At 37.7% G+C, this 144,179-nt stretch overlaps 7 protein-coding genes across 10 annotated transcripts in view; 4 read left to right on the forward strand and 3 right to left on the reverse strand.

The window, feature by feature from the left end:
- cabp1b (calcium binding protein 1b) overlaps window positions 1-1,283 on the forward strand; it is a 38,905-nt gene extending 37,622 nt beyond the window's left edge. For all 3 annotated transcript variants that reach the window (XM_073829432.1, XM_073829433.1, XM_073829434.1), the window contains one exon: window positions 227-1,283. In XM_073829432.1, coding sequence (XP_073685533.1) covers window positions 227-252 — 26 coding nt within the window. In that variant the 3' untranslated portion in view covers window positions 253-1,283. The remainder of the gene's footprint in view (window positions 1-226) is intronic.
- A 6,629-nt stretch (window positions 1,284-7,912) lies between these two features.
- gpat4 (glycerol-3-phosphate acyltransferase 4) lies at window positions 7,913-21,243 on the forward strand. The gene is made up of 13 exons (XM_073829565.1): window positions 7,913-8,031; window positions 8,495-8,991; window positions 15,735-15,804; window positions 15,889-16,171; window positions 16,897-16,971; window positions 17,490-17,579; window positions 17,677-17,770; window positions 17,859-17,974; window positions 18,609-18,664; window positions 18,759-18,844; window positions 18,931-19,059; window positions 20,373-20,452; window positions 20,560-21,243. Exons 2-13 carry the CDS (start codon window positions 8,824-8,826, stop codon window positions 20,666-20,668), a joined length of 1,356 nt encoding a protein of 451 aa, XP_073685666.1. The 5' UTR covers window positions 7,913-8,031; window positions 8,495-8,823; the 3' UTR covers window positions 20,669-21,243.
- Window positions 21,244-31,669: 10,426 nt separating this feature from the next.
- On the forward strand, window positions 31,670-63,567 carry rab11fip1b (RAB11 family interacting protein 1 (class I) b). 2 transcript variants are annotated; one of them, XM_073829154.1, is made up of 6 exons: window positions 31,670-32,137; window positions 42,698-43,125; window positions 44,159-45,695; window positions 48,128-49,396; window positions 62,521-62,632; window positions 62,731-63,567. In XM_073829154.1, the coding sequence occupies exons 1-6, from the start codon at window positions 31,788-31,790 to the stop codon at window positions 62,935-62,937; spliced, it is 3,903 nt and encodes a 1,300-aa protein (XP_073685255.1). In that variant the 5' UTR covers window positions 31,670-31,787; the 3' UTR covers window positions 62,938-63,567. The 2 variants fall into 2 exon arrangements, with proteins under 2 accessions (XP_073685255.1, XP_073685256.1); XM_073829155.1 differs by lacking the exon at window positions 48,128-49,396.
- Window positions 63,568-65,834: 2,267 nt separating this feature from the next.
- Window positions 65,835-71,572, forward strand: brf2 (BRF2 general transcription factor IIIB subunit). The gene is made up of 6 exons (XM_073830035.1): window positions 65,835-65,972; window positions 66,183-66,332; window positions 66,420-66,479; window positions 67,747-68,068; window positions 68,149-68,326; window positions 70,167-71,572. Exons 2-6 carry the CDS (start codon window positions 66,185-66,187, stop codon window positions 70,764-70,766), a joined length of 1,308 nt encoding a protein of 435 aa, XP_073686136.1. The 5' UTR covers window positions 65,835-65,972; window positions 66,183-66,184; the 3' UTR covers window positions 70,767-71,572.
- A 4,181-nt stretch (window positions 71,573-75,753) lies between these two features.
- prlhr2b (prolactin releasing hormone receptor 2b) lies at window positions 75,754-79,496 on the reverse strand. Its single transcript, XM_073830134.1, has 2 exons — window positions 79,069-79,496; window positions 75,754-77,133 (listed from the first exon to the last, which is right to left on the reverse strand). Exons 1-2 carry the CDS (start codon window positions 79,494-79,496, stop codon window positions 76,497-76,499), a joined length of 1,065 nt encoding a protein of 354 aa, XP_073686235.1. The 3' UTR covers window positions 75,754-76,496.
- Window positions 79,497-106,749: 27,253 nt separating this feature from the next.
- On the reverse strand, window positions 106,750-127,642 carry adrb3b (adrenoceptor beta 3b). The gene is made up of 2 exons (XM_073829197.1): window positions 126,437-127,642; window positions 106,750-106,866 (listed from the first exon to the last, which is right to left on the reverse strand). The coding sequence occupies exons 1-2, from the start codon at window positions 127,640-127,642 to the stop codon at window positions 106,750-106,752; spliced, it is 1,323 nt and encodes a 440-aa protein (XP_073685298.1).
- Window positions 127,643-136,174: 8,532 nt separating this feature from the next.
- Window positions 136,175-144,179, reverse strand: part of anxa4 (annexin A4) — a 16,550-nt gene continuing 8,545 nt past the window's right edge. Inside the window, exons 6-13 of the mRNA XM_073829791.1 lie at window positions 142,660-142,750; window positions 142,461-142,540; window positions 142,239-142,295; window positions 140,993-141,086; window positions 139,982-140,077; window positions 139,836-139,894; window positions 139,621-139,743; window positions 136,175-136,448 (exon numbers count right to left, since the gene is read on the reverse strand). Of these exons, the coding sequence (XP_073685892.1) occupies window positions 136,389-136,448; window positions 139,621-139,743; window positions 139,836-139,894; window positions 139,982-140,077; window positions 140,993-141,086; window positions 142,239-142,295; window positions 142,461-142,540; window positions 142,660-142,750 (660 nt within the window). The 3' untranslated portion in view covers window positions 136,175-136,388. The remainder of the gene's footprint in view (window positions 136,449-139,620; window positions 139,744-139,835; window positions 139,895-139,981; window positions 140,078-140,992; window positions 141,087-142,238; window positions 142,296-142,460; window positions 142,541-142,659; window positions 142,751-144,179) is intronic.

Here is a 144,179-nt window from a genome sequence, read left to right on the forward strand (position 1 = left end):
CCCATTATAAAGCTTAGAAGATCGAGGACACTTTTTGATATAACTCCAATTGTATTTCTCTGAAAGAAGAAAGTCATATACATCTAGGATAGTTTGAAGGTGAGTAAATCAAGGGATAATTGTCATTTTTGGGTGACCTATCCCTTTAAGAAAAAACAGTGGGGACTCACGGTTATAGTGTTGATAACTGAATGTTTAAATAAAACTATTTCTGGTCTTCTTTCAGAATTTGTGCGAATGATGTCCCGCTAGAGGAAAGGTGGATGACCCATGTCAAAAACTGGATCTCCTGTGCTCCAACGAATAGAGGAGGATGGAGGAGAGGAGAGAGTAGGAGGAAATGGGAGCAGCCTCGCAAGAGGAACTTCTGGAGCATGACCTCTGACCTCAAAGCACAAATGAAAGAACTGCACTATAACCCTCCGTAACAGCTTTCATGAAGCCTAGAAGCCAACAGTGGGAATGAGAGGACGACTCTAATACTAATACTGTGATCTTTGAAATATATTTGTGTAACAGGGTTTTTTACCCTATATAAAGGTCTGAAGCAAAAAAAAATGCCCCAAGAGCAACCAATCAAAACTGATCAAACTACTCAAGTATTTAAAAAATTCAGTACGTTCATTTTCTTGGCATCTCACACCTACTTTGTTAGAGTAGGGAGCATCGGATGAATTGCAATAACATTGCTGTTTCATATTTAAGCTATTTATTAATATTTGTAAAATATAGAGAGATGAGCCTGTATAGTTTCCCTTTAAAAGACTCTGGCTGTTTTACAGTAGCCTATGATAGATTATTACTCACAAAGATTTTATTTTATATATCAATGTACTGGGAAATGCTGGAAAACTTTGCTATCAATCATTTGCTATTATTGTACAATATATCGGACCTATGCACTACTGTATGCGTGGACATATTTTTGAAAGATTTGCCATGGAGAAAACATTAAACTGCCCTTGTTTGCACATTGTCTTGCATGAACACTAGTGCTGATACAGTTACGAGTCAGCACAGCCGAGTAGCCTACTCTTGTAAGCATACTTTGTGTAGTTTTGTCATGTATTTAAATGTTGTAAGTTTAGTTAACAGTCAAACGAGCATCTTTGATCTCAATTCAGTATTTGTGTGAGTGAATGTGTGCAAGAGAGAGAGAGGTTGGATTGGATTTCTTGTATCTTATTTGTGTGATTTCAAGTTTGTCTTACCTGAGTTATTCTATGCATGCCAAAACAACTTTTTGTAGAGTGTAGATTTCATTAAAGAGTTGTGCAGTCAAACTGTTTTTGTCTGGAAACACCAAGACTAAAAAATGTCAATTATTAAAAGCAATTGTATTATTGAGCCTTGTACTACAGGGCCGTTGAATGCTTGAATCTGATTGGCTGACGAACGTTCTAGAGGTGTGCATTATTTTCAGGGAAACGCACGCAGTGTTGCCAGATTGGGCGGGTTTTCCGCCCAATTGGGCTTCTTTTGATCGGCTTGGACCGGAGAATAACGCATGGGGCGGGTAGACAAAATTTGGGCTGCTTTAAAAAAATAAAAGCCGCCCAATCAGCTGCTTTTTTCTTCGCTCTTATCATTAGTCATTGTTATTTTAATACCTTCGAGCTCAAAGTATCACAGTAATATAATGTGTAGTGCAGTCATCAACTCATTTTTGCTTAACGCAACCCTTACTGGTTTAGTTTAACAGAGACCTGTCAATCAATTTACGTCTTTAACGTTAGTGAGATGTGATGACTTGTGAGTTGTGAATATGCAGCTTATTCATTTATTCATTTTAAGTAATTGCGATGGCAAAGTGGCCTAAATATAAGTTACACGATAAAAAGTCTAAGTGGATTACATGTGGTGAGAGATGAATAGAAGACTTCTAAATATACAACTGAAATAAGAAAACGTGGGTGTGTGCATGAACGTAAATGCCAGCTACATTACATTTGTTTCTCATCACTTTATTGTGCACTTTTTGCACAGAAATTAGCATATTTTTACTGTGGACATTGAAAATGATGCATGTGTTTTTCCAAGGGTTAAAGTCATCGGTTAATTTCCACTTTGAAAAGAAGACATTTTATGCATATTTTCGGACTGTTTTGATCCATATTCCTGTGAAATTGATGTATCTTTATTTTATTTTGTCATTATTCTTTTTTTAAAGAGATAAAAATGGTCCTTATCAACCTTGACATGGCAATAAAATTCTCATTATTTTGGCAGTTAAAATTTGGGCTGGTTTTTGTTGAAGTGGGCGGGTTTTGGTGAGCTTTTGGGCTGGAAATCGTCAACCCGATCTGGCAACACTGAACGCATGGCGAACGTAGTTCCAGGCAGCTTGTGACCGCAGTACATGTCTATATCACTTTGCCACACGATTTCAGTTATTTCAAAGGTCCTTACAGCCCAAAACGGCAAAATAACCAAAAGCTACAGTGACACTGGCAAAACTAATACATACGGTAAACAACAGGATAAAAACGACAGATTATGTTCATGTTTTTTCCACGATATTACGTTTTATTATGTACAGAAAGCACATACTCTATTTCTCTCGCCCTCTCTCACTCACAGACACACACACATACAGTTAGCACTAGCGCTAATGTTGTTAGCGCATCTCTGACTATAAACAAAACAACTTAAAAACGACATGACAGTTCTCACGCGAGGTAACAACGGCGTGGTCTTGAAGAAAATGAACTTAAAGTTTAACTGTCAGTAGAGACGATATGCTGCCAGTCAGAGACACACAAACTCTCCCCCCCCCCTCTCTTGCCGTCCGTCTGCTTGTCTGTCGGTCTGTCTAAACTTCATTACTAACTAAGTTTACTATCAACGGCTCAAGCGTCGTTACTAGGTCTAAAATGACGTTTTTTATCGAATTCATAAACACACTAGTTTGTTGAATAAATAGTTTTGTTCTACTAATTTGACTTACAGCAGCTAATGAAATGTAAGTTTCGCACGTAAATTGTTAAAATAAGGTGGACGCGTTTTTGCTTTTATGAAAATATTTGATTTCCAGTGCAATCGACTAGTTAAGAGTCACGTGTTTTCAGTGTTTCTGTTACCTGCGTTGCACACACAGTAGAGTTCCAGCTCCAGCATCTGGTCACAGAAGGTTTTGCAGTATAGGTATGTACATTTCAACCTTGGACTTAATAGTATTATTTTGGTGAAGCATTTAATTTATAAATGTCAGTTTTTCAAATCACAATGCTTTCTGCTACAGGAATGAAATAAGCCGTTTTTAGACGGTCAAACTGGGAAATAACAAAAAACACTGAGGTAAGGCCGTGTTCACACTTGGCGTCCTTTTTCAAACTGCCAGCGTCTGTTTTACATTCTAATCCTATGGAGTAAACCGTCTTTTCAAAAAAGCCCTAGCGCTTTTTTTAAACGCCACCGCCGGCGTCTTTTTTTGCAGCTCAGAGCGTCTTTTTAAGTTGAAAAAAGTTGAACTTTTTTGAAGAAAACGCCCTACGTCAAGCGCTTTTTTGACAGCTGACCAATGACAAGCGAGTAGCGGGACCTATCGTTTCCATAACAACAAAAACAACAAGAAAAAACGGAGAAGTTGCCGGTAGATAAACTTATCGTACTAGTTTCGGAGCACAAGGAGTTGTATGATATGAGTAAACAACTCTATCATAATATACATCACAAAGAGGCTCTTTCTCGACATTTCTTCACCACACAGCACTACGCTACTGTTGCAGCTGTTGTTATAGCGACAAAAAGACGCACTCGGCTGCTTTTTGTAACTGAGCGCTGCCAGCTTTTTTTTTCCTAAAAAAACGCCCTAGTCAACTTTTTCTTGTCAAAAAAGACGCCAAGTGTGAACACAGCCTAACTGTGTTTGTTTGTAAGGGCAAATGTGCTGCAGAAACATTTGAGAAGATAAGAAATTGGATGACTTTCAAAAAATAAACTTCTAAACACATTTTTTACACTGTTTTAGTGATTTGTCTACTAACAGTGCATGAAACAAAATATCAAATTAAGGCTAATTTCAAAGCTGGCATTTAATTTGAAATGGTGCACAACAGACTCACAAGACTTTTTGAATAAAAAAATGACAATAAGTAAATAAATAGTTTGATTATTTTATGTGTAATAATTAATTGATGAAAAAAAAATTGATCTTAATGCACAATGGTTACATATAACATGAATTTTTAGGTGCTGCTTATTATATTAATGGAGTGTTCAGTTAGCGATAAACCAATTACCTCACCTGAATATGTTAGATTTGTGTTGAATGTTATCTTTGGAATGGAAAAAATATATATTTTATTTGTAAACTTTTTTTTAAACTATACTTTTTTCTTTTATTTCAGTTAATGGCATAAAACTAGCAAGTTCGGAACTTCGCATAATGCAAATCATTTGAGATTGGAACTTCAGAGTGGGTTCGCAAATCATTCAATTAGTAAAATTTAATGGGCTCCGAAGTCACGATCTGAAATAATAGCTCGAGAATATTCAGACCAGAACTTCGGAGAAAAGATCAAATCATTTGATTTATATCAGAACCTGCTCCGAAGTCCCAATCTAAATCAAATGCTGCTCTCTGCAGTTCTGATCTAAATCAAACAATTTGCAAATTCGCTCCAAAGTTCTGATTAAAATCTAAATGATTTGCGATCCGCGCTTATTTAAGATCATGACTTTAGAGTGTGGAATGCGAATCATTTGCAAAATGATTTGTGAAGCCACTTTGAAGTTCTGATCTGAATCGAAAGACTCACAAAACCACTCTGAAGTCCCAATCAAATCATTCAATTCGCAAAATGATTTGCGAACCTGCTCCGAAATTCAAGTCTGAATCAAAAGATTCACGAAACCACTCCGAAGTTCTAACCTCAATCAAATTATTCACCATAAGCCCTCTGAAGTCACAATAATGATGTGCAAACCATCACCGAAGTCCCGATCTGAATCAAATGATTCGCACTTTCGCACTCCAAAGTTCCAATCTGAATTAAAAGATTTGCGAAACCACTAAACTTTGGATAGCTTCCATATACTTCCATATACAAAGAAAGTACTTACAGTAGCAGGCACAAAACGTCAATATAGCGTCAGGTTGACGTTGGACATGATGTTGAACATTTTGGTTGAGAATAAAAATCGTGTTGACTTCAGTATTTGACGCCACTTTTGACTTAACGTTGGATTTCGGTTACACAAAATTAAAAACAACAAATATCAATGTCAGCTGATGTTGGAATTGCAGATCAAATTAGCACTGACACTAGATGTTGAATTGATATTGAATTTTGATCACCTGACGTCGCAACCGAAATTTAACCAAATATCAACGTATCATGTGTCTGCTGGGTAGTGGCTTAGAGACAGATTTTTGTTTATGTATGTGAAGCTTAGCAACAGTAACCGAAAACACTAAATAATTAAGTTATATTTCCCATATTCCCTTTTGAGTAGTCACACAAACAATAAAAAAAAGTCTTTAAAACAGAAAGGCACCCCTGGTGAAAAAAAAACAGCATATGCTGGTTAGATAGTTTTGATGCTGGTTTAAGCTGGTCTTTAGCTGGTTTATGCTGGTCATGTGCTGGCCAAGGATTTACCTAATAAACCATAAACCAGTTTAACCAACATTAAAACCTACCTAAAGCTTGGAATACATTAAAGGAAAGGAAAGGAGGTGACGTGAGGCCAAGTATGGTGACCCATACTAGGAATTTGTGCTCTGCATTTAACCCATCCAAGTGCACACACACAGTAGTGAACACACACACACCGTGAACACACACCCGGAGCAGTGGGCAGCCATTGCTGCGGCGCCCGGGGAGCAGTTGGGGGTTCGGTGCCTTGCTCAAGGGACTCACCCCAGTCGTGGTATTGAGGGTGGAGAGAGTGCTGTACATTCACTCCCCCCACCTACAATCCCTGCCGGACCTGAGACTCGAACCTGCAACCTTCCATCTTTGGGTCTTTGGGTTACAAGTCTGACTCTCTAACCATTAGGCCACGACTGCCCCACTATGTGACTTCCCTCACTATGTGATTTTTGCCACCCCGATTTTTCACCGATTTACAGTCTGGAGAAGTTGAGGCTAGTTGCTGAAAGTCAGAGCCAGTCTGCAGATCTGAGTTGACAGATTACATATTTGATATTTCAGCCAATTTTAGAATGCATATTGTTTTCATTTGTTATGCGTCTCCTACTAACAAGGCACAAGTTTCTGCACGAGTTTGTGATCGGAACGACTTCAGAATCTACTAGTGTATTATCCTCAGTCTTGTAAGTGTATGATGGCCAGTTTTCCTTTGTCACCGTTTACAAAGTTGGTAAGTGTATGATGCCTATTGTTTAAAAAAATCTGTTCAGATTTTAAAAGTCGTGTAGTGTATTCCAGCCTTTACCAGCATATGCTGTTTTTTTTCAACAGGGACCCTGCTGAAAAAAAAAACAGCTAATACCAGCCTAGGCTGGTTGACTGGTGTTAGCTGGTTTAAGCTGGAAGTAGCTGGTGGTTTCCCAGCCTGAAAAAGTTGCCAAAACCCCTCTAAAACCAGCCTACTGACCAGCTATGACCCGCTAAAACCTAGTCTCAGCCTCAGACGTCACGCCCACGGAACGTTGGCTAAACGTCTGATGCATATGGTACACTTAACTGGAAACACTTCAGGAATGTTGAAGTCGTCATCTGATTAGTTGAATTTACCGGATTTCTGGGAGACGCGAGGGTCGCGTTTATTTTCGGTCCACCGGGAAACAAAGCGCAGACTGATTTACTCGGCGTTTTGCTAAAATGTGCTCATGCAGACGCCATTGTTGTTATACATATGTGTGACGTTCGCGAACAAATTACTGACTTACTGCTTGCTCTCCCTCTTCTTATTTAACTTTCAATGCTGGTTATTTCAATGACTGACTTGTTGCACGCCAGTCTGTTGTGGGGGCATTACCAGACCCCGAAACGTGACGCTGAACGAAACAAACTGTGATTGGTTGTTTGACATGCCGGTTAAATGGCCTTATGGGCGGGCCTTGGCCAATGAAAGCTGCCATGAATTCCAGACCTTCAGCCGTCAGTCTGAAGGTCTGGCTACGCGAGACTAGCTAAAATCAGGCTGGTTGACCAGCTAAAAGCAGCCAACCAGCCTAGGCTGGTTTTAGTTGTTTTTTTGTTTTGTTTTGTTTTTTACCAGGGGAGTCACTTACGAAATGAGATTGGATGAACATTAAAAAAATCTGACCAAGTTTTCTCTGTGTGGGTACTTTGTCAAACAAGTGAATGCCATCTTCCTCAGAACAGTGACAAAAACAGCAACTCACTTCAATGTCTGATTTATAGTTATGTCCATTAGCTTTTTGTGAAATTTGGATATTTTCATATTTAAGGAGAGACCTAGTTTCCAAAGTCAGACATTGCTTGTTATTATTGTCAAGGGTGTAGAATTTAGGGAAGCTTACACCCAATATCCAGCAACTACTAAATTGTCCCTAGCAATAATTTTGATCAAACAAATAAATCTCCTGTCTGAGGTTATGCCCCCACCGATGCCAAACCTACGCCATGGAATAAAATACATAAATGTATTTGAAAAGTAGCTAGCAAATGAAAATATGGCTTACAAAACCACTTTAGTGTGATATCCATTATATAACAAAAAGAAAAAAAAAATTGTTTTTGTTTTAATAAATGTAAATAAAAAATATTTTAACTGTTAATTAAAATATATTTAACAAAATTAATATTGCAGGTGCCGCTGTTCTGGAAGCAGCTTTCCCTTCGACTATCCACTCTTGAACAACTGCGCGGAGATCAGCGGTAGGAGGGACGATCATCCTCAGCCGATGTCGAAGCAGCCGAGCCCACCGGAAGCGGAAGTTGCGGCAGCCGAGCCTCCTCGCGGCGCTGATGATGCGCTTAAACTTGTTGCATAACAACAACAACAGCAGCAGCAGCATCCCACGATGCTCAAATTTCAATGTAGTGTTTTATTGAGGAGACAAATCAGCATTTAAACGCCATCTTCCGGGATAAGGTCAGTGTAAACGTCAGCGGTTTTCATACAGTTAAAGACGTTTGGCGGTTAATTACGTTTTAAAAGAGAAGCTGGGGATTAGCGCTTTAGCATCCAGTCATTTATATCTGTATAACGAACAATGTTTCATACAGCTGCGTTTTTGATCAATTTATTTTTTTTGAGCTGTAATTGACATTTATCTCAGAAATTAAGATGAAGAATGCGTTTAGAGTGTTGTATTTAGAAATTTAGCTTTGTAAGTGCTTTTCAGTTGTCCATTACAGTCCATTTAATAGTGTTTATCAACACATTTCATTGTTTACAGTATAATTCTGCTTTAAATATTTGATCTAAAAGCGGGGTAAGGCACTTAATTTCATTTCGTAAATAATGCAGGAATGTGTTATATGAGCAGTTTATTATGATCTTATGTCAAATCATCATATTCAAATTTCTTTGTTTTTCTTTCCTCTCTTTCTAGATATGACAGAAATGGCAGTGGACTGATGTGAGACCGTTATATATAGCTCACTGAAGCACAATATTCTTCCCAAGAGACTTAATAGCAGGAAGGATTGGATATATAAATCAGGGTTTTCTGAACCTTGACGTGTCCCACTAATATGTCCGTAGTGTTGATGGATATTTGTCCATTGTTTCAGGCTTAAATGATAATTTTTCCCTGTATGCCCATGAAGGCCGTGTTTCAGCGTAGGCTTCAGAAATTGAGGCATTTTGAGGCAGTCCAGCAGTCTGTTTTTAGGTAATTTTGTCACCTTTGAATCGTCCAGTCTCCACGTTTTGGTCAAGATGGAGTCCTACCTCTTCCCATTCGACAGCCTGATCTGTATGCTCTTGGGCATCTCTTTCACGGTGTGGTTCACCCTTCTTCTGGTGTTCATAATCGTACCTGCCATCTTCGGTGTGTCCTTTGGGATCCGCAGACTGTATATGAAGTCCCTCATCAAGCTTTTTGAGGTGAGTTGATTATGTGTTGTTTTACAGTAATTACTCAACAAGAATATTCAAGGAGTTGCGGAAAAGTAAAACAGGTTTGATGGCCTCTTTGTGGTGCAGCGGAAATGTTGTAATAAAAGTTGGAAGGTCATTCAGGGAGTCTTTTGCTCAATGTTTTTACTAAGTTCAGTTGCAGTCAGCAGTCTTTCCCTTCACTAAGGATGCCAGAGGCTCAAAATAGAACATAGATTCACAATTGACTAAATTAGTAAGTCTGGAGGGTCTGGCTGTCGTTTGACTTTACCTCACTTTATTCTGTACTGTCACATTTTTTTTCGTCGTCAAAACTAATTGGACAACATGCATTGTTGCAGGACTTTGGCAGTTTCAAAGTTTTAAAAGGTGTGAATTTCTGGGTGAGATTGTGAATGCCACAAGTGCTAGTTTTAGAAATGTGTTTCCTCTAATGCATGTTAAGAACGTGCAATGGAAATTCTTTGTGCTTTATATAATCAACATGCAGCTTTTTATTTGAATTTATGTGAAAAAGTAAACCTAAAAACATAAAAGGTCACTAAATGTTAGTCTGTCCTACACTGAGTCAGGTAAACTACTATATAAAAGTTTGGGCTCAGTTCAATTTATTTTATTTTAAAAGAAATTATTGCATTTATTCAGTAAACATGCATTAACATCACAGCAAATACATTAATAATTTTATAAAAAATTGTATAATTTGTTCACAGGAATAAATTACATACTAAAATATATTGAAATAGAAGGCAGTTCTTTTAAAAAGTAAAAATAGTTCACAATATTACTGCTTTTGCTGTATTTTGGCACAAATAAAAGCAGGATTGGTGAGCAGAAGAGACTTCTTTAAAAAACATTGAAGATATTACTGTCCAAAATCTTTTGACTAGTAGTATTAGTAAGCCTACAAAAAATAACTTGTTATTATTATTATTACAAAAAAAAAATTACATCACAACTGTAAAATGACAATACTAGTGAAACACACAGCACATATATTTATTGCGTATATATAAAAGTTGCGCTTTAAAACAATTCATGTTTGTTGAGCTGCGCAATTTTTCCAAGATATATTAATATGGCTATATAAATAATATAATAATAATAATAATAATAATGTTATTTTATTACTAAACAAAAAATATAGCAATTACTAAAAAAAATTAAAAGAAATATTACTATTTGAATAGCTTATTTCAATGTAAATTTAAAAGTGATATAAAAATAATTTTAATATACATTATAACTAAAATGACAGTACTAATAATAGTAAAATAATAAAATAATATTAAATAATAGTATAAAAATAATAGTATATATTTATTTTAATAGTACATCTATATATTTATTTTAGTGCTGTCAATCGAATAAAAAAAAAAAAACGAATTACTTGGACATTTTTTCTGAAATTAATCACAGTTAATTGTCCCACCTAACATTAAAGTTAATGTAGAAGCAACATAAAGACTGTATATTTTTAATATTTGGTAAATATTTTTATGACTGAAGGCGAGTATCACTGATACCAATATTATTGATGTCTCTAGGAAATTGTTCTTTTTTCCCCTAATATTTAAGCAATGACTATAGCTATTCAAAATTTTATTGGAATATAGCACATTTTGGCAATGCTGTTTTTTGTCATGCAGTTCTGTTTCAGAAATTTTCACCCAGAAATGTTGAAACACTGGCCTGTTCTTGATTCTTGAGGATTCTCTTTTTGGACCTGACAGCAAGTATCAAAGATTTCACATACTTTGGATATCTTGGTGCAAATCAATAGTTCTAATGCATGATTTAATGAAAGAGATTTGCATCCTTACTCTGTAATTGGGATGAATCAAGAATAATTTTTAGTCTTTTAATATTTTTTTCCAAATCCTGTGGTGTCTAAGTGTTCCTAATTGTTGCAATCATTTGTTTGCTTAATGCATGGCAGTAAGAGGTGTGTGTGTAAAATAGATTTGGATGATTTCCTATGGTGCCACTCTCCACTCATCCATCTGGGCTAATGTAGTCACTCGTTTCGACCCTCTCCAGACTCCCTAAGAAACTCCAGATGGCTTTTTTCCAGTGACTAACTTCCCCGTACTCTGCTGTCCTGTGACCCTGAACAGGGGAGCAAGATTTAGTCTGACAAGCAGCTTGACTGTTCACTCGTTCTCTATCCCGACCTTAGCTTCCGCATCTCCCTGAGTCACAGCATCATCAGTGCCCTCGAGAGTCACTGTTTACTTTTTACACAGTGCGTGAACATCTTTCCACACTCGGTGCTCAGCTGCTGTCCTTGCTTGGCTAATCCACTTTAATGATCCCTAAGGGAATATTCAGATGCAGTTTCAGCAACATCAAATGTTGTGTGTACACGTGTACATACATGTGCAGGTGTAGATAAACAAGGCAAAATAAAGAAAATATCCACAGGGTTCCTGTTACAGCGTCTCTCTATGTCTCTGGGATAACGATAATTAGAATATATATTGCAGATGTTCACAGCAGTGATAGAAAAAAATAGACTAAGACATTTTTGGGCTATTACCAGGCAAATAAAATCAGTATCAACAAAATTCACGTTTGCAATGCAGAGGAAACAGAAGCTGCATCTGAAGTGGCATTTAGATGTATTTACACACTGTTTAATGCAGCTCAGAGGGACATGGTTTCATTGAATCGTAGTTACAAGTGCATAAACAATGAGTGCGTTTACATGGACCCTCTTAATGCGATTATAATGAGATTTTGGCAATATTGCGATTAAACTTTTCCTCATGTAAACGCAATACTTCGATTATAATAATGCGATTAAGCTCATAATCGCAGCAAGCATAATCGTATTAACATAGGTGGCGCACGCCGATTTTAATCGAAGTATACCGGCATGTAAACACCTTAATCGCAGTATTGCCGCTTTGACCAGAGTGCGCATGCGCTCGTGACTTACACGAATGACGTGCCACCTACTTGCAGACAGGGACTGCTCTACAAAGGGGCTAGGGGGCTATATAGCCCCATTAGAATTTTTAATATCTCGATTTAGCCCCCCAACCAGCTGAGATAGAGGAGTACTGCTGTCTCGTGCTGTTTGTCACAATATCCTTACACACGCGTCATGTGAGCGCAGTTTCGTCCATTAGGCTACATTTAATCCATTACATCATCACTAAGATTGAGACGTGCCGTTCATTTAAATTTTAATATAAGTGTAAAGTATACACAGTTGAATTACGCATTCATATGAATTGTGTTAATGTTGAGCGCACAACCCAGTCTCACGGAGCGCATGGTGCTGTCCAGCTTTGAAGTCTTTCCTTTGCATGTAACAGGTTTTTTCGTTGCTTTGTGTATAGAGCCCTGAATAGGCCTAAAATCTAGCCCAGCTCTTGGCAGAATTCTTGGTAATAGACTGGCCAGACTCCGACCCAAGGTCGTCTTTTTGGCCACTTCTCCCAAAACATTTTTTTTTAGCTATTAAAATAGTTCAGTTTTGTATATAGGCCAAATGACAATGTAATTATATTTCGTTTCAGTTTTTTTTAAAGTTAATTTAGAAAAAAGTTTAAAGCATTTTTTTCCGTTAAATATAGGCTAAGTTTCTTTTTTTTTTTTTTTTTTTTTTTTAAGAAGCGACCAGCGGCAGATGGTGAGTTCATATGCTTGATCAATTTAGCTTTCTTAAATCATCACGACTTGCCTAAAATAAAATCTATAGATATTAAAGAGTTCAAGCATATCAAATGTTAGTTTTAAACGTTTAACCTGTATGTGCGCTGTTATTAGACTCATATTCTATCGTCTGTGCGGAGAGTGGATGCTAAACGCTCGCTTTACTGGACATGAAGTAGCAAGTGTAATCACTTGCATTGCAAACATCTTAAAATACGCTGACTTTTTTACACGTAAAGGTAAGAGTAATAGCTATTATTCGTAACTGTTAAGGATTTATGTATATTTGCGTGCCCTCAAAAACAATACCAACAAATTGATGTGCTTTTTCTATAAAAAAAAATGGAATGGGCTCTCTTCTTCAGGAACAGGAATCTTTAGGCAATCGTGAGGCAAATGCGTTAGCCTTGATTGCGGATTTGTGGAACTCCTAAAAAAAAATGCGCTGAAGGCGCGCTCACTGCTGCCCGTCGGGCTCGGGCTGGAATGCAGGGCTTGTTTTAAGTTTGTGTCTATTTTTTTCGTTCGTGTCAGTTTTAAATATAATTTAAAAGGCCGTTTTAAATAAAATTTAAATTATAGGCTACTTCTGTTAAATATGGTGTGTAGGCTACCAGAGCTGCTTTTCTTTAAAAAGAAAAAAGACACAATTTCTTCATTAAGTAACTTTTACGATATTTACACGAATATCGATTATTTTCTTAGCACCCCCACATATTGTACTAGCCCCCCGTTAGCCCAGTTAGAGAAAATATTCTGGCGCCTGTCTGTAGATTAGAAACGACGATGGCGAAAAAGGCGACACACTTTTAGGGAGCTTAGGAAACTGGACTTTGCGCGATATGAACATAATGCAATTCATTGACGGACAATAGGAATAATAGGAATAATGGAAATTCCATGTAAACCGGAGTGAAGAACTTTGCTCTTGACATGTAAACATCATAATGCGATTAAGTCCTTACTCTGATTATTGGAAATAATCGCATTATTCTTGCCCATGTAAACGTAGTCAATGTTTTGAAATTTTAATTTAAACAAAATGTTAAATACTGATATTTTAATATCACATTTTTAAATGTGAAATTAAAGAAAAGTTCATTTAAATGTGAAATTAAAAGTAGGTAGGTGGCTGCAAGTTGCTGGTAATAAGTAATTGCAATTGAACCGATATCGAATACATGTCAAATCGCACATTGTTAAAACAACAATTGTGATATTATCGATATACAGTAGTCAACATTTGAAGTGGATCAAAAAAGTTAATCAAAGTTGTTCAAAGACAAGAACGGGTTTTGTTTTAGTTTTAGGACAACTTTGATAATAGGTGTTGATCCACTTCAAATGTTGACTACTGTATATAGCACACCTCTAGTTCCTGTGGGTCTTTAAAAAATCACAGAATATCTTAAATTCAGTTTGATCAAGTTAGGGTCATATAATCTTAAATATCTGAAATTATATAACAAAAAAGCAAACAGACTCTTCTTTTCAGTGGTCACTAACAATCTGTAGAACTATGAAACCTGCAATAAATAATTTACTCTGTTTAATTAAAATGCAGCTTCTTGGAGCACTTGCCTTGAAGAATGAGTTTAAAAAATGTTCAAAAAACTTCTTTGGTTACACAATAAACTGTGCCTTGGTCATTCAGTGTCAAATCAACCCAATTTCAGAAAAAAACGCTACTTGAGTTATAGGCACGTAAACTTTGGAAAAATAATATTTATGGCACTCGGGTGTATTCAATGCAATTGTTCTGAAAGAAGGAAACAAGATACATACTCTAGTTCCAATATTATTTGTTCTCCAGACATTACTCTTTAAAAGAAAAGAAGTCTCATATGTTTGCAAAGTGATCCACATTTCGTTTTTGACCACTGAAAATGTCTACAAGACATTTATTCCTGGAGCCATATTGAAAATCAAATATCTCTGGGCCTAAACCATATAGGGCTTTCAAAATTAAGACGCCAAATTGGAAGTTTGTTAGGACACAATATCTAAAAGGGCATTAAGATATCTATAATACTTCTTGAGTTACTTGCATCCATACTTGGGAGAAAAAAACTTAAAGTGCTGTTTCTCCATTTTTGAATGGACACCTTTGGAACATAATGCAACAAAGATTGCTAAAGTCAACAGATTTTACTAACAGACCATCCATTCTCTGTGTAAAAAAATAACATCATGATGCTGTTATCTTTCTGAAGTCATTTTTAACCCCCTGTAATTTGGCTCTGAATCTCAAATTGCCATTTTGACCCTCTTTTACAAAACAGTTGATTACTCTGTGAATATTCATCCATGACATTTAATATTTTGGCTTTCATCACTATAAATGTTTGTTTCTTCAGAAAAAAATATTAGCAGAGTCAGAAATTTGAGTGGACACGAAATGACCCATCTGGCATTTAATACAATGTTAACTTCTGTAGCTTTGTTCTGGGCTGCCCCTTTGCAGGAAGTAAATACTAAGCACTTAATTTAACACATTGAGATTTAAGTGATTGACAGATGCTTTGGGAACCATTTTAACCAAAATACTGTTTTAAAAGTCTGTTGAACTGTCAGTAGTTGTGGTTTCAGAGGCTCTGGCTGTACTCCCGAACTCAGCAAGGACACACAGATCAGCTGTTATGTTCTCCTCCCCAGTGGTGTTTTATACGGCTGGCTGTGAATCTGGGGAATTGGCTCCCCAAAGGCTGTTTACCGCTTGACTGTTGTTTGTTTCATTATCCTCATGACAGTTGTATGAGGTCTCTTGGGGTCTCAGTCCAGCCTGCCATTGGGGATACAAAATAAATGTAACATCATGTAACAAAAGGACGATTAAGTGTTTCAATTAAGATGCCATGACTCCTATAATCTACTTCCCTAGTGAAACGAATCATCCATCACCAAAACATGACGAAGTAGTTCAATAAAAATGTTCACACCTTTAAATTGTGCAAACACCACAGTTTGAAATATATTATTACTACTTTGAGGCCACACCAGGATACTCTGCTGAACTATGCCAGTTTGAGATTTTTTTTTAATTTAACTAATTCTCATTCTGTTTTCAGTGGGCGACCTTAAGAATGGAGCGAGGAGCCAGGGAGAAGAATCAGCATCTCTACAAACCCTACAGCAATGGTGCAACACTAAAAAGATCATTACCATTAATGTCACATCTTCAACATCATTCTAACCCTGATCTTTTTTTCCCTCCTCCCCCAGGCATCATTGCTAAGGAGCCAGCGTCCCTCGAACAGGAGATCCAGGAAATGAGGCGTGGCGGTGCAGAGCCTGAGTTTGACATGTCTGACATCTTCTATTTCTGCCGGCGAGGTGTGGAGAGCATCGTCGATGACGAGGTGACCAAGCGCTTCACGGCGGAGGAGCTGGAGTCCTGGAACCTGCTGACCCGAAGCAACTACAACTTCCACCACATCAGCACCAGGCTCACGGCGCTCTGGGGGGTGGGAGTGCTCATCCGCTATGGGTTTCTACTGCCACTCAGGTGAGAGGAAGATGTATGGATACTGCATGAATGCTTTGTGGATGGATATCGTTGGTGATAGTAGTGGCTTTTAAGTTGGTAATCACTTTAAAGAAGATTCTGTCATTAATTACTCACCCTCATGTTCCAAACCCGTAAAACACAAATTAAGATATTTCTGATGAAATCCAAGAGCTTTCATATAATGCAAGGGTTCCACCGCATTCAAGGTCCACTGATGTCACATGGACTGTTTTGTTGATGTTCTTGGTACCTTTTTGGACCTTGAATGTGCTAGGACACATTCAGTCTCTCGGATTTCATCAGAAGTATTTTAATTTGTGTTTTGAAGACGAAGTTTGTAACACCTACTGTTCTACAACTTGTTCTGGATTAAAAACAATGTAGTGTATTTCAGTGAGAAATAGTCAAAGCTCTATGTGGCGTGATTCCAAGCCTTAACAGACATAGGTCAGCAGTTTCAAACTGTCAGCAGTTTTAAACCATCAGCAGTTTTAAGGCATTCAGGTGCCAAATGCTAAGTGCTCAAGGTTAAAACAAACACCTTGTATTTTTATTCAAAAGAACTATGCTGAAAAATTTGTGCAAGTCACCTGAGGCTGTTCATAAGCTTCACTAGCCCAGGACATTTGCTCAAATGCAGACATAATGTTTGTGCTGTGATTATACTAGGCAGTGTCATTATTAGGTTTCTCTTTTAACATTTGCTGTGTTGCTCTTAACAGGGTCACGCTTGCTTTCACCGGTGTGGGCCTTCTCGTGGTTTTGACGTCAATCGTTGGCCTGTTTCCAAATGGAAGGTACACCTGAGGCTGTTGTGTTGGGCTTTAAATACTTGATCATTGTTGACTATGCTTAGCTATTACTGTCTGTCCTGTGATCCACCGGTTGGGCTCAGTTATGCTTGGATTAAGAAAAAAACGGTGAAAACATCGATGTAAAACTCCATTCAAAAATACTGTTATTCAGTAAAGATTATTTACATTCAAAGATGACAGTAAAGACTTTAATAGTAATAAAAATATTTCTCTTTAAAATGAATGCTGTACTTGTGAACGTTCAGTTCATCAAAGAATTGAAGAGAAACATGTTTCCACAGAAATATTACACAGCAAAGTGTTTTCAACTTTGATAATAAAAATGTCTCTTGAGCACCACATAAGCATATTATAATAATTTTTGAAGGATCATGTGACACTACAGACTGGAGTATTGATTCTGAAATGTCAGCTTTGCATCACAGGAAACTCTTTTGGCTTGAAAATGTATATATTAACAGTAACACTGATTCTTTTTGTGTGTGCGTTCTAATGGGCAGAATGAAGAATTATCTCAGTGACAAGGTTCATCTGATGTGTTACCGGATCTGTGTAAGAGCGCTCACGGCTATCATCACCTACCATGACAGGTACTGACACACAAACACTTGCATATGTCAGTATTAAACACAATTATAGATCTCTGTTTTTGGTTTTATTTTTCATACTTTACGTTTTTTCCTTAAGTGAGAATAAACCCACAAATGGAGGAATCTGTGTGGCCAATCACACCTCACCTATCGACGTCATCATTCTGGCCAGTGATGGATGCTACGCTATGGTAGTGTTATGTTTGTGTTGATGATTTTGGCTCAGTGTTGATATTAAATGGAACATATGCATTAACTCTGTCTTTCTGTGTGGATCAGGTGGGTCAGGTCCATGGTGGTCTGATGGGGGTCATTCAGAGGGCAATGGTGAAGGCCTGTCCTCATATCTGGTTTGAGAGGTCTGAGGTGAAGGACCGACACCTAGTGGCCAAACGGTAACATTGCATTTCTAATCTCCTTCAGCATTTATACTACCATTGAAATTTTTGCACAGGAAAATTTGTAATGTTCTGCTCACTAAGCCTGCATTTATTTAATCCAGAGCACAGCAAAAACAGTACAATTTTGAAATATTTCTACTATTTAATATAACTCTCTTCTATTTGAATATATTTTAAAATTCAATTTATTTCTGTGATTTCAAAGCTGAATTTTTAGCATCATTACTCCAGTCACAGGAATCCTGAAAAAAAAAATGTACTTAACTGTTTTAAATATTGATGATGATAATAATAATAAAAACAGCAAATCAGCATATTAGGATGATTTCTGATGGATCATGTGACACTAAAGATTGGAGTAATGATGCTGAAAATGTAGCTTTGATCACAGGAATAAATTACATTTTAAAATATAGTCAAATAGAAAGCAGTTATTTTAAATAGTAAAAATATTTCACAGTATGACTGCTTTTGCTGTATTTTGGATCAGGAAAATGCAGGCTTGGTGAGCAGAAGTGACTTTTCAAAAAAACATTAAAAATCTTACTGTTCAAAAACTTTTGGGTGTTAGTGTGCTTGCAGTTACAAGCAAAATGTTTGTCAAAGTCAAACTCATTTTATTTTTTAGATTAAGTGACCATGTTGCAGACACAAGCAAACTGCCAATCCTTATTTTTCCAGAGGGTGAGTGTTAAAACTCCTGCTATTCATATTACCATTTCATGTAAAAGTATATGAATTTATGTGGGATAAATGCATTGTTTTGTTCTTTCTAAAGGAACTTGTATTAACAACACCTCAGTCATGATGTTCAAGAAGGGAAGCTTTGAGATCGGCTGCACTGTATACCCTGTGGCAATAAAGGTAAGAACATCCTCCTTTTTCTGTTACATGCTTTCTTCATTGTTTTATAAAGCATTTTTAAAAGACGTTTGCTGTTATTTTGACAGTATGACCCTCGTTTTGGTGACGCGTTCTGGAACAGCAGCAAGTTTGGGATGGTGAACTACCTGCTGCACATGATGAGCAGTTGGGCCATTGTGTGCAGTGTCTGGTACCTTCCTCCAATGAGCCGTATGGTGAGTGGTGAAGCTTCAAAAGAGACGTATATTTCATTATATATACACACTACTGTTTAAAAGTTTGGGGTCAGTAAGAATTTAAATGTATACTTTTTTTTTAATTATTGAGCAAGGATGCATTAAATTTATCAAAAGTGACAGGAAAGACATTTACAGTTGAAGTTTACATATGCCTTGTAGAATCTGAAAAAAATAAATTAACATTTTACCAAAATAAGAGGGATCATACAAAATGCATGTTTTTTTTATTTAGTACTGACCTGAATAAGATATTTCACATAAAAGACATTTACATATAGTCCACGGGAGAAAATAATAGTTGAATTTATGAAAATGACCTTGTTCAAAACTTTACATACACTTGATTCTTAATACTGTGTTGTTAACTGAATGATCCACAGCTGTGTTTTTTGTTTAGTGATAGTTGTTTATGAGTCCCTTGTTTGTCCTGAACCGTTAAGCTGCTTGCTGTCCTTCAGAAAAGTCCTTCAGGTTCCACAAATTCTTTGGTTTTTCAGCATTTTTTGTGTACTTGAACCCTTTCTAACGCCTGATCCAACTTTTCACACTGAGAACACCTGAGGGACTCAATGTGCAACTATTACAGAAGGTTCAAATGCTTACTGATGCTTCAGAAGGAAAAAACATGCATTAAATTGGGGGGTGAAAACTTAGAATTTTAAGATCAGGGTAAATTTGACTTGCTTTGTCTTCTGGCAGACATGTAAGTATCATCTGTAGCTTCTGAAGGGCAGAACTAAATAAAAAATCTATTTATTTAAGCAAAATAAGAAAAATGTACACCTTCATTCATTCTTAATGCATCATTTTTCCTTCTGGAGCATCAGTGAGCGTTTGAACTTTCTTTAATAGTTGCAAACGAGTCCCTTGGTTGTCCTCTGTGTGAAAGGATGGATCTCAAAATCATACAGTCATTGTTGGAAAGGGTTCAAATACACAAAAATGCTGAAAAAAAACAAAGAATTTGTGGGACCTGAAGGATTTTTCTGACGAACAGCGGGCAGTTTAACTGTTCAGGAACAACTATCACTAAAACAAAAACGCTGTGTATATATAGAAGTGTATGTAAACTTTTAAACTGTCATTTTTATAAATTCAGCTATTATTTTCTCTTGTGGACTATATGTAATTGTCTTTTGTGTGAAATCTTATTCAGGTCTGTGCTAAATACAAAATGTCATGCATTTTGTATGATCCCTCTTATTTTGGTAAAATAAATAACATTTTGCAGATTCCTTTGATCACCCCTTCACTATATTTAGGTGAGTTGTAAATTCGTATTTTTACAGGAAGGGGAGGACGCTGTACAGTTTGCCAATAGGGTCAAAGCAGCCATCGCTAGAAAGGGAGGACTGGCAGACTTGTTGTGGTGAGTTCACTTATTAAAGAGTGTCAAACGCATTAAGTGACTGAAAAATATGCACTTTGACATTTTAAAATGAAATAAAACTACTTCTGTGTTGTGCATGTTCACAGGGATGGTGGTTTGAAACGAGGAAAGGTCAAAGAAGTCTTCAAGGAGGAGCAGCAGAAACTTTACAGCAAGGTTTTAGTGGGCAGCAGCGAAGACCGCAGTCGCTCTTGAAGGGTCGCAGCTGTCTGCTTGACTTCACATGTGCTGCTGGGCACTCACGGCGAGAGCCTGGAACCTCGGCGGATGCGGTGCGGCCCTAGACTGCCTCCTTCCTGAACCAGCTCAGTCTGTAGAACTGAACTGATGAAGTCATTGTGAGTCGGTGGGAAAACTGTGTTCCCAGACCCTCGGCTCACTGCTGCGCCTCAGGAGCTTTTGCATCATTGCACGAAAGTGTCTGTGGCATTCAATTCCTGGGCTGACTATGATTTCAGTTTGAAGTGAGAGTTACACATGGAATACTTGAGTGAATTTTTTTTTTCAGTCACTGTCTGTTACAGTTTTGGATAGTTGTGCTCCGTTATAATGCATGATGTCCCAGGAGAAGAGAGAGTGAAAGAGTTTGAAGTGATTTATTTAAGCTTGTTAAAAAAAAAAAACAGGAAAAAGTGAAAGGATGGTGTGCGTAGAACTTTAGTGTTGGTAGAACCATGAAGAACAATATCTGTTACATGTTAAAGCTGATCAGCGTTCATCTCCTCATGGCAGCCTTTTTAGTGTGCTGTTCGTTCTTTTTTTTAATAAAATGTTTTTTTTTAAACATTGTGACTTAATATCTACTATTTAATTTGTACCTTCAAAACATCTTTCTTTCACACATTTTTGACCACATTTAAATGTTAATGCCTTTTTATGAAATGAATTATTCACCATCTGTGCTCCAAAGTCACAATCTGAAATTGGCTCTTTGGAGTGCAAATAATTTGATTCACATTAGGACTTCGGAACGGGTTCACATATCTTTTGATTTAGATCGAAACTTTGGTGCGTGAATCATTTGATTCAGATCGGGACTTCAGTGCGTGTATAGTGAATCATTTGATCTAGTTTGGAACTTCAGAGGGGGTTTGTGAATCTTTTGATTCAAACCAGAGCTTCAGAGTGGGTTCGCGACTCATTTTACAAAATGAATGATTCACCATCTGTGCTCCAATGTCACGACCTGAAATGATGGTTCCTGAATCATTTGATTAAGATCAAAATTATTGGTTACGAATCATTTGATTCAGATCGGGATTTCCTTGTGCAGGTCGCAAATCATTTGATTTAAATAGAAACTTCAGTGTGTGAATCATTTGATGTAGATCGGATCTTTGGAGTAGGTTCGCAAATTTTTTTGATTCAGACCATAACTTTGGAGCAGGTTTGGAATAATTTTATGAATGAATGATTTGCCATCTGCACTCCGAAGTCACAATCTGAAATGGTGGTTCGTGAATCATTTGCTTCATCTCAGGACTTTGGAGTGCGGAACTTGAACCATTTGAATTTGATCGAAACTTCAGTGTGCAAATGATTTGATTCAGATTGGGACCTCGGAGCATGTATGGTGAATCATTTGATCTAGACCAGAACTTTGGAGCGGGTTTGCGAATCTTTTAATTCAGATTGTGTTCGCGAATCATATTACGAAATTAATGATTTGCCATCCACACTCCTGTCTGAAATGTCACACTCCTGTGTGAAAAGTCTGAAATGATGCTTCGCAAATCATTTGATTTAGGTCAGGACTTTGGAGTGTGGATCGCAAATGTTTTGATTTAGATCTAAATAATGGTTCACGAATCATTTGATTCAGATCGGGACTTTGAAGTGCGGATTGCGAATAATTGGATTTAGATCAAACTTCGGTGTGTGAATCATTTGATTTAGATCGGTACTTTGAAGCACATTTGGTGAATCATTTGATCTAGATTAGAGCAGATTCGCAAATCTTTTTCGGACCGTAACTTCAGGTTGGGTTTGTGAATCATTTTACGAAATGAATGATTTGCCATCCACGCTCCTAAGTCACGATCTGAAATGATGGTTCGCAAATCATTTGATTTGCATCAGGTCTTCGGAGTGCGGATCATAAAACGTTTGATGTAGATCGAAATGATGGTTTGTAAATAATTTGATTTAGATCAGGACTTCGGTGCACGAAGCATTTGATTTAAATTGGGACTTTGGAGTGCGGATCGCAAATCATTTGATTTAGATTAAAACTTCGTTGTGCGAATCATTTGGTTTAGATCGGGACTTTGGAGTGCGGATCGTGAATCATTTGATTTAGATCGAAACTTCGGTGCACAAATCATTTGATTCAGATCGGGACTTTGGAGTGTGGATCGTGAATCATTTGATTTAGATCGAAACTTCGGTGCACAAATCATTTGATTCAGATCGGGACTTTGGAGCGCGGATCGTGAATCATTTGATTTAGATCGAAACTTCGGCGCACAAATCATTTGATTCAGATCGGGACTTTGGAGTGCGGATCGCAAATCATTTGATTCAGATCGGGACTTTGGAGTGCGGATCGTGAATCATTTGATTTAGATCGAAACTTCGGTGCACAAATCATTTGATTCAGATCGGGACTTTGGAGCGCGGATCGTGAATCATTTGATTTAGATCGAAACTTCGGTGCACAAATCATTTGATTCAGATCGGGACTTTGGAGTGCGGATCGCAAATCATTTGATTCAGATCGGGACTTTGGAGCGCGGATCGTGAATCATTTGATTCAGATCGGGACTTTGGAGCGCGGATCGTGAATCATTTGATTTAGATCGAAACTTCGGTGCACAAACCATTTGATTCAGATCGGGACTTTGGAGTGCGGATCGCAAATCATTTGATTCAGATCGGGACTTTGGAGCGCGGATCGTGAATCATTTGATTTAGATCGAAACTTCGGTGCACAAATCATTTGATTCAGATCGGGACTTTGGAGTGTGGATCGCAAATCATTTGATTTAGATCAGGTTTTCAGAGTGAGGATTGCAAATGATTTTATTTAGATCGAAATGATGGTTTCACAAATCATTTGATTCAGATCGCGAATAATTTAATTCAATGCCTTTTTTTTTTTTTTTTTTTTTATTAAAACATTGTCACTTAAAATCTACTTTTTAAGTTGTACATTCAAAACATTATTCTTTCAAACATTTTGAAAACATTATTGACATGTTAATGCCTAACCATTTAGGAACGTTTAGCTCACTTTTCTGACGGGTGAATTTGTGTAGTTACAGAAAAGTTCTAATGTGATGTTATAACTTGATCGTAAAATACATAATTAATGCGTCAACACCCCTGTTGGTTCTTTTTAAATTTACAAAACAACACTTAACTTTCATAATACTTGTTAAATGTATAGGGAAGATAATTTCTAATCAGTAGTACACATCTAAATGTTGTTGTTTTGCATTCAGAATATGTCCAGATATATTTCAGCCTAATAGGGATGCCTGCACTTGATGGCCAATTTCACATGTATTTTGTGTATTTTAAAAATACAAAATACTGTATTTGTATTTAAATACATTTTTTTACACAGTATTTTGTATTTGTATTTAAATGCATTTTTCCACTCAGTATTTTGTTTTTTTGTTTTAAATACATTTCTATGTATTTATGCCCATCTCTGTGTGTATTCCAGTTCCTGACAGTTAGGGTATGTCTGAAGACTCCCGTAAATTTGTACAATTTTTTTTTTTTAGAAAATAAACGATCGTTTTGTTAGATAAGACCATTCTTTCCTCGGCTGTGATTGTTTAGAGGCCTTTGAAGTTGCATTTTGGAAGTTTAAACTCGGGGGCACCATAGAAGTCCATTATATGGAGAGAAATCCTGAAATGTTTTCCTCAAAAAACACGATTTCCTTACGACCGAAGAAAGAAAGACATGAACATCTTGGATGACAAGGGGGTGAGTACATAATCTGTAAATTTGTTCTGAAAGTGAACTACTCCTTTAACACTGTAGACAAACGTATGTTCTAAGAACCTTTTCTAACATTCCTGTTAGAAAACATTATGTCTGAACGTTATCTGAATGTTCAAAACGTATAGTTATTTAAATTTTATTTTAAAAATGGTTGTCTTGGTTTTCTGAACCTTAAGGGAACATTTCATTTCAAGATTTTGCGAACATTATGGGATTGTTTGTGGAAATGTTCGGTGAACATTCAAAAAGTGTTAGACGACTGACCTAAACTAAACAAAAATTTTCCAAGAAAAAAAAGTAACATAAGCAATAAATAATGTTTTTGTAAATAACATTATGAGAATATTAAAGGCTAGATAACTTTGAATGAACATTCTATGAATGTTAATAATGAAAAATGTTAATATAATATAGTTTTGGTTTTTGGGGTGAATAAGTGAATGTTTGCAAACACTGTGTTGCCTCTTCTTTTCTTTTTTTAACTGCAACCCAGAATAACCCAGTTTCTTATCATCTTACAGACCTGCAAAAACAGACATCATACGGCAGCACTGCAGTAACCCTGATCCAACACTTCTTGTTAATTCGGTTAGTTATTTACACAGTTAACTCACCAGTTCTTTGTGAACATAAAGTTAATGTTAAATTTAGCTGGAAGGCCAATTCAGCTTGTTTGAATAAAATCTGATGTGTCGAAACACATCCTGGTTTTTGTATTCAAACTTCCTGCTGTTCAACCTTCAACCCAGGAACACTCAGTCCAGCCAAAGCAAACCCATGAGTCTGTACAGGACCAATCCAAGAGGTCAGTGCACCAGAACCATACTGAGATGTCTTCAAACAACATCACATGTGTTTCTCATTGTTCATGTTTTCAGCAGCTCTCAAAGCAGCTTAAGAGCCCCACTGGAGAGAAACTACAGTCCAGAGCAGCTGAAGCAACACCATAGGGTGGGAACATGCAAGTATTCATTTTACATAGTAGTGTTTGGCTTGAATTCAAGTTGTACATTTATTGTAATAACACAAAACAGACGAAACATAATGTTCAAGTCCTTTGAGAGCTTTGCTGCCATCTTGTGGTTCGGTAAAATAATTTTTTACCCCTTGTTTTATTGGCAGTATTATTTAAGTATCATCACTACATTTTTAGATTTTATTTTATTTTATTTTTTTGCATTTTGATTTTATTTAACGTTTTTGTAAGCTTACTGTGTTTTTGTTATTATTCGTTATGTATGTACAGTGCCTTGCAAAAGTATTCATACCCCTTCATTTTATTCACGTTTTGTTGCAGAATTATAAACTGCTTTAAATTAGTTTTTCCCCACATCAATTTTCACTCTATACACCATAATAATGACAAAAACCAGATATGCAAATTTTACAAATTTATTAAAAATAAAAAACTGAAATAAGTACATTGCATAAGTATTCAGTACATAGTTGAAGCACCTTTACAGCCTCAAGTCTTTTTGGGTATGATGTGATAAGCTTTGCACATCTGCATTTGGCAATTATCTGCCATTCTTTGCCTCACCTTTTCACCTCTCAAGCTCTGTCAGCTTGGATGGGGGCTGGCAGACATTTTCTAGAGTCCTAGTTGTTCCAATCGTTTTCCATTATGGATAATGGAGGCTACATGCTTCTGTGAACCTTCAATGCAGCAGATTTTTTTCTGAACTCTTCCCTAGATCATTGTCTTAACGCAAGTCTGTCACTGAGCTCTACAGGCAGTTATCTTGACCTCAGGACTTGGTTTTTGCTCTGATATGCATTTTCAGCTGTTAGACCTTTTCTGAGAGGTGTGTGCCTTTCGGCCTCCATTTACCTCTGACTCCCTCAAAACACTTGTGAGGAGCACTTGAACTCAATGTCATGGGTTAGTATGTTCATTTGTTTTAGTATATTTTTAGCTACTATTGTAGTTTTTATTAATATTCTGATTCAGTTTTAAGGAGTCATCGATTGCCCATTTGCCACAAGTTGATATGATTCTTTAGGGTCTTAATGAGAAGTCTATAACATACTTTGGTTAAAATTTCTCAAAGGTAGTGTAAAAACACTCTTTTTACCTTGTCAAAATCAGCCCTTTTTTAGAGTGAGCTATTCTGTTGCATGTACCTAATTGCTAATGAGCTCTGCTCGCCCTGCCTCTCTCTCTGCTGTGGGATGGCGAGCCATAATGTTTACTTTTGCTGCATTTAGCTGCAAAACTTTCTGACTAGCACATTATTAAGAAAGGCCATTTGCAAAGATGCATAAAAACCCTTATATCTCACTTCTGCTGTGGGTGAAGCTGCATCACGAATGAATTGCATGAACATAGACGCATATGTAGATCGGGATCAGCGCTTTCCTTTCAAAAACGAAAGTAACGTTAATCCTCTGCGTCTTCAGCGGCTCAGATGTCGGGAGTAATTGACGACTGCTATGTTCATTATTACATCCAACAAAAGAACACCTCAATCTGAGAAATTCTTGTCTTCCCCTGCACCTGAGTCGACACAATGGCGATCGGAGTCAAACCGTTTCAGCTCGGTGAGGGCGGGTCTAAGGTAAGGTGCTCATGTCAATCAAATATCGTGGGAGCAGCCTCTGTCCATGTGTTGTCACCGACAAGAAGCTCAGAATGACCTGATTTTAAAAAGGGGATATTACTTTTAAAGATTAAAAAAATACCACTGGGTGGATTTTTATCATTGGGTGGTTGTACACACAAATTGCCAACCAACATTAATGTTCAAACAACATATAAAATTGAGTTTTGCATCCAATGACCCTTTTAAACATTTTCCATTTTTATTTTAATTTGAAGTCAGTGTAAATAAATATTAAATATGCATTCTGAGTTTCACACCACAGAAAAAGGTGTTATTAACCACCCAGCCAAATTTGAATGATAAAAAAACAAGCTGCAACCTTCTGGCCTTTCTCTTAAAACCAACACAAAGTGCAAAAACAGCAATTCATAGTCTGGCTGCTTGAGACTGGCTTCAAAAGAAAGTTAGTCCTATAGACTCCCAATGTTAAAATGCTTTACAGCAGAAAAAAAAAATTGTTTACAGCCCGGTATAAAAAGTGGTTTTGGTCTATATAGATAATTTTGCCCTTCATGACAACTGTGAGTGGGTGAATTTTTTTTTTTTTTTATAACTCATCTGTTTAAATTGTATGAAGCTTTAAAGCCCATTATTTACTCATCCTTTAAGGCATCCTAGATGTATATGACTTTCTTCTTTCAGTCAAATTCAATCAGAGTTATATTTAAATTTATCTTGGCTCTTCTAAGTTTTATAATTGCCTGGGCGAGTGTTTATCTTCATCAGTCCAAAACAAGTCCAATAAAGTGCATCCATCCATAATAAAAAGTGCCTGACACGGCTCCAATGGGTGAATAAAGGCCTCCTGTAGTGAATTGATGCATTTTTGTAAGAAACATATCCATATTTAAAGCGTAATAATCACGTTAATCTAGCTTGCAGTAACAGTTGTACACAGAAGCAGTTCTGGGTGGAAAACGTAGGATGTATGCGTTGCGCATGCGCCGTTTAGAAGTGACGAACATGGGCGCGCAAGTGGAGAGATCAAAACAAAACAACAGTCACAAGTTAGAAGTACAAAATGAGGATTTGTAAAGAAAAATATCAGTATAAACCAAGAGGACACTGGTTTTCAGTCAGGAAAATTTGCTTCCTTTGCTCCTGTAAACAAACTTTGGTTTTCACGAGACTCACCGGTGCACTTTTTTACTATTATGCTATGTAAATACTGATCACATCCGTTGTCATATGCCCTGATTTATGTTTCTGAATGCAAGCGAGAGCAAAAAAAAAGATTGTCTTTTATGAGCCTGTGAGAGAACAGATTTGTGCTTGTGCATTTTGATGCACCCCCTCATTACAATAATGCACTTTACGTAGACATTTGTCATTAAAATAACGACATACAAACTGCCTCAAATTAAATGTTAAAATAAAAAGAATAAAGTTGTGTCTAAAAGCTGCATCGATTTTTAAAATTCAAATTAATGGAGAGTATTGTGTTTTTTTGTGTGCACCATTTCCAGTTGGTGGTGCTAGATCACTTGACGAGGTCCGTAAATCCTTTTTGCGGAAACTACGCCACAAAAAAAAAAAAAAAAGCTTTCTTAAAAAGGCAAAAGAATGCATGAACGTTTTCTTAATATGATAAAACCCAACAGAATGATGCAATTATTGGACTTGTTTTGGACTGATGAAGAGAAAAACCCATCCATTGCATTATGAAGCTTGGATTGGTGGATTGTTGTGGCTTTTAGTGACCAGCTCCTCCCACGTCCTTCATCTTTGCCCATTTCTGATTATCTAGGAGTGACGTGCGGTGAGGAGCTGCCAAGATGTGCAACGTCCTGCTCTGCCCACTTTGGGCTTCAAAAATGCTCTTCAGAAATCCACAGGTGACGTCCATGTTTTTACAGTCTGAAAAAAAAAAACGTAAGGTAAATTAAATAAAATCAAAATATTGAAAAAATAAGCATTATTCTCTGTTGGAGGCGTGTCTACTGTCTGCGCTGAAGCCACGCCCATTCGTGGGAAAGCTGCTTGCAACCTCTCACACCTGTCAATGTTTGTTTATATACAGTTGAGGTCAAACGTTTACATCCCCTTTCAGAATCTGCAAAATGTTAATTATTTGACCAAAATAAGAGGGATCGTACAACATGTATGTTATGATTTATTTAATACTGACCTGAATACGATATTTCACATAAAAGATGTTTACATATAGTCCATAAGAGAAAATAATAGTTGAATTTGTAAAAATGACCCTGTTCAAAAGTTTTCACCCCCTTGATCCCTCTTATTTTGGTCAAATAATTAACATTTTGCAGATTCTGAAAGGGGGGGGTGTAAACTGACCTCAACTGTACTAAATATGATTTTCAGTAAGTGTATTTCATAGACCATGGTCATAATTTTTTTAATGATGCTGCTTTGAAACGTTTTTAATAGTGGTAAACTCGTCTAAAAATGGTCTTATTTTATTCTATCCAACACAAAAGCAGAAATGATCTCTCTAATCAATGGAAGTGGATGGTGACCAGGATTATCAAGCAAGCTCCAAAAAGGACAAAGAAGCACCATGAAAGCATCATAAACAGTCCTGAAATCTTCTGAAGCCATACAACTGAAACTACAGTCATGTTCAATCCAAATCATGCATTTTAAAGACAGTTCACTCCAAAATGAAGTCTGTCACTCCAAGCCTGCATGTGACTTTTTGTGATATTTTGAAGAATGTTGGTTACTAAACATTGTATTTTTGTCCATATGGAAGTCAGTGGTTACCAGCATTCTTTAAAATATCTTCTGTAGAATAAACCCTTACATGTTTGGAACGACATGAGGGTGAGTAAAAGACGACAGAATTGAGTTTCTGTCTAAATTATTTCTTCATTGCATGTGTTCTTAGTCCTCTCTAGAGGGCACTATTTTCTCATGTTTCTATCGTATTACAATAATTGAACACCTGACGTTTGTGACTTTGAGCTGTGGCTTATGAACGTATGCTTTCAATAAATGTCTGGCATCTTTGAGAAAGAGATGAGATCACTGGAATTCGTCCCTCAGCTATAAGATAGGAAAAAAAAAAGAGTGTGGTATTACATGAATAGCAATTCACCTCAGTAGCCTGCAGTCTGACCTGATTGTATTATGTAAAGGAACACAGTAGTAGAGAGTTGTTTGAGGGACGTGCCCTGTTGACTTCCACTCCCCATGCAGAACTATGAAGGCCTTGAATGACTGGTTTCAGGAACAATACATGCACGCATTATCCTCACGAAGGAACATGGTGTTTGTTTGCGTCATGTTTATTATTAAAACCCTAATGACAATGAAGATTCATCAGTAATGAATGATGGTGGCTTTGCGTTAATACCTGGTGGTGTGTTTACCTAACCGTGGAGAAACAAGAGATTAATGTACAATTATGAATTATGAAACAAGCTCAATTTATGTAGCATATTATACAATACAGATTTAATGCAGGTTTGCAGTAATAAGCAGCAAAATAAGTGTTAATGTTGCAAAATTCCTCAGCTGTAAATCTTTGTTTTTGTCTAATCTGTCTTTGTTTTAGCTTTGTTTTTTGTTTTTTAAACTCTCTTGCAATAAAAAGACAAATGTGTTCCCTTTTTTCATGAACATCGAGAACTGGTCCCTGCCAGCCTGACGGTTCACTATAATTGTTGCTTTATGTCACAGAGCTCTACAGTTCTCTAATGTCTATATTTAGTCATAGGACATTTTAATTACACATCTCTATTAAATTGTCATAGCCTAAAGACGCATCATAGAATTACTATTAAAATCAGTATTACAAAAAAAAAAAATACAAAAGTCAGAGTACTTTCAGGTTTTCGTAAAACGTGGGTCTGAAACACATTAAGGATTAATTTAAGCCTTATGTTAATAATATAATATATACACTAAAGAAGTCTCTCCTGCTCACTAAGCCTACATTTATTTGACCCAAAGTACAGCTAAAACAGTCAAATTTAGAAATATTTTTTACTATTTTAAATACTGTTTTCTATTTTAATATATTAAAAAATGTAATTATTTCTGTGAAACTAAATTTTCCAGTCACGTGATTCTTTAGATATCATTCTAATATGCTGATTTGCTGCTCAAAAAACATTTGTCTTTTTAGTCATCAAAGAATCCTGGAAAATGTACTCAACTTTTTTAAATAATAATAATAATAATAATAATAATTATACTAAAAAATAAATGTTTCTTAAACAGCAAATCAGCATATTAGAATGATTTCTGAAGGATCATGTGACACTGAAGACTTGAATAGTGATGCTAAAAAATTAAGCTTTGAACACATTAATAAAATACATTTTAAAATATATTCAAATAGAAAGTTATTTTAAATAGTACAAATATTTCACAATATTACTGATTTGCTGTATTTTTGGATCAAATAAAAAAGGCTTGGTGAGCAGAAGAGAATTGTTAAAAAATAAACATTAAAAACCTTACTGTTCAAAAACTTTTGACTGGTAGTGTGTATAAAAAAAGTTTGTGTGTATAGCTTTTGTTATGCTAAGATTGTTTCCAGTCACTGCGTTAATCTTCAGCGCTTGTTCGTTGCGTCACGTTAGGCCACGCCCACACGCTGTTGCTCAGGAGTATGGGCGTGGCTTTAGAGTGACGCTCACTTGTTGCTTCACTGGATAATGTGAAACTTTTCCAGCGAAACATTAACGGACCTTTGACACATTGAAACTTCTCGCTGGGCAGGACAGCTTGGGCGTCCTGCTGACTTTTCAGTCCCAACTGAAGCGGTTTGCGTTTTTACAGAAATGTCGCTGGCAGAGCAAAGCCAACAGTGGTTTCCCACCAGCGTTCAGGTAACGGTGCTCCAGGCGAGGGGTTTGCGGAGCAAAGGGAAGAATGGCACCAACGACGCGTACGCCATCATGCAGGTGGCCAAGGAAAAGTTCTCCACCGCGGTGGCGGAGAAGAGCGTCGCCCCGGTGTGGAAAGAGGAGGCCGCGTTCGACCTGCCGCTCTTTCACCCCAGCAACGCGGAGCGCTGCACCCTACAGGTGTGTGTGATGCACCGTGCTCTGGTGGGTCTCGATAAAATGCTCGGACAGGCGACCATCAACCTCCTGGAACTCCAAGACAATAAATCCCGTGATAAAACAGAGTGAGTGAACATTACATATTATATAAACAATAGCATATATATATATATATATATATATTAGCCTCATATTTGATTTATGTACAACAGTTAGTTCAGATCCACATTTGTGACCCTGGACCACAAAACCAGTTATAAGGATCAGTTTTTTAAGTTAATATTTATACATAATCGGGAAGCTGAATAAATAAGCTTTTCATTGATGTATGGATGATATTTGTCAGGATAGGACAATATTTGGCTGAGATACAACTATTTAAAAATTTAGAATTTGAGGGTGCAAAATAATCAAAATATTGAGAACTTTAAAATTCTTAGAAATGCATATTATTAGTCAAAAATTGAGTTTTGATATGTTTACAGTAGGAAATTTACAATATATCTGCATGGAACATCATCTTTACTTAATATCCTAATGATTTTTGGCATTAAAGAAAAATTGATCATTTTGACCCAAAGAATGCATTTTTGGCTGTATACCCATGCTACTTAAAGGATTAGTTGACTTTCATAACAACAATGTACAGATATTGTACTCACCCCCTTGTCATCCAAGATGTCCATGTCTTTCTTTCCTCAGTCGTAAAGAAATTGTGTTTTTTTTTTTTTTTGAGGAAAACATTTCAGGATTTCTCTCTTTATAATGGGTATGGATGGCGCCCCGAAGTTTGAACTTCCGAAATGCACTTTAAATGCAGCTTCAAAATGCTCTAAACAATCCCAGCCGAGGAGGAAGGGTCTTATCTAGCGAAACGATTGGTTGTTTTCGAAACAAATTGACAATTTAAATACTTTTTAACCATTACTTTTCCAACCGTTGCAGTCTGTTAGTCATACAATGGCAGTGAATGGGCACCAAACCTTGCACAGACAAATCCAAATTAAACCCTGTTTCTCGTGACGATACATTGATGTCCTAAGACACGAAACGATCGTTTTTTGCAAGAAACTGAACAGTATATCATTTTTTACCTTGAATGTATAGCAATGGGCAACTGTCCTGAGCGCGTGCTCAGCATCCGGCGCGTTACCTGTGTATGCGCTCTGGCGTAGTATACGGAAACGCCGGAAGGGGAAGTCGGTGAAAAGTCAACAGTCCCTTGATGAGTTTGCGCAAGTCTACATACGTTTTTAGCTTTAAATTGGTTTGAACAATCAGAATAAGCTACATAAAACTTGGTTTGTGGTCCAGGGTCACATTTTTGCCTTATTAATTTGTCAAAACATAAAGGTCCTTTGTAAGTGCATCTGACTTTTCTCAGTTTCTTATTAGTGTTAGATACTTCTACGAGGATGTTTCTGTGCTGAAAGATGGCATCAACCCTTCCTTATGTGGAAATTATGAGCTGAGGTTTGAATTCTCCTAGACTTGGTAATGGTAGACCGAAAGGAACAGGGTGGGATTTTTTTCCCCTTAACCGGAGACGTCACAGGCCTCCACAAATGACTCAGAATTGAGTCTTTTTATGGTAGCAGAAGACAATTTCTTTAGGATCAGAAAAGAAACTTAGTATGATCTTCTTGGATAGAATGAAATTCTTAATTTATTACTGTAGTTTAATTCAATTCCATTAGCATTCCTTTGGAATGTTTCTTAAAGGTCAGTGCAAATCTGTTTGACTGTATCTGGTGGTTATTCCATCTCGCTGTAATCCAGGGCCACACGGCGTACATTATGCACAGACTTCATGAATAAATTAGCCCCAGACGTCATTGTAACATCAGTCACGGCAAGCGAAGTTTCAGAGTGAAATTTACAAAGCAGCACACAAATCCATCACAGCATTCTGACCTTGGATTTGAAGAGCATGGTTTAAAGAGCTTGTGTTTCTTCACCTGCTCTCTCAATGACTTCCATTGTTTTCTTGTAAATGCTCAAAGCTTTTGATTACAGCCTGTCTGGTCATTTTCATTACGAGACCTAATTCAATCTCATCCACAAAGGTAGCCAATGCTCGCCTGGCCGTCTGCTGAATTTTCTAATTAACTAGGCCACTAGCTCAGCTCCTGGGTCTTTTTGGGTCTGACGGAGACGTTTCCTGCTGTCAAGTGTTACAGATTGTCATGCTTAATAAGTCATATCTTGTCCTGTACCTGCGTGGGCTGCTTTTCCCCCAGGTCAGAGGAACCGGAAACTCACTCAGGTCTCTCTAAGCAAGCTGACTCTCTTATGTAACTGGACCTCTGCGTTTCTGGTAAACAGATCTACAGCTCTGATGGTGATTTTGAAGTTTGATATCTCAGGGTGTGTGTGTAAGATTGACAGTCTTGTGGCTGACATCAACAGGGTGTTATTGCTAGAAAACATTGCTTTAATTTGATGTCACACTTTTTATGTTAGGAACAGCTTGGTCATTTGAATGTTTCGGGTTCAGTGCAAGTTGAGCTTCTGCCTTCGGTCTTTTTTTCCCTTTAATTAAAATATTAAATTAAATTTAGGTTGTGATGAGGCTTATACAGTATGAATGAGTGGGCTACTTTTAAAGGAACAGTCTACTTTTTTTTTGGAAATGGGCTCATTCTCCAACTCCCCCAGAGTTAATAAGTTGATTTTTACCGTTTTGAAATTCATTCAGCCGTTCTTTTAGCATAGCTTAGCATAGTTTATTGAATCTTATAAGACCAATATGGCATCGCGTTCAAAAATGACCAACGAGTTTCAGTATTTGTCCTATTTAAAACTTACTCTTCTGTAGTTATATTGTGTACAAAGACCGGCGGAAAATGTAAAGCTGCGATTTTCTAGGCCGATAAGATTTAGAACTACTGTTTTTAAGAAATTATATTTTTGTGGTAATTAATCAAGAATAGCTTTTATTAAGCCCAGAATATTGTTTTAATTTCCATGGCGTTGATTTCTTCCATCTGCCTAGATGAATCAGACGACTTTAATTGCTTCCTGTTCTTCTTGTCAGTTTCACTGATCTTGATATCAGTATTTTCTAATCTATTGTTCTCAGAACTAGTTACAGGTTTTCCTTTACCATAACTGATTAAAGTAATAATTTACTGTCATTAGGGCTGGGCGATGTGGCAAAAAAAAGTAAAAAAAAAAAAAAAAAATTCACGATAATTGTCAAATCTTGATATCTATCAATTTTAAAGGCAGACTTTTACTCCTGAATGAAAGAAAAACCAGACAGTTAATTATTATTTATGGTTTATTGTCAGAACATGACAATACTTTCCAAACAATGATCAATTGAGATATTACTAATATTACTATAATATAACAATATTACTAATATGAATAGAATATATAAAACGTTTTTATAAAAAAATAAGTAATATATAATAACTGTAATTGTAACTGTAACTGTAATATGATACAACACTTGTAACATGGCTCTGACTGTAAATGCAGAGTTAAAGTGATTAAGTATATTTCTCATTCAACAAAAATAAGAATAGACAAATCTTTTCAGCATGCCAATCCCTTTGTGCAGCTGATTTAACACATTTTGTAAAATGTTTTAGCTGTCTGACAATATAAATAAAAAAAATTATGGCCCTACGCTTACTTTTCTTGCAGAAAAATGAAAGATTTAAATAAGTGAACAAATCTGCCAGCAGAAGGCGGCAAGACAGTGATTTAATTACTGAATCATATCATTCATTTGATTCCTTCGAGTGGCTGGTTCATTTAAGAATAAAACAAGTTACTGTCCTTATGAATTGGAAATTGAGTAATTTCACTTGATTCGTTTAAAAAAGCACAAAGATCTCAAACTTTTGAACAGGAGTGGATGCATTTGAACAACCACCAATGAATAAAAAATATAAAAGGTAATTGCAACTTTTTATACTACAATTCTGACTTTTTTCTCACACTTGTGAGTTTACATCTCACAGCATCTTACATCTCTTTACATCTTTTTTTCTAAGAATTGTTTCATATAAACTCGCAATTTTGACTTTTTTTCTCAGAATTGTGAGATGTTAACTCATAATTGTGAGTTATAATTCTTTACAAAGTCAGAATTTCAGGATATTCAGTATATTATCTCACAATTATGAACCCTATCGTAGCATAGCTGTAACTGTGGTAATGAATAACGTAGAGCTGTTGTTTTATTGTTTTATTTTTTTAGCACGTTGTTGTATTGTCATGTATGAATGTGTGCACTCCATTTTGTCTGTATAATGTATTGTTTTATGTTATAAGAATACTTTTTTGAAGTCTATAGACCCCAGGAAGAATAGCTACTGCTTTTGCAGCAGCTAATGGGGATCTTAATAAACTAAACTAAACTAAACAATTGTGAGAAATAAAGTCAGTATATAAACTCGCAATTGTGAGTATATATCTTGCAATTCTGACTTTATTACTCGCAATTCTGAGTTTATATTTCAAAGTTTTGAGAATCATAATTGTGAAATAAAAAGTTGCTATAACCTTTTTTAAAAAGTGGCGGAAACAGGCTTTCATACCTTTGTGCACATTTGTTCTTACACTAAAAATTTCCCCTGTTATATTGTACAGCTATTTAAACAAAACTGTATTTTAGAGAAGGTTTTGTATCTAACATCCCTTTTTCAGGGGAGTCTGATTGTTCTGTTTGTGCCCCAGTTCTCTTTCAGTCTTTGACATACGTCACATGCGCTGCCTGATAACTCAAATTCTTTTAGCGTGGCATAAAGTCAAGGCTTGTCAACTGCTTCAGACTTCAAAGTCAAGTCAAGAAAACACTTGGTTTTCTCTCAGTCACACATATAAAGGATGCTTCAGAGGATATGCCTAAAATATGCCAGATGCCTCATGTTAAATACAGAGCACATCAGCCGGTTCCTTTTGCGTGACCTCATGCGCTGATACTTTACAACACAGTAACTTTGCTGAATCGAGGCAGAATGGGAACACGTCACCTGTGTGCTCCGACCGTCACCTAACAAAGTTAAATTCAACGTCTTTTACCTCAGCAGAGGTAATTTAAAGTTGTAAATCTATCATGTTGTCAAAACAAATGCTTCGCCATTTCTTAGTATCAACAAAATTCCATGTTGTGTTATACGCGTATGACACAAATGTGTCCAATTATTTGAGCTTCATACATTATTTATTGAATATCTTACAAGTGAAGTGAAACTCTATATTGTTGAGCTTAGCCAAGGTTCCTGCACTGCTGCGTGTGATAAAACAGTCCTGTCACATAATGCTCTTATCAGTGGGCTGGCACATGCAGGAAGTCAAGCTACTGAGAGACACATTGGAACAATGAAACATCCAGTGCTGATTCATCTGATGCTGCCTTCACTTCCTGTCAGGGCACAGCTGTTATTAAGGATCTTTCTGGGTGAAACAGATGAGTTTGTCAAGAACTTTGCTTAGTGAAGTCTTTTATTATCTTACTTGACGTTTTCCACAGACAGGGTACAAAGCAGAGCCTGAAGGTAGCTTTCCCCCTGTTTCAACGAATGGTCAATAAATAAAGGCATTTTAAAGGGATAGTTCACCCAAAAATACAAATTCTATCATTAATTACTCACCCTTATGTTGTTCTAAACCGGTAAGACCGTTGTATATCTTTCGAACACGATTGAAGATATTTTCGATGAAATCTGAAAGCATTCTGACTCATAAACAGCAATGGAGCTGACACGTTCAAGGCCCAGAAAGGTACTAAGGACATTGTTAAAATAGTTCATGTGACATCAGTTCTTCAACCTTAAAGGAGTAGTTCACTTTCAGAACAAAAATTTACAGATAATGTACTCACCCCCCTTGTCATCCAAGATGTTCATGTCTTTCTTTCTTCAGTCGTAAAGAAATAATGTTATGTGAGGAAAACATTTCAGGATTTCTCTCCATATAAGGGACTTCTATTGGTGCCCCCGAGTTTGAACTTCCAAAATGCAGTTTAAATGCAGCTTCAAAGGGCTCTAAATGATCCCAGCCAAGGTTGAAGGGTCTTAATTAAGCGGAACGATCGGTTATTTTCTAAAAACATTTACAATTTATATACTTTTTAATCTCTACACGGAGTACACACAGAGCTAGACTAGACGAGCATTTGAGGTTAAATAGTATATAAATTGTAATTTTTTTTTTTTTTTTAAATAACCGATCGTTTTGCTAGATAAGACCTTCTTTCCCCGGCTGTAATTGTTTAGAGCCCTTTGAAGCTGCATTTTGGAAGTTCAAACTCGGGGGCACCATTGAAGTAAATTATATGGAGAGAAATCCTGAAATGTTTTCCTCAAAAATCATAATTTCCTTACGACTACAGAAAGAAAGATGTGAACATCTTGGATGACAATGGGGTGAGTACATTATCTGAAAATTTTTGTTCTGAAAGTGAACTACTCCTTTAATTTTATAAAGCCATGAGAATACTTTTTGTGTGCAAACTATAAGAAAAATAAATGTAGCTGCAAGCAGCGATGACGGGCCCAAGCCAAGACGAACATAACAAAATTGACTAAAATTCTAATGAAAACAGAAAATATAAAAGTAAAAAGTAATACAATAACTAACAAAATTAACAAAAACTATAAAATTAACAGTATATCTAAATTTTAAGTGAATTTCATCTTGATGTAACATCAAATATCAGTTCAATACATTGTTAAAATGATGAATAATTGCATGATTTTATTTAATCGTGAAGGTCAAGACTTCTAATGTGGTTCTACAAACCAAAAATCCAAATTTTATGGAGGATGCAGACTTTAACTCATTTTGAAAGAATCTGCCAATATTTATGTTAGCTTAATATTTTGTATATAATAGCTTATCAAGCTCATCTAAAAGGCCTAAACTCATCTCAAACCAGGCAACACCCTGTTGCAACTTCCCTTTTGAGACCAGAAGTGTAATGCAACTTCTATGCAGTTTACAGTCATCTGGGTGACATAATAACAGAAGCTGCTTGTGTTTGCATCAGTGCATTTCTATGGTTGTGAGGTGTCGTCCAAACATGTCGCGTCTGATGAGCACCTCCCATATGTGCAAAGCCATTTCTCTTGTCATTATGCAATTAGCATTAAGGAAATGTGGTTTAACAGCTTGTATTGTTTAAGGCCATAATTGTGATGGTTCACTCCTTCCTGTATTTGATTCTGCAACTTTCTAAATTAACACATCTATTGTACTGCCTGAAATTCCTGTTTTACACCGTGATTACAGTCATTCAGACTCTTCGTTTAATGTTTAGTGAAGTCTAAAAATTGTAGATTGTCTGCATGTAAAACTGCTGTGATTCAGAAAAGCAACATATTAATAGCCTAAAATATTTACAGAATATTCAGTAGTATTTTGCTGACAATACAATATGTAAATAAAATTGGACATCTTTTAGTTAATAATGGGTCATTGACGTATAAGGATTTTTAACAGGCCAATTTAATAATATTTATTGTAATTGTTCAAACATTAAGAATGTTGTGTACACATAAACTCATATTAAAATTTGAAAGTTTTTCATCTAGATGAGTTGGTCATTGGACATAAAAAATGTCATGTGATGCGACCATGATATATATTAAAGTTAATTAATTTCCTTAACATGTTTAACATTTTTTTTAGATGTTCTCAGAAATTAAAGTGTCCTGTAAATATCATTCACTTAAGCCTACTGTAGCAGTGATTTATATTTCAACCACAGAAATTAGATATTTTATTTTTAATTTGATACAGGTATTGCTATTATTGGTAGCACCACATAATGAGTGGTTGCTCCAAATGACACAAAGACCTTATATCATTAAAATGGCATTAACTGCAGACATTTCTTTAGTCCCAGTTTTTTTTTCTTCCTATATTTGAATGGATTTCAACATAAAAGTCCCAAAATGGTAGTTTCTTGATGGTTGCACCACATGATATTTCATAAAATGAAAATCATCGGACAAAGTTTGTTTGTATGTTATGATGGAAATATAAATACAAATGCTTTGTAGTTACGAAACACTTTGGAAATAATGCGAAGTAGTGCAGAAAATTTATCTGAATAAATTTAGGGTAGTTGCCAAAACAAAAATTATGGCCGGTCAGCCCTACCACATGATATTTTGACAATTTGAATAACAGAAACATTACAAATCACTAATGTTTTTTTTTTTTAAAGTTAAAGTGAGTACACACATGGAAGAGGTATTTCATATATATGGCATGTTTTTTTTTTTATTTTTTTACATTGATCCAAATATAGGTAAATATTGCTGTTTATATATTTTACATTGGTGCATGAAAACTTAAAAACAAGACTTGATGGATGTACTGTAGGTGTTTTTTGCATTTTGTTTCACTCCTGCTTAACATTAACAGTCTATATTATGATTGATCTCACTGATTTAAAAAGATCTGCTTTTTAAGACATTTCAAAGAAATATAAATGCATATTACAGACAGAACTGAGTTGTTTTTAGCTGTATTTTTATCCCAGCTAGTTGACGTAAATATGTGCTGCATAATGGTGCTAAATGTTATTGAGGCGTAGACCAGCGGCAGGGATCATTTGCTAATAATCCAGGGTGAGTTGCTATATTTAGCTTCAGACTCATCGCAGTATTACTTAGCAGTTAGCCACAAAGAAATTTAAACACACGCCCAACATTTTCTCAGTAGCGTGGTACATTGCATTACTCACTGTGTCTGGTGTGTTTATTGTCGTCATAAACACTACAGTAGCAACTGCTGTTGAAGAGACTGGCTGAGACACAAGACACAAGTTAAGGGTTATTGTGTTGAGATTTTAATGAATTTGGAGATGTCAAGCTTCACCGGTTTCCCCTCTGAACCTCAAGGTTTTTTATATTTATTTAGATTTTATTTTCTTATGCCAGGAACTGTCATATTTGAGGCTTGTTCTTATTTTTTTGAGTTTCAGCTGGCTCTCATTCATGGCTTTAGTTCTTCTAGACAGCAAATGTTTGTTTTTTGACCCTGAACTCATTGTTTTTCACTAGTGTCCTTGAGGTTTGACAAGACAATCTTTTGGTCATTGAGGCACACAGTGTTCTGGTTTATAGCTGTTGAGTTATGTCAACAATCACGTGAAACTTTTTACAGAGACTTTGTATTTTTTTTCTGTTATGTTTTGTTTTATTTTATTGCCAAACCCTTATGTCAGGCACTATTTCTTTTTAATGATTAACGTTGGGTTTAAAGCGATAGTTCGCCCAAAATTGAAAATTCTGGCATTAATTACTCACCCCCATGTCTTTCAAACCTGCAAGACCTTTGTTCATCCTTGGAACACAAATTAAGATATTTATGATGAATTCTGAACGCTTTAAGATCCTGCATTGACTTCAATCAATCTGGAACGTTTTATGGCCCAAAGATACTAAGGACATCGTTAAAATTGTCCATGTGACATCAGTAGTTCAACCGTAATGTTATGAAGCTGTGAGAATACTTTTTGTACGCAAAGACAACAAAAATAATGACTTTGTTCAATAATTTCTTCTGTTCGTGTCAGTCACACGCATACGCCGGGGTACTCTTGTGAATGGCGGTGAAGAAGGACACTAAAGAGAAGAAATTGTTAAATAAAGTTGTTATATTTGTGTTCTTTGCTCACAAAAAGTATTCTTGTAGCCTTATAAATTTAAGGCTGAACCACTAATGTCACACAGACTAATTTATCAATGCCCTTACTACCTTTCTTGTGGCATAACATGTTTTAGTTGCATTGCTGTCTATGCAGGGTCAGAAAACTCTCGGATTTCATGGAAAATATCTTGAGGGTGAGTAATTAATGACAGAATTTACATTTTTGGGTGAACTGTCCCTTTAAAGAAACACGTTTGACTTTCTAAAAGGTTTTAGTGAATTTCCATTTTTCTTCTTAAACCTGACCCTAATCTGCCAATGTGTGTTTTCTGCCTTGAGTGTCAGTATTGTGTCTCAAAATTGCTTTTCTAAGCCACCCACTCCATTCTCACAGCCATACGCTACTGCAAACATAAGTTTTCATGAAATGAGTCCTGTGTGCAGTTACTGCACCCTTGTGTCCTCATCTTATTCCTCTCCGTTTTTCATGGATCTTAGTTTGTTGTTCCTTACAGGCATGTTAGCTTGCCAGCTCAGACATTCATTTCCTACAACGTTTAGCCTGGAAAACAACATGATACATCACTTTTTGTAGCTAAGAAATAGCTTGCTCAAGGCTGTAAGTTGTGTTTTGGACTTTTTAGATTGATAGACCTATTTTATCGATTTCTAAAGAGAAAATGCAGGTTTTTAATTTCTAAAAACTCATTTGTTAAAGATCTTGTCACAGTGGATGCTTGTTTTAGACCTTCGAGTGTTGTCCACTAGAGTCCTTAAGTCATTACAAGATGGTGTCTTGGCCAATAAACCACAACATGCTGTTCTGGTTTATAGCAGTTGAGGAATGTCAACAATCACGTGAAACTATTTACTCGGACTTTGAGATCCCATAGTTTTGAGTGCACAACAACCTTGTCATAAGTCTGCAAAGTGTTAACTACATGACAAAACACAATCTTATATCTTTAATCTCATGTCTTGCCTCTAGCTTTCTTTTTTTGATGAGGTGTTTTGGGAAATGAAAAATGCTTGAAACTAAACATCCTGTGCTATTTGTTTTCAAACAGATGGTTCAAGTTGATGGGCAAGACGGGAAAGGCTGACAAAGACAGGGGTGAGGTGCTCCTAGACATTCAGTTCATGAAGAACAACATGACGGCCAGCATGTATGACCTCTCCGGCCAGGATAAGTCACGCTCACGGCTTGGCAAACTCAAGGATAAGCTGAAAGGGAAAAAGAAAGACGGGATGTCGGATTCTGCTTCCGCCATTGTGCCTTCAGTCGCCCAGGTACTGACTGACAGCGAGGGAGAAGAAGAGCGTGACGCCACACCTGGAGCCAAAAAGAAGAATAAACTCAAGTCCCTCTTCACACCCAAGCCGGGTTTGCACCGTAACATTTCCCAGTCCATGTCCACACTCGGCACCCTGCCTGAAAAAGACTCGGCCATCAGTCTGAGCAGATCGTCTGGACTAAATGTAGAGTCTCCTGAAGGTATCGCAAGTTATTGCTGCAATATTTTCAATATTAGGGATGGATGATACAGTAGGGTTCAAAAGTTTACATACACCTTAGAGAATCTGCAAAATGTTCATTATTTTAGCAAAATAAGAGGGATCATATAAAAGGCATGTTATTTACATATAGTCCACAAGAGAAAATACTTGTTGAATTTATAAATATAACCCTGTTCCAAAAATTACATACACTTGGTTCTTAATACCTGAATGATGATTTTTTTTTTGTTTAGTTATAGTTGTTCATGAGTCCCTTGTTTGTCCTGAACAGTTAAACTGCTCGCTGTTCTTCAGAAAAAGTCAGACAAATTCTTTGGTTTTTCAGCATTTTTGTGTATTTGAACCCTTTGCAACAATCACTGTCTGATTTTGAGATCCATCTTTTCACACTGAGGACAACTGAGAAACTCATATGTACCTATTACAGAATGTTCAAACGCTCACTGATGCTCCAGAAAGAAACACAATGCATTAATAACCAGGGGTAGAAACTTGAACAGAATGAAGATGTGTACATTTTTCTTATTTTGCCTAAATATACATTTTTTCTTTTCGTACTGCCCTTTAGAAGATACTTGCACAAAATAATTACAATTTTATCCTGATCTTCAAATTCCAAAAGTTTTCACCCCCTGACTCTTAATGCGTTGTGTTCCCTTCTGAAGCATCAGTGAGTGTTTAAACCTTCTGTAATCGTTGTATATGAGTCCCTCAGTTGTTCTCAGTGTGAAAAGATGGACCTCAAAATCATACAGTAATGGTTGGAAAGTGTTTACATACACACACAAAAACAAACAAACAAAAACAGCTGTGGATCATTCAGGTAATAACACAATATTAAGAATCAAGTGTATGTAAACTTCTGAACAGGATCATTTTTTATAAATTCAACTAGTAATTTCTATTGTGGACTATATGTAAACATCTTAATCAGGTCACTACTTTTATTTACAAAATTGCAATAATGTAATGTCATTGTGATTTCATCCTCTTTTTTTTCATCTTCAAAGGCAAAAAGAAATTCAAATTTCTTAAGCACAAGCGGACCGGAAGCACTGACAGCAAGGTTTCCCAAGGCACCGGCTCTCTTGGACTGGGCATGGCGCAGAGCAACGTGTGCATCAACGGAAGCCACGTCTACACGGAAGACCCAGAGACCAGAGGATCCAGGGCCGGTTCCACCTTCAGCCTGAACAGCTCAGGACACGGATCCATGGAGGACCTGCGCAGAGGTCATAACAGGAAAACCTCCACCACCTCAGTGGACTCCTCTGACATACAGACTCAAGAGAATGCAGTGGAAGAGATGCGCAGAAGACAAGAGGAACAGAGGAAACAGGAAGAGGAAGTCAGGAAAAGACTAGAGGAGGAAAGGAGACAGGCTGAAGAGGAGGAGAGGAAACAGATTGAGAGGGAACAGGAAAAAAATAGATTGGCGTGGGAAGAGGAGAGGAAACAGTTGGAAAGAGAGGAAGAGGAGAAGAAAAGGATTGAGAGAGAGGAAGACAGAAAGAGGATAGAGAGGGAAGAGCAGAGGAAGCGGATTGAGAGGGAGGAGGAAAGAAAGAGGATAGAGAGGGAAGAGGAGAAGAAACGGATGGAGAGGGAGGAGGAAAGAAAGAAGATAGAGAGGGAAGAGGAGAGGAAGCAGATGGAGATGGAGGAGGAAAGGAGGAGGACAGAGAGGGAAGAGGAGACGAAACGGATTGAGAGAGAAGAAGAGAAGAGGAAGCTAGAAAAACAAGAAGCGGAAAGGAGAAGAATTGATGAAGAGGAGAGAGAAAGAAAAAAGATTGAGCAGGAGGAAATGATCAGAATAAAGAAGGAACAGGAAAGAGTTAGGCAGGAGGAGGAAAGAAGAAAAGCTGAGGAGGAGATGATCAAAGAGGGAAACAGGAAGAGAATGGAGGAAGAGGAAAAGGCTAGGAAGGAAGAAGATAAACGGCAGAGAATGGAGGAGGAGGAGAGAACAAGACTTAAGAGTGAAAAGTTGCTAAAAGAAGAAGAGACAAGAAAGATGGAGATGGAAAGAATGCGCACTGAAGAAGAGGAAAGACTCCGGAAGGAAAAAGAAAAGGTGGAAGCAGAGGAAAAGAGAAAAAGGAAAGAGGAAGAAGAGAGAAGACTGTCTGAGGAGAAAGAAAGAAAAGATCAAGAAAGGTTGCGGCTGGAGAAAGAGAAGTTGGAGCTTGCGAACAAGAGAATGGAGGAAAGGATGAGAGAGGAGCAGGCGAGAAGAGAGGCTGAGGAAGAGGAGGAGAAGAGGAAGCTGAAAGAGAAAGCAGACCAGGAGAGAATCAGACAAGAGAAAGAAGAAATGGAGAGACAGAAGAAAGAGAAAGAACAGCAACCTAAGGTAAAACCTAGGAGTGCTCGACTGAATACGAGTAAAAAAACGCCTGATGAGATTAACTCGGACTACTTCTCATCCACCAATCCCTTTGAAGACCCTCTCCTATTCGACGAGAGCTCCACCAATCTCTTCGAGCAGCCCGCCGGGTCTCAACTTGAAGCCCGGTCTACCAAAGTCTCTGCAGTCAAGCCAAGGTCAGTGTCTTCCCTGAAAAACCTTAAATTATTCATGAAACACAATTTTCTTTCTGTAAATTGTTAGTGAAACCACCTTTTGCCTAAGAATGATAATCTGTGTTACATGACTTAGACCCAAAAACACAGCATGGCAATTAGGGCTGTCACGATTCCTCAATTCAGTTCGAGTACTTGATTTAAAAAAATTCTCAAATGCATTTTGCATGTGTCGAGTAACCGGCAAAATGCCAAAAGTGGAGCATTCCATGGACCAGAATCTATGAAACGCATTATTAGACTATTTTCCAAGGCCCATTTAAAATTATAATAAAGCATAAAGCTATTGTAAATTCACATTATTGAATTCGCATATATTGATTAAATTAAATCAATATATGCGTTTTAATTATATATGTGTCATGTACATTCGTGTCAGAGTGGCTCTGTTCACAGTAAATGCTGCTCCACACAAACTGTTATTATTTACATGTGTGTAGTGTCTCAAACTCCATCTCTACATATTGTCGTGAGTTTGAGAATGCAACATGCAGCATTTCATCATGTTTATAAGGTAGATCATTTATAAACCTACGCAAAAACAGGAGAATACATCAATATCATAATATTCTCAATACACAGTGTTCATCGCAATTTCAAAATACTCCACGTATTTAAAGAATTACAGTGGCTGTAGCATTTCTGTCATAAAGAAATGTCAAAATATTAAAGATTAAGTGGATATTTGAATTAAATGTTTAGTCAGTATTAAACAAGGATTGGATTGCAATCGTCAGACCATTGGCGGCCTCTGCAGTCATTTGGTTTAATGCGTAATGTATGTTAACTCTATTGTTTATAATACATTATGTACAGTATTTTAACTGTATTGTTCAATAAAACCATAAAATTACTTGCTTTTGATACTTTATTTAAACAAATTATTATTTCCTCGTTGCTATTATATATGTATTTTAAGTAATTTTAAAGGCTATTGTTTGCCAATTTTTATTACTACAAAAAAAATATTGTCCAATTTACTCGATTAATCAACCGATTACTTGATTACCAAAATAATGACAGTAGCCCTAATGCCAATAATTTATCTGTTCTCAATGAAAACAAAATGCTGTGTTAAAATCAGCTACTCAGAACATCTTTGATGTTTAATATACAGCTGTGTGAGGCAGATTTTAGCCCAATGGGATGTCACTGTGGGCGGGCCACTTTATATAAAAAGTTCTATATAAACAAGCAAACCTAGACCCTTTTTGTAGAAAGCATTAAGCTTCAGTGTGCCAATCAGAACCAAAAGAAAGCACTCCTTTTTCATCGCGTTTGTGGCTTGACAGACATCAGGCTGACTCTAACAACTCTTTGCAACTCTAAGAACTCTCAACTTTCTTTATAACTCTTCATAGCTGTTTCAAATCATTCTCCAAGCGTCTGCTTTTTTACCAATTCTGCTGGAAGGCAAATCCATGACCCATGATCACAGCTTGAATATTAAAGGCATGGAAGTGCCTCTCAGTGTTTCTGTAGTATGCTTAGACTAACTTGATTTCAGTGGGCCCATAACCCCATGCTGTCATGATTAACGCCGCCATGTAAGAGCATTTGGCTCTATTATGAAATATGCAGAAGTCCGTGTGTGTGTTAGTATGAGTGCGTGTTTGTACAAGTCCAAAAAACGTCTGGCATGAAATGGTTCTTTAAACTTTTTCAAGGACTCAAAATACAATCCACATTAACTTTTTGTTTTTCTCATGTTTTCTGAAGATGATTATCATACCGACTAAGCTGAATAACCCTTAACCAAATGAAATACCCAAACCTAAATATAGAGTCTTGGTCTTATCTGTTTATTTCTGCTGAAATGCATTAATGCTGACAGTTATTTATAAGGTCTCTAACCCTCATTGTGTTAGCGCTCGTGTTGAAACTTGATTGAGGTCTAACCCAGAGGAAGCTGGAGAAATCTGTTTCCCTGGAAAACAGCTGATCAGGCAGTTCCTTTTCTCTTACTCATGCATTTGAGGGCTTCATGAAACAGTTCTGGAATGTGTAGGAGACCATAGAGCAAATAGCATGATTTGTGGGTGGCTCCTTAAATCTAAACCAGTTATCTTTTTAAGGCAGCAGTTACAGTAGGTTTTTGTGCAAGTTTTTCATTGCTCAAATGTAATAAATGTCCATAAACATATTCCAAACCAGTTCGAAACATGAGGATGAGTAAATGGTGACGTAATTGTAATTTCCATGACTATTCCTTAAAAACATTTATGATACTGATAACATTTGCTCAGTAATTCCCGGAGCATGTTTTATGAAAGTAATTGGGGTCAGTTTTTATGATTCAAAAGTAGTTTTGATGGTTGTTGACCAAAGGAAACTGGCTTTTAAATGCTTACCAGCGTATTTTAATCTTTCCTCTCATTATCCTGCTCCTTCAGTTCTTCTGTTTCTGGGATCTTCTTTTCCCAAGCATCTGTGCCAAACACCAACCCGTTCTTAGATGACTCAGATGTCGATAGTGGAAACACTGAGAAAGTTGTCCATCTTGGGGACACCGCAGAAAAGTCAGAGAGGAAACGACATGCCCCGATGCCTCCCCAGAACAAGACACCGATGGGAAAACAAGATGTCTCTCCAAATACACCAGAAATTCCTGAAGCCACAGAAGCTTTTCCATCTAGAGCATCTGAGGACGGCGGAGACTCTAATTTCCGCAGTTTACGACGGGACAAGCGTCTGGCACCTTTACCACCAAAGAACAAGCAAGAAATCCAAAACGATCATGCAGACCAATCCACAACTCCTAGATCTAGATTCCAGGAAAAAGACCAGAATAACAAAGTGTGCCCAGTTTTGCAAGATGAGTCAGACAATTTTGAGAACACCGGTTTATCGCATCTTATCCAGGGTCATCCCAAACAAGAAACCAACCCTTTTATATCTACCGAGGTCAAAACAACTAAACACAATAAGGGTCCGGCTCCAAAGCCTACATTACAGACAAAATCTTGCAAGACTTTTGCATCTGAAACTGAACCCAACAACTTTTTAGCAATTGATAAAATCCACTTGACTGAACATGAAACCAGTGTTGCCTCAAATTCTTGCATTGATCAACTATATGAGTCGACTAACAAACTTGATGATCTTCTTGCATCTGAAGAACCTTCTACCAAACCCGATCCTTTGCACTCTGATGACCTTTCTTCAACAGAGAGCGAACACAAGGATTTGCCAGAAAAGTCTAAACTAGACTCTCTTGGAGAACACATACCTTCAATGCCTGATTCAGTCCTTGATATGGTTCTCAGCAATGTGAATGATCCCAAGAATGCTGAAAATGTCCTGCTTGATAGTGGAGTTTCAAAAAAGAAGAGTCGGGCCCCGCTGCCTCCTGCCAAATCATCATCCAGCCAGAAACCAGAAGCTGGACTGAACTCAACCAGTCAACCCTCCATACAAGATCAAGACAAGTCATTATTTATTAATAGTAGCAAGTCAACTTCATTTTTTACCACATCCCTGGTGAACTCATCTTCAACCTCCAGTCCAGTTCTCGCTCCTCTGAGACCAGAAGCAGGTCATGGGTCAGGGCACCGGTCTCTCTTGCAGGCCAGAGTGTCACCTATTGATGTTCAGCCCGCCGCTGGGCAGAAACATGGGAGTGAAAGCGAGAGAACAGGTGATCCTGCCTTCAAACCCTGCAGGTGAGGCCACGCATAGAACTTGCAGAGACCCTTAGACAGGGGTGCCCAAACTCAGTTCTGCAGAGTTTAGCTTAAACCCCAATTAGACAAACCTGAACCAGCTAATCAAGCTCTTGCTAGGCATACTAGGAACTTCCCAGCAGGTGTGTTGAAGCAAGTTGGAGCTAAACTCTGCAGGACACCAGCCCTCCAGGACTGAGTTTGAACACCCCTGCCCTTAGAAGTAGGTGCAGATGTTGACAGCAGGTTCCCATTAGCCGTACTGTGGTAGTTCTTGAAATTTCTAAAGGTTCTAAAATACCACTTAGATGTGGGGTATTTTGAGCTATTTGTCCCTTTAATCTGCACATTTCCACCCATGGCGCCGACATTTTTTCTGCAAGCGACAACAGTGTACCAGTTCTAAAGCCATGGCAAAAGTTTGAGCAAGGCTGAACACAATTTAAAGTCATAGTCTCAGGTTTTTTTCCCCAGCTGTTTACCTTCACAGACATAACTGTTTTTGCAACTTGTGTGTTTTTAACCTAAACTTGTGTGTAATTGACAGTTTAAGCGCAATAAGACACTAAAGAGAACTTTGTTTAGTACTTACATGCCTTGTGACAGCCACTTTCTGTGTGCGTGTTTTGGCTGTGTGCGCTCAGAAAACCCTTTATCAGAAGTTTAAACGGATACGGTGTAAAATGCATGATTTCAGTGCAATAGACATAATAAAACCAAACATGTTTTTTGGCAGAATAACCAAGGTACAGCTCTATTTTGGGAAGAGAGCGGAGAGCAGCAGCTCAATTGCATTTAAAGAGAAATGCGTGTTTATGGTTCCAATCTAAATGGGCATTTTCAAAATGATATAGCAAATAATCTGTAGGGTATTTTTTTTTTAAGATTTATTTTTGCCATTTTTACTGATAGGATAGTAGTGAGACAGGAAATGAAGTGGAAGTGAGAGGGGGACAGGATCGGGAAAGGTCCGTGAGCCGAGACTTGAACACGGGACGCCCGAAGCGCAATGGCACTGCGTGTTGACACACTGCCCACAAGGCTATCGGTGCCGACATCTGTAGGGTATTTTGAGCTGAAGCTTCACAGACACATTCTGGGGACACATGAGACTTACAAAAAATATTGTAAAAAGGGGCACAATAGGTCTCCTTTAAGTAATCTTTGATGCAGAATCCATTCTCTAAAAGTGTCCCTTTTTTCCAGTTCTGCTGTTCTGCTGTTCACAGCCTAAATAATAAAGGCATGGAAGACTCTCAGCATTTCTGTAGTATGCCAAAGCTCAGAGTATATTTCAGACACTGAGGGTGAAGTGGTGAGGCAGGAAAGTCTACTATGTTTTACTGCGCATATGTCAGATTCATTCAAATGCGGTTCAGTATGCTTAGTAGTAGTAAAGAAGCAGATGTTACCAGTAGGTTCCTGTTACAAGTACTCTGAAGTGTTCAAATCACTCATTTTCAGTGGACAGTGGTGTAAGAATGGACTGAAAAGTAGGAAAACTTTATTAAACTCACCAACTTGGCTCATGAATATGAATTAAATGGCATGGTATTAACGTAGTTTTATAACCTCAGTGGTGTTAAATCCTGCTACTGGAGGGCCACTGTCCTGTAGAGTTTGGCTTCAACTTGCTCCAACACACCATTTCCCTAAAGTGCCCCTATTATGCCATTTTAGAGGTAGTTAATATTGTTGTATTAGTCTCTTAAAAAAGGTTTACATGTATGCAAGTTCAAAAAACACTTTAGTTTTCTCCAAAATTAGATTTAATTTTACCCCGTTTCTAAACAAAACGACTAAAAAATTCGTAAACGACTCGTGTGAAGCAGTTTCGAAGAATCAGTCTCTCTAAACCCCTCCTTTCAGTGAGCCCTCACTGCTGTGATTGGTCAGATGGTGCAGTCCTTTTAGATTGGTCTACCGCTACAGCGCAAAAACGAAACGCCCATTGGCATAACTGAATGACAGCTGCGGAGACTTGTTAATGCATAGAAAAGAGCCTCGATTTTACCCTATCAATTCGAGCCTGAGTCTGACGATGAAACGGTTGAAGTGGCACATCGACAAGAAACTGTTTTGCAAGCACGACTGGAGCAGGACGTTTCTCAGTGGGTGTCATATGTTAACTGTGGAAAGTGCTTGCAATTTGCTTTTGTAAGCGAACCGGGCACACCTCTACGTTGTGAACTTCAACACTGTACAATGCATAACACTGCGTTAAGCTGTCGAGGAAATTCCTGTTTAGAGACTCTCCGTCAATAAAGACAAATCGACTAAAGCTTTAAAGGTTTATTTCTTGCAAGAAAGGTTCACAGTCAAACAGATACAGTGCCCTGCCCGAGTGTGACAAAGGCGGGAGAGTTTTCCTCCACTTTTATATCTCTTTGCACACTCAAGGTTACAAACTAAGAACAGCTGGTGTTCTCCCATAAGGACAGAAAGACAGAAAAACATCTCTATAGATCATCCCTTCCAGGCCTCCTCTGCCTATATTTTAGGCCTCCTGCGACCCTAAAGGTCACCCTAAGGCGCCATAGAGTCCCCAACTCCCTACACAGGCAGAGGCCCTCTCACAGACGAGTCTGGTCATCACTTTACCACCTGTTGTTTTTCTCAATCTCTAGTATTCTAAGATGTCTCACATAAGCATAAAAATCACCCCTCATGAATTTTCCCCAACAATTCCCCCTTTTTATCATTTATTGATTACTAATCTTAGTCATTAGAAAATTCATTACTATGCTAATCACTCTTAATCATCTACTGGTAATTAAAACATATTTTCACATCTTCACATTTGCCCTCTGGAAGCCGGGCTAAACGAATAAACACTGTTATTGCATTCCTGACATGGGTCAGACCCTCAGTCACTCCTCAGATACCAAACAGAGATGTTACTCATATGAAACTCAAAACTTCATCACTACTGGTTATATATTTCTAAGATTACATTTTTCTAACACATGCAGTACAATTCATAATACAAAAATAGCAAACTCAAGCCCTTACATCACATTTATACTCTTCATTTCTCATTTTCGTAAAAATGATCATTCTCTTAAGTTTAAAGAAGCTTAAAACATGTCAATGCTTTTTGTTTGGGATCTTCCCCTTTTGTTGGCCAATCATACATTATAGTTTCAGACATGAATACGGGCAAACCCTTCGTCTTGGTGCATTGTCTCGTAACACGGACAATGTCCTGCTTTAAACCCTCGTCATTTCATCTCGTATTCTTTATTCTTTGTCTCGTCTTAATTCATTTCACTATAAGTTCCACTACTACTGTCATTGTCACTAATAGTTGTCTCCAAATCAAAAACCTACCACTACATTTTCATCACCCACATGTATCTTCACCATTTTCGGTGAGACGCTAGATGTCACCAGTCTCTGTACTGAGCTGGAAACAAGCTGAAAAATACATTATGGACACAACAGTTAGTATCCCCATTTTCCCCTCAGATGTGCTAACCATTCAAATCATGAGTTGTATACTCGTGGGCTCTTTTACGGCCCTTCTCATGTCAGTAATTATGTTAGTCTTGAAATCAAACAATAAGCTTTAACTTGTATGCAGGCTGCTTCCATACTGCTTTCCAGTCACCCTTTCTCTTTCACTGATACAAGCACTTGTTGTTTGAACCGGACTCTGGCATTTGTTGACATCTGCCTCGAATCTCTTTACTCCATCCGCTCCTCCTCCTAGGATGTAGATGGGACCTTTTACAGTGGCTGGCATGAATCCACGTGGCTCTTTCAGCTCCCTTCACCGCTGTGTGGGTAGTTAGGAACACCTTGAACGGCCCAGCCACCTTTTACTCATTCCTCAGATCTCCTCCCCCATGAAATCCCACGAAATCACCGGGTTTGATGTTGTGCAAGGAACTTTCAGCACCCTTTCCTTAAGCAGCTTTCACCTGTACACAGACATTTAGACAACAGAGAAGACATTTCTTTGCAACAACCTAACATCTCATGCTCACATGATCCTGTTGATGGCAGCTGTTGTTTGCCCCCCTTCTATTCCCATATCTTGTATCCAAGAACAATGGGAAGCACCTTAACCCATGTAAGTCCAGTTTCCTCACAAATTTGACCATTTTGTTTTATTCCCTCATTAACAAAATGTGTGGCATTGTCTGAGCTATTTTCCCCATGGATTTTTACATCTCGGGACTATTTCAGTCAACACAGCCTTTTCTACTGCTGCAGCTGCTGCCTGTTGCGGGACTGGAAAAACCTCCACCTATTTGGACCACATGTCAATCATCACCAAGCAGTACTCCCCCCCCCCCACATGGGGTCAATTTAATGAAAACCATCACCAAATGAGTCTGCTGGTGGTGGCTGAGATGCTCGGGACATTTTTATCCCTTTTGCCACATTATGTTTGTTCCAAATTACACATCTTTTACAAAAAATTTCCACAAAATTTTGTTAACCCCTTTGTGACCACAATTCTTTCATCTGTGCTACCATTCCCCCTTCTGATGCTTGGTCCAACCCATGCATCATTTTTTGCATAGTGAGGAAAGAAGTGTCGGGGTAAACAAGGCTTGCCATCACAGCTTTCCCAAACAACGTCCAGCCAGACTTCCTCCACAGGTTTCTCTCTGTCCCTAAAGCAAAAGTCTGCATGTTCTGTAAACAAGAAGAAAGTATTATCGTTATTTTCAGATAACAAAGTACATTCTGTTTCTTTGGCTATTTAGCCACAGCGACCTTCGCTGTCGCGTCCGCTCTGACGTTTCCTGTGGATACAAAATCTTTGTTATTTGTGTGTGCTGCACATTTACAAATGGGTATCTTGTCAGGCAGCAAAATTGCTTCTAATGAAGCTGCCTAAATGGGGAGCATGAATTATTGGGCGCCCATCTAAATTTTAAAATCTTGAAAAAACTCAGTGTAACACACTTATTCGTCCTGAGTTTTCACGCCTCTGTTAGAGTCACAAGCTCTGCTGCTTGTGCTGAATAGTTTTATGGCAACGAGCCAAATGTTTCAATTTCAAATTCAGTCATCACAGAATAGTCAACTTTGTTCTGACCTGTTTGTGGATCTCTGAACGCTGAACCATCCACAAAGAGGACATTTCGTGTTTTCAAGTGGTACATCAGAAAGATCTGGACGTAGCATACTCACTTGATCAAACACAGTCAAACAACAGTTGTTCCTATCCATCCTCCTCTGTGTGAAGGAGGGTGGCAGGATTCAAGGTTGTGCAACGTTTAACGCTATTCTCGAAATATCGAACAAGATAGTGTGGTATCACGACCACTGAGCCGTCAATATATGCAATGTTTTCTGTTCATGCAGAATCATGGACGCTGTGTGCCAGACAATCAATGCCAGGTCATAATACCCTATGAAATCTCTAGATGTCATTAAGGCCTTCTCAGCAGATGCCACTGCCCTCAGACAGCTAGGCAGGCCTGTTACTACTAGTTGTAGCTTGTTTGAAAAAATAGGCCACAGTCTGTCTCCATGATACTGCAATAAAACAGAGGTCATAAACCCATTTTCTCATCCACCATCTCAACAAAAAGAATTATTTGGTACCTGTAGGTCCAAAGTTGGCACCAGAGACAGCTGAAACTTTATGTTCAGGAATGCCTCGGCCGCCTCCCCTGGCCCCTCAATCTTGTTGCATGATCTCAACCCCTTCCCTAGAGTTAGGGCTCACAGGGGCTGTTCAATACTCACATAGTTAGGGATGAATGTTCTGCAACATGAACACACTCCCAAAAATGACAACATTTGGTTTTTTTTTTTTTTTTTTATTCTCAGACAGGGATTTGCTGTTGGGGGTATGACATGTCTTTAAAAAATGTAAACTTTTAGTTTAAAACTGTAGCTTTTGACAGTGTGCTACATATCGAAATACAGCAGTTCCAGCTGTCAGGGTCAGAGGCTCCAGGCAAGTCTACCACTGAGTAGAATGTCACATCTTGTGAAATTTTGCAACAAAAATGCATATAGATTTGGCACTAATGGAGCTCTTTTTCTGACAGCTGCGTTTACTGCATTTACTTTTAAATCGTGGACAAAGCGCCACTTTTTTCACAGGAAAAATCATTACATAGCATTATTACACCTTTTTTCAATAGTGCCTCAAACACTGTTTTTTTCAGGAGGTACTGGTGTTGACATGGTCTGTAATCAGATTTTGGAGTGATCACAACCGGTTTACATCCCTTAACCAAGCCCACATCATATTTGTGTTTTGCCCAGAATTTAGAAGGCACCTCTGCCAAAGCAGGGTGCATATCTGAGGTGTAAACATTTACCATGCACTGATTCTCCCAGTCAGTTTTGTCATTTAGAATTGGTCTTATAATTCTTTCAACCTCAATTTTGCATTCAACTGTCATCATAAATGCTTTCAAAGTCTCACTGTGTTTCAATCCTGAGTCTATTTCTCTCCAGTCTAAACTATCGACACATTGTTTTATAAACAACCCAACCTCTGCCCAAGCCTGTCCTTCAGCCTTCGCTAACGACAAATGTGGAACTGTCTGCTCTGTACATTGTTTAGACTGCGCCTCTGAAAGGCATGCTGCCAACGCACACACATCCTTTCGCCAAAACATTTTGTCAAAACTCAGAGTTTCTGCACAAGTCTGCTCAAACCAATCTTTTTCATAGTTTTCATCCCTTTCCACTACGACATGTGACGTACAATGCAAATCATCAGGTGCCACTATTTCTGCCTCAGAGCATGTTACACATTCCCTAGCTTTTTCGCACATCATTGTAGCCCAATCATGATTTATGATGTGCCATTCGTAAGCCCATTGAGACTCTTCGTGCAAACAGCTCCATTGCTCATCTCTTTTTACACATCTGACACCACCCGTGAGATTCAGCAATGAGCCTCAAATTCAGTTTGCACATCAGATCTCGTCCTAAAATGGGTACGGGACAAGTTTTTGAAAGCAAGAATGCATGTTTTAGCACCCTTCCTGTTTCTGTTTCGCAAATTAATGGTTCTGTAAATCTCTCAGACATTGTACGTCCTAACGCACAGAGAGACCCAGAAAATTGATCTGTTAGCTCTGGTACACATGGTAAGTCACATAGCCGCACGGTTGATCTTGTAGCCCCTGAATCAGCTAAAAATTCAATTTGTTTTCCCTGAACTATCAGTGAATATTTTTGGCATTACTTTAAACGCCCCAGACTTATACATAGCATACTGTTTTTCAACAGCATCATCATTCATTTCAGACACAGACACAGGAAAGCAAGCTTTTCTTCATTGCAAAGAGCAGTCAGTACATCAGTGTATTTGTATGCGTATGCGTATGTGTGTGTAATTGATTTATATTCACTTCCCTTTACTTGTGGCCGCTCGCTCGTCTCCTCCTCCCCCTCCTGCTCCCCGTTCCCCTCCTGGCATCAGTCCGATCCATTTTCCCTCTTGCTTCTTCGCTTTGGGGCAATTCTCAGCCCAATGTCCATCCTGTTTGCATGCACGGCATTTGGAGCAGCCTCTGAAGTCATGGTCGTCGGTCTCACATATCCAGCAGCTCCACTTGCGCTGAGGTTTCGCTGGGCCTCTCTCCTTTTTTCCTCTGGCCCAGCCTTTGCGGTTCTTTCTTCGCGCACCTGTGGCTATCTTCGCCAAACTCAGCTGTAGATCTCTGTCCATTCTGGCCTGTTTCTTCTCACGCTTCTCTCTCCGCAGCTTATCAGCGTGCCGTGCGTGAATCAAAACTGTGGCCAATCTTGCTTCTCTGAACTCAATGCAGGAAATTTTTACCTTTTCTGCAATGTCCGGTCTCAGTCCGTCCAGGAAGGCATTTCTCAAATGACTCTCCCATCTCCCCGGCTCTTGACCTCTGTCCGCCGGTTCCGTCAGACCTGAGAATTGGTTGAATGCCTCGTGCAGGCGGCAGTAGTACTCATCGACCCTTTCATCTTTCTCCTGCTGGCATCGGCTGACTCTGGACATGTCGATTCTCATCGGAAACGTGTCTTTGATCGTGTCAACGACCCTGTCCACATCTCTCCGGTATGCATAATTTGCAGGATCATCGCAGTCGCTGCTCTTCCTTCTGTAATCGTTCTCTGGCACTCTGCCCCTGATCTTGTACCAGTTCGTCGGCCCCAGCTTTGACAGCAAAAGTCTCCTTAGCTCTAGCATCGTCGGGCTGAATTCTTCACAAAACCTTAACAGTTCGGTTCGGTGCTCAGCTTGTCACCCCCTAGAGTCTCCTCGGGCAGTGCGTCTGGCTCAGCTCCACATGCTGCTGCTTCTTCTTGCGGTGCTGTAGGGTGTTTCGGAGGGGAGCAGTCGAGGTCGGGATCAACTTTCAAAGCGCGCAGCTCGGCCACCGGGTAGTGATGGACATTGTACGGCGGTGGAACATGTTTAAAGACAGAAACATCAGACATATTAGTATTTGTGATTAATGCAAATGTTCTTCCTTCTTTTAATTTCCTAATTTCCCCTTCACTCACTTTTAATTCCTTCAACATTCTATCAATCTTTTCCTCATTATCCTCTACTATTGTCTGTTTTTTTTTTTCCCGATCTTCGTTTCACTCCCTCTCATTGCTTTTTGTAAGGCTCTTCTTTCTCTTCTCTCTGCCTCCCTAAGCCAACAATTCACCGTCTCCTCACATTCCTTACACACATGCCTCTTACAACATTTCTTTGGCACCTCACTGCCCTCCCTTGCTTTCAGCTTCACAACACTCAAGGTTCCCTCCCTAGGAAACTCATGATACATAATCAACTTTCCTATGTCCTTCATACATCTTTCACCAGCCGACTTCTTCATTTTACTAAATACTGGGGTGTCATATTTCCCAAATTTGCTCTGGGCTTTCCCCATACTGACTTTTGACCGTATCCCTAGGCGGGCGCGCGCCCTGTTCCCTGTCAGACGTCTCCGACAGGACCAATCCTTCACCCAAGACTGGACGGGTTGAAGCTTCGCCGCTTCTGGTCTACCCTCAAAGCGTCTTGCTGCAGGGTTGCGATCAGTACACCTACCGCTACAACCTCAATCTCCCGATTTGAGATGTCTTGGCTGCCTTCGGTGTACGTCTCGCACAGACCTGTTACACCTCCTGCCACAACCTTAGTTTCTCTTTTGAGATCCCTCAGCTGCCGTCAGTGTAACCCTTGTCAATTGTCAGTATGGTTCATTCCCTTTTACCAAATTTACCTATTTACTTTCAATTTACTTTTTTTCCCAAAAAAAAAAGAAAATCAATTTGTCTTACCGAGAGTCTCAGTTTTGGAGGCTTGATTTGGTTCGTTTGATTCCAGTGGTGCCTCCCCTGGCCTCCGCGGATCGGCCCCTGTCTCCCTTAATTCCTAGTCGGGGTTAGGGCTGAACGTGTCTATTGTTCAGTATACGGTCACCGTTCCGCTGTCAGGTCAGAAGACACAGCCATGAAATCCCATACTTCTGACGCCAAGTTTGTCGAGGAAATTCCTGTTTAGAGACTCTCCGTCAATAAAGACAAATCGACTAAAGCTTTAAAGGTTTATTTCTTGCAAGAAAGGTTCACAGTCAAACAGATACAGTGCCCTGCCCGAGTGTGACAAAGGCGGGAGAGTTTTCCTCCACTTTTATATCTCTTTGCACACTCAAGGTTACAAACTAAGAACAGCTGGTGTTCTCCCATAAGGACAGAAAGACAGAAAAACATCTCTATAGATCATCCCTTCCAGGCCTCCTCTGCCTATATTTTAGGCCTCCTGCGACCCTAAAGGTCACCCTAAGGCGCCATAGAGTCCCCAACTCCCTACACAGGCAGAGGCCCTCTCACAGACGAGTCTGGTCATCACTTTACCACCTGTTGTTTTTCTCAATCTCTAGTATTCTAAGATGTCTCACATAAGCATAAAAATCACCCCTCATGAATTTTCCCCAACAAAGCCATCGTTTATCATTATCATTACTTAAACTAATAAGGCAGACAGACAGTCAAGCTGCATCAGTCACAATTTTTAGACTACATTGCACTCACAGCTGAACAACAGAACTACAGAAACGCAAGTTAGCCGGTTACCAAGACATGTGCGGGGTTGTTACACAACATAACGTACAAAAAGACGTATTTTGAACGATCGCTAGAAAATACAATCATCAATTATTAATCATACTTACAGGTAGAAGTTCAGAGGAGCAAGCCGGTCCAAATAAACTGGGCACTGATCCATTTTTTAAAACCAAGCGTTTGGTAAATCTCGCGTTGTAACGTTACTCCCCAAGATTGGAAAAGCAGTCATCAGTAAAATGACGCGAACACAACACAAGATTGGAATTGGACTGCTGAGGTGTTAAAAAAATTAATGTTAACCACTCATTCTTGGTAGTTTCATCTTTCGGAAGGGCATATAAAACAAATTCACTCTCACAGCGCAGGAGGCCTTCTTGACATGATGTAATCCACGTGAAAATGGTAGGCCTACTGTTTGTGGGCGGGCAAGTTGTTTGCGACATAGAACGTGGGCGGACATTAGGCAAATGTGTAGCTCGTGACGTGTGGCCATTACAGAAAAAGATTCGAATTGCTGACGACTCGTTTAGGCGAATGTGAGCCGACTCTTTTTTTTGATAGACAAAAACTTCATTTATAGTGCACTGTCGGTGTCACAACTTTGCAGATAGTTTGTTCACATACAGGTACATGACACACTACATGAAATATCATATTTGAAAAGGCATAATAGGGGCACTTTAAAGCAGTGGTTCCCAACCATGTACCTGGAGGCGCCCCAACACTGCACATTTTGCATCTTTCCATTGTCTGACACACATTTCATGTCTTGGAGTTTCTACGAAAGAGCTGATAATATAAATCAGGTTTGTTTGATTAAAGCGACATGGAAAACATGCAGTGTCGGGGGGCCTCCAGGAACGTGGTTGGGAACACCTACCCTAAGGCATAGTAAGCCTAAGTAGATTGTTGAAACCACTGGCACCAATGATGAGTGAAATTTTCCTTTTGGAAACACAGGCCTGGAAGTTTCTAGCAACATTGGAAAATTTAATCATCTTGGGTGTGTTTCCTAAAAACATTGTTAGCAAGTTATGGTTGCAACTATGGTTTCGGTGCGAAACAAACATTTGCAAACAGCATAGCAAACTTACGTTGTTGAAACTACAACTCTTGACCTGTGGTTTGAAGCATAGTTTCTTGTTAGTAAGACATGGCTTAAATAAATTATGCTCTTGGGCATGATGTAAGAAAGCTAACATGCAGTACAATTCATATCTTCCATTCAATCTAAATATAAATGCATTTTAATCTATGTATTTTTGCACATCCTCTATGAGCACCATTTTTGAATAGTGTGCATGTATAATGATGTAAGAGGAACCTGCGATGAATCAAACATCAAATGAAGCGTAATGACAGGAAACAAAAAATATATTAAGTTAGTCATCAGGTGCCATGTTTAATATAGCTGCATTTTAGAGATCTCTAATCTGTTAAATAGCAGAAGTTATTACTCCACCACAGCATTAACAACGGCATTGTGAAACAAATGTGGCTCAAACGACGGAGATGTGACCGTGTTCGAGAAACAGTCCTGACTAGCTAGTTTGTTTCCACAACAATGCATCGTACTATGGAGGTTAATCAGCAAGTTACGTTGTTGTACAAAAAACGCACCCCTGTTAGGTGTGTTTAAAGAAGAAGTTTAGTTCCAGAATTTAATTTCCTGATTTTACTCACCCCATGTCATGAAGATGTTCATGTCTTTCTTTCTTCAGTTGCAAAGAAATTACGTTTTTTGAGGAAAACATTCCAGGATTTTTCTCAATAAAGTGGACTTCAGTAGTGGCCAAAGGGTTGATGGTCAAAATTGCAGTTTCAATGCAGCTTCAAAGGGCTCTACACAATCCCAGCTGAGGAATAAGGGTCTTATCTACTGTAACAGCTATTTTCTTAAAAATATAAAAATGTATATACTTTTTAACCACAAATGCTCATCTTCCACTAGCTCAACTTCAAAATCTTCCAAAATCAATGTTTACCTTTTTTAATTTGTTTGATATTCTTTGTACATTCGCTTTGTAAACACTGGGTTGGTACTTCCACCTTTGTCATGCACGCATGACTTTGTAATGCATGAGTTCCAGCTAGTGTATATAAATTTGCATTTTCTTATAAAATGACTTAATGTTTCAATGGATAAGACCCTTATTCCTTGGCTGGGATCATGTAGAGCCCTTTAAAGCTGCACTGAAACTGCAATTTGGACCTTCGACCTGTTGATCCCCATTGAAATCCACTATATGGAGAAAAATCCTGGAATGTTTTCCTCAAAAACCTTCATTTCTTTTTGACTGAAGAAAGACAGACAGACATGAATATCTTGGATGACATGGGGGTAAGTAAATAATCAGGACATTTTCATTCTGGAAGTAAATTAATTAGGGTTGGAGGTCTAGACTTGTCCTGCCCGAATTGTAGCTTACTGCTTATGCGGTTGATTACCCACAGAACAGTTGTTATTTGTTTTAGCCAGCTGCATTTTTTTCTTGGCACTTCAGGCAAGCAACATAAAACTCTTAAATGTAATGATTATTTCACAAAAGGTGGGGAGGCATAATTAAAATTGCTATGTCACAGTTTGTGGTCACCAGTTCAGGTAACTTATTGCTTGACTGCAAGACGTGCATTTCTGTTTTTACACTCTGCTGTTACACTCTGGACTCTGGATTACTCATTGTTGGGACTTTCATGTGACATTCCACATTCTTTCTGCAGAACATGGTTTGCAATGGTTTAAACTTTGCTTTTTCAGAGTTTCAGATCATATCAATGGGGTGTTTAATTTCCCAGTGTGCTTTTGCATTAATTCTACAACAGTTATCCGATAATTGAAAACCACAGATATGAACACTTTCGTCTTTGAAAGTGAAGGCATTCATTTTCACATTTAACAGTTCCCTCCAATGTTCTTTGAAGTCCAAAACTATTCAGGACAGGATGTATTCGTCACCCTTTCTCACTTTTTTTTTTTTAAGGATTCTATCAAAATTATGCACAAATGTCTTCTGGCAGAGTTCTACCACTGACTGCTTTGTATTCCACCCCTGCAATCTCAGATCTGCTAAGACTTACAGCTCTCTTTCTCTTTTCAGACCCCATGCAGTGAAACCCCTGAGCACCACTGACAAGCAGCCAGACCTCAGAGAGACCCAAGATGCTTCCAGATCTGCAAAAATTACAGATGACGTGCAAGTCAAGATGAAGGTAGCATGAGCTTTACTATTGCGCCGTTGAATAGAAATATGACTGTTTAAGATGTTTCTCCACTCAGCATGCTATTTTTGTTTAACTGTATCTTTCAGGCCCCAGAAGCTAAAGGGACGGGACCATACTCTCAGCTAACCCATGAAGAACTCCTTAACTTGTTGGATAAGCAAAAGCAGCAGCTTTCTCAGAAGGACGCCAAGATTGGGGAGCTGGAGCAGTATATAGACAATCTTCTGGTCCGTGTCATGGAGGAGAGCCCTAGCATCTTAATGACCTTGAACTCGATAAAGAAGTCAGTTTAAGCACTTTTGTAGCAGAGGGTTTTGTGTTTAATGTGCACTGTAAACACATATGGGTGGACAACAGTACAGGGTTGTGGGTAAATCACAAAGGCTTTAAATAAAGCCAGTAGCTGTATCTGCAGACACTAGTGAGCCGAAGATCAGGGTGTATAGCTGACATCTCGAGCTGAATGGTGATGACATGAATGTTTGTTTTTTGTCTTGCCTTGCCTCAGATCCACCTAATCATGTGACTGATGCATTCTTGTACATGTTAAAATAAATCATATTATATGTTAAAGGTTTTACTGTCCACGTTTTTTCCATTTGAATAGCTTTTTTGATTTGGTCAAAGCATTGAATGGGTGCAACCCACACTTTAAATAAGTAAACATCAACGCTACATATATTCTTACAAAATATTTGATATCAGTTACAAAGGTGTATACTATTTTGTAGATAGATCTATATTGATACATTGATTTATTTGCAATGAAGCACTTTAAAAAAATCAGCACATCTGTAAATAATGAATATGTGATCATTTGTATGTTACGCCTTTTGTCATGTAAGCTGAAAGCTTTATTATTCTCTGCTTTTGAAAAATAAAGGAATGTTACAGGCGTGGCTCTGCAAAGGGCAGTGTCATGACATTGTGTCTGTGTGCATTTTTTTTTTTTAAATACGGTTTAAGCTTTTAATGATAATTATATAAAACATATAGAGACCATTGTGGGATTGAGGAAGACTTGGGTCTCATCATTTTGAGGTAAATGTGTTCAAAAGTCTGAAAAATCTGTGTGTAACTTTAAGTAACATCATCACTGAAAACCTTTTTCTGCAATCAAGCACACTTTTTTGGGGGAGTCAATCTAAAACATGTATGTTTTATATGTATACCACTGTTTAGAACTGTACTAGGTAACCATGTACTGGTTAGCATCTCTGAGCTAGGTTTAAAAGTATCTAAAATTGTCACTACTGAAACATTTGGTGTAGTTTCACCATAGAATTTCACTACTGAAACATGTCATCGTTTCAGTAGTGACATAAGGGAACACATAATCCTCATTTGGGGGAAATAAAAAAAAAAAAAATTGGTATATATTTTTTTGTATTTTAGTAGTTTGTATTCATTAGTTTGAATATACATTGAACGAAAAACTTATAAGAGTTGATAATTTATATTTCAGTACTAAATTTTTGACAAAACATCCCATGTTTCGGGAGCAGGGGCGGCGCTCACAATTTTGGGCCCTATGACAAAATATGAGTTTGGGCCCCCCCTACCACACCAAAGCAGATCTCTGGGGGCCCCTAAAGGACATGGGCCCTCAGAATCGTCCTAACTTACTCCCCCTTAGCGGCGTCCCTTTTCGGGAGTGACAGTAATGCTTTGGTAGCAACCACATACATTACAGGATGTTAACTCCCATACTAAAACACTACTAACCCGGCTGAAGAAAACAGCTAAAACCAGCCTTGGATGGTTGGCTGGTCTTAGCTGGTTTAAGCTGGTCTTCCAGCCTAGCTAGGCTGGTTTTAGCTGGTTGTTCAAGCTGTTCTCCCAGCCTGACCAGCTGAGGAAGTGGGCAAAACCCCTCTAAAACCAGCTTGCTGACCAGCTAAGACCAGCCAACCATCTTAGGCTGGTTTTGGCTGTTTTCTTCAGCTGGGTTAGTAGTGTTTTAGTGTCACGGTAAACACGAAGTCTGGGTCCAAAATGCAGGGGAAGATATATTTAATTAAATAAACACAAATAAACAGAACAAAACAAAACCAAAAGGCCAACATGGCACAACACGACATAAACTGAATACTAAATAAACCAAAACAGGGAACACGGTCAAGGCCAGATCAGGAACACACAAAATAACATGCAAGACAAAAGACAATGCAGCCATGAAGCAGGAGTGAAAGGTGAGAGTTTTTAAAGACCAGATAATAGTGAACAGATGTGAGTGAATCAGTGCTAATGACAAAGACAGGTGAATGCAATCAGGAAGTGCAGTGTAGGAACAGCGACCTCAGGAGGCTGAGGGGAGACCCACAGCCCCGATCATGACATTTAGTATGTGAGATGTATATTCAAACTAATGAATCCCTAACTTTAAAATCAGTATGATCAACTTTTTGCCTTTTACAAAGAAAAATTGGATTCAAAATGCAACATTGTTATGGATTTACGGATAATGGATTTACACATTTAATGGAATAGCAATATATATATATATATATATATATATATATATATATATATATATATATATATATATATATATATATATACACACACACACACACACACACACACACAATCTAGATGTAAGCAAAATCTTAATAGGTCAATATAACCCTTCTAATTATATTATTATGACTGTGTTTCGGTAGTGACAAATTTGGGGAGAGGACAAATATTCAAAACAATTGTTGAAAACACAATATGAGAATTAACTGCACAATTACTAGAAATGTGTACCTTACAATTTGCATGCATACAATTTTTTGGAAAAATATATTTTTTTTTCAAGACGTTTCCAATTCTGACAATATTGTAGAATGGCCCATATATAGCTGAACTAAACTTGGTTTAGAATTTATACATTTTTAAGTTATCGAACCTAATCTTAACCAACTCTGAACTTCGAAGCTAAATAATGACACTTTTATCTTTTGTCTTTTTAGAGCTGCTTTACAGATGCTTTACTGCTTTACAGCGAATTTTGAATGTGTCTTATAATTGAATAAGTTTGCATCATTCATTTTGTTATAGTGACTTGATTTGACAATTAATACATATTTAAAATTTCTGTCTTTATTATTTCATTTTTTTTTCTGTAGGAACGTATTGTTATGGAACGCTTAGTGACAACCTCGTTTCCGCCCGAACTAATAACGTCATCAGGAAGCGCGGCGTAGTTAAAAACAAACGTACACTTGTCGCAAGAAGCGATGAGAAAAGCCGCTTTCAGGTGTTGGTACCGAACAGCAAAAACGTATTTTGATTTTCGGTCATATTAATATTTTACAGACCATTTGAGGAGCAACTGCCACCAGTAAGAATACCCAAATATTTCAATAATATACTTTTTGCTATTTGTATTGATACTTACTGACCAGCGTGATTCTCTGTTTGTCATTTGCTGATCATTAAACAGTCGCGCATAAATTACCACTTGCTTCATGCTTTTAGATATTTTGTAATGTATCTAATGTTTGCTTTATCAGTCAGATGGTGGCCTATATTTGATATCTTTCTCATGTAGGTATGCCGAGCAGCTGTCCTGAGTGTGGCTCGTCTAATGTTGTGGAGGATGATCTGTACTCTCAGAGGCAGTGGGTTTGTGTGGACTGTGGGTCTGTGGTCTCTGAGGGACATCTGACCACCACACTGAGCGAAGAGACCCAGGGCATAGGTAGCCCAACACAGGGCATTTCACTTTTAATTAATCAGTCTGCTTGAAAACTGCTAGTTTGACATTTGTTTCTTTTATTTTGTCCAGCTGTGCCCTATCATGCTTCCACAGAGGAGTCCAAGAAACCATGCAGAAATCTAATTGTTGGTAAGATCAACAGCTCGTAATATTAAAATTATATTTGGGGCTTGATGAGTCCTATGAGTGTTTTTTTTTTGTACTTTCCGAGATACGATATCCTAGTGTATGTCACAATGTCATTTTTGTCAAAAGTTTACCTACACCTTGCAAAATCCGCAAATGTTAATTTTTTTTTACCAAAATAAGGGGGATCATACAAAATGCATGTTATTGTTTATTTAGTACTGACCTGAACAAGAGTATTCACATAAGATGTTTACATATAGTCCAAATAGAAATGTATAAAAATTACCCCGTTCAAAAGTTTACACACACTTGATTCTTAATACATAATTTTCTTAAAACACGAGTCCCTTGTTTGTCCTGAACAGTTAAACTGCCTGCTGTTCTTCAGAAAAATCCCACAGGTCCCATAGATTTTAGTTTTTTTCAGCATTTTTGTGTATTTGAACCCTTTCCAACAATGTATGGTTTTGAGATCCATCTTTTCACTCTGAGGACAACTGAGGACTCATATGCAACTATTACAGAAGTGAGAAATGCTCACTGATGTTTCAGAAGAAAAAGGTGATGCATTAAGAGCCAGGGGTGTAAACGTTTGAACAGATTGAAGATGTGTACATTTTTTATTTCACCTAAATGTCATATTGTTGTTTTTTTAATTTAGTATAGTCCTTCAGAAGCTAAAGAACATACTTGCATGTTTCTCAGAAGACTAAATAAATCAAATTTACCCTGATCTGCAAATTCAAAACATTTTCACCTCCTGGCTCTAAATGCATCATGTTTCCTTCTGAAGCATCAGTGAGCTTTTGAACCTTTTGTAATAGTTGCATATGAGAAAAAGATGGATCTCAAAATCATACAGTCATTGTTGGAAAGGGGAAGGATTTTTCTGAAGAACAGCAGACAGTTTAACTGTTCAGGACAAACAAGGGAATCATGAACAACTATCACTTAACAAAAAAAAAAAAAAAACACAGCTGTGGATCATTCAGGTAACAACACAGTATTAAGAATCAAGTGCATGTAAACTTTTGAACAGAGTCATTTTTATCAATTCAACTATTATTTTCTCTTGTGGACTGTATGTAAACATCTTTTATGTGAAATATCTTATTTAGGTCAATACTAAATAAACAACATTTGGTATAATCTCTCTTAATTTGGTAAAAACAATTATTATTTTGCAGATTCTGAAAGGGGGATGTAAAATTTTGACCTCAACTGTTAAGTATGCAATTTTATCAATTTTTCTTTTTCTCTCTTTCAGGCTACTCTCGGGTCCGTGCGCTCTGCCGTATCCTCCGATTATCCACCGACATGGAGTCAGCAGTAGTCAGTCTCTTTGGCCGTGCTTACAACCACCCAAACTTCATCAATGTGGCCTTAACCAAGAAAGAGATCTTAGGCGGCTGTTGCGTACTCTCCGTCTGTCGCCAATGCAACTGGCCTGTTGCCATGGGAACCATCAGTTACCTGTTGGGAGTGGACAATGCGGCATTGGGCGCAGTAAACCAGGAGTTTACGAAGGCTCTGAACATCGAGGTCAACACTATTGGCATCATGGACATGCTGGAAAGCTTCTGCTATGAGTATGTCAAACATGTCTTTTATGCTTTGCACAATGCTTTGGTTGATGTAAAGTCAGATTGTTAACTTTGTGTTTTTGTAGTTTTAAACTAGGTCCTCAACAGGTGGAAGAAGTGTTTGCTGAACCCCCCCAACGGCTGGTGGACAGGACGTCTGCTTTGGTTGAACTAGCTGCTGATGCCTGGATAGTGACGGGACGCCAGCCTTTGCCCCTCCTCATTGCAGCGGTGTATTTGGCCTGGCAGTCACTAAATCCTATGGTAAGTGATGTAATACATAAATGAGTAAATATTAGTGCTCTCAGAATTAGAGTGTTAATGCCGGTGATTAATTTCAGTTTAACGGCGTTAAAAATATTTAACGCAGGGGTGAAGCTAGGGTTAGCCACTCCACAACTGCTGCTTCTGTCACTTTTTTTTTTTGTTCTTGACAAGAACTGCATTTATTTAGTTGCAGAATGTCTTTACGACCATATCAAACAGGAGACTTTTCAGACATGCACTCCAACTTCATTTCAGCGCTAGTCAAACGAGCCTGGGAAAGGTAGTAGTCATGAGGGAGCGTCAGTAGAAAAACAGTGAACTGTGGTCAAATTAGATGTTGTATGTTGTATGCCATATGTTAGTAAAAACAAATTTACCTGTATCATTTCATATTAAAGTGCAAATGAAACTGCAAGCATGCGTTTCAGATCCATGTCACATTCATCAGTGGCTGCTCTTAAAGTAATAGCAGCCAAATAAGCTGATAACCCAGCTGCTGTGATGTCTATTAATCAAAGAACAAAAGATTACTTTTCTTTTAGCCCTGTGTGTGTGTGTGTGTGTGTGTGTGTGTGTGTGTGTGTGTGTGTGTGTGTGTGTGTGTGTGTGTGTGTTTGTTTTTGTGACATATCAGGACACAAATCTGTGTAATAACATGGGTATGACATAGGTATTACAAGGAGAGGGTGACTTATGAGGACATTGCCCATGTCCCCACTTTTCAAAAGGCTTATAAATCATACAGAATACGTTTTTTTGAGAATGTAAAGTTATGCACAGTCTCCTGTGAGGGCTAGGTTTAGGTGTAGGGAAGGTGTAGGGTGATAGCAAATATCGTTTGTACAGTATAAAAACCATTACGTCTATGGAATGTCCCCACAATTCACAAAAACAAACGTGTGTGTGTGTGTGTGTGTGTGTGTGTGTGTGTGTGTGTGTGTGTGTGTGTGTGTGTGTGTGTGTGTGTGTGTGTGTGTGTGTGTGTGTGTGTGTGTGTGTGTGTGTGTGTGTAAGTTTGGGATTAGTACGATTTTTTTTAATGGTTTTTAAAGACGTTTCTTATGCGCATCAAGGCAATTATTTGATCAAAAATACAGAAGAAAAATCTGTAAAAATATTGTAAAATTCAAGATATGATTTCAGTTTAAAATATTTAACTGTTTTCTATGTGCATATATTTTAAAATGTAATTTATTCCTGTGATACAAAGCTGAATTTGTCACAAGTGTCACATGATCCTTCAGAAATCATTCTAATATGCTGATTTATTATCAATGTTGAAAACAGTTGTGCTGCGTAATGTTTTGTTGCAATCTGTGATCCTTTCTTTTTTCCAGGCTTCTTTAACTAAGAAAAGTAGAAAAGAACAGTTTATTTAAAATAGAAATCTTTTGTAACAATATAAACTAATATCTAAAAGTTTGCGGTCAGTGTTCTTTAGTTTATTCTTTGTTTTTTTTTTTAAGAAATTAATACTTTTTTCACCAAGAATGTTAAGTTGACAAAAAAGTGATAGCTATATATATATTTATTTATTTATTTAACAAATGCTGTTCTTTTTGAAATTTCTACTCGGAATTCTGATTTCCACACAAATATTAAGCGGCACAACTGTTTTCAAAATTGCTTAAAATTTTAACTCGGCTTTTCTTAGATATATAAATTAAAGGGATAGTTCACCCAAAAATGAAAATTCTGTCATTAATTACGCGCATTCATGTTATTCCAAACTGTAAGGCCTTTGTTCATCTTCACAACACAAATTAATATATTTCTGATGAAATCCGAGCGCTTTTTATATCCGAGCGCTTATTATATAATGCATAATCTTTTTCAGGTCCGCATGAAATACACCTTAATTAAGTTCTGCAAGATCGGACAAGCGCCTGAACAGTCATGGCGCAGAAGCAGAGATTCAATTGTGAAGCGGCTGAAAGAGCTGCGGGATGTGCTGTGTAAACTGGGCCAAGCGCTGCCGTGGTTGCGGGGCGGCACGGTGGAGCCCAACACTGTGGTCAAACTGGTGGATGACATCCTGAAGAACCGCAGGGCATTGCTCATGAGGGCTGTTCGGAACTACGAACAACAACTGCAAAATGAAACCCAAACTGCACAAATGACAGACAGTGAGCCATCAAATTCAAAGTGCTCCGATTCACCTTCTTCAGAGACACCTGAGCTCATGGGTCCTGATCAGGCCGAATATGAGAATGATAAAGAAGCCACGGATTGTCAACTACCAGCAGACCACTGGAGTAAAAGCCACTTGTTTTTACCCCCCTGCGTGAAAAGCCGCAAGCGGCAGAGGGTTGACGCTCCGCAGCTGGAAGTGACCGGAGATGAAGACATATCAGACGGTGAAATTGAATCATACATTCGCTCTCAGGATGAAATTGAAACATATCTAAAGGTTCGGAAGAAGCTAAAGGAGGCATAATTGTGTTGAAATATAAATAAATTGCTGTTGATTTCCTGATAAGATCAGTTTTTTTTTAATGTTACATTTCATAGATTGCACTGATTAATTCTGTTTATTGTTAATAAATGCATTTCTGTTTGAATGGATAAATTCCTCAATTATTTGAGACTATTTTATGTTTGAATCTGTGAATGAACCAAGGCTGTTTTTTTTTTTTTTAGTGATTTGTTGTTCCTTGTTTGTCCTAAGCAGTTCAATTGCACACTGTTCTACAGAAAATTCTCAAATTCTTTGGTTTCTCAGCATTTGTGTTTTTAAACCCTTTTCAAAAATGACTAAGATTTTGAGATCCATCTTTTCTCACTGAAGACAACTGAGGGACTCATATGCAACTATTACAAAAGGTTCAAATGCTCACTGATGCTCCAGAAGAAAGCCCAAATGCATAAAGAGCCAGGGGTGAAAACATTTTGAATTTGTAGATCATGGTAAATTTTCCTTTGTCTTCTGGGAAACATGTAAGTGTCTTTTGTACCTTCTGAAGGGCGGTGCTAAATGTAAAAAAATATATCTGATATTTAGGCAAAAAAGTTTTCTTGATGCATTGTGTTTCCTTCTGGAGCATCAGTGAGCGTTTGGACCTTTTGTAATGGTTGCATATGAGTCCCTCAGTTGTCCTCGGTGTGAAAACATGGATCTCAAAATCATACAGTCATTAACAATTTATAAACTTTTGTTCTTTGTCATAAAATAGAGTATTTGAATATTTTTGTTATTTTTATTAAATTGTTATTCGTTTTGTCATTAAAAAACAAATATTTAAACTTTTGACTGCTGTTATTTTGAAGTGCATTGAATATGCTACATATTTATAATTACAAAGAGCATCTTTCTAATTTCCTAAAAGTTCTTACTGATATTTTTAACTCGGCAACATCTAATTAGCTAATGTTAGGCCAGTGATTCTTGAGAATTTGGATAAAACAGGTTTTAATTTTCCAAAAAAAAAATGTGTTTAATTACACCATCTGAATGTATATTATTATAGACCAAGGTCTTAGCTTTTCAGCAATGTACTGGTGTCACCTCCCCATTTTGTATTTTTTTCATAAAATAGGCGTTTTACTTTTTAGTGTTTTACAACGTTTACTTTTTGCTTAAATCAAACAAAAAATGTTTTTTATTTAACAAATGTATTTTTGTATTAAAAGAGACTATTACTTTATTAACTCAGCAGCACTGACAAAATATATTGTAGGCCCCTATGCATATTTATTTAAAAAAATTAAAACTCCCTCTGACGGTGGTGACACTAATCTGACGGTGGTGACAGTGGCCTCATTACAACATAAAATTCCAAAATGTATACCACTCAAGTCAACGGCTTCTTGTTTAATAACTTTATTTAACTATTTGGTCCAACAAATAACAATCCTGAGCACTCTGATAAAATATTTTTCAAATATTTCAACATCGTCAGACAGAAAACCTGACGGTGGTGACATCTGACGGTGGTGACAAAAACCTACTATTTCCCATGATATGCATTAGTTGTTCACATTAGCCATCTTGTTTTCACTCTGTTGCTAGCTACTTCAGACTTGTTTTTAAAAAGTATACATTTATGTCATAATCAAATCTAATATTATTTATACAAAAGAGACGGTGTTGACATGTTATGGTTGCCACAGTAGCAGTGTCCAAAAATATGAACAATTTTAAGAGAAAATAGCAAATTTACAGGAGCTTGGCTGATCTTGAAGCATACAGTAGAGCTGAAGATTTGATAATGTGGTCCTCAGGAATGCAGTTGACCTTGTAGTTGCCTGATTTTATTGCTTTTTTATAAATATCTGACGGTGGTGACGCATATGTGGGACACATTTTGTGCAACCAAAAATAATTGTAAATATTATTCAAACACAGTGTTTGTAATTTGTGATACATATTACAATGTACTCTTTCATATAGTAAAATTATTATTCAATTAAATGATTACTTTTTGCTTTTTTAATCAAGCTGAAATGATTATCTCCTATCTGAGGACAAGTGATTTTGTAGGCAATGGGCCAGATTTGATAATTAAATTAATACAAAATTAAAAGAAAACTATAAAAGAACCTTACATTTGTGCAACTGACCCTCTGATTATAATCTTGATTCTTTTGATTTATGAAAATGTTCTTCATTTCCAACAGAATGAGCACTTTTCTTGTTGGGACATGTTTTTGCCAAATTTTCAAGAATCAGTGAGGCCTCTTTTCTTTCAAAATGCAGGCTGTTATGAATAGCTGCTTTTGCAGGAAGTAATTTATAATCTTGCCGGAGTCTGTAATTTCATTTTATTTGATTGATGTTTGTGCTTCTCGTGTAACGTCCCTGTGTCCAAAACAAATAGATTTTTCATTAATACATTGTACTTTTGGATGTATCATTTCTACGAACGTTCATTTCCGAGACTCTGATAATATTAGCGTCCAAAAGCTAGCGTGACGGCATTATTACTAATGTGCCTTTCGCTCGAGGCTGTAATACAAACTGTTCAAAATGTCCCACAGGTGTGTGATCTCGACGGTGGCATTCACGATGATTTAAAGTGCCTCTTCTCATTATGTTGTCTTTAACGGATAGTCCTTCATGAGAGCTGTTGGTTTTAAGATCAATTACTGCTTTGAACAAAAGCCTTTCTGGCGTTAAGAGCTCAGTCGAGGACTTGCATTCTGATGTGTGATGCATTTACACAAGGTACTGTACACTCATAAATGTTTGAATGTCACTGCGTTAGATAACAGAATATCAATCTAACCGGCATTTACTTAAAACAAAGAGCGTGAATATCGCAGTTAATGTGATGATCTAAGGTTGTTACACTAGGGCATCTGTGTCAATAAACACTAAAAAAACACTACTGTTTAAAAGTTTGGGGTTAGTAAGATTATTTATTCATTACATTTATTCAAGATTTATTTCATAGAGTGCTGTTATGACTCCGAAAGCTCATTTGCTGCTCATATGTCAGTGTTTTCACAAAGAGTTATCAATCGGCCATATTGGCAGCACTGAATGTAAGCAATGCCACTGAACCAAACAAAACTTGCAGATTATTGCTGATGAAAATGGTCAGTTGTTGTAATGTTTTGGGCTGTACTAATCGGAAAAACATTTGGAGTACTAGACTGCCATAAGTTGTAACAAATCAAGGGTAAGTCTGCAAAAAAAAAACTGTCTGAGGAACAACAGGCGTTTGTGGGGCACGAATCTTAACATTCATGTTTGTTCTTATCATTTCCGGTCAGGTAGGTAAATATTAGGCTACTATCTTAATTAATACTATTAACTTTAGTTTGTCAAAATATTGCACCCTTTTCTGCTTACTAATTCCTTATCTATATGATTTAGCAGCTTCCACATGTTTTTTCCTGTGGTTTAGCCCAATAGTCCCAAACCATCCGCTGGAATGGTGTTACGAGATTTGTTTCATAAACCTAACATACCTTTGTCTTATCTATGAACTTATTTCTAAAATAATCGTGTTTACCTTGTTAATGCAGTTTTATTAGTATGTTCAATTATATATTTGTCCAAGATTGTTTCTTTGAGTATATATATATATATATATATATATATATATATATATATATATATATATATATATATATATACGCCCATGACCAGGGTTGAGAAACACCGACCTAAATCAATGATTTAAAGAAGCATTTTTGACATATACAGGTAATTTACCATAGTAATATTATTGTTTTTAATGTTTATCACTCTTATAGTGCCAGCTGTGTTGTGGTCCGGTCTCCTTAAACATTTGTTTAGAATCACTTGTTGCATGTGCTCAGCAGGTTTTGTGAAGTTTTGAGTTTTCCTTTAGGCTTTATAGGATTTTGGGTCATTTTGGACAGGCCCCTTTTCTAAACGAGCCCGTTATAGATTCTTAAAGGGTAAATTTGTACAATTATTGACCTAGAGAGTCCAGAGAATTGTACTGCAGTGTTTTTCCCCCAGATTGAGCGAAAAATAGGTCTAGTTCGCAAAAGTATTTTTTTACATCTTCTCAATCACTTAAAAAACAATTTGATTGACAGCAGTTGTCCGGAATGAAGAGTTCTATCATATCATATGAATATTGTGTATATGTGTTAAAAATCACGCAATGTACAATCTTTTATGCATTTGAAAAAATGCAGTATCGTCCCCAAGGGGCCTATTTCTTTCAAATTTCTCAGAGACCTTTGGGGCCGTGAGTCAAACAGGCCCACGGAGTTTCGTTCTGAACATTCTCTGTTAACCTTGTCTAATAGGTGCTCAAACTTCATCGGCAGCCATGTGTGTTTTTTTTTTTTTTTTTTTTTTGAGATACGCAAATGGCCTTATAGACGCTTGTGTCACTTCGGACGAAGACATGGTGCACAGTGATTTTCATGCTAAAAGGACAAATGGTTGCATAGTTATAGCCATTTTTATGTTTTTTTCCTCTTAGTGGCCAAGTCCTGTGAAAATTTTATTTATTTATTTATTTTTATCTGGGACCTCAAATTGACCTCTTAAATAGCTGTTGAGTTTAGTGAAGTTTAAGCTATGCATTGAACCCCTAATAAATGTCTACTGAGCAGCAAATCAGCATATTAGAATGATTTCTAAAGAATCGTGTGACGTGTGAGTAGTGATGCTGAAAATTCAGCTTTGCACCACAAAGATAAATTACATTTTAAAATGCATGAAAGTAGAAAACAGTTATTTTAAATTGTATTAAATTTTCATAATTGTACTGCATTTTTGATCAAATAAACCCCAGACTTTTGAACAGTACTGTAAGTTGAATTTAAAAAAAAAAATCACCAAAACACCAACTGATCAAAAGTAAAACTTTATTTTTTTTTAATGAACAGCATGCAATAATTTAAACAATTTGCAAAAGCTTTCTCTTTAAATCACAGATGAATCAGTGCACTTTGTTGTTCTCTCTGTTTGTTTGTGTGTGTGTGTGTGTGTGTGTGTGTGTGTGTGTGTGTGACTCAAATGCCTGTCTCTAGACTCGTCCATTCATTATGAATCAGACTGTAATGTCTTTGATTATCATGTGAGTGTTCACATTTTGCACTGCACATTCATAGAGCTCTAGTGGGCTGAATAATCACAAATTCATGATTCATATACGCAGGAAATTGCTAAAAGGAAAGTAAATGGCAAAAAAGTCATTAATGGAGTCAACATGAAATCAAAACTGACCCGGTTTACTTCTTTAATAATAGTTTCTAAATTTTGCAATAACTTTCAGCAAAATAGAATTTCTTGCGCAGATGCTTACGTTTCCTTTTTAAATTAAGGTCACCAACATCTCCACTTTTCATATAGAGACGCTTTTCAGCATGTAATCAGTTCCTGATGGGTAAAATTGACTCCCGTCCTTCTTATTTCACATTAAATTTCCTGTTTCACTCACAAAACATCACATTACAGAAGCAGAATGGATTGCGAATGCCACTTCATGTAACCTTGTGGGATTCTTTGAGCACTCTGAGAAAAGCCCAGCGCGAAGGTTACAATCATCTGTTTTATTTCAACAAATAGCGATGAATCATTTCAATAAATGACACATAATGAATCATTCAAGTTAGCATTTGCAGTCCCTCAGTTATGTAAGGGTTTCTATCCATCATCCGTTATTTTATGTACATTTCATGAGCCATTTCTAGATCTTAATGAGCATTTTCTGTGTTTTCAGCCTTCCTGAAGCCATCATAGCACGACGCTGGCCGTGGCGCAGTGGTTGGCTGGTATGCCGATGCGACGGTGGCAGGTGAACATCTTACGCAGCTCTGACCGGAAACGGTCGTGAAGCCACGCGTACAGGAACGGGTTGCAGCAGGACGAGCTCATAGCGCACAGATGACACAACAGCTGGATCAGCAGAAAATGCCGCTTGTTGATGAGGCGGATGTCGATGTCGCGCAGGACGTTGAACACGTGGATGGGCAGCCAGCAGACTCCGAACGCCGCCACCACTAGAGACACCAGCCTGAAGATCTTCCGCTTGCGCGCCCGCTGGGCCTCGGCCTGATCCTGCGTCCGGTGTCCAGGAGCCACGCAGTTGCGGAGTTTAACTGAGATGCAGAGGTAAGAGACGCAGACTGCAGATAAAGGCAGGATGTAGGTCAGTAGTAGTGTGCTGTAGGCGTACACCAGTCGCTGAGTCTCTTGGCCCAACCAGAACTCCTCGCAGATGGTCAGACCCTCCTCTCTGAACTCCACATGATAGGTGTGGGCCACAGCTGGAGCGACCAGCACACACGACAGCAGCCAGATCCCAGACAGCACATAAGCGCAGGCTGCCATTGAGATTCGCTTCTTCAAAGGGTGCACTGTAGCGTAGTATCTGTTAGAACACACAAAACAATTTTCATTGATATATAATATTCTAGTCTAGTCTAATGTTATTTTTTTTTTAATTCAATTATTTTTAATAAATAATAAGATCAAAACACATTATGTTTTGTATAAAGAAATTTAAGCCTATATATTTTTTAAAATCATTATTTACCATATTAGTTAAAAAAACGTACAAATTTATCGACTTTTACTACATTTTTTTAATTCTCAAAATTCTCATTTGCTAGTTTAATAGCTCTTTGCTATGGTAAAAAATGCAATAACACAATGTATTGATTTATGTAAATTGACCAATTAATTCAATACAAATTTAAAAATTAAATTTGAACAATATTTAAAAATTCTATTACTGTATGAATATTATTGACATTTAGAGTAAAAAAATTTTTTTAAAAATGAATTCAAAAATCTTCTTTTTTTACAATACAACATAATTATTTTTTTCTATTGGGGATTAAATTTAAAATAATATAATTATGTATGAAATAATAATAGAATTTTAAAGAATAATGCGTAAGTAATTCTCAATTTATATATTAAATTTTTAAATTCTCAATAAAATAAAGTTAGATTTTTACTGTAGTAAAATTGCAGTATTTTTTTAAATAGTACCTGAAAATGAAATCAAGTAATAATAAAAATTATATTTCATATAATTAAGCCTGTTTTTAGAACTATTATAATTTTTAGAACTATTAATGTTTTTTATTTATTTTATTATTTTTTTTGGTACCATCAAGCACTTATGACCATTACTTTAATTCACATTACTTTTATTTCCCATTACTTTAAATTCATTTTTTTAATAATTATTTTATTTTTTTATTCTCAATAATAAAATAATGCATAATAATTCCATAATTTACTAATTTATATTAAAATCATGTTAATTCTCAAAATCAATATAGTTGTATTTTTACTATAGTAAAAAATGCAGTAATACAGTGTTTTTATTTTTGTAAATAAACTTCAAATTAATTCAATACAAAATTAAAAATAAATGTTATATTAAAACATCATTGTAATCCTCAATAGAACCAATATAGTTATATTTTGCTGTAGTAAAAACTGCAGTAATGCATTTTGAAATTATTTTTCTTTTAAATATTACCCCAAAAAACAATTAATAATAATAATAATAATAATAATAATAATAATAATAATAATAATAATAATAAGCATCATCACATTTTATCCATTATTACTATATTTCACACTAAAATACTGGACATTTTACTTTTCTTTTTTTAATTTTATTTATTTTTTATTATTCTCACTGATTAAATAATGCATACTTTTTTAATGTATACAAATTCTCAGAATTTACTCATTTATATTAAAATCATGGTAATTCTCAGAATCAATATAGTATAGTAAAATGCAGTAATACAATGTTTTTATGTAAATCAACACTAATTAATTTATTCAATACAAATTAAAAAAAAACTTTTGAGCAATATTTAAAAATTTGTATTATTATTATTATTATTGACATTAATAGTAAGAATAAATTTAATTTGGTAATGAAAAAATGTGTCATGAAAAATGACAATGCATAAATCTTAAAAAAGGCCATTTCTTTCTATATCGGATTTATGGGGTGAAATATGGCACAGACCCATCCTAAACAGATTTTGAGAGTAAAGAAAGCAAGAAACAATTTAATTATGTCAACAAACATGAAAGCAGCATAGATAGTGACTTTCCCCTCAAACTGCAGTTTTCACTTCCTATAACCTACAAACCTCTAATGATCTCCAAAGTCCTTCAACATAAAGCGAAACCCTTTTCAAAAAACCTTTGGACATCCTTTCATCTCAAGTGATCTCACCCACTTTAAGCACACTTAGCTTTGATATCTCGTCTCGTAATGCCGTGAGCCACTAGCGAGATCTCTAGATGGTCAGGTGCTTGCACTCACCTGTCAACCGCAATAGCCGTAAGAGTGAAAACGGACACATATACGGTGACGGGCTGGATCAGGAACACCAGGTAGCACATGAACCGCCCAAACGTCCATCCGTGAGGGCTGAAGGCGTAAGCCAGTGTGAAGGGGACGCAGGTTACACACATCAGCATGTCCGAGAAGGCCAGGTTGCCGATGAAGAAGTTAGTGACATTGTGCATCTTCCTCGAGCGGCAGATGACGTAGATCAGAAGGTAGTTGCCCAAGACGCCCACCAGCACCACAAGAACGTAACAGGGGATGATAAGCGGCTTGAAGGTCTGCAGCAGGGCGACATCTGCAAAGGGATAGTTGTGAGGGGCCGTGGTGTTTTGGACCACCGTCACCTCATATACTTGGCTTCCAGGAGGCTCTTCACTCCCTTGCCAGCCAGAGCCATCCATCCTTTGATCACAACGCTCTTGTCTCCCCCTGCTGGATGAAAACACAAAGGTCATCGCTGGGTAATGTGTGATAGGCAGACTAACGGTTGAGCAGGGTGGGTTTGTCAGTGGTAGCTTCTTAAACTTTTACATTTGTTCTCGCTCAGTCTTCAATATTTTCTTGCATAACTGCTCAGTGGTGAATTGAAAAGCTTTAATGTATCTGTATGAAAGCGACTTCAGAAAATGAAGGTCTTAAAATAGCTTTTCGTTCACTTTTTCCCAGCATCTGAGCATTTTAAAACACAGCAGTCTTTGCCTGCAGTGATGTATTTTTTTCAAAGAGCCTGTGTACTTTCACTGTCAAACAAGAATAATGAATGTCGAAGCCTAAATGCTGCTTAAATTCAAACATCTGATGTAATTTGTGCAAATGCAAAAAGACTTAAATGCCAGTCATTAGATGAAATGGCATTAGGCTACCTTCACGGAGTGAAGTTTGCAAAAGCGAAGCAGTTTCATAAAATAAAACTAAATTTGCGCTGTGAAATTTAGGACTCCTCATTATAAAGTTGCAAAAGTATTCATTGTTTTTCCCCCCGTTTTGTTATGTTGCTGCCTTATGTTAACCTGCTTTAAATGACTTTTTTCTCACCTCAATATGCACTCCATACACTAAGCAAAAACAGAATTGTCACAACTTCGTAAATTTAATAAAAAAAAAAAAACTGAAATAAGTACATTGCATAAGTATTCATACCCTTAACTCAGTACTTAGCCGAGGCACCTTCACAGCCTCAAGTCTTTTTGGGTAAGATGCAACAAGCTTTGTGTACATCAGCATTTGCCAATTATCTGCCATTCTTCTCATCTCTTCACCTCTCAAGCTCTGTCAGGTTGAATGGGAGCAGACGCACATTTTTAGGTTTCTCCAGAAATGTTGGATTGGGTTCAAGCCTAGACTCTGGCTGGGCCACTCAAGGACATTCACAGAGTTGTCTGTAAGCCACTCAGGTTCATCGGACCAAAAGATATTTTTTCTGATAGTCTAAGGGTCCATCAGGTGCTTTTTGCCAATTTTTTGGATTGAGAAAAGGATTGAGTCTTGCCAAACTGCTATAAACCTCAGATCAATAAAGTGTTGCAGTGAAGTCTGTCTGTAGGTTTCTCCTATCTTCACATATCATCATGGAGATCAACTAGACACTAGAGTGACCATCAGGATCTGGGTCACCACTCTAGCCAAGGTCCTTCTCCTTCATTTGCTCAGTTTGTTTTAAACTTCTTCCATTAAGGGTAACGGAGACTACATACTTCTGTGAGCCTTCAATGCACTAGTATTTTTTCGAAACTCTTAATTAGATGTGTGGCTTGATGCAATCCTGTTTCTGAGCTCTAAGACCTCAGGGCTTAGTTTTTGCTCTGATATCCATTTTCAGCTGTTAGACCTTCCCATATCATACCCATTCAATTGAATTTGCCACAGGTTAACTCCACTCAAAGTGTAGTAACATCTACAAGCAATATGAATGCTCCTGAGCTACATTGCAACTGTCACAGTTATGATGAATACTTTTGCAATGGAATAATTTAATTTTTTTTTAAATGTCAGACAAACAAGAATGATAAATGTCAAATTTTAGCAGGGAAACGCTGCTTAAAATCAAATGTTGCACTCGTAATTTGTGCAAATGCAAAAAGACATTTAAATGCCAGCCATTTGATGAATCGGCATGTTTTCTGGTCTTGCTGAGTTCAGTTTTGCAAAAGTAAAACTTAAAAATTTTTAATGCCCTTTTTTAAACATCAACCATATGGAAACAATTATGAAATGCATAAGTTACACTATGAAATTTGTAAATCCTCAATAGAAGCTGCTGAGTTCAATATTTTTTGTGCGCTGAAATGAATCAATAAAATGTTTATGGATAATTAAGATTACATTTATTTAGGAAGTGCAACATGCTAAATTGTTTTAAACTGCGTGCAGATAATTTTATTTGAGAGGTATTTTATACATCTGGAGTTCATTGACATCTCTAAAGTCTAAACACAATTTTGTAATGTCATTATATTCATAAGGACAGCATCTTATGTAATCTGCTAATGGGGACAGCAGATAAAAGCCCCTCCACTAAATATAACCCATACATCAGAATAAAGGTCATGCCTTATCTATATGATCTGAAAAGAAATTAGTTCCAGACGGGATAATTATGTTCTTTGTGGCAGTGAGTCTGCAGTACCATAAATAAACCCATTCATCCTCTATCCATAAGTGTTAATTAACTCTGGATGAGCAGAATATAATACTGACAATGGAAAATTATTCTCCATTCAGAAAAAAAAAAAGCTTCCTGTCTTTGGGTACATCCTTAGATCTTCCCAAATGACCTCTCAGGACTCTAAAATGTAGGATGTCACTGAGGCTTTACCCTGATGTACAAAAGGTACACGTTTGTACCTTATTTACCTCTAAATGGTACATAATAGTACTTTAAACATACATATTAGTACCTAACGTGTACATATCAGTACACGGGTACCACCAAAGTGAAGAAACTGCGTAAACGCAGAACTCTCTGGTAAATGGCTATACTGTTATATCTGTTGACTAGACTGTAGAAATAGGAAAAGTCGAGGTACAGTAGAATTTAAAGATATTACATTACCTAACCAAAGGAGGTACTCCTGCTTCTGAGAAGTGTGTGAATGCACCTTTTCTCCGGTGCTGAGCGCCGAGTGTCTCCAAACGGCGCGTCGGTGCGCGTCTGACGCGCAGAGCTCCGGCTCCAACAAACAAACCACATCAATCAGCTAGAGACTGAACGTGCTGCAGTAACAAGTGTTTCACAGCTGTCACTCGCTTACTCATGCAAACTGAAGCTCAACTTCTGTCACCCTGAATCAGTGGAGACCGTTCTGCAGGGTGCGAAATTGCGAATGGGACGGATGGGAGGGGTCTAATTAAGGGTCGAACCTCCTTGAAGGAGGTAAAAGAAAAAAAGAAAAGAAATGATTTTATCTGTACGGATATATACTCAATAGTGTTGGTAAACAAACAGTCACGTTCGTCTGAGGAAGTAACCGTAGAAACAGCATTTCAATCGCTGTTTGTATTGAACGACATATTTACTAAATGTAGCTATTAAGAAATTGTAAACATATGTCATATAGACAGAGTTTCAAGACGTCTTGAAGACGGTTTAATCCAGCTAACAGGGAACGTTCCCCCAACTTTCCTTAACGTTTTTTCAAAGGCATATAAAGGTTAGGACAGAACGTTTTTTAAATGTTCTACTAACGTTACTAATGGTTGATTTACATGCCTGTAACGTTAACAGAAATCATTTTAATAACAACATACTATGGAGCGTTCTTTTGATGTTATTTGTAGACGATTGAGGTTCTTAGAACAACATTCTCTGAACATTTTATTTTAATTTTATTAGTAGCCTACACGTGTGAAGTTCTCTTAATGTTAAGAGAAAACGGTCTTAGAACAACATTCTCGGAACGTTCTTGGATGTTATTTGTACACGAGTGAGGTTCTTGTAATGTAACAAAAATGGTCTTAGAACAACATTATTTGAATGTTATTAGTACACGTTTGAAGTTCTCGTAATGTTAAGAGAAAACTGTCTTAGAGCAACATTCTTGGAACGTTCTTTTAATGGTATTTGCACAGAATTGAGGTTCTTGTAATGTTAAGAGAAAACGGTCTTAGAACAGCATTCTTGGAACATTCTTTTCATGTTATTTGTAGGCCCCTACTGCGACTGAGGTTCTCGTAACGTTAATAGAAAAGGGTCTTGGAACAACATTCTCGGGAAATGTTCTTTGGATGTTATTTGTACACGATTGGGGTTCTTGTAATGTTAAGACAAAAGGATCTTAGAACAACATTCTCTGAAGGTTTTTTTAATGTTATTAGTACATGTTTGAGGATCTTATAATGGTAAGAGAAAACGGTCTTAGAACAACATTCTTGGAACGTTTTTTGATGTTATTTGTACACGATTCAGGTTCTCATAATGTTAAGAGAAAACAGTCTAAGAACAAAATTCTCGGAAAGTTATTTTGATGTTATTTGTACACAAATGAGGTTCTCGTAATGTTAAGATAGAACAATCTTAGAACAACATTCTCGGAACGTTTTTGTGATGTTATTTGTACATGATTGAGGTTCTCGTAACGTTAAGAGAAAATGGTCTAAGAACAACATTCTCGGAACGTTATTTTGATGTTATTTGTACACAAATGAGGTTCTCGTAATGTTAAGACACAACAATCTTAGAACAACAATCTCGGAACGTTTTTGTGATGTTATTTGTACATGATTGAGGTTCTCGTAACGTTAAGAGAAAATGGTCTAAGAACAACATTCTCGGAACGTTATTTTGATGTTATTTGTACACAAATGAGGTTCTCGTAATGTTACACAACACATTACACAGGAGAAAATAGTCTTAGAACAACATTCTTGAATCGTTTTTTATGTTTTTTTGTACATGATTGTGGTTCTCATGTTAAAAGAAAACAATCTTAGAACAACATTGTCGGAATGTTCTTTTGGTGTAATTTGTACTTAATTGTTCTCATCGTGTTTAAAGTAAACTTTCTTCTCATAACAAAAATATGGGTGTTTTAAATGTGGAGAGAACATTCAAAAATAAGGTTCTCATAACCATATGTGCAAGCTGAATTAATATCATATTGGCCTGCACATTATCAGAATATACAAGGGACAAGCTTCTAGTCACGCAAGTGAATTTTAAATTAATAGCATACCTTTTACACCCTCCATGCCATTTAAAAGAGATACACATTCTCTAATTTATATTAAACTACATTATTTCATTATTCGACAGTCGTGCATGACACTTGGGTGCAAATTGGCTATTAAAATCTGGTCTCTTTCCACACATATTATTTCCCGTATGACTCAGTCTGATGCAGTTAGTGTAATATGTTTTAGTCCAGTGTTTTTCAACCACTGTGCCGCGGTACACTAGTGTGCCGTGAGAGATCGTCAGGTGTGCCGTGGGAAATTATTCAATTTCACCCAGGTTTCACATTGAGTAGGTAGAAATATTAAAGATCAAAAAAGACTGTTTTCATTGTGTTTGTTTGATTCCTATTCAAGACACTTTGATAAGAATGACTATATATTGTTAATTGCACTTTTTATTTGACAGAAGAAGGAATATCAGGGCTCGAAATTGCGACCATTTTGGTCGCATATGCTCCCAAAAAATTAATCTGCGCGACCTCTAAATATATTTGGGAGCATTTGTGCGCGTGCGAGAAATTGTTGTGGTGCGACTTGTTTTTTTTTTGCTCCAAATGTTTCTCTCTCTCTCTCTCTCTCTCTCTCTCTCTCTCTCTCTCTCTCTCTCTCTCTCTCTCTTCCTCCGTTTCGATGGGTGTGTGATGTGACTTGATTGTGATTTTTGATTGTGGACCATTAAAATCTCTTCACAATATGCTTATGAAGAAATATAGTATCGTGCACATTCTCTCAGATTAAATTCTGGCGCCTCTGCCTCAGTATATAATGTACAAGGCATACATTCACATCAGACTTTTCGAAATCCCGTTTGTGGTCCCCCACTTTCAAATTCTTTTGTTAAATTAATGCGTTAATGCATGCTCAGCACCGCCGAGAGTTTCGTGCGATCGTCAAAACGAAACCGAAAGCAAAACATGCACGCGCATTCAAAGGCAATTATGATACATCGGGTTTAGAGAGCGACTCGCCAATGTACGCAATTTAGGCTACATAACATATCTAGCCTGTTATTAGTATGTGTGGGATATAATAGGTTCATAGGTTGTGTATTTTTACAATAGTTCTGTATCATGCTTGAAAAAAATTGGTCCCTATTTGCACTTTGAAATTGAGAGAGTACTTGATTATGGCTGCATTTATTGTTTGCACTTAATAGGATTAAGAAAGAATTGTGTAGTTTATTTTTTGTTATTTCAACCATAGATTGTTTAAAAATGCAGTGGTTGCCTCTAATTTAAATGGCTCTACCTATAATAGAGAGAATAAACATCTTGTTCATGTACTCATATTTTAATATAAGGTTTAAAATAAATATTTTTAAAAAAGCCTTTTAGAATCAAGGAGTCAGCCCATTTGCCCATTTTTTTACAGTTTCGATTGTTGGTGTGCCTCGTGATTTTTTTCTATTAAAAAATGTACCTTGGCTCAAAAAAGGTTGAAAAACACTGTTTTAGTCTACTAAGATTATCATGATAATTTTATTAGCCAGAATGTTCCTCAACCATGAAAAAAACTGGACAGTTCGAACATTTACAAAACATTCAGAAATAACATTTTCATAATTAAAAAAAAAAAAAAAAAAAAAAAAACGGTTGTGAAATGAGCCTCGATCACCCTAAAAACTGAACATACTGACAGACATTTGTACTTGGTCTCTGCCTGCTCTCTATGTGAGGAAATGGCTTTTATCAGAAAATGTTCTTTGCTAGTTCTTTTTTTTTTTTCCTTTGCAGTAAAGCTTCTTACGTCATGTGCCAATATGGAGCTGCAGTCGATTAACACAAATAAAAAGCTTTCACATGAAGCTGTCTAACATTGATTGATAGCGATCAATATGGATAGAGCACCAAGACTAACCTCTGTGTCTACTTTTATGTGAAGGAAGCGTTAAGGTTTGGACCGACATAGGTGTGAGTAAATGATGCCAGAATTTAAATATTGGGATAAAGTTGAACTATTCCTTTTGAAGTAGTAAATAGTAACTATTGGCACAAAACACAACCATGCAAAGTAAAATGGGAAAAATGCTAATTTGATACAAGCCCAGAGGTCAACATAATGAGGCAAACTAATGAGCTTGCATTCATTTTCTGTTACTTATGTGGCTAGTTGTAAATGATGAGCTTTCAGGGCCTAGGGATCAGAAATCAGGCCCTTTTCTTCTGCCAATAACAAGCACCTGTCAGGCAAACACCTGTTCTGATGAATAATAATGATCTTTAAAAACACTATTTGCACCACCACTCTATTTGCTTGGCTTCTGAGACTTGATTTGTCACATTTTGTTCTTTGCATGTTTTAATGACTTGCCTTAATAATCTACACAGTGCATTTCTGAGCCGTGGTTTCCAACGCATCCTTTTTAACAGTAAAATTCCCACTGCTGCAAAGCATGCTGATAATGAAGAGATAAACAAAACACTTGAAAGCAAGCCGCACAGGTCTGACATTCAGAGAAATGCTCTTTTGCACATCTTTGTCTGTGGACATTTCATATATCAGAACTTGGCTCAAGGGAAAAACATAATGTAGCACATGACGTCATCAGCGAGTGGCGGTTGTGCAAGCTGAATTAATATCATATTGGCCAGCACATTATCAGAATATACAAGGGACAAGCTTCTACTCACGCATGTGGATTTTAAATTAATAGCACACCATTTACACTCTCCATCCCGTTCAGAAAAGATACACATTCTCTGATTTATATTAAGCTACATTATTTTATTATTCGACAATCGTGTATGGCACTTGGGTGCAAATTGACTATTAAAATCTGGTCTCTTTCTGCACACATTATTTCCTGTATGACTCAATCTGATGCAGTTAGTGTACTATGTTTATTCTACAAGACTGTGATTTGCATGTTTTTGAACATGTTCCCAGAAGAGGACAAGCAGATATGATTCTCTGTGTTTGCTGGAATATGATTTAGAAAGTGTGAGAAATACATTTCCATAATACACATTATTCCTACCTGCAGTGCTACTGTATGTCAGGACCTTAGTCTGAAATTGGCCTTGTATTTGCATAAGCAGTTTCTACTTGCACTTCTTTATATGTTGTTGTTTTGGCATGGATAGATAAATCTTAAATTACTTTTTTTCCCCCACATCAATCTACATCTCATACACCATAATGACAAAGCACAAAACAGGTTTGTAACAACTTTGCAAATTTATTAGAAATTAAAAACTGAAAAGATCCCGTTGCATAAGTATTCATACCCTTTTCTGGGACACTCGAAATTTAGCTCAGGAGCATTCATACTGCTTCTAGATGTAACTACACTTCGAGTGGAGTTAAACTGTGGCAAATTCATTTGAATGAGTATGATTTAGAAAGGCACACACCTCTCAGAAAACGTCTAACAGCTGAAAATGCATATCAGAGCAAAAACCAAGTCCTGAGGTCAAGATAACTGCCTGTAGAGCTCAGTGACAGACTTGCGTTAAGGCAATGATCTAGGGAAGAGTTCAGAAAAAAATCTGCGGCATTGAAGGTTCACAGAAGCATTATCCATAATGGAAGACGATTGGAACAACTAGGACTCTAGAAAATGTCTGCCAGCCCCCATCCAAGCTGACAGAGCTTGAGAGGTGAAAAGGTGAGGCAAAGAATGGCAGATAATTGCCAAATGCAGGTGTGCAAAGCTTTTCACATCATTATACCCCAAAAGACTTGAGGCTGTAAAGGTGCTTCAACTATGTACTGAGTTAAGGGTATGAATACTTATGCAATGTACTTATTTCAGTGTTTTATTTTTAAAAAATTTGTTAAATTTGCAAATCTGGTTTTTGCCTTGTCGTTATTATGGTGTATGGAGTGTAAATTGATGTGGGGGAAAACTAATTTAAAGCAGTTTAACATAATTCTGCAACAAAACAAAGTGTGGAAAAAAAAATGAAGGGGTATGAATACTTTTGCAAGGCACTGTAGATGAAAGATTATTACTGCAATTAAATATGTGCAGTTCAAATCAGTTGACATTTATCATTGTTATTGAATAAATCTTTGACTTTGACTTTGGCTTTTAATTTAGATTTATTTAATCAGGTTTTGTTGGCTTCCACATGCTCAAGCCAATTACCATCCTGCTGTCCAAGGACTGTTTGCCTGGCAACAGCAGATGTTTCTTTTCTGCCTGTTAATGGCTTTTATTTGCTTTGTTATTTTGTAGCAGAACATTTTCTTTCGAAAGTGTCAAAGGGTGATAAATCGTTTTGATACATAAATCCGTGGCGTCAGCTCTGTTGTAAGAAGGCGCATTTAAAGTGCGCTTTTTATCTCCCCTCCTCACAACACCCATCCATTTTGCTTTTTAGTGACCACCGCTCCTGGCTATTCTCAGTGCCTCACAACATAATTCTCTTTCCCATGACGACCATCTCTATTTTCATTCCAGCTCATTCTTATATTCCGCCTTTTGCTTTCCTCCCTTCTGTTTGTAAGCTCTTTGTCAGAGGTAAGAATCCGATTAAAACATCCGAAAACATCTCTGTGGATGCTGAAATCTTGTTAATGATACTCACTAATCTGCCTTTCGCATGTTGCTATGGGAAATGATCACTGGATTGAGTGGAGAACAAAATGAATGTCCTGATTGCGCTCTGAATGCCACATGGGTTTCATTATGTGTCATGTGCTTAGCTTGCATGGAAAGACCATCAAAACAAATACATTTATTTTTGATTTTTGTACAGAGCATGCATAAACCTGTCATTGTTTATTCACCCTCATGTAGGTCGAAACTTGTGCAACCAAGTCTTTTGTTCAGGTTTGGAACAACATGAAGGTGAGTAAATGATTCCAGAATTTGCATTTTTCAGTGTGCTATGCCTTTAAGGGCAGATTTTCCTTCACTGTCAATTTGTTCAAAGGAAAATTAGTGTGAATGAAACTCATCACCCTGCAAAGCCCCCTTGCTAACATGTGTTTGTCAAGATCTACAAGACATGATGTTCTATCTCCAGCAAACAATGAGCAGTGCTGCACTGGGTGTACGTGCATTCATGAACATTTTCAGATGCTGTTTTGTTGAAGAGAATGTGAAATTCTGAAAGAGTCAGTTTTTCTCAGTATGAAGCCCCATTTTTGTTTGCTGTCCCTGCACAGGTTTTTAGTTGTATTGCTGTTTTTTTTTTTGAAAAGTAAACTGCACTTAGGTCAGCCTGTTTAATCCTCTACTCTCAGCAATTTTAAGCTGTAGATGTAAAGAACATGTAAATGAAGCCAAAATTGCCTGTAAGTTCTTTTTAAATGCATGTTCCTGGTGTTCTTATGAACAATTCATCCATGCATGTAATGTCTTCAATCATGATGAGCAGACTCTCATCTAGAGCTCACTTATTGTGATTCAATCAATTCCTAACGGATAAAATCAAGTCCTGCCTTAATTTTTCCTGTTGAATATCCATTTTCACTGAGACGTGTCATCATATAAAAATAAATGCTAAAAAAACAAAAAGGAATAGCTCACCCAAAAATAAAAAAAAATGCTGAAAATGTACTCACCCTCAGGCCATTCAAGATGTGGATTTATTAATTTAATTTAGCATTGCTTCATCAATGGATCCTCTGTGGTGAATGGGTGCCGCCAGAGTTGAAACGGCTGATAAAAACATCACAATAATTCACAAGTAATCCACACGACTCTAGTCCATAAATGAATGTCTTGTAAAGCAAAGGCTGCATGTTTGTAAGAGACAAATCCAAATAAAGCTCAACTTTTTTTTTTTTTTTTTTTTTTATTGTCGGTTATTTCAATACACATGCACATACAAGTACAGTCTCAGCTATACAGCTATAATGGGAAATATACAAACAAACAAATTAACACAATCAGGCTAGGGACTAAAAATGCACCATGAAATACAGAGTCAAGAGAAATTATTAATGCAGCGCCAAAAAGGTGTCCATAACTGCCAAAAATCCTCAGACTTTTGATGCATATCATAGGTAAGTTTCTCGAGTGGAAATAGTGTACATGCTTGAGACAACCACATTTTAAAAGATGGTACCTGAGGAGATGACCACAATAAAAGTATGCATTTCTTTGCTAGATAAACCAAAATTAGAAACAAGTGTTTGGTGTGGGAGTCCAGTACATTCTCTACTCCACCATATAACAAATAAAATTCCAGAGAAAAACACAATTTTAACTTAAAGAGCCTTTGTAGAAAATAATTGTCACGGATTGGCCAGGTTCTACTCCCTCACTCACTCAACGATCACAGTCACCTGATTACTAATCAGACGCACCTGAAACCAATCACCAGCACCACATATAAGCACACCACACACCTCACTCAGTGTCCGGGCTCGTTTTCACGAAGCGGACTCATTGTGTTTCTCTGTCGAGTTCACAAACCTCAAAGACATACTTACCTCGCTATTTACCTGTTGAAACTTACCTGTTGTCTCATCTATTCCAGTACGAAGTCTGTTCTCTGTTCCAGTCAGCTGTGGTCAGCCATAAGCCTGTTCGTCTATCACCAACGGTGTGTGTGTGTGTGTGTGTGGGTCGGAGTCCTCCTCTCGTCGTTCCTGGAAAGGAAAAGGATCTGTATTCAGTATTCATCTCTAGTCAACGAATATCATACTTGGACTGTTGATACTTACCCGGTTCTGCACGTCATCTTATCCACAACGCTCTGCTGATAATAAACATTGTTATATTGATCACTTACCTCTCTTGTTTGGTCTGCTTCCGTAACAGTTAGCCCGGACCAACACAGTATCAGCATGAGCAATCGGGACCCGTTTCAAGAGCTGGTGGACTCGCTCAGGAAGGTTTTGTTGGCTAGTCATGCCACCACTCCAACTTCAGCTCATCCCACCGCACCACCGGCACCCAGCACTTCTTCGGCTCCCGTGAACGTCCCTTCCAGTCCCATGGCCCGACCAGCGCCCTACTCTGGCGGGGCGGAGGAGTGCAGCGGATTCCTGTTACAATGTTCATTGATATTCACAATGCAACCTGCTCTCTATCCCACAGATTCGTCGAAAATAGCCTTCATCACGTCTCTGCTTACCGGACCAGCTCTCAAATGGGCGGACACGTTATATCAGCAGGCCGGGCCGGCAACCCATTCGATCCAGGCTTTCGTCGCTCATTTTAAAGAGGTTTTCGGACGTTCTGATGCAGAAGTATCCGCAGGAGAGCAATTGTATCATCTTAAGCAGGGAAGTATGACGACACAAGATTACTCCCTGCGTTTCCGAACTTTGGCCGCTGCCAGCGGATGGAATGAGCGATCATTACTGACCACGTACCGGCTCGGCCTAGAACCCAATCTCCGGATGCAGTTAGCTGCTTTGGACGATTCCATGGGATTGGAGAAGTTCATTCAGCAGTCACTTCGTTGTTCAGATCGTCTAAAATCCTACCAAGACCAGTCCGCCACTACTGCACTCCTCCGACCAGTTACATCCGCCAGCCCTCCAGAACCAGAACCAATGATCCTGGAATCAGGGAAAATCTCTGCAGCTGAGCGACAGAAGACTGACCCGGGGTCTTTGCATGTACTGTGGGGCTGCGGGACACGTGCGACTCAACTGTCCTATGCGTCCTATACGATCTTTGGTGAGTGTAATACGTTCTGAATTGGATAACATGCATCCTCTGACTACCAATGTTCAGTTAACCACCCACACTTCCTGTGTTACAGTCGCAGCCCTCATCGACTCCGGGTCAGCGGGAAACTTCATCTCTAACACCCTCTGTCGCCAGCTCCAGCTACGCACCCAAGCATCAACCACCATCTACCAGATTCAACCGATAACTAACCGGATCAGCTCACGGACCCGTATTCACCGGAAAAGTGAACCCATCATCCTACAGATTGGAGTTTTGCACCGTGAGGAGATTCAGTTTCTGGTTCTGGAGGGAGCTACTATGGACATCATCTTGGGGCGCCCGTGGCTGGTGAAGCATGATCCCATCCTCTCTTGGGGCACAGGAGAGGTGATAAAATGGGGAAAAGAATGTACCAACCAATGTTTCCCAGATCTTCCACGTCCTAGACACAAGATACTACCTGTCAACGTCACCTCCGTCGAAAGTCCGGTTGAGAAGCAGTCAGTCCAGATTCCTGCCATTTACTCGTCGTTTCAAGACGTCTTCTGCCCCAAGAGAGCTTCCCAGCTACCTCCACATCGGCCATGGGACTGTGCCATTGACCTAGTTCCGGATGCTCCAATGCCCAGAGGTAAGATCTACCCGCTGTCGCTTCCGGAGACCAAGGCAATGGAGGAGTACATACAGGAGGCTCTCGATCAGGGTTACATCCGACCATCAACATCACCCGCAGCATCCAGTTTTTTTCTTCGTGGCAAAGAAGGATGGAGGGCTGCGGCCATGCATCGATTACCGTATACTCAATCAAGGCACCATCAAGTTCCGGTATCCCCTTCCTCTCGTCCCTGCGGCCCTCGAACAACTACGCACTGCCAGGGTGTTTACGAAGTTGGACCTCCGCAGCGCGTACAACCTCGTGAGGATACGTGAGGGGGACGAGTGGAAGACTGCCTTCGTGACCCCTACTGGCCACTACGAGTATTTGGTCATGCCCTATGGTTTGGTCAACGCCCCCTCCGTATTTCAGAACTTCATTCACGAGGTACTCCGGGAGTTTCTGCACCACTTTGTCGTTGTCTACATAGACGATATCCTGATTTACTCCCGGAGTGAGGCCGAACATCGCCTCCACGTTGCGGAGGTCCTTCAAAGATTACGGGATCATCACCTGTATCTCAAGGCGGAGAAATGTTCATTTCACCTACCAGCAGTACACTTCCTTGGATACGTCATCGACCAGAAGGGGGTCCGTATGGACGAGAGGAAGGTATCTGCAGTTGTATCCTGGCCAGAACCCACCACTATCAAAGAGCTTCAACGATTCTTAGGTTTCGCCAATTTCTACCGCCGGTTTATCAAGAACTACAGCATCATCACTGCTCCACTTACCAGTCTACTCAAAGGAAAACCACGAACCCTACTCTGGAACCCTGACTCGGCCGCAGCCTTCCATAACCTCAAGGAAGCATTTACACAGGCACCTCTTCTAACCCATCCTGACCCTGATCTCCCTTTCGTGGTAGAGGTAGACGCTTCTACTACCGGCGTGGGAGGTATTCTGTCACAACATCATGGTACTCCTCCATTGCTTCATCCCTGTGCCTACTATTCCCGGAAGCTCAGCCCTGCGGAGAGGAACTATGACATCGGCAACCGCGAGCTCCTTGCCATCAAGCTCGCTCTGGAGGAGTGGCGACATTGGTTAGAGGGATCCAACCACACGTTCCAGGTGATAACAGATCACAAGAACCTACAGTACCTCCGAGACGCCAAACGGCTCTGTCCCCGTCAGGCAAGATGGTCCCTGTTCTTTTCACGATTCAACTTCACCATAACCTACCGGCCAGGATCCAAGAATACCCGAGCTGATGCTCTGTCTCGCATCCATGATTCTCACGACTTGCCTGACACACCCACGACCATAATCCCCGAAAACATCATCGTTCAACCCATTGAATGGACCAACCCGCCAGCTGTCGCCACTCCGGAACCCAGATCTCCGCCGGGCTGTCCACCTGGTCGCAGATTCATCCCTAGGACCCAGCGGGTAGATCTAATCCATTCAACACATACCTCTCTGGGCACTGGACATCCAGGGGCCAACAACACTCTCTCGCTGCTGACGGACCGCTTCTGGTGGCCGCACATGGCAAGGGATGTGAGGAGGTATGTCCAAGGATGTAAGGAGTGTGCAATGTCCAAGAGTCCACGTCATCTGCCTGCTGGGAAACTCCATCCCTTGCCTGTGCCGAACCGCCCCTGGTCACACCTGGGAGTTGACTTCATGACAGATCTCCCCTCATCTGACGGTAACACCTGCATCTTTGTTATAGTTGATCGATTTTCAAAATTCTGCCGACTGATACCTCTGAAAGGTCTTCCCACAGCCCTAGAGTCTGCCGAACTGCTCTTCAACAAAGTCTTTAGGTACTATGGCATTCCGGAAGACATCGTCTCAGACAGGGGTCCACAGTTTATTTCACGGGTGTGGAAGTCTTTTCTCAAACTCCTAGGTGTGACCGTTAGCCTCTCCTCTGGATACCACCCTGAGACCAACGGGCAGACGGAGAGGAAAATCCAGGAGGTGGGGCGGTTCCTCCGGACATTCTGTCATGGTCACCAGGACTCCTGGAACCAGTTCCTGGGTTGGGCAGAATACGCCCAAAATTCACTGCGGCAACCCACCACAGGACTCACGCCATTCCAGTGTGTGCTCGGCTTCCAACCACCTCTCTTCCCCTGGAATGGCGAACCATCACAGGTGCCCGCAGTGGATTACTGGTTCCGGGAGAGCGAGAGAGTCTGGGACGAGGCTCACCATCATCTTCAAAGGGCAGTGCGCAGAACCAAGTCCACTGCTGATAAGAAGAGGATTCCTGGTCCCACATACACTCCTGGGCAGAAAGTCTGGCTCTCCACAAGAGACATCCGTCTGCGCCTGCCCTCGAAGAAATTGAGTCCCAGGTTTGTTGGCCCCTTCACCATCGTGGAACAGGTCAACCCCGTCACCTACAGACTCCAATTACCACCACAGTACCGTATCCACCCCACATTTCACGTCTCTTTACTGAAACCCTTTCACCCACCTGTGATTCCCTCCACAGAACCTGGTCAGGAAGAGGAACCCCCTCCCCCCTTGGTGCTGGAAGAGGGATCCATCTACTCGGTCCGAGAAATCCTTCTGTCCCGACGTCGTGGTGGTAGTCTGGAGTATCTCGTCGACTGGGAAGGCTACGGACCAGAGGAGAGGTCGTGGGTACCCAGAGTTGACATTCTAGATCCAGCCCTCATGGAGGAATTCCATCGTAACCATCCTGAATGTCCAGCCCCTCGAGGACGAGGTAGACCACCACGACGTCGGAGGCCTCGGCCCTCAGGAGCGGGCCCTGGGGAGGGGGGTAATGTCACGGATTGGCCAGGTTCTACTCCCTCACTCACTCAACGATCACAGTCACCTGATTACTAATCAGACGCACCTGAAACCAATCACCAGCACCACATATAAGCACACCACACACCTCACTCAGTGTCCGGGCTCGTTTTCACGAAGCGGACTCATTGTGTTTCTCTGTCGAGTTCACAAACCTCAAAGACATACTTACCTCGCTATTTACCTGTTGAAACTTACCTGTTGTCTCATCTATTCCAGTACGAAGTCTGTTCTCTGTTCCAGTCAGCTGTGGTCAGCCATAAGCCTGTTCGTCTATCACCAACGGTGTGTGTGTGTGTGTGTGGGTCGGAGTCCTCCTCTCGTCGTTCCTGGAAAGGAAAAGGATCTGTATTCAGTATTCATCTCTAGTCAACGAATATCATACTTTAACTGTTGATACTTACCCGGTTCTGCACGTCATCTTATCCACAACGCTCTGCTGATAATAAACATTGTTATATTGATCACTTACCTCTCTTGTTTGGTCTGCTTCCGTAACAATAATGTACTTTCTTCCAAAAAGAAATGATTTTGTCACAATACCAAAAACAGTGAAGGAATGTTCCTTTACATTTTTTACAGTTAAAACAAAGATCAGAAGAGTTTCTGTAAATCTTTTTCAGACGTAAAGGTGTAAGATAGACTCTGTTAATGAATTTATAATTAAGTTCATGAATACCCAATGAAGTACATTTAGAGAACAAATTGTTACATATTTCAGACCAATCTGTATCTTCAATTTCGTGACCTAAATCTTTTTCCCATACACTCTTTAAGCTCTTGAAAGAAGATTTACATGAATAAGATAGAGCTCTGTATATTTTGGATATTAACCCCTTGGAAAAACTGCTTGTTACAATTTGCTCTATGGCAGCAAGTTCAAATCTCAATTTACCCTTATCAGACAAAGATTTTATGAAATGACGCAGCTGAAGGTATTTAAAAAAATTAGATTGTGGTATGTTATATTGGCTAGAAATTTCTTGGAAAGATTTAAATGTACTGCCTGTAAAGAGGCACGATAACTTTAGAATCCCTAGTTTAGACCAATCTGAAAGGCCAATATTTTGTAAGGATACAGGGAAATCAGGATTAAAAGCAATAGGTGAAAACAAAGTTGTATTAGCTGGAATTTGAAAATATTTTTTTATGTCTCCCCATGTCAAAAGAGTATTTGAGATGATGAAATTTGTTGAAGTGCATTCAAGTTTTTTAATATTTATAATAAAAGGTAGGAATTTTATTGGGAGAGGAGCACAGGCTGTTGCCTCCATATTGAACCATCTAGAGTCTGTTCTTTCGCTGTACCAGCTGACCATGTGTTTTACCTGTGCTGACCAAAAGTAAAGTTGTAAATTTGGTAATGCGACTCCTCCCATTTCTCTTGGTTTCATTAATTTGTTAAGATTAATTCTGGGCATTTTATGGTTCCAGATAAATTTAGAAAAGTGCTTATTAATGTCTTTAAAAAAAGTATTAGGTAAATAACAAGGAAGAGATTGAAATAAATATAAAAATTTAGGGAGAATATTCATTCTAATCACATTAATCCTACCCAAAAAAGAAATAGGAAGTGTCCTCCACGTGTTAAGGTCTTTTTGAATAACTTCAAAAAGAGGAACGTAATTTTCTTTAAATAAATCCTTAAGTATTGGTGTAATAAATATGCCAAGATATTTAAAACCAACAGAAGTAATTTTAAAGGGTGAAAGGGATGAAAGATCGAGTAGATTAGGTATATGGAAAGAGAGTGCCATAGATTTTGACAGGTTAATTTTATATCCGGATAAAATACTATAATCTGAAATACAATTTAATAACGCAGGGATTGACCTATCTGGTTCAGAAATATATAGCAGCACATCATCTGCGTATAAAGAAATCCGATGTTCTTCGTCTCCTACCGTTATTCCAACAAGATGTTGACATTGTCTTATCGATTCAGCTAGTGGCTCAATTACAAGGGCGAAGAGCAGGGGTGAAAGAGGGCACCCCTGTCTTGTACCTCTTTCTATGTCAAAGGGTTTTGAGGTCAGGCCATTCGTAGTCACAGTAGCTTGAGGGCTAGCATAAAGCAATTTGATCAAATCAATGAATTTGGGACCTAGATTAAATCTTTTAAGGGTGGCAAAAAGAAATTTCCATTCGACTCGGTCGAAGGCTTTTTCTGCGTCAAGGGAAATAATAAGGGATGGAGTTTTACATGCTTGTATTGAATTTATAATATTTAGGAGTCGACGGATATTGTCTGTGCCAAAACGTGATTTTATGAATCCTGTCTGGTCTGGCTTAATAACTTGTGGTAACACAGTTTCAAGTCTGCGAGCAAGTATCTTAGCAAGAATTTTGTAATCGGTATTCAGAAGACTTATCGGTCTGTAAGAGGCACATTCTTGAAGATCTTTGTCTTTTTTAGGGATTAAACAAATAGATGCTGTTTTCCATGACTCAGGAGCCATTCCACGATCTAATAAATTTTGGAGGGCGGGTATTAAAATAGGAGAGAGTTCTGGCCAAAATTTTTTGTAAAATTCACAGGGGAATCCGTCCGGGCCTGGAGATTTATTCGAGGGCAGAATGGATTGCGCTAAAAACTTCTTCTGGTGACAAAGGTGAATCCAAAAACGTCCTATCTTCATCAGAAATAGTTGAAAGAGGAATTCTGTCTAAGAATTCAGTAATATCAGATTGTCCAGCAGTAACTTGTGATTTATATAATGTTTTGTAAAAGTTTCTGAATAATTTATTAATTTGAGCAGCATTGTATGTAATTGACGCATCTGGCGTCTTCATTGATTTAATTGTTCTCTCATTCTGTGTTTTTTTAATTAGATGGGCTAATAATCTATTAGGTTTATTTGCGTATTCATAGTACTTTTGTTTTGAAAAGAAAATAAGTTTTTTAATGTGGTTTGTGTGGTCCAAATTAAGTTCTGCTCTGGCTCGACATAATTGGGCCCAATTTGTTTGAGTAGGGGCTGTACTATGTAGACATTCCAGTCTCTTTACTTCATTTTCTAGCTCCTGTCTTTTTCTATACCAAGTTCGCTTGTACGCAGAAGTATAAGATATAATATGCCCTCTAATTGTAGCTTTAGCAGCATCCCAAATAGTTGCAGATGATACCGGCGAATTTTCATTGTCTGTCCAATAATTTTTTAGCCCTTCCCGAACTGAATCACAAAACGGTGAATCATTCAACATAGAAGAATTAAATCTCCAGACCCTTGTGGTCCTGTGTACGCTTAGCGTCATGTCTAAGTAGACTGGAGCATGGTCAGACAAAACAATTGAGCCAATTTGACATGCAGATACTGTATGAAGATATTGAATGGGGATCAGAATGTAATCTAAACGAGAATACGAGCTATGGGGGTTAGAATAAAAAGTGTATTCTTTACTTCTCCCGTTAAATTCTCTCCAAACATCAGAGATTCCAGACTCATTACAAAGTTCCTTGAGGACCATAGATGCTCTAGGGTGAGTGAGTGTTTCTGAAGTGGATTTATCCATTTTTTGATCCATGACACAGTTAAAGTCACCAGCACAAAGTCCCAAGCCATTGCAGTACTGATTAAACAAAAGTACGACTTTAGATATAAATTCAGGGGAATCCTCGTTTGGAGCATAAACATTAAGTAAAGTGATAGATTGCCCATATACTGTGCCTGTGATTAACACATATCTTCCATCTGGATCGTTAATCTGGTGCTCTAGAATAAAAGGGAAAAGCCTACTGATTAAAATAATTGTACCTCTCTTCCTGGTGTTTGCTTTACACGATGAAAAGAATATCTGTCCAACCCAATCCCGTTTTAATTTTATGTGTTCTGAGTCAGATAAATGTGTCTCTTGTAGCATAGCGATAGTAGCTTTTTGTTTTTTCAGATAGGTTAATATTTTTTTCCTCTTAATCACATGTCCTAGCCCTTTAACATTCCATGTAATAACCCTGGTCATATTGTACATAGTCATGAAACAGAGAAAAGTAAAAACAAAAAAAGCTGTAAGTTTAAGACTGCATCAAACCTAAAACATACATAAGACCGACAAGAAAGATTTTTGTATTTTAGAACACAAAACATGACATATTGAACCCAACACCCCCTCCCCCTGCCCTCCAGCCTCGTCCCCAAACGACGAGGCACACCCCGAGAGACTAAACTTAGGTTACTGTACCCGACCGGCACCGAGCATAAGGTGGTAACAGCCCATACCAAGTAGCAATACAGAGTTATACCCATAGGGGGCGCGCAAGCGCTACAGACCAGTTCCCTTCCCGTAGATCCAATATCCGAGGGTTAAACGTTTGGCCAGCGATCCGCCCACACACACAAAAAAAATAAAATAAAATAAAAAAATCTATATCCTGGCCACATATCCATTTTCAAAATAAAACGTCCTCGGATTATTGTTAAGAGTCAACGCAATAAAAGAAAGTCTATAACAGAATCAACAGCTTTCAGTTTAACATACTTGTATCTATTGTAAACGTTACCCTTCTGGCATTACTTATCTTCCAATGTTTTCATAAACTCCACGACTTCGGCTGGGGAAGAAAAAAGATGCATCCGAGTTCCGTGAAGGCAACGAAGTTTGGCAGGGTAAGCAAAGCCTCTAAACATGTCACAGGCAGACAGTTTCTTCCTGACATCGTCGAACTCCCGGCGTTTCTTCAGCACCTCGGCGGATACGTCTTGAAAGAAGCGCAGTTGAATCCCTTCGTGGCAGATGTACCGTTTTTTCCGCGCTGCTTGCAGTATCAACTCTTTGTCCACATAGCGCAAGAATCGCACTAAAACACTTCGTGGAGCATGGTTTGCTCCCGGCACCGGGCCGAGAGACCTGTGAGCTCGTTCAATCTCAAAGTGTGTTTCAGGAGTAAGGTCCAGCCATTTCGGCAACATCCTTGTCAAATATTGCGCAATAGGGTCAGAACCTTCAGCTTTCTCAGGGAGGCCGACGATCCTCAGGTTTTTCCGCCTGCCTCGGTTCTCCAAGTCGTCTATTTTGGCTCTAAGTAATGATAGATCTTTGTCCTGAGACGTGATTCTTCTTTCCTGCGATAACATGGCATCTTCAGCAGAGGAGATTCTTGCTTCTGCCTCGGTTAGTCGTGACTCGTTGGACGCCACTCTACCGGTTAAATTAGAAAGGGATTCCTGTATTGCGACAACTGAAGTAGAAATATTGTCCAAGCGACTATCGATTGCACTCAGTCTGCCATCGATATTGCCCAGGCTGGCTCCCAGCGAGCGAATTTCGGTCAGCATGGCGTCAGATTGGTCTGACAAGGCCTCCTCCGCCTCGGCCTGCTTTTTTTTTGCAGCTCTGGAAGGCCGAGAGGAAGCGAAGAGTGGAAACTCTCGTGATTCTTTGATCTCGGACATTGCTGTTTAATGTAAGAGCGATTGACTTCAAATTAACTAAAAGATAAATTAGAAAAAAGGGAACTGGCACGGAGCTAACAGATTATGCGGCCATCTTCTTCGAGGTCCCTCTAGCGCCCCCAAGCTCAACTTTTTTAATAATTATTGAGATCCACTCTCCAGGGAATCTTCCTGCACTGGTTTAGTTCCAGTCAGGTGAAAAATCTAGGACTAGTTCGCAAAAGTACGTTTTTTAGGTGTTAAGGCGTTTAAGAAAAAAGATGTTGTGTTAACATGGCTGTAACTGCCTGAATCAATGATTTAAAGGGGTCAAAACTAACTTTTACATGTTGTTTGAACATTAATGTCTGTTGGTAGTTTGTGTACACAACCACCCTACAATGATAAAAATCCACCCAGTGTTTTTTTTTTTTATCTTTCAAAGTAATATCCCCTTTTTAAAATCAGGTCATTCTCAGCTTCCTGTCATTGTGATGGCACACAGTTGATTGACACGAGTCCCACTGAGTTTTGTTCCAATCAGCCTTCGTTAACCTTGTCTAACAGGTGCTCAAAATTCTTTGTCCAGTAACAGCCATGTTTTTTTGAGATACGCGAATGTCCTTATAGACATTTGTGGCACTTTAGACCAAGACCATGCACATCGATTTTCATGTTGCTAGGACAAATGTTAGCATGGTTATAGCTATTTTAAAAATTTTCCCCCTCTTATTGCACCACCAAGTGGTCAAGCTCTGCAATTTTTTTCCTATGTGATCTCAGATTGAGCGCTTACATAAATGTTCTGAGTTTGGCGGAAATATCTCATTCCATTCAGGAGTTACATGCATTTTATTCAAAGTGGCCCTGCCCCTTTCAAACGTTTTGACATCCCTTTGTGACAGTAAGTAAAAAGTTCAACTTTTCTGATAATTATTGATATTCCTTCTCCAGAGAATCGTCCTGCACTGGTTTGGTTCCAGTTGGAAATTTAGGAAAATCGTCTCTAGGTTACGTATGTAACCCTAGTTCCCTGAGAAGGGAACGAGACACCGCGTCCCCTAGGGGTCGCTATTGGGGAACGCTGCAGCGTGACTCGTGTCTGAAGAATGCATAGAGAAACTCCATGAAATGGCCGGCGACAGCGTATGACGTCACTGCGGCGCGCACGTCGCTGCTGGTACGTCACTACCGGGCGACACAGTATAAAGAGTCGCCGAAGTAAACATACAGCCGCTTCATTGTCTGAAGCTTCTCGTCCGAGGCATGGTAAGAAGCGTAGGGGACGCGGTGTCTCGTTCCCTTCTCAGGGAACTAGGGTTACATACGTAACCTAGAGACGTTCCCTTCCGAGGGAACTCTCACCGCGTCCCCTAGGGGTCGCTATTGGGGAACGGTATACCAACGTCTCCATGCTGAGGGGAGTGCATAGTAGCGAGCACTAAGTGTAAATTCTGTGAAGAATTATCCCTATAGGACGAGGTGACAGCTGTCAGAACGTAACCTCCCCGGCCAAAGCCTGAACTGTTACTCACTTACCTGAATGGGTCAAAGGACCCAGAGCACAGCTCAGGTTGGAATCGGAGATTCCTTCGGAGGAACGGCTAAGTTAATACTTAGACTTAACTAGAACAGGAACTGCCAGTACTACTGAGTCTAGTTCCCTCAGTGAACTGACTCAGAAATAGCGACTAACAGGCCTGTCCCAAGACAGAGACCGTTCTAGCAGGGGTTATCCTCAGATAACGCACCCTGGATAACAGATGGTCAGGAGATATCTGAGGTGATATCGAGTGAAGTTGGGCCCAGGGAGACCGGGGTTTTAAACCAACTCAAAAATGGGAACGAGTACCGCGTAACCCATACCGTATAGGATTTTAGAAAGAACCCAAAAACTTGGTGGGAACTTACCACTTATGTGGATTTTAGGAAGTGCACAAAGATCCCGTGCGCACTTACCACTATTGTGGACTTCAGAAAGTGCCCAGGGTTTAGCGTGGGACACTTATCATATTAAAGCTCCATATTTGTCATAGGATGACAAGAATTAAAATAGGGGAGGAACCCTCCCTGTTTAGAGAGGGGAGCAATGCTACACCCCAATCAGGACAGACAGTCCGCAAACTGTTAGTCGACTGATGAAATCATGGAGCTACTGACCATCATGATAGTGGACGCAGACAGTGGACAGACCCCTAACCCCGACTTGCAGGGAGGAACATCCGTCCTTAAAAAGGGCAATGCTCTGAAGGGACCCTTTAGTGTAAAGGGGAGCATACTAGACCCAGTCCACATGGATGCCTACTAGGAGAAGGTGGTGTTCAGGAATTACCCTTCCTCGGAAGGGGAGCATACTCATCCCACTAGGAGCCGTGCTCAAATCATAAAGCCTGAAGGGGAGGTGACACTCGACCCGGAAGTCAGGCGCAGACAGGCTCCTAACCCTAATTAACAGAGAGGAAAACCCGCCTGCCAGGAGGCAGCGCTCGGATTTTACCCTTCCTCAGAAGGGGAGCTTACTCCTCCTGCCAGGAGCAGCGCTCGAGAGGAACCCTTTCTCAAAAGGGGAGCAATCATACCTGACTCAGGAAGCCTGATGACAGATTCTACCCAAACAGAGGGGAATTTGTCCACACGACAGTGGTGCTACTGACGAACCTTGAATTAAGGTGAGCTGCTGTCGTTTAAGAGCTCTGAGAGGACCCTTTCCGCGGAAAGGGGAGCTACTAAAGTTACTTCAAGTTCCTGAGAAGGGAGCTCCTGGATAGTCATGGTGACAGACTCCTAACCCTGAAGGCCAGGGAGGAACGCCAGTCCTGACGAGGGGCGCTCAAAGGGGACCCTTCCCTCGGAAAGGGGAGAGCCCAGCTCGTGCGTGAGGCCTGAAGAGTGAGAATCAGCCTGGACAAGAAGGACAGGCCCCTAACCCAGATGAACCGGGAGGAGAACCTGGCTCTGTCAGCGAGAAACAGTACTCTAAATAAACCCCTTCCGCAGAAAGGGGAGTACTACCTCGGTTGAATCGACCCTGCCCTCGGGCTAACAGGGGGATCGACAGACCCCAGTCTAGGTGGACTTATGTTCCTGTCTCAACGGGACATAAATCCCCCGGAGCAGGAACTTATGAGGATAGACTCCTAACCCTGAAGGCCAGGGAGGAACGCCCATCCCGCCGAGGGGGCGCTCGTTAGGGACCCTTCCCTTGGGAAGGGGAGAGCCCAGCTCGAGAGTGAGCCTGAAGAGTGAGAATCAGCCTGGACAAGAGGGACAGGCTCCTAACCCAGATGAACCGGGGAGAAAACCTGGCTTGTCAGTGAGAAGCGGTACTCTGAATAAACCCTTTCCGCGGAAAGGGGAGTACTACTTTAGTTACTGGAGAACTGAGAAATTGCTCCTCGGAGACAAAACTCAGGAGGTGCTGGAAAGAACCTTCGGCTGATAAGATCACTTCACAGGATCTAAAGTCCACAGAGAGAGTCTGGAAGAGGGATTCTCAGAAAAAAGGCCTGCAAAGGACAAATGTTAAACATGCCAAGGGCAATCCTAAGAAGGAAACTTAGGGAGCTTACCTTGAAGAGGACCTAAGTCCTATGTCTAACATATGCTGAGAGGGTGGTTTACCGCACGACCTGTGGCGTGGATAGGACGAACACTGACATAACCATAACCCGTAGGATCAGAGGGGGAGCATCCGCCATGAACTCATCATGTTTTTCTCTGAAAAGCAAAAACACAACACACAGGCCTGAGACAGTATTACGTTCCTTTTCTTTATTAAAAGAAAAATATGGATCGTACTCACCCAATGAGTGACCTGCATTTAACTCCAACTTAAACAAAACCTGTTTAAGGAGTTAAAATCCAGACCATCGGTTAATGGAGGTTCTTATGGGACATAAGAACCGCTGCGTGCAGGGAGCTCATGTTGTAGTGCTCGGACCTGGGCCTTCATGGAGTGAAGGACTCAAAGGCAGTGATCTACCTAGCCCAAATCACGTAAATCCAGAAAAGCCAATAAACCTGGAAAAAACTAACAGATCAGTGAAAGACCTCCGGTTAGTCCTCCTGAAAACAGCCCAAACCAGCAGAGTGGGCTGTCTATTTAAACCCTAGCAGGGGAGACAGCACCATCTAGGCAAGAGCTTAAAAGAACTACTTTTATGTTTCCAAACAAAAAGTAATCAGTAAGCCCACACACAGATATCCGCAGATATCTGTATGTGTAGGAAGGACTACCAGAGGTAAAAACTGACTGAAAGCCTCCAGCCCTAAGTAGGAAGAGTTAACATACAGCTAGCCTCAGACAGCTGTAGTTAATAAGACTGTTCTGCCATGATCTGCATAATCATGGTCGAACTAGTCTAGGAAATCTCTCCCCTTTATATGTACACATATACGCATATATAACATGCATATGTATATACATATACATGCACATACATATTTTATGGCAGTAAATTAACTCCACAATCGCGACGCGCAGCACATATTCGGCTCCCGCGGGAGCTAAACAAACTCCGCCCAGACGCCAAATTCCCTCGGGAATAAAACGAGCAAGGAGCCGCTGGCGACGCCGCGAATGCGTCTGTTAATGCCGCGAGAGGCAAACACACTCATGCAAAATGAGGAACAGAGAAACTCACCTCCCTCCTTTGCGTACTGCGTTTTCGCGATAAGCCCATTAGTCCCTCGGGAGCTGAACGAGCTGTAATTTACCACACCCACGTAGCAGAGAGTCGTAGCAAGTGGGTATGAGAGCGTGCCTCTCGTTACAAACAAGCAATGAATGCACCGATCGCATTCTACTCTCTCAAGAGGTAATCTTGCTTGCGTTCTCCCCTCACAGCTCGGGCGGTGTGAAAGTGCGGGTATCAGATTACCACACACGTCACAAGCAGGCCTCCGGTGAGAGAATATGCACTCCTAGACAAAGAGAAAGCTGAAGACAGCGAAGAGGCTGTATGTTTACTTCGGCGACTCTTTATACTGTGTCGCCCGGTAGTGACGTACCAGCAGCGACGTGCGCGCCGCAGTGACGTCATACGCTGTCGCCGGCCATTTCATGGAGTTTTTCTATGCATTCTTCAGACACGAGTCACGCTGCAGCGTTCCCCAATAGCGACCCCTAGGGGACGCGGTGAGAGTTCCCTCGGAAGGGAACTAGAACTAGTTCGCAAAAGTAGGTTTTTCGAAAAATCCTAAATACCCGAAAATTTCGGCAAGGCTCACGACCGAATCCTAGTCCATTTTGTCCGGCATGAGCCAAGGATTTCAACGACACTTGAGCCTGCGACTGACGGTTTAGGAGTTATGAGCGATATCATACTTTTGATCGCTGTAGCACCCCGTCAGGCTGATTGGGGCAAGCCTTGGTAACGTTGTAGACGGTGTGAGTACCACCATTCCTCCAAGTTTCAAGTGTCTACGACTTACGGTTTGATCTGCACAAACAGTTTTAATGTGGAGATTTCTGATCCTTGGTCGTTCTAACAGTTACAATAGGGTTTCAGTGCTATATGCTTGAACCCCAAATAATCACTTCTGGCTAAAATATGAGTCCTCTAGCCATCTTACTGAAAAAGCGGTCTCGTCTGAATTATGAGAGAAATATGCACAAATAGAGATAGAAAACATTTTGAAACCGATAGCTTGGTGGATTTTGATGTGAAAAGGTTAAGGATTCTAAAAGATAAATAAGCTGAAATATATTGATGGCACGATCTTTCCCCATTGGCCCTTTCATTAAATTGCAACCAGGCGCTCACAGGAATGTTTGAAGGTTATAGCACTGTCCCCTGGGTAATATGGGTTCACACTCTAGCCTTATAATGCAATATTAGAGCTAAAATGGAGTCTAGAATATCTGCACTCCATTAAAGCTACTGTAATTGTAGATAAAAACACAATTTTTCTCTTTAAGCACTATTATTAGGCCAAATTGATATGCTTCAGCAAAGTGTTTACGAAAATGTCAAATCGTATATAGGCTACACTGCCGACAAAGACTTAAAAGCCTTTCATTTATTTATTTCTGAGCATTCATTTACTTTATGATTTAGTGTATATATAGTTTAGAGGTAGAGAATGCAGTTAATATTGACCCATCATAACAACAGATGCTGCCTGGAGGCAAAAAAAGTGTCTCCCTCCTTCTTTCCACATACATCATTCATCTCAGCTCCCGCTTGTTCCTTTATTCCGGAGGAGTCTGAATGGATGATCTGAAGGTGCATTGGAGTGACAATGAGAAAAGTGCTATGAGGGCTCCTCATTCGAACTCTCTCATCTGGTTTACTGATGAACCTGCACGACTTGTGCCGCAGCTGTGCTTGTTATCCTCCCATGTCTTTGTATTGCAGTAGGCATGAGCGTTATTTGAAGAACACACACGTCAATGAAAGAAGCACACGTATGCAAAAATAGCAAATGAAATGATATTGACTGAATTCAATGCAGGTTTAGAGAAGGAGGTGCCATCTGTGCTCTATATCTGTCTCTGCTGAAGATGTAGAAGTATTGAGTTTTTTATTTTAAGTGGTTGTTGTTGGTTATGGATTTACAGAAATTGTTCACCCAATCTCTCTCTCTAAATGTATGTACAGTGGAGATCAAAATAAGATCAGTACAGTTGAGGTCAAACGTTTACGTCCCCCTTTCAGAATATGCAAAATGCTATTTATATAGTCCATTACATAAAGAACACAATAGTTGAAAAATGATCTTGTTTAAAAGTTTGCATCTGGATGATCCACAGCTATGTTTAGATAGTTTTTTTTTTTTCATGAGTCCCTTGTTTGTTCTGAACAATTAAACTGCCAGCTGTTCTTCAGAAAAATCCTTCAAGTCCCACAAATTCTTTGGTTTTCCAGTATTTTTGTGTAGTTGAACCCTTTCCAGCAATGACTGTATGATTTTGAGATCCATCTTTTTACACTGAGGAAAACTGAGGTACTCTTATGCAACTATTGCAGAAGGTTCAAACGCTCACTGATGCTCCAGAAGGAAAAACTGTGCATTTAGAGCCTGGGGTTAAAAACTTTTGAACAGAATGGAGATGTGTACATTTTTCTTATTTTTTTCATATGTTTTCATTTAGTACTGCCCTTCAGAAGCTACAGAAGATAGTTACATGTTTCCCAGAAAAAAAAGTTAAATTTACCCTGATTCTCAAATTCAAAAAGTTTTCACCCCTGGTTCTCCATGCATGGTTTTTCCTTTCTCAGCGTCAGTGAGCGTTTGAACCTTCTGTAATAGTTGCATATGAGTCCCTTAGTTGTCCTCAGTGTTTACAAGATGGATCTCAAAATCATTCAGCCATTGTTGGAAAGGGTTCAAATATACAAAAATGCTGGAAAACCAAAGAATTTCTGGGACCTGAAAGATTTTTCTGAAGAACAGCAGACAGTTTACCTGTTCGGGACAAACAAGGCACTCATAAGCAACTATTACTGAACAACAAGAACCAAAAAACACAGCTGTGGATCATTTCAGGTAACAACACAGTATTAAGAATCAAGGGGGTGTAAAATTTTAAACGGCATCATTTTTATAAATTCAATTATTATTTTCTCTTGTGGACTATATGTAAACATTTTTTATGTGAAATATCTTATTCAGGTCAGTACTAGGAAAAAAAAGAACATGCATTTTGTATGATCCCTCTCATTTTGGTAAAATAATTAACATTTTGCAGATTTTAAAATGAGATTGTAAACCTTTGACCTCAACTGTAACTGTAATGGGTTTCTTTGTCGGCAAGGGAGATTTTCAAATCCATGCCAGGAAGCTAAGAGGCCCAAACCAAATGCAGCAGAAAACATCCTGCAATCTATGACCAGGGGCTCCGCTCGCAATTTTGGGCCCTATGACAAAATATGAGCTTTCCCCCCCTTAGCGGCGCCCCTGTCTATGACACTTCCTTCTCCACCTTTCACTGACTTCTTTACGCACTTTGGGTTTAGTCTTTCCTCAGTTTGATGCCAAAAACAAAATGTTTCCCATCAGACCCAAATAAATTAATCTTGCTCTCATCATTAAAGTAAACTGCACCAGTTCTCCTCTCTCCACACAACCTTGCTTCTCAGCAAAGATGAACTTAGCCTTTTGATTCTTCAGCCAATGAGAGGCTTGTTTAGCAAGACATATCCTTACCCTGTTCAGCATTAAACTGGCAAGCAATTCCAGCTGCAGTGTTGAACCAATTCCCCATTGAGAGTCTCTGCATTATCCTGTCTTCTCATGTATTTGTCTTTTTGTGGATGACCAGCCTTTTTGAAGGATTTAAATGAATTGGTGTCATTGTAAACCTGCAATATTCGAGAAGGCATAGATTTGGAATGACCAACCTCTCTTGCAGTGGCTGAAAGGCTCATCCCTTTGGCCTTCTTCTGGACAACCTCCTGTCCTAGGCTTTCAGTCACCTTAGAAAAGCCAGCCATCTTACAATCTCAGTGAAAATTGAAGGAATGATGCCAGTTAAATAGGGTTTGTCATATTATTAAGGAAATTAGCAGCAGGTGCCAGATTAACACCAACAACTTGAAGTGTTCTCTAAATCAAAGTTCATTTTCAAATATCTCTTTTATTTATACTGTGCTTTAGAATACAATTAGTTTATCAAATGCTTAAAAAAAGATCCTGTTAGGAAAACTTCAAATAGGACTAAGCAGTGACTATCAAATTTAGGAAATTTTAGGTCGTCCTCTAATTTTGATCTCCATTGTATAATGTAATGATTTAAACCAGGGGTTTTCAAACCTGTCCTGGAGCCTCCCCTGCCCTGCACATTTTGTATGTCTCCCTTATTAGGCACACCCAATTCAGGTCTTGCAGTCTCTACTAATGAGCTGATGATTTGAATCAGGTGTATTAGATGAGAGAGACAAGCAAAATGTGCAGGGCAGGGGAGGCTCCAGGACAGGTTTGAAAACCCCTGATTTAAACTATTTAATGACAGCTGATGAGGAGAATTATTACATATTTTTGTCCTGAAGGGGGCATTAATGAATCATGAATTTAATAATCGGTCATGTGGATTACACAGCCAGTCTATATTTGGATTTCTCGCAATGTGATTAGACAGACAGACAGACAGACTAAGATTTAGTTTTTCGAAAATTGTTGACTACATTCTCTTCAGGATTTTCATAGGCCGACTGTAAGTGCACATTATATTGTGTGCGTGCCGAGCGGCTCCACAAGCTGTTACATCAGCAGCAGGAATCACTGATGAGGAGAGCAGTACTCTGATGAGGGAACATTGTGCTGGAACGAGCAGGCTGGTTCTCATGAGCAATCAGACCTCTGCTGCATACAGGCTTTTAGGCCTGGTCTCTCTCTCTCTCTCTATACATTTTACAGAAAGAAAGAGGAATAATTTTCTGGAAGCTTTTATCCTCTCTACAGCAAATATTAGTCTACATAACTAGTGACAAGAGAGGAAGAGAAGCAGGCGTCTCTTTTATGATTACTTTTAAAACATCATCTCAGTTCAGACTAAATGTGATTGTGAAATAACTTATGGGAAGCTCTTTTAATAAAGGATGCTCTGATCAATCGATAATCACTTCCTATGCTTCGATCGTCAGTTTCTCACCTGTCTATCACATAAACCGATCACATTGAGATGACGCAAAAGAGCCTGCGTCGCTTTTATGTGGTGTGAAGCTGATAGACATGTTGAACAATTCTCACAATAATTCCTAACAATAATTAACAATTCTCACAATAATAAAATAATAGCAGAGTGAGTGAGAAGTCACATTTGTCAGCTGCAAATGGCTCACTTCAAATCAAATAATTTAAATCAAATCACCCATTATAATTTTTGTATTTGTATTTTTATTTATTAAAAATAAATAAATAAAAGAATAAATATGTGTGTGTGTGTGTGTCTGTATATATATCTATATATCTATATATATATCCCAATTAATGCTTCAGAGCTCGTATCAAACTGACCAAATCACCTGACACTTCGAAACATTGCAAAATGTCCATGGTTGGATGCTAAATAGGGTTCATCTTAAATTAAGCTAAGAACCAGATTTAAATATGGTTAAATCTCAAATGTGACCACAAACCCAGTCTTAAGTAGAACAGATATATTTGTAGCAATAGTCAAAAATACATTGTATGGGTCAAAATGACCGTTTTTTCTTTTATGCCAAAAATCATTACGATATTAAATAAATATCATGTTCCATGAAGTTATTTTGTAATTTTTTTTACCATAAATTTATCAAAACTTCATTTCTGATTAGTAATATGCATCGCTCAGAATTTTAAAGGTGCCATAGAATGCATTGAAACAATATTTTAAATTGTTCTCTGACATCTACATAGAAGGTATATGGCATAGAAAAGAGCAACAATTCTCCATTTACAACCCTAGGATTAGTCCCTAGAATGAAATGCTCTGTTATTGCCTTATTTGGAAGCTTCATGAATATTAATGAAGGGGGTTCTGCTCTGATTGGCTGTTTCACAGAGCTGCTCGCTCTCACACAGCTGTAAGGAAACACATGGAGGAAATATATATTTAATTACGGCCACTTTATTTATTTAACTCTAGCCGCTTTTAATATGCAGTTTGTTGTATCTGCCGACATTTTACTCTCTCTACTGTGATTGCATGTGCTCTGTATAACGTTATACTGCAGCGAAGTAGTATAACGTAAGAAGAACTTACCAAACAAGTTTTGATGCTTTAGTGATGCTCAGGATCTGTAAATCATTCGCCATCATCAACGCAGTCATCTCTCCTTACTCTGTTTATGTGGAAAGTGAAATCTTATGTACAGGCTACCGCTAGCATTAAGCTAACCATGTCCTTTCAGTGGCTCGCCTTATTTTACTGATGTACTGATGTTACTGATGATTGGGCGATGCAAATGTTGGGGGCGTAACTATTAACGATCGGGATTATTGCGTAATAGTCGGTGTTATGTTGGAATTGACCTATTTTTCGGTGGTCTTTCGCAAACACCAGAATTATATAAGAAGGAGGAAACGATGGTATTTGCGACTCATGGTATGTCATGTCCATGTACTGAACTGTTATTATTCAACTATGCCAAGCTAAACACAGTTTTCCATTCTATAGCACCTTTTAAAAGTGATTTTTTCTTTTTGCACCCTCAGATTCCAGATCTCAGCCAAATGTTGTCCTATCCTAACAAACCGCACATCAATAGAAAGCTTATTTATTCTCAGTTTTGAAAAATTGACCCTTATGACCCTTATGTTTTGTGGTCCAGCATCACAAATTAGTTTTATTTATTTAATTTAATTTACAATTTGAGTAGTCATTGAACATATTTTTTCTATAGCTATAAGTTAACCACCAACTTAACCAGGGGTGCGTTTCCCAAAAGCATTGTTAGCCAACTATGATCGCAAGTTCCGTCGTTACCAACATAGTCCAACGATTTGGTGTTTTCCGAAACCATAGTTCAAACGAACATTCGCAAACAGTGTCGCAAACTTGCGTCTTTGGAACTACAACTGTCGACCTGTGGTTAGAAGCATCGTTTCTTGTTAGTAAGACATGTGGGCTTAATAAATTATGTTCTTGGGCAAATTTGCAAGCTAATATGCAGTTTAATCTAGATCCTCAATTTAATCTAAATATAAATGCATTTTAATCTACGTATTTTTGTGCGTCCTCTATAAGAGTTGTTTATGAGTAGTGCGCATGTGCACAAATGCCTCAGGGAACCCCGGAGTATGACGTAAGAGGGAACCCGTGATGAATCAAACATCAAATAAATAAAGCGAAATGGCAGGGAACGAAAATAGTAAATTAGTCATTATGTGCTATGTTCAATATAGCTGCATTTTACAGATCTCTAATCAGTTAAATAGCAGACGTTATTACTCAGTGACGTCATTAACAACGGCCCTACCTTGTTGAACTAATGTGGTTCAAACGACGGAGATGCGACCATGTTTGGGAAACAGTCGTGACTTGCTAGTTCGTTTTCACAACAATGCACTATGAAGGTTAGTCAGCGAGTTATGTCGTTGTACGGGAAACGCACCCCAGGCTGGGAGACCAGCATAAGCTAACATTTAAAGTCCCCATGAAATCAAAATTGAAGTTTTTTAGCTTTTAGTATGAATATGTTAGCCTTAAAGGAACACTCCACTTTTTTTGGAAATAGGCTCATTCTCCAACTCCTCCCGAGTTAATATGTTGATTTTTACCGTTTTGAAATCCATTCAGCCGTTCTCCTGTTCTGGCGATATCACTTTTAGCATAGCTTAGCATAGATCATTGAATCCTATTAGACCAATAGCATCGCGTTCAAAAATGACCAACGAGTTTCGATATTTGTCCTATTTAAAACTTGACTCTTTTGTAGTTATATCGTGTACTAAGACCGGTGGGAATGCAAAGCTTCAATTTTCTAGGGTGATAAGATTAGGAACTACACTCCCATTCTGGCGTAATAGTCAATGAAGTTTGCTGCCGTAATATGGCCGAAGCAGGAGCAGTAATACCACGCAGCACATGTGCAAATGATAAACTAGCTGGAAACTCATTTCTGATAATACTCCGCCTGCTTCGGCCATATTACGGCAGCAAACTTCCTTGACTATTACGCCAGAATGGAAGTGTAGTTCCTAATCTTATCAGCCTAGAAACTCGCAGCTTTGCATTTCCACCGGTCTTAGTACACGATATAACTACAGAAGAGTCAAGTTTTAAATAGGACAAATATCGAAACTCGTTGGTCATTTTTGAACGCGATGCTACTGGTCTAATAGGATTCAATGATCTATGCTAAGCTATGCTAAAAGTGATATCGCCAGAACAGGAGAACGGCTGAATGGATTTCAAAACGGTAAAAATCAACTTATTAACTCGGGGGGGAGTTGGAGAATGAGCCTATTTCCAAAAAAAGTGGAGTGTTCCTTTAAGGTTATCTATAAGCTAGTTTCAAAGTAATGACAAAATTCGCATTTACAAGATAGACGCATTCAAAACTTACAATCTCTCACTTCCACCAGTATGGATCAACGATTTTGATGAAATCACCCTGTACTTCAGCTTCTCATCGAACTTTCTGTCCAATCAAATGCTCTCTAGAATCCAAGAGTCCTGCCCCCTTCACTATAAATTAAATAGACGCAGCATTATTATTTTCTGTGAGGTAAATGGCACGTAGTGTAGTCTGGTTTCACACTGTTTCACATGTCCAGAGACATGATAGCACAGAGCAGATGATATGAGTGACCATAAAACGTGCTTATTTGAATTTAACACAGAATGGTATATTTTATAGTGATATGGACGAAATTGTAGCTGCCATAGGCTGTTAAGCTGTGATATAAACAAACCGCTATTGGCCCTTTAAAAAGGGGCGGGACATATCAAGCAGTCCTGCCTCTTTTAAAAATAGCCAATAGTGGTTCTTACGGTGTCTTACTGTTTCAGTTTAAATTACGTCAACACACAGAAAAACGCTGCATCTTTTTCAAAGCACTTCAGTGGACCTTTAACATTTTTTATATATTTTAGTATATCTGTAGCGTAACAACTTCTAGTTAGTCCCCAACACTGAACAGGTTACCAAAAGTGTTTTCTGGATTTGTGACCTCTCATTTGAGTGCTGAATAGTGTTGGGGACTAACTAGAAGTTGTTATACAAACATCCAAACATATATCAGAAATGTTAATGTTAACTTATGCTGGTTTTAGCTGGTCATGCTGGTTTCTCCACCTGGTTAAGTGGGTGTACATCTGATTTTAGCTGGTTTTTAGTGGTCAAAAGCGGTTTATTCAGTACCTGCTCAACACTAATCTAGAGGGATGGTGTTATGGACTCTGCACGATTTGAAAGCTGTTGCTATCTATTATGCTGTTTGTATTTTCTTGTGATTTAACACTTGGCCTATTTTAATAGCAGTCGTGTCAGGGAATGTCGTATGATGCTGGAGGAGTAGCATATGCTAGCTCATGATTAATGCTAAAACTATATTTTTGGCTTTCTTTGTAGAGTGCATTCATAATAAACTATTTTGCTTTGAAATTTCAAGGATGTAAACATTATTATGCATGAGCATGACAAATTAATTCAAGACAACTTGGAAAAAGTCATGGAGGTTTCTCAGGGAAACACGCTTACAGATGTCACCGTTTCTTCTCATACATTTTCAGATGGAAAAAAGAAAAGATCCAAGTCGCTGCTGTATTGCGAATGGAGTAAAAATATATCACTGTAAAAAATGACAGTGTGTTTAATGTTAAAAAACTGTAAAAATGCTACAGTAAAAACCTATTAATTGGTTAAAAAGTTCCCCTACAATATATGGTGAAAAACTGTATTGGTATTACATGTAAGTTTATGGTAATATACAGTTTTTGGAAGAAAAAAACAAATGTATAATTTATACTGAATAACCATAAACTGACATTCCTAGAATTCCCATATTTAAATGTGCATTTAAGTTAAATCAGTAAAACCTCAAATGTTGCTACCTTTTTTACAGTAAAGTTCTGCCAGCCATAGCTGCCAGTTTTTTTTTTTTTTTTTTTTTACAGTGTACTGCTTTCTGCGTACTGAGCAGTTAGCATGTACACAGTATACTGCCAATAATTCCCAAAAGTATGAGAAATGGCTCTCATTGTACAATTTTCTATTATATTTTTATTCTACAATTGTATAATTCTGCATTTTAACCAGAATTTCTGTAAAGTAAGGAATTAAAAAAAAAAACACTTCATCAAATTATTCAAATAAAGAGTTGATAGATTTTACTTGCAGTTCTTTCATAACACATAAAAATGGAAAGTCATAGCAAGCACACTGTATTGTGTATTTTACACAGTAATGCATACAAAAAAAAGATGCATAATGCACACAGTATGAATGTAGTATAAATCAAACCACTTCAAACCTAAAAAAATCTCATTTATGTTTTTCAAAAGCCTGTTGTGCTCACCAAAGCTTCATACAGTAAAAATAGAAATATTGTCAAATATGTAAGTATTTAAAATGCTATTTATTCCTGTGATGGCAACATGATCTTTCAGGAATCATTCTGATATCCAGATTTTGCTGCTCAAGAAACATTTCTTAATATTATCAGAGTTTAAAACAGTTGATATTTTAGTAGAAACCATGATACTTTTTTCAGGATTATTTAATGAATAGAAAGTTCAAAAATACAGCATTTGTGAAATAGAAATCTTTTGTAACACTATACGTGTATTGTAACATTTCATAAATGTATGAAATAATAAATAGTATGAGTAAAATGGACTTAACAAATAATAAATCCTCTGTTCCTTCAGCTTTTGTTTATAGTAAACAACAATAGCATGTATCTCCTTAATTAAAAAAAAAAAAAATTTGCAGGACAGATGTTTATTTTTTTTTCAGGTCCTCATATTGATTGACAGTGTAAGAATCAAGCTTGTATTCGTCTCCAAATTCGTCAGAACAACAGTCTTCAACAGCGGTTTCACACAATGTTCTGACCTTTTGTGTGATTGCAGTTAATAACAATGCTTCCACCATTTGAATAGTTGTGAAGTTGAGCTTCATCAAACTAATACATTTGATGTTTTCCACATGACATGCCGACGACAAGCAGAGAGACCAGACCAATTAAAATGACTCAGTTCTCCTGTAAAGGCATTGATTTGAATTCAGAAAGCATGAAGATACAGCATATATTTGTTTAGTTGGTCAAAATTAGATATTTTCTCATCGCCCTGCAAGATTTCTCTCTGAAAAGACTGCACTTTGAACATGTAGTAGATGAATTTGTTTAAATATAATACGAAGTGCTTGCATTTATTCATTCTGTTTCAGTTCTCTGGACAAGGTTTTTTTCACAAGGATAAAAGTTACAGACAGTCAGGATCAAAGAAGCAAGTAAAGGAAACTCAGAGTGCTCTGATCAGAAGATGAATGCTAGCTTGTCCTCACCGCCAAGTGCACTGATGCCATGATGCATTAACATTTGATCAAAACACCAATATCCCAAACCAAGCACTCTGACACGCAACCGTTCAATGTCATGATTTGTTTGGCCAGAATTGCATATTTATGTGTGCTTGATGTTGAAGTGCTCAAATCTAACAGATGCTCAGATGTGTGACACAAGACAGCCAGTGAAATATCAAGCTGACCCACTCCAGAGTTGTATAGCGTCCAAAAATGAATGCTTTGCCACACCTGGTGATGGTGGGTGAATTGTGGAAAATTACAATAATTATTTCCTTCCAGCCATGAAAGTGTAATTTGGACAAACAAATTCTGTTTTCAGCCAATCATTTTGGATTTTTTATTTTTATTTTTTTTATTTATTTTTTTTTTTAAGGAATTTAGTTTTTTTCTTTTATGGAAGCTTGTTTCCGCCACAGGATGAAAAAGATAATTGTGACTTTTTAATCTCATAATTCTGATTATTTTTCTTGTAACTCTCATAATTCAGACTTTCTTTTCACAGAATTGCGAGATATACAGTAAGCTTTCAATTAAATTGTTTATTTTTTATTCAGTGGCATAACTCAATTGTGAGCTATTCAGTATTCAGAAAAAAAGTTAATTGAGATATAAACTCAGAATTCTGAGTTCATATTTTGTCATTCTGACTATTTTTCCTCACAATTCTGATTTTACATCTCACAAGTCAGATGTTTTTTTAATATAAAAAGTCAGAATTGTGAGATATAAGCTTACAATTGCAAGATTCAAACTAGAAATTCTGAGAAGAAAAGACAAAATTGTAAGATGTAAACTCAGAGTTGCGATAAAAGGTCGGAATTGTGAGATATAAACTTGCAATTAGCTTTTTAAATTTTTTTTCTGTTGTGAGAAAAAAAGAATCGTGAGATTAACTCAGAATTCAGAGCAAAAAGTTAATTGTGAGATGTAAACTCGGAATTCTGAGAAATAAAGTGAGAATTGCATGATTTAAACTCAGAAATGCAAGATGGAAACTTGGAATTGCAAGAAAAAAGTCAGTAGTTTGAGTTCCTGTTTTGTGATTCTGATTTTTTTTCTTACAATTTTGATATTGCATTCCATAATTCAGACTTTTTTCTCAGAATTGTGAGATATACATTTGAAATTGCAAGATATAAACTATGAATTTTGGGAAGAAAAGATGGAATTGTAAAATGTTAAGTTGCAATTGCGAAAATCAGAATTATGAGATAAACTTGCAGTTAGTTTAATTTTTATTCTGTGGTGGGAAAAGCAGAATTGTAAAATATAAACTCAGAATTCAGAGAAAAAATTTTTATTGTAAGATGTGAATGCAGAATTCTAAGAAATAAAGTCAAAATTGCAAGATTTAAATGCAGAAATGCAAGATGTAAACTTGGAATTGCAAGAAAAAAGTCAGAAGTTCTGAGTCTGAGTTCCTATTTGTTATTCTTACTATTTTTTTTTCACAATTCTGACATAATTTAGACTTTGTTTTCTCAGAATTGCGAGATATAAAGTCAGAATTGTGAGACTTGCAGTTATGAGATATAATCTAGAAACTCTGAGAAGAAAAGATGAAATTGAAAGATTTGTAAACTCAAAATTGCTAGATAAAGTCAGAATTGTGAGATATAAACTTGAATTTAAATGTTTCATTTTTGATTCTGTGGCATAATAAAACTAAATTGTGAGCCATAAACTCAGAAATCAGAGAGAAAAGTTAACTGTGAGATGCAAACTTGGGATTGCAAGACAAATTGCATATTTATAAGGCATTAGTTTTGGCACTGGGCTGTATGCTCAAATCTAACAGATGCTCAGATGTGTGACACAAGACGGCCAGTGAAATATCAAGCTGACCCACTCCAGAGTTGTGTAGCATCCAAAAATGAATGCTTTGGCACACGTGGTAATGGTGGGTGAATTAAGAAAAATACAATAATTATTTCCTTCCAGCCATGAAAGTGTAATTTTACAAACAAAGACTGTTTTTGGCCAATCATTTTGGCACGTGTGCATTCTGGTGATTTATTACAAGGTTGGAGGTGTTTACTAGTAGACAGTTTACATTGAGCTTTTTTCCTTTTTATGGAAGATTGTTTCCGCCACGGGATAAGAAAGATAACTGTGACTTTTTAATGTCACCATTCTGACAATTTTTTTCTGATATTACATCTCATAATTCAGACTCAGAATTGTGAGATATAAACTTGCAATTGCAAGATATAAACTGAATTTCTGTGAAGAAAAGATGGAATTTTAAGACTTAAACTCGCAATTACGACGAAAGTCTCAGAATTCTGAGAAATAAAGTGAAAACTGCTAGATATATTCTCAGAAATGTTCATAAAAAGTCAGTACATATTTTGTGATTCTGACTATATTTCTCACAATTCTGATATTACATCCCATAATTCAGACATTGTTCTCAGAATTGTGAGATATAAACTAGAAATTCCGAGAAGGAAAGTCGGAATCGTAAGATGTAAACTCAGAATTGTGAGATAAAAAGTTGCAATTAAATTTTTTATTCTGTGGCTATTTTTCTCACAATTCTGATATTACATCTCACAGTTCAGATATGTTTGGGTAGCATTGCAAGATATAAAGTCAGAATTCGGAGATATAAACTCGCAGTTGCGAGATATAAACTCAGAATTCTGAGAAATAAAGTCAGAATTGCAAGATGTAAACCCGCAATTGCGGAAAAAAAAGCCAGAATTGCGAGATAAAAAGTTGCAATTAACTCTTATTTTTATTCTGTGACTATTTTTCCCACAATTCTGATATTTCATCTCATAATTTAGATATTTTTGCTCAGAATTGCAGAATTCTGAGATATAAACTCGCAATTGCGAGATATAAATTAGAAATTCAGAGAAACTCAAAATTCTGAGAAGAAAAGTCTAAATGATTTTTATTTTAATTTCATATTTCAATTTTTAATGTCAGTGTGAGTTTATATCTAGTAATTCTGAGACTATATTTCACAGAACTGAGAGACAGAATATCACAATCACCATTTTTATCTAATGCCAGAAACAAGATTCTGTACTTTTTGGAGCTATTTGCATTAATAAAGAAAATATGTGAACCAACTAGAAAGACAACAGTACAGACATTACTGTTGTGCATGTGCTATTGCATAATTAGGTTTGTAATAATGTTCCCAGCCAATGGACATTTCACCAAAGGCCATTTTAACTCCTGTTTTGGACATTGACCATATGCATTATGCATTCCAAGTTATTTCAGGGTTGTGACTGAACTGTAAAAAGGGGGAAAAACGTTGACCACACAACAGATTTGTTTTTGATGGTTTGCTGGCAGGACTTCAATTTCCAATTTCATTCTGTTTAAAGTTCAAAAAACTGTCACTGCGTGATCATTTTTATGTCACGGCTTGTTCTCGATATCATATTTCTGCTTTGCTTCTTTACCGAAGGATTTGGATGTTTTCCCTGTGCACATGGTTTGAATGTAATACAATCAAGGTCCAGTTGAAAAGCATGATGAGTACAGTTAATTCTCTTGAAAAGCATATGATCTGTTTCCCATCCTCAGTGGCCCTGTGGGAGGAAAACAATTATGAAATCATTAGACATTTGAACTGGAAAAGAACAGACAGTTAGTGCTTGTTTCTGTGTGCTCTGGTACATGTATCATGCCTTGTTTACGCAAAATATGTATTTTTCTATCATCGGACATCTTGAGTGACATCAGAGGGATTATGCTGAAATCTTTCTCAGATGTGTTTGCGTCTGCAGTGTCTCAAAGTGTTCTTTTCAGTCATCATTAGTACATGCGATTCACGTACACTACAGTGTCTAATCCCCTCTGGCATGAGATGCATGGACTTGATTGAAACAACCACACACTGAAACATAATTCTCATCCAGACCAGAAGTATTATGCCAGATTCTTCGCTGGGTGTACTGAACTGCTCACTTAGTGTTTCGCTTATTTTAATTAGGAGTGCTTGCTAAGCTATTCCCAGCATTAGGCATTTAAACAGACATAAATGATAGATATGAAGTTGGAGGTGTGATATTTCTTTTTACGTGATTAGACTTTTTGCTTGGTGGATGAAAAAATGTTATCAAATATATCATTTTGTATATACAATTGAAGACAACTTTATATACAACTTGTAGAATCTTCTGAATGCAAATTATTTGACCATAATAAGACAGATCATACAAAATGCATGTTGTTTTTTATTTAGTACCGACCTGAATATGATATTTCACATAAAGACGTATACATATAGTCCACAAACGAAAATAGTAGTTCAATAAGTTGATTCTTAATACTGTGTTGTCACCTGAATGATCCACAGCTGTGTTTTTTTGTTTAGTGCTAGTTGTTCATAAGTTCCTTGTTTGTCCAGGACAGTTAAACTGCCTGCTGTTCTTCAGAAAACCCTTCAGGTCCCACAGATTCTTTGGGGTTTTTCCGCATTTTTGTTCATTTGAACTCTTTCTGACAGTGACTGTATGATTTTGAGATCCATCTTTTCACACTGTAGGTAAGTGAGGGACTCAACTATTACAGAAGGTTCACATTCTCACTGATGCTCCAGAAGAAAAAACTATGCATTTTAAGCTGGGGGTGAAAAGTTTTGAACAGAATGGAGATGTGTAAATTTTTCCTATTATGCCTAAATATCATTTTTCCATTTAGTGCTGCCTTTCATAGGCTACAGAAGAAAGTTAAATGTTTCCAAGAAGACAAAATAAGTCCTGATCTTAGGCTCTTAATGCATCGTTTTTTCCTTCTGGAGCATCAGTGAGTGTTTGATCCTAATGTAATAGTTGTCCCTCAGTTGTCCTCAGTGTGAAAAGATGGATCTCAAAATCATACAGTCATTGTTGAAAAGGGTTCAAATACACAAAAACCAAAATAATTGTGGGAACTGAAAGATTTTTCTGAAGAACAGCGGGGAGTTTAACTGTTCAGGACAAACAAGGGACTCATGAACACTAAACAAAAAAACACAGCGGTGGATCATTCAGGTAACAACAAATCAAGGGGATGTAAACTTTTGACAGGGTAATTTTTATAAATTCAAGGATTATTTTCTCTTATGGACTATATGTAGACATCTTTTGTGTGAAATCTTATTCAGGTCAGTGCTAAATAAACAATAACATGCATTTTGTATGATCCCAATGTTAAAGGTTGTATCAGCGATTTCTAGCCTAAAACATAAAGTGTCAAATTCAGCTGACCTTTATTCACGATCCGCTCGCTGCCTGCCCCATAAATTGTCTGTGAAAAAACCGCGTCTCTCTGGTCAGCCTAGGGTCCGAGATATGCCAAAAAAAACAATCAGCGCTATCAACAATAACCACAGATAAACAAACCGTGTTCCAACCAATCAGCGTCAGGGGGTTCGTGTTGTGGACTTTCCTACTGGTGCAGGGATGTGAGGGAGGCGGAGCGAAAGTCCACCAACACCAAACCCCTGACGCTGATTGGTTGGAACAATGTTTGTTTTTGCTGTGGAAAGGTTGGTAGTGCCGATTGTTTTTTTGGCATATCTCGGACCCTAGGCTGACCAGAGAGACGCGGTTTTTTCACAGACAATTTATGGGGCAGGCAGCGAGCGGATCGTGATGAAAGATAAGCTGAATTTTACACTTTATGTTTCAGGCTAGAAATCGCTGATACAACCTTTAACATTTTGCAGATTCTGAAAGGGGGGTGTAAACTTTTGACCTCAACTGTGTGCATATGAATACCACGGCTGCATTTATTTGAGCAGAAATACAGGAACCTCAGGTATTAAGACTTGAATGGCTTAATAGAACATAAATGATGTCTCTTACTAAAATATGTAGAAAATCTATGAAAGATTTACGTTATTTTAAAAAATCCACATTATTTTATACATATATTAGACTATGGGGGATACCAGTATTTTGATTGCATCAAATGGTTGCACTTGACATTATCTTTTACTATTTTTTTACCACAACAATACTCGGAAAATAAAATACTGACACAAATTCCACATTGTGTGGCTTTTGGTTGTAATTTTCAGTCGAAGGGCAATTAGAGAAGCGATGTAAGTCTTCACTGCTTTCCTAGCGATATGAAGGGAAGAAAAGAATGTGAAGATGCTTGTGAAGGAATAAAACTTCCTGAAGACCCACGTCTTTGTTCTTTCCACTTCAGCCCTGATTCCTTTGAGGCTTTTAGTAGACCACAGCTACTAAAAGAGCTTACAAGCGGCAGAAACAAGAAACGCTAGATGCCACCCTGGCAGGATGTAAACATGCGACGCTTGTCATGACACCGCAGCCACTGAAGGAGTTTCTCAGCGCTGATTTCACTTGATATACGGGTGCATTTAGACTCCTGGTGTGGTGAAATCAATGGTACGGCGTTTGGTTTAAACCTACGCTTATATCCATCTGCACCTGTAAGCTCTTTCAGTAGCTGTGGTCATTATATCAGTATTTCATTTTCCAATTGTTGCAGTAAAAATAGCAACAGGTAGCATCAGTAGTTCACAGAGTGCAACCATTTCACATCATCAAAATAATAACGCCCCCATTGTCCAAAATATGTATAAAACGATGTGGATTTTTCAAATAATGCAAGTCTTTCATAGGTTTTCTAGTTCATATTTTTAGTGAGAGACATCATTTACATTATATTAAGCCATGCGAGTCAATTCAAAAAAATTTGAACTCATCTGGGAACGTAGTAACTGTCAGTTCTTCTTTTTTTTTTTAAATAACCAAACGCTTTGATGCACACAAGATAAACATGGTTAAGTGATAATCAAATACAACACGTATCTAGTGTGAGCTCATCATTGTAAGCCTGAACTCAAGGCCTCTCTAAAATCATAAAACACTGTCACGGTGCAGTTCTCACTCTAATCTCCTATTATTATCTCCACACTAATGAGGTAATGAACTAATAAGACCTCTGGGTTTCCCACCCTTAAGTATTCACACATGCACACACACACATTCACAAAACGCACTTTAGAACATCTCTGGCAACTCATTTCAGCCACTTGAGAAGCTTGTTGAATTGATTGGTTGTGTGATGCTAATCAAACTTGAGGGTCTGATATCACCCCAAAGTATTTTAAAAGATGAGGTAAAGGATAAGAGGTTTAATCTCACTTTAGCTCTCTCATAGATCAAGATAGGAATAAAATGCAAAATGGGACACATCAGGACAAAATTACAGTGTAATCGAGCACTGCATGTGGTTAAATGGCAAGGTCGCTCCTCTGGTTCTCTGATGGAGAGGAACAGGTACTTTTGTGTAATCATCACTTCCTGTACTCCAGAATAATGGTACACATTAAGGATAATGGTACACAGAAAAGGTGTTTAATCTGCTTTTTATTTTATTTAGTTTTATTTTATTCTTTTTTTTTAAATCTTTTTATTTCACTTAATATTATTATTATTATTATTATGTTTTGTTCATTTCTAATTTGACTAAACGTGACCATAGATTTAAAAACAATGATTATTATTTTTTGAATTGTTTAAATTTTGTATCATCAGATTTAATTTTAGCTTTTAATTTTACTTAATATTTTTATTATGTTTTGCTCATTTCGAAATAGGACTGAATGCAACCATTGAATTTAGATTTTTAATTAAATGTAGATTTTTTTTTTAAATAATAATAATTAAAATGTAATTTTAATTACATTAATCTTATTTGTTTGAGTGAAAGGTATTAGTGCCTGTGTTGGGTAAATGCCATTCATCAAACAGGAAGTTCAGTGAGACACTGAAACTCTTCAGAATGAATGTGATGGTGATAAGCTGTCTAACCGCATTCACACCCACATGGAAATGGTAGGCGTGGGAGTTTCTTATATGTGGCTTTCTCAGAGGTAATCCTGATTGTTAGACCTTTTTGTCTTTCTTATCATCTAAGTACTTTAAAAATCAATGATCATATACTAATTGGTCTAAGTGATCTCAAGGAAATGCAAACACTTCACTATAACCACAACATAACACTTTCTCTCTTTTTCTTTTTTTGTTTTTTTGCATTAGCTTGAAATGTGGTGTTGTGTACTGCATATATTGTTGGCTCTTATGATCAATTACTTGCAATGTTCCTCGCTCTGGATAAAAGCATCCGTTAAATCACCTTTATTTATAGTGCTTTATACAATTCAGAGTTTCAAAGCAGCTTTAGAGATAATCAGGGGCAAACACAAATTAATTCTGCTGTAAAGAACCTCTAAGAAAACAATACGCTCTTAAAAATAAAGGTTGGTTCTATTAAGAACCTTGAACATCCATGGAACCTTTCAAATGCAGAAAAGGTCCTTTATAGGTTTTTTTAGATTAATCAAAATGGTTCTTTTAGAAGTTGTTTACTGAAAGATTCTTTGGGGAACCAAAAATGGTTCTTCTATTGAATCACTGCAAACACATCCTTATGGAACCTTTATTTTGTGTAGTGTCAAAAAATTATCTGGAAAAAATTAAATCAGAGGTTTTCAAACTGTGGTCCATGGATCCCAAGGAAAAACTTCAGCCGTGAACCAATGATTACCAATCAGTGCTTTGCAGTGATGCCATAGAGGAAGCATTTGTGGTTCCCCAAAGAACCTTTCAGTGAACACTTCCTAGAGAACCATTTTGAAGAACATTTTAAAAATCTAAAGAACCTTTTTCAACTATAAAGAATCTTTTCTGCATGTGAAAGCTTCCATGGATGTTCAAAGTTCTTCATAGAACCATTGATGCCAATAAATAACCTTTATTTTTAAGAGTGTACCTGTCAAATGGTTTTGAAAAGTAAGATCTTTTAATGTTTTTTAAAGAAGTCTCTTCTGCTCACCAAGGCAGTTATTTGATCTGAAGTACAGAAAAAAACAGTAACATTTTAAAATATTTTTTAAAATTTAAAATACCTGTTTTCTATTTGAATATGTTTTAAAATGTAATTTATTCCTGTGATCAAAGCTGAATCAGCATCATTACTCCAGCTCTCAGTGTCACGTGATCCTAAAGAAATCATTCTAATATGCAGATTCTTTGTTCTAGAAACAATTTATTATTAGTATTATTATTATTTAAAACAGTTAAGTACAGTTTCAGGATTCTTTGATGAAAAGAAAAAGCCAAAAATCTGCATTTTATTTAGCAAGGATGCTTTAAATTGATCAGAAGTGATGATAAAGACATTTATATTGCTAAAAAAGATTTCTATTTCAGATAAATGCTGTTCTTCTGAGCTTTCTATTCATCAAAGAAACCTGAAAAAAATCTGCTCAGCTGTTTTCAACATAATTATAATAATAATAATAATAATAATAATAATAATAAAGTTAATAAAGATAATGTTTTTTTAAGCAGCAAATCAAAATATTAGAATGATTTCTGAAGTATCGTGTGAAGAGTAATAATTGATTTTAACCATTTATTTTAAATAGTAAAAATATTTCAAAATTGTACTGTTTTTGCTGTACTTTGGATCTAATAAACGCAGGTTTGGTGAGCAGAAGAGACTTATTTAAAAACATTAAAAAAAATCTTACTGTTCAAAAGCTTTTGAATGGTAGTGTATAGCTGATTTTTATATTGTATGAAATGAGGGAAATGTGAAGGATTTTTTTAAGAAAATTTGAGTGCTGCCTCACAACTCAGTGCTTGGGTGTTGTGAATGGTTTCTAAGATGCTTTTTAGCATGTGGTTATAGAGCTTCTTGGTGGTTTCAGTGTTTTTTTTTTTAACTATTTGATCATCATTAAGGTGAAAATACAATCAGTTAGATAAACAATAACACACCACACCTCACCAACTTGCAATGTTTGAGGCATCGTTCGCATCAAACACTTTCTTACCTTCAACATCTCTGCTACATTGATGCTCGTCGCATTTGAGTCATTGTGAGGCTGCATTTCCACCTCCTCTTCTTTAAAAACTGTACACGTATCAGAGCAAACGTTCCCACCCTTTGCAGATGGATCTTCGTGACCGAATCGATCCATTTTTGCAGAACCGTTGCTGTGGATGCATGACCTGAGTGTCCACAGATGTTTGTGCATTGTGTCGCGATTTAAACGCATGAGTTTTTTGCACCCTAGAAGATTGAGGAAGGCAGTACGGTATTCGGGACTGTGGCAGTAGATGATTGGGTTCAGGCCCGAATTTGCGTAGCCGAGCCAGTTCAACCGGAAGAACACTTCCTGCGACAGCACTTTAGGACTAAAAACCTTGATGATATTGAATAAAAAGAAGGGCAGCCAACAAAGAATGAAGATGCCCATAATAATCCCCAGCGTCTTGAGCGCCTTGTGTTCTGTCACGACATGCCTCGTTGACCTCCGACTCAAATGACGCACTGTTTCACCTGGATTTTCGCAAGAGTCTTCAGTGCATGTGCTCAGAAAGCGTAGTCTATCCTTATCGATGAGTTTCAACTGTCTGGTCGCAATGATGAACACCTTCCCGTACACAAACACCATTATAACGAGGGGCACGTAAAAGGACACCACCGAGGAGAAGATGGCATAGGTTGGGTTTGTAATGAAGTCACAGCATTCTGAATTGTTGTAACATTTAGTTGCATTGTCACCATCTGCACGAGAATAATGGTTCATGATTGGCACGAAGGACACTAGGGCTGCCACCATCCACACCGTGCAGACGATATAGCCAGCTTTGCGTTTCCCAAGGAGGATCTGATGCTTAAAAGGTCTTGTAATCGCAACATAGCGCTCAACGGCGATGACGCACAACGTCTCTATGCTGGCCGTGACGCAAAGCACATCCACAGACGTCCACAAGTCACAGAACGTGTTGCCTAAAAGCCATTTCCCAGTCACCACCATGCTGACGCTCAAAGGCTGGACCACACAACCCATGATGAGATCCGCAAAGGCCAGGGAGATGATGAAGACGTTGGTGGTTGTGTGGAGCAGAGGGGTGCGAACGATAGCCAGGATGACCAGCAGGTTCCCAATCACCGTGAAGAAGATAACCAGCGCCAGAAGAAGAATGAGCAGGGGCTTTACCTCATCAGCCAGGCTTGAGTTGTTGGCGCTCATCCTGAGAGGAAGCTTTTAGTGAAAAAGAGAAAAGGAGTGGTCAATCCCAAAGTGCAGCTTAATAATTGTAGTTCTTTGCATGCTGGGTTAATGTTCCAGGTGACTTCACGTTGACGAACAATCACAGAAGATTTCCACAAAGCAAGGACTTACTCATTTCGAAAGTTCATAAGCTTCATAGACAAGAGAGATAATTGCATGCAAACTCGCAGACTGTAAGTTAACTAGCTGGGCAAGACTTTATTTGTCTGCTTGCGCTAGGAGGAGGAGCATGCGGTGGGTAGGAGGTCTGTTTTGTGACTTTTTAATGTCACGTAACTTAAGATCACTTGTGTATATATAATATAATGCTTTATTTGTGGCATAGTTTTATTGTATTTTTTATAGATATCTGTGTTATTGCACCAAATTTCATATGCAACTTTACAAAAACAAGTCTGTTGCTGGATACACATTTCAAAATACACTTACGTGCTGAAATGAAACAGACTGATATGGAAAGTTTCATCCGCTTTTGAAGTAACTCAGCAATTTCAGCCAGCTTACAGTCATTTGAGATGATCGAATACCTTCTCCTGTGCCATAACGCATTATTTGTGCCATATTTTAAGCTATCTCTATTATTGCTGATGTTATTTAATTGTTTGTGCAGTAATCTGCATTAACATCAGTATAACGTCACAAAAACAAAGCTGCGGTTGTGACAGTCTTGTTTCAAAATGCATATTTACACATCAAAAATAAAACAGACAAGGAAAGTTTGAAGCCTTCATGAAGTAACAAAGCAGTTTCAGCCAGCTTACAGTCATTTGAGAAGATTAAATATCTTCTCCTGTCCCATAACGCATTATTTGTGCCATAGTTTAAGCCTTCTCCATTATTGCGGATGTCATTTAATTGTTTATGCACTATTCTGTAATCTGAGACACTAATCCGCATTTTATGCAATATAGCTTCACAAAAACAAAGCTGTGGATGCTACAAACTTATTTCAAAATACATATTTACATACCAAAATGAAACAGACATGAAACGTTTAAAGTAAAAAAGTAACAAAGCAATTTCAGCCAGTTAACAGTCATTTGAGATGATCGAAAACCTTCTCCTGTCCCATAACGCATTATTGTGCCATATTTTAAGATATCTCTATTACTGCATTATTTTTTATGCACTAATCTGTATTAACATCAGTATAAAATCACAAAAACCCATGACCCATAGTTAAGTATTTGCAATATTTGTGACATATTTTGTTCTTTTTAATGATTTCATTGTAGTATTTGATTGATATATACGATTATTTTCATTACTGTTGTAATCTCATACTCTAATTTGCATTTTATGCAATATAACTTCACAAAAACAAAGCTGTGGCTGTGACAAACTTATTTCTAAATACATATTTACATACCAAAATAAAACAAACACGGAACGTTCGAAGCCTTCATGAAGTAACAAATCAATTTCAGCCATCTTACAGTCATTTGAGATGATCTAATACCTTCTCCTGTCCCATAGCGCATTATTTGTGCCATATTTTGTACTTTTTAATGATTTTATTATAGCATTTGATTTAGATATAAAATTATTTTCGTTGCTGTTGTAATTTGATACACTAATCTGCATTTTATGCAATATAGCTTCACAAAAACGAAGCTGTGACTGCGACAAGCTAATTTCAAACTGCATATTTACATACCAAAATAAAACAAACATGAACATTTTGAACCCTTCATGAAGTAACAAAGCAATTTCACCCAGCTTACAGTCATTTGAGATGATCGAATACCTTCTCCTGTCCCATAATGCATTATTTGTGCCATATTTTATTTATATGCATTATATTAATTGTTATCGCCATTATTGCTGATATCATTTTAATTGTTTATGCACTGATCTGTGTTAACTTCAGTATAACGTCACTAAACAAAGTTGCTAGTATGTATTTACGTGCTAAAATGAAACCGAATGACATTGAAATGCATTATTTGTGCCATATTTTGTACTCTTTAATGATTTTACTATAGTATTTGATTGATATTTACAACTATTTTCATAAATGCTGTTGTTATTTAAGTTCTTATACACGAATCTGCATTATATGCAGTATAACTTCACAAAAACAAGGCTGTGGCTGCTATAAAATACATACCAAAATGAAACAAACATGGAAAGTTCAAAGCCTTCATGACGAAGGCTTTGTAAAATACTATAGTAAAATCATTAAAGAGTACAAAATATGGCACAAATAATGCATTTCAATGTCATTCGGTTTCATTTTCAGCCTACTTGCCTAGAATTCCTGTCATTTGAGATGATCACATAGTGTACCACCTTCTGTCCCGTAATCATGCATTATTTGTGCCATATGGTAGTGGTTTTATTGTATTATTTTTTATATTCACAGCTATTTAATGCAATAGAACTCCACAAAAACAAAGCTGCTGCATACTTATTTTAAAATACAAACTTAAATGATAAAATTAAACCAACTGGTGTGGAAGTTCAATGCCTTTAAGAAGTAATAGAACTATTTCAGCCAGCTTACCCAGACTTATTATCATTCAAGATGATCTCATATCTCCTCCTGACTTCCTGCATTGTTTTTTGCTAATGTCATTAAATTGTTAAAGCAGTGCTCTGCACAAAACAAAGCTGCACCTGCATACTTATTCTAAATGACATACTTCCGTGTTGAAATGAAACAGAATGACATGGAAAATGTGATGCCTTTATACAGTAATACAGAAATTTCAGACAGCTTACCTAGAAAGGAACTTCCTCTCTCAAATCATCCTCAATATTTTATGCTTGTCGGCAAGTTAACCGTACTTTCAAAACTCTTATCTTCTATTATCGTGCACTCGTTCTCCGTGCACCTTCCCACGCCTCGAAATATCGATGTGAACAAAGTGTTCAGAAGGACGCAGGACGTGTGGTTTGTGGCGGGCACCGTATTGTCAACTTCCTGTGGTAGAACTTTTGGTCTTTATAGAAGAACTGTTGCAGAATGAGCAAAACTGACATACAAATCTATTGAGCAATTGTTCACTAAATAATTAGACCAATAGAAGGTAGTGATTATGGAAAATGATGTACTTTGTGGAAGTTGTTTTGTGTTTGATACGTTTCATTGCTCTTGAATTCACCAACACATTGCCCTGACCCTATTTACACTTAATTCCAGAACTTTGCTTGTTTCCTGTGTTGGTCCATCTTAGTTTTGCTTTTGTTTACACTGAATTCACAGCATATAAACGGTCATGCTACGATGCAGTTCTGTTTGTCAGACAGATTACCCATCATTTATTCACTTCCCTCTGGCAGTTCAAGCGAAGCTTAACAAAGTTTCACAACATTTCATGACATTCGGTTTACTGCTGAAAATGATGGACTGCTTAATAGGAAAAATATTTCAATGACAGAAGGTTTGTCCGGTTGTCCATGTTACTAAGGCTACTGGAATTGTCTAAATTACTCAAGGCGAGTAAATCGCACAGGGAACCTGTTAAAGGTTTCTGGGAGCATCATTTGCTGGGTTTTCTTTGATTTTGGTGTTTTTAATTCATATGATAGCTGTACAACACACTAGCTTGACATTGATAGACTGTAGCCTCAGGGGATGTTCATTGCTCACAATTTTATACACACATACACGAAGAGCGTGTTTGTTTCTCTGGTTTTTCGACACTAAAAAAACAGCGGGTTTTAAATTCAGAAACTTTCTTGCAAATTGACACGCATGAGGAAAAACTTCAAAATAGTGGTGAAAATTGCATCGCCTTAAGTGGTAGAGATTTATTTATGCTGTGGGCCACCATTAGCTCGGGAAAGAGAGAGCGCTTTCTGTCACAGTTGCTGTGTAACATCCGTTTTCGTGATCTCAGAGTGCTCTGGGCTGCTTGCTGAATATTGAGGTTTACAAAGTGTTCCTGTCAGGATTTTTTGTTTCTGGAATTTAAACCAATTTAGTGGGTGGACAGAGATTGTCTTCCATTGCACAAGCGATAAACAAAGGTTTTTATTTGTCTAAGACATTACTGCCCATGTTGGCCAATCTGTGATACAAGAAAAAATCCTTCAAACTTGGACAGCATATCTGTGCAGGTCCAGACAATCTGCGGTAAACACAAAGCTCCCTGCTGAAAAAAACTGCATATGCTGGTTAGGTAGGTTTTAGTGCTGGGATGCTGGTTCTAGCTGGTTTATGCTGGTCCTTTGCTGGTTTATGCTGGTCCTTAGCTGGCTAATGCTGGTCCTTTGCTGGTCCTTAGCTGGCTAATGCTGGTCCTTTGCTGATCCTTTGCTGGTTTATGCTGGTCCTTAGCTGGCTAATGCTGGTCCTTTGCTGGTCCTTTGCTGGTTTATGCTGGTCCTTAGCTGGCTAATGCTGGTCCTTTGCTGGTTTATGCTGGTCATGTTGCTGGTCAAGGACCAGCATAAACCAGCAAGGGACCAGCATAAACCAGCAAATGGCCAGCATAAACCAGCAAAGGACCAGCAAAGGACTAGCAAAGGACCAGCATAAACCAGCTGGAACCAGCATCCCAGCACTAAAACCTACCTAACCAGCATATGCTGTTTTTTCAGCAGGGCTGACACTTTAGTTTGACCAAACACACTGCATTTTCAAGATTATTGATTTTTTTTTTTCAACACACATTTGCTTACAGGCATTATCTCCCTCTATCAGGCTTTTTCCATGAATACGATACAAATTGGTATGAAAAAAGTGGCCTTGACATTGTCTGTTGTATAAAGCAAGCATATTACGTTTTTAAGTAAAAAAATTTCAAAAACTTTTAACTGTTATTTTGTATTAAACTACCAAAACAAAAAGGAACAGTATCAGTCAAAAGTTTTTGAACAGTAAAATTTTTAATGTTTTTTAAAGAATTCTCTTTGGCTCATTAAGCCGGCATTTATTTGATCCAAAATACAGCGAAACAGTACAATTCTGAAATAGAATCAAAATCAGAAAGAGCTTTCTTGCCAAGTGTGCTGACACACACAAGGCGTTTGTCTTGGCGACAGAAGCTTCTAGTAGACAGACAGACAGAATGACAGAATGACAAGTGACAAGACACCGATAACAAAACTAAACAAGTGATTAGAATAAATATGTGAAAAGACAGTCCACAAAAGACAATGTATTGTATATACAGATGTGCTATATACAAATTATGCAAGGGAATTTGAATATATGGAAGAAATGTTAAACCGATGACATGTATAATCAGGATGGTGGGTATTGCATATGAGGTAGATGGCCTGAGGGAAGAAGCTTTTCCTATATCTGGGTGTACGGGCCAGACGGCAACAGTTCGAAGAGGGAGTGGGCTAGGTGGGAGTGGTCCAGAATTATTTTGCCAGCTCTTTTGCTCACTCTGGATGAGTACAGTTTTTGGAGGGTAGGGAGAGTAGTACCAATGATTCGCTCAGCAGTCCGGACTATACTCTGTAGTCTTCTAAGATTTTTTTTTCAGTTTTGGTAGCTGAGCTGAACCAGACAGTTACTGAGGTGCAGAGGACTGATTCAATGATGGTCGAGTAGAACTGTGGCAGGTTGAACTTCCTCAGCTGGCGAAGGAAGTACCTTTTTGACTATAGGTTCAATGTGATTGTTCCACTTCAGGTCCTAAGAGATTGTAGTGCCCAGGAACCTGAATGCCTCCACTGATGTTAGAGTTCTGTTCATGATGGTGAGTTGGGGAAGAGTAGGTTTTGAGTGTGTTGAGTCCCAAGTTGTTGGGACTGCACCAGACAGCCAGCTCTTTAACCTCCTGTCTGTAAGCAGACTTGTCTTGGTCCTTGATGAGGCTGATGACTGTAGTGTCATCCACAAACTATAGGAGTTTGACAGAGGGGTCTTTAGATGTGTAGTCGTTGGTGTACAGGGAGAAGAGCAGTGGGACCAGTGCTGATCGTGTGGCTGTTGAATGTGAATTTACCCATTCTACTAAAGGAAGTGCTCCTAATCTCAGTTTGTTACCTGTATAAAAGACACCTGTCCACAGAAGCAATCAATCAATCAGATTCCAAACTCTCTATCATGACCAAGATGAAAGAGCTGTCCAAGGATGTCAGGGACAAGATTGTAGACCTACACAAGACTGGAATGGGCTACAAGACCAACGCCAAGCAGCTTGGTGAGAAGGTGAATCATGAGAACGGTGAGGAATCAGGCCAGAACTACACGGGAAGATCTTGTCAATGATCTCAAGGCAGCTGGGACCATAGTCACCAAGAAAACAATTGGTAACACATACGCCGTGAAGGACTGAAATCCTGCAGCGCCTGCAAGGTCTGAAGCCTGTCTGAAGTTTGCCAATGAACGTCAGAATGATTCAGAGGAGAACTGGGTGAAAGTGTTGTGGTCAGATGAGACCAAAATCAAGCTCTTTTGCATCATGTCAACTCGCCGTGTTTGGAGGAGGAGGAATGCTGCCTATGACTCCAAGAACACCATCCCCACTGTCAAACATGGAGGTGGAAACATTATGCTTTGGGGGTGTTTTTCTGCTAAGGGGACAGGACAAGTGCACCGCATCAAAGTGACAATAAACGCTATGTACTGTCAAATATTGGATGGGAACCTTCTTCCCTTATTGAAAATGGGTCATAGATGGGTATTCGGCATGACAATGACCTAAAAAAACATGGCAAAGGCAACAAAGGAGTGGCTCAAGAAGAAAGACATTAAGGTCCTGGGGTGGCCTAGCCAGTCTCCAGACCTTATGCCCATTGAAAATCTGTGGAGGTTAAATGGGTGCCATCCCCCCATGTGGTTCCAAAATACATGGTCAAATGACAGTAAAAGTGTACAGTTGCCAAAATACAGGGGGTGGATCCAATATATTACTGTCTCTGGTGCTGTCTGTATTTTGGCAGTTTACCGGAGAGATTTGCTTTGTCAAAATTTCTGTTTGATTATATTTACAAATACAATTTATTCCTGTGATCAAATCAAATTTTTCAGCATCATTACTCCAGTCTTCAGTGTCACTTGATCCTTCAGAAATCATTCTAATATGCTGCTTGCTGTTCAAGAAACATTTATTATTATTATTATCAATATTTAAAACAGTTGAGTGCATTTTTTTTATGATTCTTTGATAAATAGAAAAATCGAAAGATCCGCATTTATCTGAAGTAAAAATGTTTTTGTAACGTTATACACTTTACCATACAAAAGCTTGGAGTCAGTGTAATTTTTTACTTTTATTTAGCAAGGATGCTTTAAATTGATAAGGTGATGATAGAAATATTTTGTAACATTATAAATGTCTTTATTTCAGATAAACGCTGTTTTCTGAACTTTATATTTATCAAGAAACCTGAGAAATTCTGCTCAGCTGTTGTCAACATAATTTTTGAGCAGGAAATCAAAACATTACAATGATTTCTGAAGGATTGTGTGACTGGAATAATGATGCTAAAAATTCAGCTTTGAATTCACAGGAATAAATTATTATTTTTTAAATATATTCAAATAGAAAAGTTATTTTAATAGTAAAAATATTTCAGAATTGTACTTTTTTTTGCTGTACTTTGGATCAAATAATTGCAGGCTTGGTGAGCAGTTCAAAAACTTTTGACTGTTAGTGTACCTAACAAAATGTATTAATTTAATTAATTAAAAAAACCACACCTGTTTTAGAACAGTGTTACTTTAGTATCATTGATACTGTTACAGTTTTTATAAATATATTTTATTTAGTCATTTTGTTGTTTTTGTCAACTTAGTGCTTTTTAAAAATATGTCTATAGTATTTATGTCTATATATATTTTTTTTTTAAATTATTTTTCATTAAACTACTAAAGAAAAATATTTGTCCTCAAATAAAGTTACAATTTTCATTAAAATTAAATTTTTATGTTTTAGTATTCAGTGTTTATTGCCAGCAAAAAGACAAACCTGTGTTTAAAACTGATTACAGATAAAATGATTACAGATTATAAAATATTTAGTTTGTAGACAGTGAACATTTACTGAAGGTTAAGCACTTCCTTTTACTCACTGTTTGTTGAAAATGGGGGGAAAAAAGGTTAGGAGTTTCTGTTTTGTATCTTATTCGTGGAAGTGTTTTTTTTATTTCTCTGTTTCATAAGACATACACGGTATGATCACTTTCTCAAGCCACAAAAATAACATTGTGACTCAGACATGAATATGTGCATAGCGCCACTTAGTGGTAAAAGTTTAAACAGGCTGTTTTTTGTCAGTCATTTTCCTCATAATTCTAACAGATGCCACGTTCACTCATATGATTCATATGTTGCACTTGATTAAATTGAGGCACTTAATCTGTGAAACCTATCTAAAAAAAACTAGAGAAACTATGGCCAATCTCATATGCTTATGCAAACAACTAAGAGCAATTAATATAATTGGACAGAGTCCACATAGATGTTGTACATTAAACAAATTATACTCGGAGTAATTACACAAATGGACCTCAATGAGTGTGCTGAGATTAAAAAAAATATCCAACGAGACAACAACAGATCAATACAGTCAATACGGGCTGTTCTTTTCTCCTTTTATTTATTTGACAAACACTAAGATGTGCCAATCTATAAAGGACTCCCATAAATTCCAAGGCAATAAACAAAAAAACATGTATCTCGTTTAAAACATCCACTGTTCGGTTTTAATTGGTATTACAAACAAGGAATGTGTTTGAAATGCTGTAGGCCTGGTGTGTGAGAGAGCGTTTCACGCTAATGAACACGGCGAACGTGTTACTTTTCCCCTCCGCACAGCTCCAACAGGATCTTACGGTAATCGCCCGATGTGTCACCCTAGAAAACAAACAGAACAGAGTTTCATGATAGGTTAAATGTTAGTACTTTGTGTTTGTCTGCAAAATTTGTTGAAATTACAGGAATTATTCACCCAAGAATAAAACTTTTTGGAAAATGTATTTGCCCTCCGGCCATACAAGATGAGTGTCTCTTCATTAGAACAGATTTGAAGAAATTTAGCATTACATCACTTGCTCACAAACATTAACATGCAGTGAATGGAGGACACCGTGATCGGAGCTGTTTTTGTTGTGTGTCGTAGGTTGCGTAATAACAGAGACGGGAATGTAAATGCACAATTTACACGAATATTAGCACGAAAATTTAACTAAACCTCCTAGTACAACTTGCAGTGTTATCATTAGCACTTTCATTACAGATTTGTGCAAACCTTTGGCGCTATTTTATAAACTATTGCGAAATGTTGGCATTTCTGACTGATTATGCAACTGAAACATCATTTTTCTTCTCACGGTAAGTCATGGCAACTGATTTTTGTGGGATTTTGGCTATATTTAATCGAATGTGATCTGTAAATACAAAAAAAAATGTTTCAATTGCTTTTTTTTATGAAATATTCCTTTTTCAAATTGCCTAAAAAGCGAGCTTGAAAACTTTTTTGCGATACATGGGAGTTTGTTGCACAATTAGCTGTGTTTCCATTACAGATTTGCGCTAAACTTTGGCACAATTTTATAAATGTCGAATAAAAAGTATTGCGAACCTATGGCGTTTCCATTAACCGATGTTACGCGACTGAAACATAATTTTTTCCTCTCGTGATAAGTCACGACAACAGATTTTTGTGGGATTTTGGCTATATTTAATCGACTGTGACCTGTAAATGCGGAAAAAAAAAATACATTGCTGTTTTGCAAAACATTCCTTTTCGAATTGCCTGAAAAACCACCTCATGTGAGCATAAAAACTTTTGCGATATATGGGAGTTTTTGTGCAAGTGACGCATTTTCATTAGGCATTGTTTCAATTTGCGCAATTTAAAGGGTAATGAAAACGCAGCTAATGAGGCTGAGAAATGAGCATAACGCTACAAACAACAGGTAACTAAATGCCATTATCACTAGCTGCGTTTCCATTACCCTTTAAATTTAAAATACACCTAATGAAAACGCGTCAATTGCACAAAAACTCCCTTATATCGCAAACAAGTTTTTATGCTCGCATGAGGTGGTTTTTCAGACAATTAAAAAAAAAAGGGAATATTTCGCAAAACAGCAATGGAAATTTTTTTTTTCACATTTGATTAAATATAGCCAAAATCCCACAAAAATCAGTTTCCATGACTTATCGCGAGAGGAAAAAAAATACGCTTTTATAATTTAATAAACATTTATAACATAGCACCAAAGTGGTTCCTATAGAACTGTTTTAGACTCTACTCTGAAGTATCCACAAAAAAACTACAACTAATCAACACCACTCTGGTCCATCAAATAATATTTAGTGAAGCAAAAAGTTTCATTTTTAAGAAACTAATCAATCAAGATGTTTTTAACTTAAAACCAGTGCTTCATGTTAAAATACGAGTTTATAAGGTTGAGGTCAAAAGTTTACACACACCTAGCTGAATCTGCAAAATGTTAATTATTTTACTAAAATAAGAGGGATCATACAAAATGCATGTTATTTTTTTTATTTAGTACTGACCTGAATGAGATTTCACATAAAAAGACATTTACATAGTCCACTAAAATAATAGTTGAATTTATAAAAAGAAAAAATCACCCCGTTCAAAAGTTTACATACACTTGATTCTTAACACTGTGTTGTTACCTGAATGATTCACAGCTTTTTTTTTTTTTTTTTTTCTGTCCCTGAACAGTTAAACTACACGCTGTTCTTCAGAAAAATCCTTCAGGTCAGACAAATTCTTAGTTTTTTTTTTTTTTTTTTTTTTTAGCATTTTTGTGTATTTGAACTCTTTCCAACAATGACTATGATTTTGAGATCCATCTTTTCACACTGAGGACAACTGAGAGACTCATATGCAACTATTACAGAAGGTTCAAATGCTCGCTAATACGAAGGAAACGCAATGCATTAAGAGCCTTTAACATTTGAATATGAGGGTAAATTGAACTTATTTTGTCTTCTGGAAAACATGTATCTTCTGTAGCTGTAGCTTCTGTAGAAAAAAAGAGTGATATTTAGGCAAAATAATCACATCTTCATTCTATTCAAAAGTTTACACCCCTGGCTCTTCTTCGGAAACATCAGTGAGCGTTTAAAACGTCTGTAATAGTTGATGTAATATATGATGGATCTCAAAATCATACAGTCATTGTTGGAAAGGGTTCAAATACACTCAAATGCTGAAAAACCAAAGAATTTGTGGGACCTGAAGGATTTTTCTGAAGAACAGTGGGCAGTTTAACTGTTCAGGACAAACAAGGGACTTATGAACAAATATCACTAAACAAAACAAAACAAAACAAAAAAACACAGCGCTGGATCATTCAGGTAACACAGTTTTAAGAATCAAGTGTATGTAAACTTTTGAACGGGGTCATTTTTTTTTATCAATTCAACTTATTTTCATATGTAAACGTCTTTAATATCTTATTCAGGTCAGTACTAAATAAAAAATAACATGCATTTTGTATGACCCCTCTTATTTTGCTAAAAGAATTAACATTTTGCAGATTCTGCAAGGTGTATGTACACTTTTGTCCTCAACTGTACATAAAATTCGTAAGTCATCTTGTCTAAATAAGGAGAGAAATAAGCACAGTTTACAAAGCTAAAACAGTTCTAAACAAATATGACGGTGGATTTTGATGTAAGAGGACAAAGAGGGAATTTTTTTTTTCTCTTGAGAAAGCATTATTATGGACTAGAAGCAACGGCTGAAAGGTAAAAGTCATGTGGATTATTGTGATGTTTTTATCAACTGGTTATCAGCTCTCGTTCTGATGGCACCCATTCACTGCAAAGGATCCACTGGTGAGCCAATGATGTAATGCTAAATTTCTCCGAATTTGTTTTGATGAACAAACTCATTTACATATTAAATAAGTAATTTTTTAAGCACATTTAAATTTTTGGGTGAACTATTCCTTTAGAAGTTTGGCTTTGCTTCATCCCTGAGGTATTATGTTTTATATATTGTGTTTAGTCAAATATTGTCTGTGAAACAGCTCTGTCTCACCTTTATAAAGGAGTGAAGGGTCTTTCCATACATCTTCAGGAACTCAGCTTTGATGTCGAGCATATCGATCTCGGCGCGAGCCACCATGATCCTGATTAACACGCTATCTGTGGTGCCTAAACCCTAAGATCCGAGAAACAAGAGAAATAATTACTTTTGTACTGGTCATATCCCTAAGGCATGCAAATATTAGATGATTTGGTGTTTCCATTTACCTTCATTGACTTATAGAGCCTTTCAGCAAAAAATGCAGGCTTGTTCTTCATGCATTTCACTGCAAACGTTAAGAGATGCTTTTAAGATTCCAGTATGGAATGGAAAATGTGAAGATAATTTAAATACTACAAAACTCACAACTGACCTATCGCCAGAAATGCCTCCTCCAGGCAGCCAGACATCTCTCTCTTTATGCTGTCTTCAATGTCCCGTCCAGAAATCTTCTGATACTCCTGAAACACTGGGAAAAGAAAATAGGTTGAGAATGTGCTGGATGTAATACTACTTGAAACTGCATGCAATATGTTTGAAACGCTTCAGTTGTCACATGATCTTACAACTTTGCACGATTAATTAAATTAGCACCATCTAGTTCAAATGAAAAGCAATTTTTGTATTGCATTTTTAAATAAAATGTGACCCTGGACCACAAAAGCAATCTTGAGTAGCACAGGTATATTTGTAGCAATAGCCAAAAATACATTGTATGGGTCAAAATGATCAGTTTTTCTTTTATGATCAAAATCATTAGGATATTAAGTAATATTTTTTTCAGTTTACTACCATAAATATATAAGCCCAAAACATATTTTTTATTAGTAATATGTATTGCTAAGAACTTCATTTAGACTTTAGAGACGATTTTCTCAATATTTAAAATTGTTGTATCTCGGTCAAATATTGTCATATCATAAATCCGTACATCATTGGAAAGCTGTCAGAAGATGTATAAATCTCAATTTTAAAAAAATGGACCCTTATGACTAGTTTTCTGGTCCTGGGTCACAAATAAGTGAAGGAGGTAAAATATTATATATAATAATATATAATATAATTAATGTAAATGTTAATTAATTTCATATATAAAATGAATAAAAATTACAAAAGCATATAACAAAACTACTAAACTAAAAATGCCAATTCTAATATTCATACAATCTATAATTGTGTATAAGTAATAGTTAAATAACACTGGACTGGACATGGCCTGTCTCTGTTCCCAAAAACTTTATTTACATCCTGTCACCACAAGGTGGAAGTCATGAGCTTACATCATTGTCCCCATGTCATTTTCCCACTGTGCTGCTTTGTTACATAAGAATGTTCACAGAACTGGGAAGGAGTGTTTCTGTTATTATCTGGCATGAACAGATACCTCGAAGTAAGTGATTTCTGTTCCTCACACACAGCACAGTGAGGAACTTAACCTCGTCTGTTCCCCAGCGAGCTTCGCCTGCCTCAAAGATGTCCTGTTGGATGAGAAACAACTTTATCTGAGCAATTTCCTTTTATACGGTTAATGAATAATGAACATCAACATGACTGTTGTGTACCTAAGACTGAAACTCACACGTTATAAAGCAGCTCGCTATACGTATATACACTGCTGCTCAAAAGTTTGGGATCAGTAAGATTTATGTTTTTATTTTGAAAGACGTTTCTTATGTGCATCAAGGCTGCATTTATTTCATTAAAAATACAGAAAAACTGTAATATTGTGAAAATATTATTTAAATTTAAAATAACTGTTTTCAATGCGAATATGTTTGAAAATGTAATTTATTCCTGTGATACATAACTGAATTTTCGGCATCATTACTCTACAGTGTCACGTGATCCTTCAGAAATCATTCTAATATGCTTATTTATTATCAATGTTGAAAAGAGTTGTGCTGCAAAATATTTAGTTAGAACCTGTGTTTTTTTTATTTTCCCCGGGATTCATTAACAAATAAAAAGTTCAGAAAAAAATTTAAAATAGAAATCTTTTGTAACAATGTAAACTACAATCTAAAAGTTCGGGGTCGGTAATTTTTTATTTCGTCTTGTTTTGAAAGAAATTAATACTTTTACTCGGCAAGGGTGTGTTAAATTGATTAAAAGTGATAGCAAAGACTTTATATATATTGATATTGTTCGAAAAGATTTATATTTTGAATAAATGTTGTTTTTTTAAGCTTTTATTCATCAAGAATCCTGAAAAAAAGAATCACATGTTCCAAAAAAAAAAAAAATTGAACATTGATAATAACAGTAATTAATCAGCACATTAGAATGGTTTTTGAAGAATCATGTGACACTGAAGTAATGACTGATAAAAATTCAGCTTTGCATCACAGGAATAAATTATATTATAAAATATATTATTATAGAACAACATTATTTTAAACTTATGTCACAATACTGGCTATTTCTCCAATGACGAACACTGCAGGTTCTGCCGTAAGTATTTTATAAAAAGAACTGAAATTGTAAATAATTGAAAGTGTTATTGACATGTCCTGTATTTGTGGGTTGCAGAACACTGACTCTGTACTATTACCAAATCGCACTGAATTTGCTAAGCAATGACAAAGTAATACCCGGTTTAAGGTATTCAGAATGCATTACAATGGCCTCACCTTTGCATCCTGGACAGCCTGAGCCTCGTCCACCTTGCTGCTCTCGTCACGCCCAGCCTATAAACAAAGCAGAAAAACAATATTAGTATATCCCATATGCCAAACTAGGGGGTTACACCTGTCCTGACCAGACACTGTGGATGGTGAAGGTTTGCATGGCAAATGCAAGAGGTGATGAGCAAAGGCATCAAATAAGATAATACAGCTGATTTGTTTATTTACCGTGAGTAAAGACACCAGAACTCTCTGGAACATTCCGGACGTATCTCCACAGACATCGTCCTCTAGACTCTTCCCATGTTCTATGATGTTATCAGCACAAGAAAAATGAATGAAAATAGTGTGATATGGGGGGACCTGTATATTTTTCACAATGCAAAGTGCATATCTGTGACAAGTGTGACCTGGAGTGCATCTGTACCTTTCATGTAAGTACCAATGATTTCCCTCATCTCAGCATTGGTTCTTGAGGCCAGGATGTCAATGAGACATGCCTCCTCTGTCCCTGCACCCTGGACAAATGTCAAAGATCAATATCATCAATCAATCCATAACATAAACTTAGCATGAAAACCGACACTATCCAAGTTAGAAATATGTATGTTTTTATTTCTATTGTTACCCTGTTTCTTTTGCAAAACAAATAATTTTGTGTAATATTATTTCGAAATTAAGATTTATTTACGGAAATGCAGATTTGGTAAAGTTGTTCCAAATTATGCGACATTTAAATATTTGATAATAGCAACTCTCTAAATTATTTGCAATATATAATTAACTGTTTAATTAGCTTTTTATATATTTCAGAATATATTTATGTATTTATTTACACACAACACACACACACACACACACACACACACACAGACTACCAGTCAAAAAAGTTTGAACAGTAAGTTTTTTTTATGTTTTTTTAAAAAGTTTATTATGCTCACCAAGCCTGCATTTATTTGATCCAAAGTACAGCAAAAACTACAATTTTGAAATATTTTTCTATTTGAATATATGTGACCCTGGACCACAAAACCAGTCATAAGGTTAAATTTTACAAAACTGAGATATATACGTCATATGAAAGCTCAATAAATAAGCTTTCTATTGATGTATGGTTTGTTAGGATTGGACAATATTTGGCCGAGATACATCTATTTGAAAATCTGGAATCTGAGGGTGCAAAAAAATCTAAATACTGAGAAAATCACCTTTAAAGTTGTCCAAATTAAGTTCTTAACAATGCATATTACTAATCAAAAATTACATTTTGATAGGTTTACAGTAGGAATTTTACAAAAAATCTTAATGTAACATGATCTTTACTTAATTTCCTAATGATTTTTGACATAAAAGAAAAATCAATAATTTTGACCCATACAATGTATTTTTGACTATTGCTACAAATATACCCCAGCGACTTAAGACTGGTTTTGTGGTCCAGGGTCACATATGTGAAAATCTAATTTATCTCTGTGATTTCAAAGCTGAATTTTTGGCATCATCACTCCAGTCCCATGATCCTTCAGAAATCATTATAATATATTTATAATTGCTGCTCAAAAAACATTTATTATTATTATTATGTTTTTTTCTGGTTTCTCTGATGAATAAAAAAGTTCAGAAGAACAGCATTTATCTGAAATAGAAATCTTTTGTAACATTATAAATTTAATGCATCCTTGCTAAATAAAAGTAGTCATTTCTATCATTTCTTTCCCCCAAAATATACATCTCTCTCTCTCTCTCTCTCTCTCAAATGTTTCATGTACAACAAATCAGCATATTAGAATGATTTTTGAAGGATCATGTGACACTGAAGCCTGAAGTAATGATGCTAAAAATTTAGCTTTGATCACAGGAATAAATTTCATTTTAACATGTATTCAAATAGAAAGCAGTTATTTTAAATAGTACAAATATTTCACAATATTACTGCTTTTGCTGTAT

The sequence above is a fragment of the Garra rufa genome, chromosome 23 (assembly GCF_049309525.1).
Source record: "Garra rufa chromosome 23, GarRuf1.0, whole genome shotgun sequence".
NCBI lineage: Eukaryota > Metazoa > Chordata > Actinopteri > Cypriniformes > Cyprinidae > Garra > Garra rufa.

Excerpts from the sequence above, each read along its gene's own strand:
- gpat4 (XM_073829565.1), top strand. The coding sequence starts at position 8,824 with ATGGAGTCCTACCTCTTCCCATTCGACAGCCTGATCTGTATGCTCTTG. Across the intron at positions 8,992-15,734 it reads CCCTCATCAAGCTTTTTGAG|TGGGCGACCTTAAGAATGGA; the intron begins GTGAGTTGATTA and ends TTCTGTTTTCAG. Across the intron at positions 15,805-15,888 it reads CTACAAACCCTACAGCAATG|GCATCATTGCTAAGGAGCCA; the intron begins GTGCAACACTAA and ends CTCCTCCCCCAG.
- rab11fip1b (XM_073829154.1), top strand. The coding sequence starts at position 31,788 with ATGTCGCTGGCAGAGCAAAGCCAACAGTGGTTTCCCACCAGCGTTCAG. Across the intron at positions 32,138-42,697 it reads AAATCCCGTGATAAAACAGA|ATGGTTCAAGTTGATGGGCA; the intron begins GTGAGTGAACAT and ends GTTTTCAAACAG. Across the intron at positions 49,397-62,520 it reads CCTGCCTTCAAACCCTGCAG|ACCCCATGCAGTGAAACCCC; the intron begins GTGAGGCCACGC and ends TTCTCTTTTCAG.
- brf2 (XM_073830035.1), top strand. The coding sequence starts at position 66,185 with ATGCCGAGCAGCTGTCCTGAGTGTGGCTCGTCTAATGTTGTGGAGGAT. Across the intron at positions 66,333-66,419 it reads CGAAGAGACCCAGGGCATAG|CTGTGCCCTATCATGCTTCC; the intron begins GTAGCCCAACAC and ends TATTTTGTCCAG. Across the intron at positions 68,327-70,166 it reads GGCAGTCACTAAATCCTATG|GTCCGCATGAAATACACCTT; the intron begins GTAAGTGATGTA and ends AATCTTTTTCAG.
- prlhr2b (XM_073830134.1), bottom strand. The coding sequence starts at position 79,496 with ATGGATGGCTCTGGCTGGCAAGGGAGTGAAGAGCCTCCTGGAAGCCAA. Across the intron at positions 77,134-79,068 it reads ACGGCTATTGCGGTTGACAG|ATACTACGCTACAGTGCACC; the intron begins GTGAGTGCAAGC and ends GTGTTCTAACAG.
- adrb3b (XM_073829197.1), bottom strand. The coding sequence starts at position 127,642 with ATGAGCGCCAACAACTCAAGCCTGGCTGATGAGGTAAAGCCCCTGCTC. Across the intron at positions 106,867-126,436 it reads ATGTAGCAGAGATGTTGAAG|ATCATCCATTCAGACTCCTC; the intron begins GTAAGAAAGTGT and ends ATGCACCTTCAG.